This window comes from Callospermophilus lateralis, chromosome 18 (assembly GCF_048772815.1).
Source record: "Callospermophilus lateralis isolate mCalLat2 chromosome 18, mCalLat2.hap1, whole genome shotgun sequence".
In the NCBI taxonomy this organism is placed as follows: Eukaryota; Metazoa; Chordata; class Mammalia; order Rodentia; family Sciuridae; genus Callospermophilus; species Callospermophilus lateralis.
In genome coordinates this window covers 51,092,712-51,236,890 of record NC_135322.1, presented here as the reverse complement: position 1 = coordinate 51,236,890, position 144,179 = coordinate 51,092,712, and the positions used below count along the sequence as shown (strand labels likewise).

General features: G+C 39.6%; 2 protein-coding genes and 1 long non-coding RNA gene across 3 annotated transcripts; 1 reads left to right on the top strand and 2 right to left on the bottom strand.

The window, feature by feature from the left end:
* Positions 1-36,794: 36,794 nt before the first annotated feature.
* Cyb5b (cytochrome b5 type B) lies at positions 36,795-70,698 on the bottom strand. Its single transcript, XM_076837794.1, has 5 exons — positions 70,446-70,698; positions 52,784-52,912; positions 51,874-51,903; positions 41,373-41,401; positions 36,795-37,152 (listed from the first exon to the last, which is right to left on the bottom strand). The coding sequence occupies exons 1-5, from the start codon at positions 70,605-70,607 to the stop codon at positions 37,062-37,064; spliced, it is 441 nt and encodes a 146-aa protein (XP_076693909.1). The 5' UTR covers positions 70,608-70,698; the 3' UTR covers positions 36,795-37,061.
* A 7,561-nt stretch (positions 70,699-78,259) lies between these two features.
* LOC143384491 (uncharacterized) lies at positions 78,260-115,978 on the bottom strand. Its single transcript, XR_013089343.1, has 3 exons — positions 115,885-115,978; positions 81,599-81,656; positions 78,260-78,347 (listed from the first exon to the last, which is right to left on the bottom strand). It is a non-coding gene; the product is annotated as an uncharacterized LOC143384491 (long non-coding RNA).
* Positions 115,979-116,072: 94 nt separating this feature from the next.
* Terf2 (telomeric repeat binding factor 2) lies at positions 116,073-143,433 on the top strand. Its single transcript, XM_077105687.1, has 11 exons — positions 116,073-116,470; positions 116,556-116,651; positions 117,306-117,436; positions 119,799-119,834; positions 129,461-129,547; positions 130,462-130,612; positions 132,496-132,712; positions 134,678-135,070; positions 139,569-139,654; positions 141,322-141,362; positions 142,319-143,433. Exons 1-11 carry the CDS (start codon positions 116,092-116,094, stop codon positions 142,475-142,477), a joined length of 1,776 nt encoding a protein of 591 aa, XP_076961802.1. The 5' UTR covers positions 116,073-116,091; the 3' UTR covers positions 142,478-143,433.
* The last annotated feature ends 746 nt before the right edge of the window (positions 143,434-144,179 follow it).

The window sequence follows — 144,179 nt, the reverse complement described above, 5'->3', positions numbered from 1 at the left end:
CTTCTACTACTATTCCATGCAACAGGATTGAATGAAGGGGAATACATTTTTCATAAATGGCATACATTCTGATCATCCTCTGCCATAAAATATCAGATCTGAGACTCAAATATTTCACCCATCTCAAGCTTTGGCTACATAATGAATGCATCAATGTGCATTCCAAAAAACATTGCAAAATATACTAAAATTTTTGGATTCCTCAACCGTATTCTTAGTTTCTTATATTGATTTTGGGGGATTGTACTGGGGATTGAACCCAGGGACGCTTTAATCACTGAGCTACATCCCTAGCCCTTTTATTTTTTATTTTGAGACAGGGTCTTACCAAGTTACTTAGGGCCTCACACAGTCACTGAAGCTGGTCTTGAACTTAAAATCTTCCTGCCTCAGCCTGTCAGGTCACTGGGATTACAGGTGTGTGCCATGATGCCCAGCAGAACTTTATTACATTTTATGACTGAATAACATTCCATTCTGTGTATATGCACATTTTGTTTATTCTTTCATCAGCTGAATGATCAGCTTGGTTTTACACTTTGGTTATTGTGAACAATCCTACTATGAATGTATGTATACAAATTTTTGTGTGCAGATACGTTTTTATTTCTCTTGGTAGGAGTAGAATGGCTGAGTCATTTGCTCCTTTACACTTTTCAACAAAATAATTGTATCATTATCTATTGCTGCATAGAAAAGTATCCCAAAACTTTGTGACTTAAGATAATAATAATTATTATCTCTTACAGTTTCTGTGAGTAAAGAATTTGAGAGCAACTTCAGGTCTCTCATGATGTTGCAGACAGATGCTGGTCATGGTGGCAATGGTCAAAAGAAAAGACTCAGCTGCAAATGGAGGATTTTTTTTTTTTGAGTGCTGGAGATTCAGGGCCCAATACATGCTAGGCAAGTGTTCTACCATTGAACTATATCCACAGACAGGATTTCACTAAATTGCTTAGGCTGGTCTCAAACTTGCAATCTTGCCTCAGTCTCCTAAATAGCCTATGTTACAGGTGGAGGATCCATTTCTAAAGTGTCTCACTCAGTCAGGCGTGGTGGCACATGCCTGTAATTCAGTTATTCAGGAAACTGAGGCAGGAAGATTGCAAGTTTGAAGCTGGCCTCAGCAACTTAGCGAGGCCCTGAGCAATTTAGTGAGACCCTGTCTCAAAATAAAAAATAAAAAGGGGTCTGGGGTTGTAGCTCAGGGATAGAGCGCTTGCCTAGCATGTGTGAGGTGCTGGGTTTGATTCTCAGCACTAAGTATAAATAAATAAAATAGAGGTTCATCAACAACTAAAAAAATGTTGAAAAATTAAAATAAAATAAAAAGGGCTGAGGATGTGGCTCAGTAGGTAAGCACCCCTGTGTTCAACCCCTGGTACCAAAACGTAATAATTATAAAGTGGCCCACTCACTTAACTGGCAAGTTGGTGCTGGCTACTGGTTGAGGGACTCAGTTCTTCTCCACATGGGCTTCTCCACAGAGAGGCTTGAGTGTCCTCAATGTACCTGGCTTCCTCCAAACAAGATATTCCAGAGATCAAGACAGATGCTGCATATCTTTTAAGACTAAGCCTCAGAAGTCACACAGTGTCATTGTCACCATATTGTATTGTTAACGTACATCAACGCTAATTCATGTGGTAGGGGACTAGACAAAGGAGTAGATACCAGGAGAGGAGAGGATCATTAGGAACCCATCTTGGAGACTAGCTTACAAATAGGTTGATTTCAAAGTTCTAATCTGTTGTTCCTGAGATGAGCAAGTTTATATGACAAAAAAAGTACGTGTCAAAGTTTACAAGATCCTGACAGCACTGGAATTTGTTTCCTCTTCTTGCATAAAACAACCTGCAGTAGAGCTTCTACCTTCAGCTGGATAATTTAAGGAGAAGGATCTTGAACATACTATGTTATTAGGAATTAGATCAGAACTCCAAGCTGGAATGCCACCATTGGAGTAATGCACCCTGGCATTCACCTCTGTAAGATCAACCCTTTGTCTCTCTATCTATAACATCAGAACCTTTCTGGAATGTTGTTTGGGTTATTTAATACAGTATTCAAATCCACCTTCTACCCTGAAAAATCAGCAAGTACTTACTAGGTATCTACTGTGTACCCAAGAGCAAATCCCAGGATCATTTGAGACTACTGTAGATGGATAAGCCAAAAATGCCCAGGCGTGACCAAAATAGATTGTTGTCAGACCCACCTGTCCTGAGGCTTCAAAGGCAAGGAACCGAACAGGATTTCTTTCTTTTTCTTTGAGTTGGCATTCAGAGAAGTCACAGTCACAAGAATGCTTTTAGATTTATTTTCATTTAGAAAATTCCTGAGGACATGAAAGTCAAAGAAAGATTGAAGAATAATTCTAGATTAAAGAAGACTAAAGGCGCCTGACAACAAAATGTAAAGCTTATCCTGGATTAGCCCCTGGACTGGGAAGAAAAATAACTATAAAGTACATTAGTGGAAATTGGTGGAAGTAGAACCATGAATTATAGATTAGATAATAATATTAGAGCAATTTAAACTTTTTCTGAATTTTATTATATTGTATTTATATAGTGAAGCATATTTTTTGCAAGAAATACACATGAAATTAAAAAGGGACAAATGTTTCTAAAACTTAACCTTCAAATTATTCAGGAAAAAGCCTACAATAAGTTGGCCCTCTATCTCTGTGTGATTCATATCTTTGGATTCAACTAACCATAGACGAAAATATTAGAAAAACTTTCATCTATACTGAACATGCACAGACTACTTTCTGTGTCATTTCCCCAAAACAATACAGTAAAATACGGTCTAACAATTGTGTATTGTATGAAATATGTTGTTAGGCATGAAAATAGATGATTTAAAATATATAGGAAGATGTGTGTAGGTTATATGCAAATACTATGCCACTTATGCAAGGGAATTGAGCCCTTATGGATTTTGATATCTTTAGGGGATCCTAGAACCAATCCCCCATGAATACTGAGAGATGACTATATGCAAACACTTATGTATGTGTGTGTGTGTGTGTGTGTGCATGTGTAGACAGAGGGAGAGAACAGATGCATCAAAGGTTAATAATGAATGAGGGCTGGGCAGGTGGTGCACACCTGTAATCCTAGCAGCTTGGGAGGCTGAGGCAAGAGATTCCTGAGTTCAAAATCAGCCTCAGCAACTTAGCAAGGGCCTAAGCAACTCAGCAAGACCTTGTCTCAAAAATAAAAAATAAAAAGGGCTGGGGATGTGGCTCAGTGGTTAAGCATCCCTGGGTTCAATCCCTGGTACTAAATAATAATAATAATAATAATAATAATAATAATAATAATAATAATAACAACAACAACAATAATAATAGGATCTCGGTGAAGGGCATACTGGAGTTCTTTATACTATATTTGCAGTTTTTCTGTAAATTTTAAATTGTTTCAAAATAAGAAGTTCAAGAGAAAAGAAAAAAAACCCTCTTGAAGCTCTTCTGTCAAGGACAAGGCAAAATGTGAAAGGTAAATGGAAGTCAGATGGTCAGTTGTCACCTACATGAATGCGCTGCCACCGTCTTGGTGCTGGAGGTGACAAGTGTCTGAGTGTATAACTCATAGATGTCAGGGACCCCAGAAACACCAAAATCTTTCACTGACCTTGGAACCCCAGAGTCAGCCCTTGAAAGTGACAGTCTCAACACATTCTAACCCTTCCCTTGGGACTGGGAACACTTTAATGGTTCCCCTCTATGTGGCCCCAGGCTGGGAAATAATACCACTCACTTGAGCTTTCTCCTCAAGATTGATTTCTTCCTTCCACTAAATTGCGGGCTGGGCCAGAAGATGAAACTTCCCCCACCCCTTTCAGGTCAGAAGCAGCCTGGCCAGGAAACCCGGGGGCAAAATTCCCAAAGTCTCCTAGAACATCTCAGACTTCACTTATTTACTCTGACCTGGCCCAGAGAGAAACCTCGCCAAGATGCTACTCAGTCTCAGATGTCAGGGCCCCTTTCCCGACTCTTATTCCACTGGAGAGGGAAGGGGCAGGTGGAGCCCCGCTGACATAAGAAACAGATGCTCTGATCAAGTACCAGAGAATGCCTGAGTTAAACACACTGGCCCTTCAGCCTTCAGAACTCACTATGAACTCTATAAAATAGTTTCAATGCCAGCCCAGCCTGGGTATCACCATCTGCCTGCCAGAGCCAACCCACTGACTTCCAATTAGTAGTGAGAGGAAGCGCAGAGGGCACTCAGCCCTGGGGCTTCAAAGAGGAGGAGGTCAGGGAGATTCCCCAACAAGAGAATCAATCACAGAGCGCCTGGGGAGAGAGATCTTTCTAGTTCTCATGAAAGTGGTTACTGATTCTGATGGCCTACAGCCCAGACAGCCTCCTCCTGGTGACAAAGAACTTTCTCTGCTGGCTGTCAAGCATGTGGGGGGAAGATCAGCCTCCTGCTGTTTACCATTCACAGGCCTTCCTGATTACCTGAGATTAGGCAAATAAATCACAGGCCCCAGCACATAGCAAATTTTCCATAGCAAACGCTTTCTTAGTGCTTACCAAGTTCTGTCCTCAGCACTTTATAGTCAGTAACTGTAATCCCTCTAATAACCCTATGACCGTGGTGCTCACTTGACAGATGAGGAAACTGAGGCACGGAGAATGTGCGAGTCAGCTTTTCATTACTGTAACAAAATATATGAAATGATCAACTTAAAAAAAGGAAAAGTCTACTTTGACTCACAGTTTTGGAGGTTCCAGGCCATGATCAATTGGCCCTGTTGCTTTGGGCCTGTGGCAGAGCAGCAGATCATGACAGGGAGCCATATTGGAACAGCCAGCTTACATCATGACACCAGGAAGCAGAAGGGGAGAAAAAGCCCAGTTTCCCACAATCCCCTTGAGGCCACACCCTCAGTGACCTAAGAGCTCCCACTAGGCCCCACCTCTTAAAGGCCCACCTTCCAGTGGCCTCAAGCTGAGGACCAAGCTTTAAGATGTGGGTCTGTGGGGGATGTTCCAGACCCGACTGGAGCCAAGAGGCTAGTAACATGCCCAAAGTCATTGGTCTACTGAGTAATAAAGCTGACGGTGTAGGTGGGAGAAGGAGGGAAAAGATGTTGAGATTGGGGAGAAACCTAGTGTCCCCACAGTCTTCAACAGTACCCAACCCCCAGCTACTCAAATCTAAGTCAAGTACCAGTGTTTACTACACAATTGTGGTTTCCCTGTTGGTCCATAGTTCTGTCCTTAGATCCTTCCATGTGGAAATTCGAGAACCCTTACTGGGACCATGCAAGGTCCTTTATTTGGAGAAGGAGTAAGAGAGGAGGCACCTTTCCCTCAGTCAATGGCCTTCTTTCCTCATATAATGGTCTCCAATTTCCTTTTCCTCTTCTTCTTCTTTAAGGATCTGATATCTTTTTTTTTTCTTTTTCTTTTTTTTAATACTGGGGATTGAATTTAGAGGCACTCAACCTCTGAGCCACATCCCCAGCCTTATTTTGTATTTTATTTAGAGACAGAGTCTCACTAAGTTGCTTAGCACCTCATTTTTTGCTGAGGCTGTCTTTGAACTTGTGATCCTCCTGTCTCAGCCTCCTGAGCCGCTGGGATTACAGGTATGCGCCACTGTGCCCAGCCTGATGTCTTTATTTACACTGAGCTGTAATAAAATATGCCACTTCTGAAGGCTTATTATTTTCCCTCTCCTACCACCAATCCAGATCCATTTTCTTTTTCTTTTTTCTTATTTTGGTACTAAGGTTTTCACCCAAGGGCACTTGACCACTGAGCTACAACCTCAGGCCTTTTTTGCTTTTTATTTTGAGACGCGGACTTACTAAATTGCTTAGAGCCTCGCTACATTGGTGAGGCTGGCCTTGAGCTTGTTGTCCTCTTGACTCAGCCTCCCAGGTCACTGGGATTACAGGTATGTGCCACCATGCCCTGGACCCAGATCCATTTTCTAGTCTTCTGTGCCCCTGGGAGTCTGACCCCTGGGGACTGACTGCATTACCCAGGTCCCTTTGCCCTTTTGGTTGGGTGTGGCTAGTGGGGGGCCTCCTGGGAAATTGAGGTCAAGAGGAGAACAGCAGGGAGATATTCATTCCTGCTTCAATCTGTATCACTGGGCAGTAGCTAAACCTCTGGGGCCTCAGTCCCCTTAAGGCGGCCCCTCTCAGCTCCGCGTCAGCGCTCCCTTCCACCCTCCGCCCTGGGGAACTCACAGCTTCCTGCTGTGGCAAGGCCCAGGGTGCCTCACCCACCTTGCTGGTTCCGTTTATCCTGCCCACTTCACTGTAAATATCCCTTTCACTCATTTCTTTCTTTTTTTAATTTGTTTTTTCAGTTAAGCACTTTTGAATGTGCCTTCTGTTTCCTGCTAGGACTCTGTCTGAGACAGAATGCTGCATTTTTATCAGATACAAGGTCCCTATTTGGCTTCAGCCAAAGAAATGAAGCTTTAATCATAGAATTTGGGGCAAAAGAGAGTCCTAAGGGAGAAGGTATTTTTGAAGGGGGAGGCATGTGGGTGTTTCTTAGTGCCTTGAAATCCAACTACATCAAGGCCCGGAAGCTAGTTTCTCATTAATTTTATTCTCTTTAGCCTCCTCATCCGGAGAAACGGCTGTGTTCCAGACATACTGCTCAGGATTGTGGGAACCCAGGATGATGGAGACCAGGCCCTGGGTCCCCAGAACCTCATTCTCAGGGACACTGGGTCCAGAGTGGGATGAGTGCCCTGGAATGAAATTGAATATGACAGGCAGCCAAGCGGGGCAGAGCTGCCGAGATAAGGGCCTAATCAGACAGAACAGTGGGAGAACAGCAGACAGAGGCTCTGTTCCAACGCTGGGGACCTGGGAGGACCTTGCGGGAAGGGGGAGGAGGTCACACCGGACCTTGCAGGGCTGTGCAGTAAGCAGGCCCATGAGTGGAACTCAGCCCAGAAGCCATAGCAGGCCCTTCTCTGTGGCCTCCTCTGATGGAGTTGTATTTGCTCCCCCCCTGGACTCCGCCGGGAAACTTCTTTCCCCATTCAGCTTCCACTGGCCAAGGCTTACTGTGTGCCCGCACTGTGCCAGGCTTTGTGTACACACCGCCCTCTGATGATGGGCATTTTGTAGCTAAATAAACTGTGGCTCCATTCAAGTGAATTGTCTGAGATTTTATAAAAAGACACTGCAGGAACCAGGGTTTGCATTCAGGCTGTCTGCCTCTGAAAGACACCCTTGAACCACTGAATGATCCACCTTTACTTCTAACTCTTATTATAAGAGTAGCAACATCTACAGCCAGCGGCTAGGGGTAAGTGAAGTATTTTGTATGGAATATCTCAGTTCATCCTCAGTGTCCCCATGAGGAAGGTCCCAGGATGATCCCACTTTACAGGGGAAGACTCCACAAGGGTTGACATCACCCCATGAAGGACGACAGCCAGGTAGTGGTGGAATCAGTGTTTGAACCCACAGGAGTGGCTCTGGGCATGAGTTCCATGTTAAGTATATTCACATTGCTGTGCAGACACCCCTTCCAGAAGGGTCTCATCTTGCAAAAGGAAACACTCCAGCCGTCAAACAACTGCCCATTCTCCCCTACCCCAGACCCTGATAACCCCAGACTACCTTCCGTTTCTATGATTTTGACTATAAGATACCTCATATCAGAGGAATCATATGATATCTGTCTTTTTGTGACTACTTTATTTCATTTAGCACAAGGTCCTCAAAAGTCATCTGTGTTGCAATATGTGTCAGAATTTCCTTCCTTTTTAGACTAGAATAAAATTTTCTTGTATGCGTACATCACAGTTTGCCCATCCATTCATCTGTCCATGGACACTTGGGTTGCTTCCACCTTTTGGCGATTGATTTGTTGGTGCTGTCATTGTTTATTTATCTGGGGGATGGTACTGGGGATTGAATCCAGAGCAATCCTTTTTATTTCTTATTTTGAGATGGTCTTACTAAGTTGCTGAGAGTCTTGCTAAATTGCTGAGGCTGGCCTTGAACTTGTGATCCTCCTGCCTCAGCCTCCTGAATTCCAGAGATTCAGGTGTGCATCTCTGCATCACACCACTTTTTGGCTATTGTTAATACCTTTATGAACAAGGATATACAGATACCTCTGTTTTCACTTCTTTTGGGTATAATGTACACAAAATATAAAATATAAAGTACACAAAAGTGACATTACTGAATCATACTGTAATTCTGTGTTCAATTTTTTGAGAAACCACCATACTGTTTTTTCATAGTAGCTATAATATTTTATTATATCCTCACCAACAGGGCATAAGGGTTCCAATTCATCTACATTGTAGTCAACACATAATTATCTGATTTTTTTAAACTTTTATTTATTTATTTATTTTTACACATGGTAGGTAGACAAGTGCTATACTGCTGAGCTACATGCCCATCCCTTTATTTTTTTGTTTTGAGACAGAGACTTGCTGAGTTGCAGGGGCTGGCCTCAAACTTGAGATCCTCCTGCCTTGGCCTCCTGAGTTGCTGGGATTACAGGCATGTACCACCACACCTTACTCACACATGCTAAGCATGAGCTCTACCACTGAGCCACACACCCCCACACATACACAATTTGAGACAACCAGTATTCTGAATTTTTAAATTTATTTTTAATTTTTTTAATTATTTTTAAATTTATTTTTAATTTTTATTTTTGGTATCAGGGATTGAACCCCTGGGTGCATAACCACAAAGGCACATCTCCCAGCCCTATTTATTTTTTACTCTGGTACAGGGTCTTGCTAAGTTGTTCAGGGCCTCTCTCAGTTGCTAAGGCTGACTTTGAACTTGCAATCCTCCTGCCTTAGCCTCCTGAGTCGCTGGAATTATAGGCCTGTGCCACCATGCCCCGCTCTGATATATATTTTTAAAATCTGTTCTAAAAGGTTAGGCATGGTCATCTGTAATCCCAGTGACTTGGAAGGCTGAGGCAGAAGAATTGCAAATTCAAGACCAGTCTCAGCAATTTAGCAAGAACCTGTCTCAAAAACAAAACAAAACAAACAAACAAATAAATAACAACAACAAAAAAAAACCAGGCTGGGGATGTGGCTTAATGGTTAAGTGCCCCTGGGTTCAATCCCCAGTACCAAAACAAACAAACAAAACAAGAATAACACAAACCTCTTCTAAGACTTCAAATAAATGAAATAAAAAAGAGTTGCCTCCTTCTTCGTTCCTGGCTTCTTTCATTGAGTATGATGCATTTGCCATTTTCCATGCTATTATTTGTCCATGCTGTGGTTTGTTCTCTCTCTTTCCTGGTGGGCAATATGGATGCATAGGCCACAGTTTGTTTCTTTCTTCTCTTTGGATAGACCTGTGAGTTGTTACCAGTTTGCACTATTATAAATAAAGTTGCTGTGAATATTCTTATGCAAGTTTTTTTTTTTTTTTTTTTGGACATTTGTTTTCATTTCTCTGGGATAAATATCTTTCTGAGCATTTGTGTGTCTATTGGTGCTTAGATCCTGAAAAAAATTTTTTTTTTTTTTTTGATAAATGAACAGAGCCACAGAGCTGTGAGGTGGCAAGAGTCATCTCATATAATAAAGTGCAGCTACTTCCAAAGTTGAGCACGAATGCCAAAGGCAAAGGCTGAATAAAAATGAAAGGACATCTGAGGTAGGCACTTAAGGATTCAGTTAAGAATGTTGAAAGAGGACGGACTTTGAAGAAGAGCCAAAATGTAGGGACAACCAGTAGGCTTCCTCCTGCAAGGGACAGAGACTTCTCTCCCACACACTGGCTGGACAGGGAGTCCTGGAGGGTGTCCCTGCTGGCATCCCAACTGGGGGGCTCTGTGGAGGAGGAAGCCCAGTTATAGCAAAGATTATGATGTCTGTGGTTCGTCAGGGAAATTTTTTATGATGTTTTGTATCTTGTTGACAATTATTCTTAATACCCTTTGTTTTTTCCTCCCCAAATGCACTTCTGAATTGCTACACTGAGAGGGCTTGTCCTGGCCAGGGTGATCCAGAATAGGAGCCAATCCAGCAATATTTTCTCCTTGGCTCTAGAAGATGTTTGTGTGTAGTTAGAAAAATTGGGTTTCTGCCACTAACTAGCCATGTGTGCCTTTGTCTCTGAAGTTCCTTCTAGCTCTGAAGTGTTATGATTCAACAAGGATCCTTCTTTTTTTAATATATTTTTTTTTCTTATTACAAAGGTATATGTGGGGCTGGGGATGTGCCTCAAATGGTAGCGCGCTCACTTGGCATGCGTGCGGCCCGGGTTGGATCCTCATCACCACATACAAACAAAGATGTTGTATCCACCGAAAACTAAAAAATAAATATTAAAAAATTCTCTCTCTCTCTCTCTCTTTAAAAAAAAAAAAAAAACAGATCTTAAAAAAAAAAAGGTATATGTGTTTACCATAGAAAGTACAGATCCAGATGCAGAGGGAAATAGAAAAATCACTGATAAGTTCACAGCTGGATGCTAACTCTTATTAACATTCACTGTTTCAATTAACAAAGACTTATTGAATGCCTGCTATTGAATGAGCAGTTTGAAATAAGTTTTTCTAGGCTATTGGGATTTATTTATTTATTTTTTTTTTTAAGAGAGAGAGAGAAGAGAGAATTTTTCAATATTTATTTTTTAGTTTTTGGCAGACACAACATCTTTGTTTGTATGTGGTGCTGAGGATCGAACCCGGGCCACATGCATGCCAAGCGAGCGCGCTACCACTTGAGCCACATCCCCAGCCCCAAGGGATTTCTGTTTTAATAAAATCATACTGATTTGTAACCTGCCTTTCAGTTAATAGACAGTTGTGAACATATTCCCATGTTGGTAAATATTTTCCTCCAATGTTCTAGTTTTTTATGGTAATAAATACTTTTAGAGCCAGATTTTTCTTTTATACCTTTATTTTAATGCAGAGCTGAGGATGGAACCCAGGGCCTCACACGTGCTAGGTGAACCCTTTACCGCTGAACCACAACCCTAGCACCCAGAGGCAGATTTTGAGCAACTTCATAACCATTTCTTCAGGATAATTTCTAAAATTACAATCCTATGTTAACTAATAATCTAATAATCACACCTATGAGGATTTGGGGAGGTATTGCCAAAATGACCCACATCCCCTGGCCTTTCTTTATATTCTTTCACCACACATACACAACGGGAAGGGGTTGAGAACTGTGCTGTTCATTTTAGCAGGGGTTAGCTGCACATAGTTATGCATATTTAAGTTTAAGTTATTTTTTTTCAATACCTTTATTTTATTTATTTATTTTTATGTGGTGCTGAGGATCAAACCCAGAGCCTTGCACTTGCTAGGCGAGTGCTCTATCACTGAGCCACAACCCCATTCCAAGTTTAAGTTAATTTAAAAAATAAAAATTCAGTCCCTCAATTTCAGTAGCCACATTTCAAGTGCTCAGTAAGCATATATAGTTACTAATTGACAGCACAGAGGATGTTTTCATTTCCTCAGAAAGTTCTATTGGACAGCACTGGTCCAGAATAATATTTAATTAATGTTAATTATCATTATTTTGAGGTGGAGAAATTTGGGGTGATTTGATTTCTGTTTTATTTCTTGACTCCTTTATAATGAGCATATATAAATTATATAATGTATAAACACATATATGTAAAAATATAAGTATATTTTATCTACAATTTAATAAATATACATTTAAGACGCACATAAATATACAGCTGGTATATATTTATATGCACATATTTCATGTTTAAAAAAAAAATCAAGGGGCTGGGCTACAGCTCAGAGGTAGAGCACTTGCCTTGCAGGTGTTAGGCACTGGGTATGATCCTCAGCACCACATAAAAATACATAAAAAAATAAAGATGTGAAAAAAATACTAAAAAAACAAAACAAAACAAAAAAAAACCCAAAAACATTGAAAGGTTATCTATAGGGTGACTAAATGTTACTCCCTTTAGGCACCCTGTAGATATGTTTGCTTATGGGAATTCTTCAGGGCCCTTATGCAGGGTCATTGGGTTTGAATTGTGATTTTCTTCCTAGAGCTAATGCTCAATGGAGTTGTATTAAAAATCTCTCTACAGCTGGGTACATCTTCAATCCTAGCCCTGGAGAGGCTGAAGTAGGGAGAATGCCTTGAGCTCAAAGTTCAAGACCAGCCTGGGCAATATAGCAAAGACCCCTATTTACAAAATAAAATTCTATATAAATTACCTTACAGATGCATAAAGCAATTATAGAAGGATACCTAAGAAATTAGGAATATTATTTAGCTATGTCATGAGGACAAGAATGGGAAAAAGATATTCTATGTGAATGTATTACCCATCTAAAAATGGATTAGCCAGCATGGTGACACACACCTATAATCCCAGTGGCTCTGGAGGCTGAGGCAGGAGGATTGTAAATTCAAAGCTAGCCACAGCAACTTCGGGTTGTCTTAAGCAACTTAGTGAGACCCTGTCTCAAAATAAAAAATAATTTTGGAGCTGGCTTTGTGGCTCAGAGGTAGAATGCTCACCTAGCATGAGGCACTGGGTTTGATCCTCAATACCACATAAAAATAAAACAAAGGTATTGTGTCCACCTACTGCTAAAAATTTTTTAAAAATTTTTTAATAGGGCTGGGGTGTGTGGCTCAATGGGTGAGCACCCCGGGGTTCAATCCCCAATACCAAAACAAACAAACAAATAAATAAATAAATATTTAAAAATAAAGATTTTTTTTTTTTTAACATTCCCCCAGCCCTTTTTATTTTGAGACAGGGTCTCAGTTAATTGCTTAGGACCTCGCTAAATTGCTAAGGCTAGCTTTGAACTTGCATCCTCCTGCCTCAGCTTCCTGAGTTGCTGAGATTACAGGTATGCAACATAGTGCACAGCTAGATTAAAGATATTTTTAGAATTATCTTGTTTTTTTGTTTTTTAATTTTTATTTATTTTTTTTAAATATTTTTATTAGTTGTTGATGAAATTTTTTGTTTTATTTATTTATTTTTATGTGGTGCTGAGAATCCAATCCAGTACCTGATACGTGCTAGGCAAGCGCTCTACTACTGAGCCACAATCCCAGCCCCTTGTTTTTTCTTTAAATGGGGATTAAATCCATGGGCACTTTACCACTGAGTCATGTACCAGTTCTTTTTTTTATTTTGAAACAGGGTCTCACTAAGTTGTTTAGGGCCTTGCTACTTTGCTGAGGCTGGCCTCAAACTTGCGATTCTCCTGCCTCAAGCTCCTTAGTTGTTGGAATTACAGGTATTTGCTACCACACCTGGCTATATCTTGCTTTATTAACTACACAAAAAGTATACAGTTCTTTAAAAACAAATCTAAGGGGCTGGGGTTGTGGCTCATCGGTAGAGCGCTCACATAGCACATGCGTGGCCCTGGGCTCGATCCTCAGCACCACATAAAAATAAATAAATAAAATAAAGGTACTGTGTCCAACTACATCTAAAAAATAAATATTAAAAAAATATTTAAGGGCTGGGGTTGTGGCTCAGTGGTAGAGCGCTTGCCTAGCACGTGGGAGGCACTGGGTTCCATCCTCAACACCACATAAAAAGAAAAATACATAAAATAAAGGTATTGTGTTCATCTACAACTAAAAAACAATTTAAAAAAATTTAAAAAGACTAAGAGTAAACTGTGAAGTTCTTTTCCTTTTAGGTTACATTTGGCAGATTGGTGAGAATCCTTCCAGGCTTGGGTCTGTTCTGACAATTACACGTATCTTTATTATATGGATAGGATTGCAGGCACTTATGCTCCACAGTGTACTTTTTTCCAGTACCAACATCTCTCAGGCATTTTATCTTGTTGTGCATTTGTTCTTTCTCTACCACCAGAATCCTCCCTCTCTTCCTGGTGGTAAAAGCTGGGAAAAGAGAGCTTCTTCTCCGGGCCCAGTACTAGGGATTGAACTCAGGGTTTGCTTTACATCCCCAGCCCTTTCTGCTCTTGCTCAGTTGCCAAAGCCTCGCTGGAAGTATAGGTGTGTACTACCATGCAAAAATCCCAAGAGTTTTTTCTCCTTACTCTCCAGGCATCTCCTGATAACCCTTCCACATCTCCTTCGAAACCTCCCATTTCCAAATGATCGCTGAGCTGGCACCATTGGACTAGTTCAGCCCCACCCATGCTGCCAGTTGCCACCTCCTAGAAGCCAGATATGGAGGTTTCTGGGTTGGGCTTGCCTCATCAACTTTGTGGAGGCACTTTCTTCTTGCCTTCCTCCTCCCCCAGGGCCCTCGTTGTCCACACCTTTCCAAGGCAGAGTGTGTGAAGTAAGGAGCATTTCTAAAGTACCAGGTGGAGCCTGAGTTAGGAGGGAGGTAGGGATGTGGACACCAGTCCCCTAAAGTCATGACAGGTCCTTCTCTCCTTCTTCCATGTAGCCGACAGCAACACCTATACTGAGTCCTCTGTCTAATCTTAGTTCCAAACCTTCTTCCAGCCTCCACCTTGCTGAACACATTCCTACACCTTCCCTACCTTCTTTGCATTTCTGAGATGGGTATGCCTTGTTGACCTTGGAGAGTCTGTTCCCCACTCCTTCACTGGGTGCCTGAGTGCTCTTATCTTCCACAGGGGAGTGAGGTAAAGAACATTTCCACAGGACTGAGTGGGCCTGGGTGGGTCTAGAAAGGAAGTGGGGACATAGGGTATGAGTCACTTAAAGGTGTCTCTGATGCTCTTGGAATTCACCACCCAACACTTGGACCAAATAGAGAAACTCCAGCTCAGGGCTTTGTACAGATGGTAGGTAGGTGTGTCCTCTCACTGGGAGGTTCAGTGACTGGTCTAGTCTCAAAGTCATCTCTCTTGACCCTATTGGACTGGAACCAGGAAATCCTTGAAGATAGAAAGGGATAAGTGATTGTCAGGGGCCTGGGATGGGAACACGGGGAGTGACTATTAGTGGATATGGAATTTCTTTTTGGAGTGATGAAAATGCTTTGGAATTAGGTAATGGAATTAATTGGTTACTCTGTAAATATCCTGAAAAAAAAACCCCACTGAGTTGTATACTCTAAATGAGGTGAATTTTATAGGATATAAATTATATTGCAATAAAAATTAGAGGATTAAAAAATATTGAGATCTACTTTATATGTAATGTACATAGGATTAAAAATTATTGAGTTCTACTTTATATGTAATAATGTATGTTTATTTTTCACAAATACCTCCCACCACCACTCTAATCAAAATAGGAAACTGTCACCTAAAAAAGTTTTCCTGGGGCTGGGGATGTGGCTGAAGCGGTAGTGTGCTCGCCTGGCATGCGTGCGGCCCAGGTTCGATCCTCAGCACCACATACAAAGATGTTGTGTCCGCCAAAAACTAAAAAATAAATATTAAAAATTCTCTCTGTCTGTCTCTCTCTCTCCTCTCTCTTTAAAAGAAAAAAAAAAAAAGTTTTCCTGTGCCCTTCAGTATGTTTTTCAACAAAATTGACCAGAATAGAAAATGTCAGATTTTATCATGCATATTATTTCATAAAAGTTGTGTTTCAGTTACATTTAAAGATATATACAGCTGGGCATGGTGGTGCATGTCTGTAATCTCAGTGACTCAGGAGGATAAGATTGGAGGATTCCAAGTTTGAGGACAACCTGGTCAATTTAGCAAACTCAGTCTCAAAATAGAAAAAAGGCAAGGAATATAGCTCAGTGGTAGAGTGCTTGCCTAGATATTCAAGACCCTAGGTTCAATCCCCAGTACTGCAAAATAAATAAATAAACAAAAAATAAATAGATAAAGAGGTAAGGTGGCAAAATAAAATAATAAAATACCGAAATTCCCTGTTGAGACACAAAATATCACACAAGTCGTTCATGGTGACTGTAGAAATGTTAATCACTCCTTCTGAGGGCTGCCTTGTGCCAGGTCCTATGCTAATGCATAATCTCATTTCCTCCTTATAGCCATAATCTACAACATGCCCCATTTTCTCTACCCTGTCAGACCTGGAAACTAGATCTATCTGGTTCCAAAATATACTCTTCAGAATACCTGTTTCCTCATTATGGGCTTATGATTTCTTTTGAAGAGTCAAATTGTGGAAGACATAGGATTTGTCAGTCACTCTAAGCTAATTCATTCACACACAGAAAAATACTGGAAATAAGAGGGGAAAAATAATATTAGCAAAACATAGTCCTCCCTCCAAGGAGCTTGCAGTGGGCACAGGCACCCACCAGAGAGCTACAAGCACCAGAGGGGCACAGTGATGTATGCTCTGTAGCCATTGTGAGCAGTCCATTGATATACGTCACCATCTGGCTTTTCTGACACGATTTCTCCAGGAATGCCGTCCCAGCCTTTTCCTGACAGTCCTGGACAATCAGGCCAGGTTGAACCTATGAGGCCTAGTCTTTCCTGAATTTTTCTCAAAAGTCCTGAGACCAGGAGCTGGGTTGTAGTTCAGTGACAGAGCACTTGCCAGTATGCAAGAGTTCCATCCCTAGCACTGGGGGTGGGGGGAGTACTGGGATCTGCAGGAGCATGAGGTACACACAGTCCTGTGCTGTGGGCCCCAGGGTCTTTCTGGAGACACTGGCACTGTCTAAAGTCCTCCTGCTGGCTCCAGAGGAGCAGGGACAGGATTTCTTTGTCATGAGGTCCTTGAATCCTGGGTGCTCCTCCATGATACACTGGTAGCCACCATAAGTTTCTCATTTCAAAAAAATGCAGAGAGGGGCTGGGGATGTGGCTCAAGTGGTAGCGCGCTCGCCTGGTGTGCGTGCGGCCCGGGTTCGATTCTCAGCACCACGTACAAAGATGTTGTGTCCGCCGATAACTAAAAAATAAATATCAAAAAAATTCTCTCTCTCTCTCCTCTCTCACTCTTAAAAAAAAAAAAAAAAAAAAAAAAAATCCAGAGAGATGCCATTGGTTCTACCTTCCTGTCAGCCTTAATAGTTTTAACCCTAGTTGATTTGTTGCTAGATAATGAGTTTGTTTATCTCAGGATCCAAACTCCCTCTTTCTTAATTAGATTCCTTGGCATATAAATCTTGACCATTGGGGAAGAACTTTAAAAACTGCACAGCTCCATGATGTGAACAAGCCTTGAAGTCCCAAAGGAGACCATTTTTCATCCAAGGTGTAGCTAAAATCCAGGAAGCCTCTATGTTATTAGGACCTTCTCAACGTGCTGAAGTTGTCCTACCATCCAGAAATATTTCACAGAAAAATTAGAATCAGACAGATGTAGGACTGGATCTCAGCTCTGTCACTTGTTAACTATGTGACCTTGGGCAACTTACCTAACTTCTCTGAATAGTTTCCTCATCTAGAAAAATAAATAAATAAATAAAAACCAAAACAAACAAGGCAAGGCTAATAACCTTAGTCTTGTAGGCTATTGTGAGATTAGATGAGATCAAAGTATGCGGCTGGCACTTAACACCTATCTATTCTGTCTCTCTTCCTTCCTGCCAAGAAGATTGACAGACTGCAGAGAAAAGGTCATCCAAGCAACTTGCTCTTAGGAAAGATTTATTTATTTATTTATTTATTGGCCGGGGGTGGGGGTGGGGGTGGGGGTGGGGAGGGTGGGGGATCAGGAATTGAACCCAGGGGCACTTAAGCACCATGCCACATGCCCAGCCCCTTTTTATATTTTATTAGAGACAGAGTCTTTGCTGAGTTGCTTAGGGCCTCACTAAGTGGCTGAGGCTGGCTTTGAACTTGTGATCCTCCTGCCTCAGCCTCCTGAGCTGTTGGGATTACAAGGCGTGCACTACTGCGTCTGACAGGATTCATGTTATTTTCATTTTTCTAGGAGGGTTGATACTGGAAACTTTGGACAGGGAAGAGCATGGTAACTTTGACCTTTGTAAAATGTATGATGAGAAAATTTCTATGGGTCTTAATCACCATGCATTTGTAACAAATTATGTATGTACAGGGAGAAGGGATTTGTCTGTACCAGGTATGTTCACTTGGAAAACAGTCCACATTTCTCTATTCGTACTGTCACCAAAGAGGATCAAGGCACCACAGCCCTGCTAACTCAGGCTACTCATCAGCCTCTCACAGGTCCCTTCTTCTATTCTTGTTCTCTCCAATATGCTCCTCTACACAGAGACTGGTTCTAAACATGCAAATAGTGCCCTGCTTGATACTCTCCATAGTCTGCACACTTGCAATAAAATCCCTATTCCTTTCCCAACCTATGAATTCCCCAAATGGCCTAGCCCCACCCACCTCTTTACTCACTTCCTATTCCCCCATAACTCCCTATGCCAGCCACTTGTGTTTTTGGGCTCCTCAAGCAGGCCAACTTGTTCCAGCATCAGGGTCTTTGCAGCACCTGTTTCCACTAATTAAAGCTCTCCTCCTTCAAATGAATGCTCCCTTTTCAATTCTGTACTATCCTTTTATCCACCAGGGGTATATCCCAAGACCCCCAGTGGATGCCTGAAGCCTTAGGTAGCACTGAACCCTAAATGTATTTTCCTACACATATATATCTATGATAAGTTTAATTTATAAGTTTATTACAGTAAGAGATTAACAACAATAATAGAACAATTATAATAATATGCTATATTAAAAGTTGTGTAAGGGCTGGGGCTATAGCTCAGTGGCAGATTGCTTGCCTAGCATGTGTGAGGCACTGGGTTTGATCCTTAGCACCACATAAAAATACAATAAAATAAAGGCATTCTGTCCATCTACAATTACAGATATTTTTTGGAGGGGTACTGGGGATTGAACTCAGGGGCACTCGACCACTGAGCCACATCCCCATCCCAATTTTGTATTTTATTTAGAGACAGGGTCTCACTGAGTTGCTTAGTGCCTCCCTTTTGCTGAGGCTGGCTTTGAATCTGTGATTTTCCTGCATTAGCCTCCCAAAGCACACAATGCCCAACTTACAAAACAAAAATTTTTAAAAAGGTTGTGTAAATGTGATCTCTCCAAATACCTCACAGGTGAATAATGGGTGGGTAGCATATACAGTGTGGATAGAATAGGCAAAGGGATGATTCATATTCTGGGTGGGAGAGAGTAGGACAGCATTTAATTTCATCATGCTACTCAGATTTCTGCACAATTAAAAACTTGTGAATTGTTCATTTCTGGAATTTTCCATTTAATATTTTCAGACTGCTGTTGACTGCTAACTGAAACTACAGAAAGTGAAACCAAAGGTAGCAGATAAGGTGGTGGGGCAGGGGTGCTAATGCATTCAGGTTTCAGCTTCTATCCCATTAAGACATCTTTGATCATGTCCCTACCACCATACCCACTGATCATGTTATTTTCATCCTTGCATTTGTCACTACCTAAATTTTTCGTATACTTAATGTGTCTTATCACCATTTACCCCAGGGGCCTGCACATGGCGAGCACACAGTCCTTATTTGTTAAATAATTGAATCCCTTTGTCTCACCATGGACGCATAAATCAGTGATGTCAGGGTAAGGTCTCTCTTCATATTAGAACTTCGAATATGTAAGTGTCTAGACAGTCCTTTTATTTTTGGCATTTTTGGCAAAATGAGTTGCTTCTGGAATTTAACAAAACCAGACAACGCCTGTCTCCCTAGAGCCTCATCCAAAACGGTGCCACTTCTTGAATCGGCTAAGACTCCTGTGGCCTGGACCCCTCTGTAATAAAAAGGCATGGATGAGACAAAGGCTTTATAAATCCCACTGGAGTATTCTGCTGCCTGAAAAATTGGAGGGTTGCTGGACTGAAGCCTTCAAACAGAGGCAGTCCAAAGCTAGAAGGACCTTCTCCTCAGCAGACTGGACACATGGGATTAATTTAGGCAGGAGCCAGGCAAGAAATGCTGGTCCCTGTGAAAGCTAAACAAGGTAGATTTTTAAATCCAGATTGAAGAGAAAGCTGGTGCAGAACATGAGGAGAAATAGGAAGAACTTTTCCTTAGCTCAAGGGATCTTAACCTGGTAAGGCTGACAAAAAATGTTTAATTTAGTGTATATGTGTTTTAGGGAGAAGAACCATAGTTTTTCAAGTTTTGTTTTTATCAGGGTTGCAACAGGATCTGTTCCCCCAAAGGTTAAGAACCACAGTTCTGGCAGGCATGTAATTAGGCTAGCGAATCATCAACCTAAACATGACCTGAACTCAAACAATCACAAGAAAGGAAAAGTGTTTCATGTTCCAAAGAAAACAAAGCCATTTCCAACAGGAATTGGCTGTCACATTCTCTGCACTTGGAAAAAAAATCAACAGAGCATCCGCCCAGCCTGCCCAAGACCCATCCCTTAAGCCCAGGTCTCCAGGGAAGGCAATGATCCTTTGTTTTCCAGTCTGTGGGCAACTGGCTGGGCAAGGAGCCAGAGGGGAGAGACCTCTATGGAAGAAAATACCACCATGTGCCAAGCTGTGCCGATTAGAAGCACTCCCAATGGTAGGTTCTGGTTTTGCTGCGACAGAGTGCCCCAAAGACCCATCAAGGGAGAAACCATGTGTCAGCTGAGGACCCAGAGTCCTCTCTTGCTTTTGTTACATGGCTCCAGCCAGGGTTTGGGCTGCTTTCCTCTGTTGGTGCTGTAAGCAGCACGGTATTACTCATGGAGCTTGGTACTATTCTAAGTAGATTTGGGACCTTTCATGGTTGGCAAGCCCACAACTCTCCCTGGGGATACCTTAGCTATCAGATTGGAGCTCCTGCTTATTCAAGGCTATGTCGCATTTGGTGTTTAGGATACTCCCTTCCCCTGGTCCTTCTTTCCTTTGAAAGGGGAGGACCTGGGACATGGCAGAGATCCCAATAAGCACTGGAAGGAGCCCTGTGAGCGCACAGGCAGCCGGAGCCAGCATGCTGCACCAGCACTCCATATAACCTCCAGGGAGGGCGCAGTCCTCACACGTCCTGGCTTCCGAGGCAGGCCCTGGGTGTCGGCCCACAGCCAGCCTCTGGGCTCAACCTCTGCCAGGAGCCTGGAGACTCACTCAGTCCTTCTTTTGTGTATGCATATGCTCTCTTCTTAATATGCCCCAGAGGGGATTCTTGGTTTCCTCCTCCCAAACTGTCCCTCCTGCAAGTTCCCTATCTCCACAAATGACATCTTCAACGCCCTGGGGCCCATTCTTTGTGTCCCAGGTCAAACAGCACCTCCTCCTTAGAAAGACCTTCCCAGGTGCAAGATTCAAAGTGCCCCCATCCACCCACCTACCAACATGCTCTCCTTTGGGTCAGCCTGTTTATCAATCAGATTCTGTAATTATTAATTTTTATTCTTCTGCCTCCCCACTCAAGATGTGAGGTCCACGAGGGGAGGAGTAGCTAATACACTCCTCTTGAATCTCCAGATTCACTCTGCAGCCTTCTCCCCGTCTCTCTGTGTCTCAGGCCAACTGATGGGGACCATGCCAGGTGCCTGACTCAGTTCTCCAAATGTCCATCCTTTATGTGTTCTAATGGGAGACACAAGGAGACAGAATTGGAGGACAACAAAGTCATGTGGTCCTGTCCCTCCACAGCTCCTGTCTGCGACCCTCTGTGACAGCTCACGACAGTAACTTTCAGGACCAGGGCAGCAATGGAGGTCATCTATCTACCATTAAGCCTGAACAGCTTTACCACACCTTCAACCAGATCTGTCCTCACCCTGCCCTTGCTTCCGCAAATGGTCACTTCACTACACTCTCTTCAATGACTCCTTTTGAAAGTGTGTCATGTTAGCTGTCAGGATCAATGTAAGTGGCAAACGTATTGACCTCTGTTGTCCCCAACAACGAGCTGGGGAGTGTCTGGCATGTCTTAGGTACTTACTACATGTGTTTTGAATAAATGAATGAATGATAAGGATAATGTGTTTTTATTTATTAAGACATAATTCACGGGGCAGGAAAGTTAATGGAATGAGATGGACATCATAACCCTAGGTACATATATGTATGGTGTGAACAAACTACAGAAATGTAAAGTTGTGCTGCAGTTGTGTACAATGAATCAAAATGAATTCTGCTGTCATATATACCTAATTAAAATAAATAAATTAATTAAGAAAGATACAATTCACATAAAATCCATCCTTCTAAAGAATACAATTTGGTGTGTTTTAGTATATTCACAAACTTATAAGTTATTAATTCTAGAACATTTTCATCACCTCAATAAGGAACCCTCCAGGGCTGGGCATGTAGCTCAGTGGTGGAGCACTTGTTTAACATATATGAGGCCTTGGGTTCTATCTCCAGCATCACACACACATAAAAAGAATCTCCCATACCTGGTAGCAGTTATTCCCCATTTCTCCCTTTCCCTAGCCCCTGGCAATCACTAGTTAACTTTCTGTCTCTATAAATTTGTCTAAACTGGATATTTCATATATGTGCAATCATATTATAAATGGCTTTCTGTGAAGGACTTCTTTCACTTAGCATCATGTTTTCTAAACTCACTCATGCAGTAGTATGTATCAGAGTTTCATTTCTTTTTATGGCCAAGTAATATATGGATATGCTGCATTCTACATTTGGGCTATTATGCACAATGCTGCTGTGAACATTGATGTACAAGTTTTTGGGTAAGGATTATGTTTTCAATTCTCTTGGCATATACCTAGGAGTGGAATTGCTAGGTCACATGACCAATCTATGTATTAACTTTTGGAGGAAGGATAATGTTCTTTAAATTTCTGTGTATCTCACAGCAGTACACAGTACTTTCTTTATCCTGTGGTCCCAAGTATTGACATCTGTATGGAAAAGAACCCAAACTGATGAGGATATGGAACAAAGGAAGTCTAAAACATTGAGAATCGGGCTGGGGATGTGGCTCAAGCGGTAGCGCGCTCGCCTGGCATGCGTGTGGCCCGGGTTCGATCCTCAGCACCACATACAAACAAAGATGTTGTGTCCGCCAATAACTAAAAAATAAATATTAAAAAAAAATAAAACATTGAGGATCTACTCTCAGGTATACATTAGGAGATATTTTACACATATGCACCAGACTATGGAGACAAAAATGGTCAGAGCAGTATTGTTGGCCCAGAATTGTAAATAACTCAATGCCTGTTAACAATAGATTGGATAAATACATTGTGAACTGCACATCAAAGAAAATAAATGAATTATAACAACACATAAGAGTGTGGATGAACCTCTCAAACATTGTGTTGAAAGAAAAAAAAAGCATACATACACTATAATATCATTTAAATGAAATTCCAAAACAAGGAAAATTGAATCATGTGGTTTAAGGTTACGTATGTAGGTGGAAAAACTATTAAAAGTTATTATAACAACAACAAAAAAAAACCCAGGATATTTGGTTACCTCTGCCTGTTCGAGGGAAATACATGTCAGGGAGGGGCACAGGAAAGTCTTCCGGGATGTCAACAATTTTCTAGTTCTCATCCTGAGTAATGGATGCGTTGGGTTTGTTTTGAATTAATTGTAACTGTATATATGTACTTACCTATATATGCTCTATTTTGAAAGTTTTATTTTACATTTCACAGGACAGAACAAAACTCGGGCCAAGGAGTCAAGAGGCCTGGATTCCAGATCAGGTTTACCACTACAGAGCTGTGTGATACAGAACAAATCTAACCCTTGTTTCAACTTTATCTCTACAATGGGCATAACAATAACAACTAACACTTATTCAGGCCGTACACAACATGCTAAGAGCTTCTACATATAATTTCTATAGTCATTCTTTGTCTCCTAGGTGCAAGAAACACATAATTGAAGCCAGCTTAAGCAAAAAGTGTTAAAAGGATTAAGGGGCTACTTAGGGGCAATGTGCAACAGAGAATGGACCCTGGGGATTCCATCTTTTATTTCTGATTTTCTGTCCATAACTGCTGTGTTCTCCTCTCTTACTATAAATGTCTTTGCATCCAGTTAATATGTAAGAAAATGGCCACAACACCCAGGTTTGTACATTTTCCATTCAAAACACCAGTCACACTGGGCCTGGAATTACTTGGTTCATCAGGAACAAGATTCTTATTGTTCTAGTTTGGGTCTAGTGTCCCCCTCTGATCTCAACTGTGGCAAACAGGCAGAATCCCATTATGCAATATGGGACATACACCATAAAACTATTGGAGAATATGTTGGTTGGCACTCAGCCCACAGAACTCTAATTCTGTCAATCTTAAGAGACCAATTCCCTAAAACAGGAGAGTAAGAAAGAGCTGGACAATGCAACACCAACTGTTATTTAATGTGATCTATATAATAACCCAATAAGGTAATGTTGACATGCTGGCTGTACAGATGAAGACTGAGAATGAGATAGGGCCCAGGGTTTCTCAACAACAGCCCTGGGGACATTTTGGGCTAAATAATCATTTATCGTGGAGGCCTGTCATGGTATGTTTAGCAGTAGCCCTTGCCCGAACCCACTAAATGACAATGACATCCCTCTGGTTGTCAGTCAAAAATTTTTCTAGGGGGCTAGAGGTATGTAACTCAATGGTAGAGCATGTGCTTAGCATGCATAAAGCTGTGGGTTCAATCCACAGCACTAAAAGGATAGAAAAAGTCTTCAGATGTTACTAAACATCCTCTGGGGTTTAGAATCACTAAAACAGGCTAAGTAAATTGTGCAATACCACTCCAGGACAAGAAGTCAAACCCAGGTTGGTTTGACTCTAGTCTGTTTTCTTAGTCACTGTCTCTCTTATGAAAATAGCTAACTTACCTCACAAGGTTGTAATGATGATATAAATGTGAAAGAACTTTTAAGAATGAGATGGACCACAAATATATTATGTATGCAGGTCCTAATGAGCTTTCAGTTCTGTGGGTCTATGTGCCTTCTCGACAGGATAGGACTTGAAGCTGCTAAAGCATGAGATTCCATGGGTCTGGACACCAACCAACCATATTCCCAATTTGGTTTCAGGATGAGATCTCCCCTTAAGTCCTCTCCCTCACGAGAACTGATATTCTAAGTTCTTACCTTTGTGCATCTGAGTCTGCTCTTTGAGCAGTGACTTATGGTAATATCCCTTGGCTGGGCTTCCTTGAAGAGCCAAGACTATCTCCAGATTATTTGATCCTCAAAATCCATATACTTGAGCTGGGCATGTAGCTCAGTAGTAGAGTGTTTGCTAGCATGTGTAAGGAAATGGATTCTATTCTCAGCACCACATATAAATAAAATAAAAATCCATTGAGAACTAAGAAACTCATATACTTTCCTTTTATCATCCACTGACAAAATGTATTACATCTCTCCATACATTAACAGGAGGTCTCAATGACCTAGGTTGCATGAAGCTCTGGTTACTTTCTTCCAAATCGACCTTCCCATAACTAAAGTTCATCTCTTTTAGATTGCTTTTGGACAAAGTCCTCCATGTACAGAGGGCTGTTAGGGTTTGTTTCTGTTTTTTTGTTTGTTTGTTTTTAGTATTGTGACATTCTAAAAAGATAGAGTTCTTTATGTGTGAGGGTCGAAGGCACTTCCATTTAAACCAAAAGGGGAAGGGTTTGTGAGATAAAGAGAGGACACTACATGCCTGCACACTAGTGACAGGAAAGCTGTTCAGTGAACTTCTGGGAATTATTAAAATGTATCCCCACAGCTTCATTTAGATGCCTAATAAAAAAAATGACTATTATATGCCATCCAAATCCTTCCTGTCATGATAAAAACAGTTTGTTTGAGGTCCGGTTATATTTTTTTAATGTAAAAATTTAAAAATTGAATTATAACTTATAGGCAGAAAAGTATACAAAGCGTACAGCCCAGTGAATTTATCCCAAAATAAACACATTCATGTACCTACCACCCAGACTGAGAAATTACTAGCATTCCAAAAGCCCCCTCAGGCACACTCCCAGTCACTATCCCCACCCCTTCCTAAAAGTAACCACTATAATTTTAATTCTTATGACCTCCATATTTTTATATATCTGATGGCCCAGATAATTATCTCTGGAGGCCAGAGTTAATCAGAAGCTCAGAGGATTGTTTCCCTGTGAGTCATTTCTCTTAATAGTTTATGAGTGAGGATGCTTCCAGCTGCAAGTAATAGAAACCTCAACCCAAATGGCTTCAACAACAGGAGAATTTATGATCTCCACATAAATGCAAGTCTTGCTGTAGTGAGAGCTTCAGGGTGAATTGAATGAGCAGCTTGAGTCAACAAAGACCCATTTCTCAACGTGGCTGTCCTTGGTATTTGCTTCGTTCTTGGGCTGGCAAGAGGATAGCCAGAGCAGTTCTTTTTTGGTGGCTCTTTCTTTGGAAACTTCTCCCAGATGTCCCCTCCCATCTCAATGGGGAGAACTAGGCCACATGTACAACCCATCAGACCAGGCAGATGGGATTGTTCTGACTGTCTTGGATTTGTCACCTGGGCTGGGATGGGACATTGAGAAGTCCATTCTGAAGCTCCATATGGAGAGTCACATAATAAATGGGAAATGTCTGCTTCTATTTATAAACATGCCCTGTATTGTTAAATGGTGAAAAGGGTCATAAAACAGTACAGAATGTGGCTGAACATACTATTGAAGATTCAAGGTTAGAGGTATACAGTAAGTAACCCTGTGAGGAAAGAATAAATTGACCATGACAAAATAAACACAACAGTTCGTGCCCTCTCTCTCCTCTGAACAATAATCTTCTTTGAATTGCCAGTTTGGGTGCTGAGTCATAAACTTATGTATATTTTTAACTTTTTGGGATAGTCTTACCACTTATGCTAAGCACAGAACATGTTTTAGTATATCCTTAGGGCAAATCTTTCTTCTTCTTCTTCTTCTTTTTTTTTTTTTTTTCAGTACTGAAGACAGCCTGAGGTACTTCACCACTGATCTACACCCCCATCTCTATTTTTTTTTTTTTTTTCAGACAGGGTTTCATTAAATTGCTGAGGATGACCCTCAACTTGCCATTATCCTGCCTCAGCCTCTTGAGTTGCTGGGATCACAGGCCTGGCCCACCAAGTCCACTAGCTTAGGCCATCTTGAAAATGAAATATTTTGTGATGTAAAGATCCAATAGGAAGCTGGGCACAGTGGTACATGCCTGTAATCCCAGCGATTTGGGAGGCTGAGGCAGCCTTATCACAAGTGAGGTGCTAAGCAACTCACTGAGTCCTTGTCTCTAAATAAAATACAAAATAGGGCTGGGGATGTGGCTTAGTAGTCGAGTGCCCTTGAGTTCAATTCCCAGTACTCTCTCCCCCTGCAAAAGAAAAAAAAAAAAAGACCCAATAGGAGCTGATTGGTGGTGCATGCCTATAATCTCAGGGGCTCCAGAAGCTGAGGCCAGCCTCAACAACTTAGTGAGACTTTTTCTCTAAATAAAATACAAAAAGGGCTGGCGTTGTGACTCAGTGGTTAAGCCCCCCTGGGTTCAATTCTGGTAACAAAACAAAACAAAACAAAAAACCAATAAGAAGCCTCTATTAATTTGTTCTATAAAGGTCAGATCAAGGTTATAGAAATTCAACAGATGTGCTCTTTTCAACCATACCAGCAGAGGGCACGTTTTTTCAGTTATGTTGCTGAAACCCAACAGATTCTGAACATTCACTGTGTAAGGAACTGTACTGGGCACAGTGAGGTGACACAGAATCTCTGCCCAATAGCTGCTGTCAAAGAAACTCCAATCTAGTTGTGAAAACCAGCACACAAACTATTCGGGTGCCAAACAATTAAAATGGTATGACAGGGTCAGAAGTTGACATGGAGACAGTGAGACTTGGGCTGGAATACAATTTAGCTGGGTACAATTTAGCTAAGTTGACCTGACATATATGTTGCCCATCTCTTGCCATTCTTCATGCCTGTGGCAGACATTACTATAAATATCTATGTAGCTCTACTGCCAACCAAGCTCAGGCCCAACAAAGTGCTCAAAGAACACAGGCCAATAAACTGAAACCAGAATTCATGACAACACCCATCTGATAGCAGGGAAAGGGTGGGAGTGGGTGTTGGATATTGGCTCATGGAAAAGAACTATCAAGGGAACTAATAAGGGAAAGAACAAGGTGGGCATAGAAGACAGCAGAAGTGGCCAAATGAGAGTATATTAGCTAGAGAGAGCTTTCTTACATTCCACCAATGAACAGGGAAGATTTACCACTAGTCACTTACAGGGCTGGAAAACTGACTTCCTGAGGTCAGGCCCATTCACCACTCAACTTCTAGTAGAGGAACAATAAGGAGACATAGGCATCAGCTGAGCACAACTAGTTCCTTTATCTAGAACACATTTCTCCAAGGGCAAGAGCCCAGCAAAGCTTCCACTTAGAAGTTTAAAAAGTGGGAAAGAACTAATCTCCCCTAGAAGAAGACCTGCAGCACTATTTAACTTTTTGAACTGTATATGTATCTCGTACTGATTAAAATTACATTTTATTTATTTTTTTACCATACGATTTATTTTTATTTTTTTTAGTCATACATGATAGCAGAATGTATTTTGACATATAATACATACATGGAATGTACATACATCAATCATAATGTCTATTCTATTCTGCTGCCCTTCCTATAAAATTACATTTTAAAATCAAAAATGCAAATTTTTTTTAGAAATGTATCGTCGTGTTTTCCTTTTGTTAACATTTTTCTGGCAAATAGCACACTGGATCACATCATGGATATTGAAAAGTAGGTAGTTTGTGAATAAAGAATAGCATGGAAAGTCCTGTGTGGTAGCACACACCTGTAATCCCAGTGACTCAAGAGGCTGAGGCAGGAGCATTGCAAGTTCAAAGCCAGCCTTAGCTATTTAGCCAGCCCTAACCAACCTAGCAAGATCCTGTCTTAAAATAAAAAATATGGGCAAGGGATATAGCTTAGTTGGTAGAGTGCTTGCCTGGTATCCACAAGGCCTTGGGTTCAATCCCTAGCACCACAAAATATATACATACATAAATAAAAACATAAATGAAAAAGAGCTGGGGTTGTAGCTTAGTGATGAAGAACCCCTAGGTTTGAACCACACAGTAGCTAAAAAAAAAAAAAAAAAAAAAGGGCAGGGGGCTGGGGTTATAGCTCAGTGTTAAGAGTGATTGCCTAGCATTTGTGATGCCCTGTGTTCAGCCCCAGTAACACACACAAATATAAGAAGAAAATATGCTGATGTGATATTAAGTGAAAAGATATTAAGTAAATTCAATATGAAATTGTATTTACACCATGAAAACAGTAATGCATAGAAAAAGCCCTAGAATAAAATAGATAAAAGTGTTAAAGCAATTCCCACTGCTTTGGGTGCTGGGACAACTGCTGACCTTTTTTTCATTTTTCAATTTTCTGTGTTTTTAAGAATTTTTTTTTTTAAATTTAACTATCAAACCAACAAACTTACTTATATCCAATTCTAGTCTTACCTAGGCAAAAGCATATCTTGAATATAAATTCTTACTAATTTCAATTCATAAAAATTCACCAGTAATACTTTTCCAAAATAATTCTATTGTCGAAGAATGTTTTTCTTTTTTTTTTTTTTTTTTTAATATTTATTTTTTAGTTATCGGCGGACGCAACATCTTTGTTTGTACGTGGTGCTGAGAATCGAACCCGGGCCGCACGCATGCCAGGCGAGCGCGCTACCACTTGAGCCACATCCCCAGCCCCAGAATGTTTTTCTTAATGAGAAGCGGATAGCAGAGTCACAGATTTGGACATATTCTCACTACATGTTCTCTAAAATGGGGATATAATAGCATCTGCCTCTTTGGCTTGGTTGGGCATTAAATGTATCATAACGCATATAAAAGCCTTTAACACAAATGAGGCAGCATTGTAAGTGGCTAATAGAAGATTGCTAAAGCCAGACAGCCTGGGTGCAGATTCTGACTCATTACTTATTCACATTGTAACACTGGACAAGTTTCGTAACTTTTTATGACTCAGTTTCCCTTTCTGTAAATTGGGGATGATAAAAGTACTTGTGTTTTATAGAATTGTTACAAGGATTGAATGACGTAATACCCATAAAGCATCTAGCGAATACTATTTAAGTATGAACTTCTTTTTTTTTTAGTATCAGGAGTTGAGCCCAGAGGGGCTTAACCACTGAGCAACATTCTCAGCCCTTTTTTTAATTTTGAGATGTAGGAAGGCTCACCTGCTCCATAACAAAGACAGCATTTTGATCTCTTCCTATCAATTTCAATATTGGAAGAGAACTAAAGAAGGAGGAGTGCACTTACTGACCTAATAAGGCTCAAGAGCTTCTAAGAAAAATAGTCCCTTGCCCTGTCCTTCTCTCCCCAATGCCTGATTCACAGAAAAATACTTTTCTCAGCTCTTTTAGCCTTTTCTCCTGGTATTTATCACCATGCATCTAAAGGATACGTTTGTCCTATTTCTTGAATTTTCCATTTTAGACGTTTTATTGAGCTTGCTGAGATTGTTTTTTGTTGTTGTTGAGATTGTTAGCCATGCAGGCTTCTCCTTTGTTCATCCTCCTAAGATAGTCAATAATTTTCATTAAGTATTTACATTAGGGTTATTGTTAAGTACAGTTCTATTATCCCATTTCCTTTCTTGTATGTTTTATTGGAGTATATAAATTACTTTTTTCACATCTTTCTATAATGTATCATTCATGGGGCAAAAAACACACATGACAATCTATCAGTTGCCCCCCCACCCCCAGCACCTTGGGCTGTATCTCCTGGAAAGCTCTCTTCTTATATTCACCTTGGTTGTTCATGTTCCGTTCTCTTGGGCTTCTACTTGACCACTCACAGTGGGAATTCATTTCACTTCTCCCATTTCCAACATAATGTAAATGTATCTTCTTCTTTCTCAGCTTATACCCTATAAAAACTTTTAAATATTTATTTAACTTCTTCATTTTTTGTGGGTATATCCCTCAGAAGCTAAGAAAGGATACAGGAGGAAATTTCTTGATACCTCACATGTTCAAGGTGACTTAATTCTACCCTAAACCTTGACTTGTAGTTTGCACACAGAATTCTAGGTTAGAGTCTTTTTCAGGGCAGTGATTGTCAAACCTCACATTCCCCTGAAACAATGTTTTTTTTTTTTTTTTTTTTTTTTTAAGTTGTCGATGAACCTTTATTTTAATTATTTATTTATATGCAATGCTGAGAATCCAGTGCCTCACATATGTGAGGCGGCAAACACTCTACCACTGAACCCCAGACTGAAACAATGTCTTAGTTGATCTGTGGCAGGGCTGAATATAATTTTTAAATGTTCCAAGGAGATTACACAATAAACTAAACTGAATCCACTTAGCCTTCCTTCTTGGTCAACATAACTTGGGCATCCAGAGGGGCATATAAACCCCTCCTCTCTGAAGTCAGTTAATGAAGGTACTTAAATATATACATACACACCAAGTAGGTGATGATAGCTTCTGTTTTGGGTAACTGATTTCCCTACAATCCACTCCAACTCAAGCCTGAGGAACGAATTGGGACCCAAAGAAGACCCTGATACTACCTGGCCAACCACATTCTTATAGTAATCAATTCCCATTATGAGGTTGGACTGGAAAGTTATGTTGGTCTTCTGGTTGCCAGTCCTAGTCCCTCACTAGGGCCAGCTGTGTATGCTTCCCTTGTATGCCACTAGGTACTCATTCACTGTTGATTCATAACAAGTCATTTCTCTTACTTCTGTTAGCTTAAATAGTTTCTGTATTTTACTCTAAGGCAGGAAGTAATCTGTGGGTGAGGAATGTTTCTATTTTCCAAAGATGCTGACTTTAAATGAACTTTCTGCCTTCCAAGAGCTTAGGTACACTTGGAAAAGACCCTTACCACATTTTCAAGGCAGGTAGTGGGTGTTTTCCAAGGGGCTGGGATTCATTTCAAAACCAGTTATCTCTATTATTATCAGTACCTTGGTCCTCTTAACTGTTCTGTGGCCTGAGGCAAGTGAAGTATCTCCCTGGGGCACCAGTAAAATTTGGATTCCTCTATTTTGTAAGGATATGGTAAAAGTAAGGGTCAGAAATGTTTACATATTAACAAAGACACTGTATGGCACACGGTAGGTGTCACATAAATGACAGTATTACAACTGCATTCTAGTATTTCAGCTGAAAAGCAACCTGTCTCTCCTTAGTACTTCACAAGATAATTAAGTTTTTTCCTAAAAATATTTATTTTTCAATTGTAGTTGGACACAATACCTTTATTTTACTTATTTATTTTTATGTGGTGCTGAGGATCAAACCCAGGGACTTGCACGTGCTAGGCGAGAAAAATAGTCCCTGGGCCACAACCCCAGCCTGATAATTAAGTTTTAAAATGCTTGTATATATGTGATTGAGTTTTTTTTTTTTTTTTTTTTTTTTTTTTTTTTTTTTTTTTTTTTTTTTTTTTTTAAAGAGAGAGTGAGAGAGAGAGGAGGGGAGAGAATCTTAATATTTATTTATTTATTTTTAGCTTTTGGCGGACACAACAACTTTGTTTGTATGTGGTGCTGAGGATCCAACCTGGGCTGCACACATGCCAGGCGAGCACGATACCGCTTGAGCCACATCCCCAGCCCTGAGTGAGCTTTGAATACAAAGTATAGACATTATTTAACTAATTGTTAATTCATGCTATTAATTATCAGATTGAAATAAATTATATGGACACTCCTTACCTCAAATTTTCATAATTGGAATCACAACCTTCTACCTCAAGTTTTCATCAATCAATCGGGATCTGTTGAGCCTTTACCAAATATTCAGCATCAGGAAGAGTGCTGTGATAATGAATTCTTATTAGTATCAAAGATTAAACATTAGATTCAAATGCTGGTTATAATGGGGCTATCCTTTCCTGTTACTAATCCTCAATTCCTGTGGTAGTGAAATAACCAAGCCCTAATGAACAATCTTTTATCAGTAATCTGATATAATGTTAGTAATGTTAGAAGGCTATCAGTATGTTTTAAAGGCAATTATAAAAATGGTTTATTTCCCTTATTTTATTAACATAGTCACCAGAACTTCAATCTCCATGTTTAATTTTCTCCAACAGTTTATTTCCAAGAAAAACAATCATTTGAAGCCTGGCATTGCAGATAATAAAACACTATTACCTTATATTGGCTTCTCTTTAGCAGATGATTTCAGTAGAAATAGAAGCCCAAACGGTCTACCGGTTCACATCCATTACATGGCAAAAGCCTTGATTTTTGTGTCTTCAGATTATCATATGAGCAACTCACTTCCAGCAAAGAGAAGCAGCAGCAAGAATACTGAAGAACCAGAGAACTCCCACCAAGTTTCACTAAACACAGGATTAACAGATACAGGTGAATTTCCTGCTTCTAAATTACTTTCATCCAGAGCACCTGAGGACTACAGAACCAATACTTCTACTTAAAAAAAAAAAAAAAAAAAAAAAAAGGAGGAATAAAAATTTAAAAAATAACTGTAGACAGGGCAAGAAAAGGAAAACAGTATCTTTATTGTGTGTAATTCTAACAAACATTCACTGTGTGCACATTCCAGCAGAGACAGAGATCTTTGTTGAAAATATGCTGAAATAAAATAGGTAAACAAATTCCATTATTGAATACACAAAAGGAATGTTAATGTTACTCATTCACAGTCCAGAGTGAAGTAAAAAGAAAGTTAAATAACCAAAATAATGTTTTGCCCAAACAGCAAACATAGGTGACAGGCGTGGGCAAGGAGCAGCTACTCAAACTTGTAAGTAAGATGTTGGATACAGGGTAGGTAATTTGATAAATCTCCCTCTGCTTTGGTGAAATCTCTGTCCTTGAGCACCCCAAATTCTAAACAGGACTTTTTCAGAGCACAGCACCCAAATGAGACTAAGCCAATATTTTTGTGATAGCTGTCAACAAACAAGATGGTTTAAAAAAAATCGATTTCTTGTTGAGACAAGACATGTCTAAATCCATTTCTCTTGGGGTGGAAGGTAAAGAACATTAATGCTCTGCATTTCAATCTCTTAAAATGAAATTTAACCATGCAGATTTCACTTGATATTTTAAGTATGAGATTCTATAAGGAATGATACAACTGGCCTAAAAATCATTTTTCCATTATTCCCCATCAGAACTAAATGAATATAAACCCAACAGTGTACTTATTTCACAATATAAGATTTATGAAAACTGCTTAAATAACCCTACAGGCTCAAATGATAGGTTCCAATGGATTTCTGCTTATGCTTAAGCTGTCACACGAGCAGATTCAAACACAATATACACTTTGTCTCCCATTGCCTTCTTACCTTTATGAATACAGAAGTCATCTGGAAGTGAAAACCAACTCCCAAGAGTCAGGGGCTGAGAAATTTTGGAGAATGGGCCCTAACATCCTATATTTTTGTAGCACAAAATTTGGATCATTTCCTCCTTGCATGCACCAGCCATTATGTATACAGTACAGTGTGCAGCAGCAGCTGGCCCTCCTCAGGAAAAAACACCAACAGAAGAACACCCCAGGCCCAGGGGGACACTGTCAGCCATCAGGGACTAGCTCCATTTACTCTCAGAGGGGATTCCATGAGCTACTAACACCAAGATTGTGTAGAAAATTCAAATCTAGTTCTTAAACCAAAGTCCTTTTGGGTGGATTTGGGTATTGTGCTGTATAATTTATAGTTTAGAAAAACTTTTGCAAACTCACTCAAGAGCTACTTTTCACCTGGCTGCTTATGAAGACAGCAAAATTATACAGTAAATGGACTTTAAAATTTAGCAGTACTTCAAAAGAAACCCTGGGTTCTACATGGATTTCAAGGACAATAGAGACAAAGTCTGAGAATCTTTACCCTCTGGCTCTTAGTAAAAAAGTAAGTCCACATATAAATGGGGGAAAAAAATCAATATGAAATAGAAAAACACTGTCTTGGTGTTTCCCCTAGAAATATCAAAAACACCAATTTTACTTAAGACTATAGTTCTTCTAGCATTTCTTATAAGCCAGGTGTTTTTCACTCAATTTTAGATACTGCCAAAATACTTTACAATTGATCCAAGTTATCTTCTAGCTTAGCATTAGCTTTGAGCATTCCATTTCCAGGTCCTCAATACTCCTTTGTTCTTTACCTCTACCCCCCCAAAATCCACTCCAAGTAATCATTCAACTTAATTATTATAGCAATTACATACCAATCCTTATTTAAGACAACCCTTTCTTGTCTTTAAATGGAGGTGCATCAAGTCATACTACTTGTTACATAATAGCCAAATATTTAATGCATTTTCTTAAAGTAGCATCTTATAATACAAATAGTTTCTAAAGATAAAAGTTTGATTATACCCATATCAGATATATAAAAAAAAGTCAGCCAGAAATAACTCCAAAATATCATATCCAAGTATGCAAGAAAAAGATTAATATTATTTTGATGAATTCTGAATTCATTCAATTGCTAAGTCACAGGATATAAAATCTGGGTTGAACTTTTTCTTAAATAGTTGTATGAGCAGACTTGGTTTACTGGTCAGTTTCCTGTCTCCTCAAGTACCAGGCAAACTGGAAGGGAGGGAGAAGACACTGAGCAGCATCTATAGTCCTTCTTGAACTTGCAGAAGCAGACTAATAATCCTCAAAGAATGGAGAGAAAAATCACCATAGCTACTGACACAAAACAGCCAGTATACTATCTATTTAGGTGCTTCCTTGTGGTGAGGGCAGTAGGGGGAAAGAGGAGTAAAAAATGCCAAGGGAATACCTGGCCCAATAAGAAATACTAAATAATTCTAAATAATAACCTACTTTTCAATGAAACACACATCCAAGGAAGGGGAAAAAAACTGCCAATTCTTTAATCTTAATGGAAAGCACAAAACCACAAGTTGGAGCCATGGAAGTAAAATACAGATGAAATGGAAAACTGCCTTTTGTCATGATCTCCCACTTTCTTTCTTTTTTTTTTTAAAGAGAGTAAATTACAAGATCTGTCTTCTGAACTAGAAGACCTAAGTTTTTTTTTTTTTTTTAAAGAGAGAGTGAGAGAGGGAGAGAGAGAGAGAGAATTTTAATATTTATTTTTTTTTAGTTATCAGCGGACACAACATCTTTGTTTTGTATGTGGTGCTGAGGATCGAACCCGGGCCGCACGCATGCCAGGCGAGCGTGCTACCGCTTGAGCCACATCCCCAGCTCTCCCACTTTCTAATGACATTTTATATGGAAGTTATTTTACTCGGACGAACAAAAGATCAAACTGAAATTTCTTACTTGTGTAAAACTGGGAACCAAAAATTGCTAATCAATAAACAAAACAGCAGCAAGAATCCCTGGTAGGCTCTACAGACGTAATTATACACTAATATTTTATCAATAAAATAAAGGTAGAAAAAGAGAAAGATGGTTAGAAATTAGTGCCAAATCAAAGAGAAGATTTGGTGCCATTTCTAAACTCCTATCTTAAAGTAGTGTTTTCAAAAGATTACTCTGAACTTGCCAGGGTTCTGTCATCTCAATTCATTCCTCCCTTCCTTTGGCTTTTCTCACCCACAAGAAATCAAAGGGAGGCACATCTTTGTTCAGCATCCCTTGGAATGAAAAGGGGCTGGGAGTGGGAGGAGCTATCAGCTATATTAGCCTGGAAGGGAGATAACCACATAGTTCTTTCTGCTTTTAACAAATATAAAAAGGAACAAGATCATTTGGCAGTGTGTTTTAACAGATGTGTACCTAACTTCATGAATAAACTCCTTGTGATAATAGAATTAAATGAGAATTTTTAAAAAATATTTACTTGAAAGAAATATGGGAAAAGAAAACCTTCAAAATTAGAGTGCTGCCTTGGTAAGAATGTATAATGTGCATTCAAATTACTGGAAAGCAAGCATTTTTTCCAAAGAATAATGTCACTATGACATATGAATTATAATCGTTAACACAAATGTTTGAAATGTAAGGATACTGAGGAAATAAGTGAAGAGAAGAAACATGGCAAAGACACAGGACAGTGAGCAGGTAGTTTGGGAGTAAGGCTCTCAGAGATGAAGGACACTGGTCCCAGATTGGAGGTGGATGTCTGGTCAACTGTCTTGGCTCCAAGGGGGAAGAATACAACTGGCAGGATTCAAGCGAGAGGGCACCAATATAGCTCTCACAGCAAGTCTCCAATTTTTACTCCCAAGTGGATGTGTTTCCCACACTTCAACACGGTCTCCTCAGGAGGATTTACTTTCCGCCACGTAGCAACGATATAGGAAACCTACGAGAACAGCGCCTATGACGGGGAAAATCCAATATGCCCAGCAACTAGAAATAGGAAGAAAAAAAGCAATGAAGTTGTGAATATTTTATACTAATCATTCACTATCTTTCAGCTTTCACATTTTAATATTTATGTAGGCAAGAGCCTTTGATTTACTTTGAGAAATTTAACTGCTTTTATCACATAGTAGCTAGAAAACTCCAAAATATTTGAAGTGACAATACTAAAAAAGCAAGTTTTTTTTAAAGAGGCTAAAAACAGACCTAAAGTATAATATAATATATATATATATATATATATATATATGCATATATTTCTATAAAGACAGAGTGGTTATTTCTGGGTTATAGGACTATGGATAGTGTAAATTTTTCGGTTTTTTTTTTTTGGTGGTGATAGAACTGAGGGCCTCGTGTATGCTAGGCAAGTGCTCTACCATTGACCTATACCTCCAGCCTAAATTAATATTTATAAATATTTAGGAAAAAAGAATAAGATACATTTCATAAATATATAGGTATTTATATATCTATCCCATTATAAATCTAGAAGTGACACTATCTAACTGTAAATAGTATTCTTATGTATTTTAAAAACTTAATCCTCATGGCCAAGTGTGATGGCACATACCTATAATCTCAGTGGTGTAGGAAGCTGAGGCAGGAGTATTACAAGTTTGACTCTAGCCTGGTCATTTTAGTCAGACCCTGTCTCAAAATAAAAAATAAAAACAGCTGGAGATGCAGCTCAGTGTAGACTACCTCTGGGTTCAAATTCTAGTACCTCAAAAAAAAAAATTCCTTAAATTAAAACTAAAGGACATACATGCATACAGAACATCATTGATAGTTCTAAAGAGGTAAACAAATGACCCTTGGATTAAGAAGTACTACAGAAGACTTCTCTCAGAGGAGTTTTGGAACAGTAATAATTCTCTTTAATTCTTTTAATAGAATTTATCAGCATTTCTAATTTTAAGATGTAATTCTTCCATGATCCAAATGACCTGGCTGCCCCCTCAACTTATGACATATCCAGACTTGGTATTAAAAGGTTTCCAAGTCAATAAAACCAGTAAGGTAAATGGCAAAATGATTCTCTTTGCCGAAGCATGCCTAGCATTTTGTACACTGAAGAATAGCAAAAAGCTACTCATGAACATGTTTAGAATGTTGGCCTTTTAAAAAAATAATCAAGATGGCATGTGTAATAGCAATGTGGCTGTTAATGTCCCCGTAAGAGAAATGAATTCAGACTTCTTGAAGAGCAACCATGAAAGACTATGTCCAAAGGTAGGAACCTTGAGTAAACTCTGAAGAAAAACTCTTCAGTACAAAATACAGAATGGTTGACTACCAATTCTAATAAAATCTTCCCATTACTTAACAGCTACTGAGAAGAGAAGCAGGGGAAATGCATTTATATTGCACTAAAGGAGATCTAGATTCAACAATAATTTCATGCCATAAGATAAAATTTTCTTCTTTGGATATTCATCCAGGTTATTGCATGTAATTACTGCATGTAGTTATGATACACTTATTTTTTTTCTTTGTACTATTCTACTGTATAGATACATATGAATTTATTCATTCATTTTATTAATGCATGAATATGTGAATTGTTTCCAGTATTTGAATACCTTGAATAATGCTGCTACCATCATTTTTGTATGTATTTCCTGGTATACTTGTCACGTTTCTTTTTTTTTTTTTCTTTCTTTCTTTCTTTTTTTTAAGATATAGTCTTGCTATGTTGCCCAGGCTAATCTTGAACTTCTGGTCTCAAGTGACCCCTGCCTCAGCCTCCCAAATAGCTGGAACTATCAATAAGTACACCATATCCAGCTTGTGCACATATTTCTATTGAATATATACTTAGAAATGGAATTGCTGGGTTAAAAGTTATTCATATTTACTAGATAATGTCAAATTGTTTTCCAAAGTGATTGTACACGTTTACATTGCCATAAGAGTTCTTAAGAGACTTAGTGATTCACTTCCTAACCAAATCTACTAATTTTCAGAATTTTATATTTTTAACAAGCTAGTAGGTGTGAAATATATCTGTGATTTTTTTTTTTTTTTGGTATCGGGTATGAATCCAGGGGCACTTAACCACTGAGCCACACCCCCAGTCCTTTTTGTATTTTATTTAGAGACAGGGTCTCACCGAGTTGCTTAAGGCCTCAATAAGTTGCTGAGGCTGGCTTTGAGCCTCCTGCCTCAACCTCCCAATCCGCTGAGATTATCCTATAACATCACACCTGGCTACCTATAATTCTTTTTCTTTGTTGGTACTGAGGATTCAACTCGGGGGCACTTTATCACTGAGCTCTATCACCAAACCTTTTTACTTTTTGAGATAGGGTTTCACTGTGTTACTAGGGGTCTTGCTGAGGCTGGCCTAAACTTGTGATCCTCCTGCCTAAGCCTCTGGGGTCACTGGGATTAAGGCATGCACCACCATGTCCAGCTATACCTATGATTTTAATTTGTATGTCTTTGGTGATAAATGACATTAAATTTTTTCCATATGCTTATATTTGTGTTTCTTCTTCTGTAAAGTCATAAATCTTTTTCTCATATTCTATTAATTTTTAAAAACTTCATTTGCAAGAAGTCTTTATGTATTCTATTAATAATTCTTAAATCAGTTTTATGTATAGCATAAATCAACTACAAGTTTATATCCCTATATTTTCAAATTTTTGTGGTACTGGACAATGAACCCAAACTCTACCACTGAGCTATACATCCCCAGTACTAGTCACCCTCTTTTTAAAATTTTGAGATAGGGTCTAACTAAGTTGCCTAGGCTGGCCTCAAACTTGGATTCTACAGCTTCAGCTTCTCAATAGCTGGGATTACAGGCTGTGCCATCATGCCCAGCTATTTTCAAAATCTTTATGTAGTACTTGGCTGAATCAAAGTCTTTAGTTTAGAGGAAACTGAATTTACCAATAATATGTATTTTTATATGATGCCTTTTACTTCAAATAAAAGAATTGGTATTTTATAGAAGAAAAAAGACATTTTCTGCCTAAAATCCTTTGAGATCTCCAAAAGACAGAGCAGACGGTATTACATCATCTCTATGATTCTTTACAAGCCAAGGATTCCACAGTCATCTCAAGTAGAGACATTTATGGGATGGTAATTTACACATTTCAGAGCTAATAATACCCTTTTACTAAAAATACTGCAAGGTATATGCTGTAAGCAAACTTCTGAGAAAACCCAAATTCCTAAATATGACTCTAATAAATCTTTTCCTGTTTAAAATATAATTATAGCACCTGTGAGGGTTGACTGAAACTTAAGTGTGAAGTGGAAGTCACAAGCTAGGATGAACTGCCCCACACACTCAGGACCTGACTTCATAGGTACTTGCTCCTGCATACTGGCCTCTTAATAACTATGACTCCATCTTTCTGTCATCATAAGATTTAAAATTACTCAAGGTGTGAATCTTTTAGATTACTGAAAATACTTGAGGGCTGGGGATGTGGCTCAAGCGGTAGCGCGCTAGTCTGGCATGCGTGCGGCCCGGGTTCGATCCTCAGCACCACATACAGACGAAGATGCTGTGTCCGCCAAATACTAAAGAATAAATATTAAAATTCTCTCTCCCTCTCTCTCACTCTTTCTTTAATAAATAAATAAATAAATAAATAAATAAAAATTACTCAAGGTGTGAATCTTTTAGATTATTGAAAATACTTGAGGGCTGGGGATGTGGCTCAAACGGTAGCACGCTCGCCTGGCATGCGTGCGGCCCGGGTTCGATCCTCAGCACCACATACAAACAAAGATGTTGTGTCCGCCGAGAACTAAAAAATAAATATTAAAAAAATTCTCTCTCTCTCCCCCTCTCTCACTCTCTCTTAAAAAAAAAAAAAAAAGGAAAATACTTGAAACTGTAAAAATTAATTTTACTGCTGTCAAAGAACTACTAAATTTGTAATGACTTTTGACCAAAAATGAACTAGCTGTCATACTGTACTCTTATTTTGTGTTTGCCCAGACTAGTCTTGTTTTGTGTTGTTTTGTTCTGGTACTGGGGACAGAACCCAGAGGTGCTATGCCCCAAGCCTTTTGTTTTATTTTTTTTCAGATAGGATCTTGCTAAGTTGCTAAGATCCTCAGGTGTACACCACTACTCCCAGACAAACTGCACTCTTAAGTGTGTTATACATGAATATTCATGAAAGAATCTCTTGTCAGACATTATATATAAGGAAGTCTTTTAATGGGATACCAACCTTTTGCATGTATCATTTTTCGAAGGATCCTTAAGAAGACACATATTCAAAAATAACAAAAAGAAAAAAGATTAATACAACATGTTGAGTCTTCTTGAATATTTATATAAATTCTGTAGCTAATAACAGAACTTTATCTTTCATGCATTTTGATGTTATGAAACCTTAAGCAATCTAATAACATATTGATACTCTCCAGTGAATAATCACTAATGAAGCATTTTTAGAAGTAAAAAAAATTTGCTAATGATACACACGTATATTGAAACATAATAATTTTTTTAGTTACAATGATAGGCCTGGTTCAGCTGGGCTTGCCACTGGCTGTAGCTAAGATCACATTCTCTAAAAACATGATAAGAACATATAAACTGTGAAGTGCTCTAAGATCAGGCAGATGATTGCTTGTGGTTTACAGAAATTAACTGGTTTACTCTTTGAAATCATAATAATATGACTAAAGACCTTAGGGTTTATTTCACAGTAAAAAGGAAGAGACAGCAGTTCAAAGGAAGAAAAATACCAAAATAATCTTTAAAACAAACTTTAGCAATTAAACTAATATATGTGATATGGATGAATTGTCAAGCTAAGAAGCCAGACATATATGACCACATATTTAAGCCTGCTTACATAAAAATATCCAGAACAGAACAATCAATAGAAGCAAAAAATAGATTAGTGATTGCCTACACCTAGGGTGGGAAAGAAAGAATAAGGGGGCAGACTGGAAAATGACTGCTAATGAACAGAGGGTTTACATAATGAGTTTGTTCTAAAATCGTGATTATGGTTGCACACTTCTGTGAATATACTCAGAACCACTGAATTGTACATTTTAAATAGATGAATTATATGGTATGTGAATCATCAATAAAATTGTTATTAAAATTATTTTTACTCCATTTAAATATCATGTGAAATTAATAATTCCATTAATTAGCTATATAGTATAAAGTCCTGCTAACCTATTGCCAGAGGACAAAAACCTATTAGTGTAGGTTGCTATCGCTCAAAGTAACATCTTTGAAAAATATGTAGAAGTGGAGCTGCGGACGTGGCTCAAGCAGTAGCGCGCTCGCCTGGTATGCATGGGGCGCTGGGTTCGATCCTCAGCACCACATAAAAATAAAAAAATAAAGATGCTGTGTCCACTGAACACTAAAAAATACATATTAAAAAATTCTCTCTCGGGGCTGGGGATGTGGCTCAAGCGGTAGCACGCTCTCCTGGCACGCGTGCAGCCCGGGTTCGATCCTCAGCACCACATACAAACAAAGATGTTGTGTCCGCCGAGAACTAAAAAATAAATATTAAAAATTCTCTTTCTCTCTCTCTCTCTCCTCTCTCACTCTCTCTTTAAAAAAAAAATTCTCTCTCTCTTTAAAAAAAAAAAAGAAAAGAAAATATGTAGAAATATGGAGGGCATGTATATAGTGTATTAAATCTGCTTAATCACGATTTTCAATAATGTCCAAGAATTTCCAGGAATCATACATACTGGACAAGATATACTTTAAAGCAGTCCATGAAGTGAGTATTAATTTCTTGTATACAAAATAATGTTATGCAAATAAACATATGCCCCAAATCTGAAAGAAATTAGCCTATAGGCAAATAAAACTTCCAATAAAAGGCTTTAGATAAACCACACTAATATATAACACACCAAACTTCTTTGAGAACTTGATGATTTTTATTATCTGGGACATTTCTGTTAGTATAATATGGATTGGGTTAATTAAAACATGTAACACAAATCTCACCATTATGTATAATTATAATGTACCCATAAAAGATATGAAAAAAACACATTACAGGTCAATCTTTGAAAATATTACTATCTTATAGTTTGGGAGGCTGTAGTAATATAACGTAGATGTAGAATCTATAATTACATAAAGTCATATAGAGTTCATATAAATGGATTCTCTGTATGTCAACACTTTTAGCCTCTTTTACAACCAAAAGCCCTGTATGTGTGCTAACTAGGATGAACCTTAAATAACACAATAAGCAAGAAGAAAAAAAGAGAACCAAGACCATAACACATATGGTAAATAACTAAAAACATATATTGTTTATTGAATTAAATACCCCAAAGTGCTCTTGTTTTAACATTAATTCATCTCTGAAGGCAAAAAAGGCCAAGCTGCCCAACATTTTGGAGAAAAGAGAAGACAAACAAGCACCTATTCCTTTTAGAACACTGACAGCCAAGTAAATTCCAAACTACAGTGGTCCCACTTTTAATCAACTGTTAAAGAAAGAAATGCAGTATTATGACATTATTAAAAGAGAGCAGATCAAACCCAAAGTTCTAGCATAAGCTCAACCAGGTAATTAATATACATGTTTCTTTAGTTTCCAAAGATTTGGAATGCATTTGCAAACAACAAAATTGCTTAAGTCTTCTATGATTTTCGCTCAAAATTAACAGAAATTAACAGTTTAAAACTGGAGAGCTGGGATTGTGGCTTAGTTGGTGGAGTGCTTGCCTGGCATGTGTGAGACACTGGTTCAATTCTCAACACCACATATAAATAAACAAATAAAGGTCAATTGGCAACAAAAAAAAATTTTTTTTTTAATATTTATTTTTTAGTATTTGGCGGACACAACATCTTTGTTTGTATGTGGTGCTGAGGATCGAACCTGGGCCGCACACATGCCAGGCAAGCGCGCTACCGCTTGAGCCACATCCCCAGCCCAGCAACAAAAAATTTTTAAACTAAATAAATAAATAGATGAAACTGGGTCCTAAAGTTCAAGGTTCATTAGGGTTTTTTTTTTCCCCTTAATATTTTCAGTTGTAGATGGACACAATACTTTTGTTCATTTAGTTTTTTTACATGGTGCTGGAGATCAAACCTGGTGCCTCACATGTACTAGGCAAATGCTCTACCACTGAGCCATAACCCCAGCCCCAAGATTCATTAGGTTTTAATCACCACATAAAATAATTAAATAAATAAATTAATATACAAATAAATACCAAAGATGGGCTTTGTAGATTAAAAGGAAATATTTTATAATACCTGAGTAAACTGCATAAAGCTGCTCATAACTGAAATTATGGCTAAGTATCTTTCAGGTCAATGCTAAAACATTTTTCTCATTGGAAAATAAAAGGCTCATATTAGAAGAATTTCAATCCTAACATCATATTTAATTATTTTCACACAATTTTCTTTTTTTGTGGTGCTAGGGATTGAACCCATGGTATGAGGTAAGCTATACTGAGCTGTATCCCCACCCCTTGGACACAATTTTCTGAGGCAAAGGTATTGTAACAAAATCTATGTGAACTTTTTCGCAGTAATGGGGATGGAACCCAGGGCTTTGTGCATGTTAGGCACTCTATCACTGAGCAACATCCCAAGCCCTTTGGTTTTTCATTTTGAAACAGGGTCTCGTTAAGTTGCTGAAGCTGTTCTTGAACTTCCTAATCTCCTGCCTCACTCTCCCAAATAGCTGAGATTACAGGCAAGTGCCACCATGTATGGCTACAAGAGCAAAGAAAGGAAATACCATTCTCTCATGTCCAGGAGATTGAAGGAGCATTATCATGTGTTGAGTTCTCCCTCTTCCACCAGCTCTATAAAGGATTGTTTTCCCAAACACTCTTCCAAGAGGTCTTGCACCTCAAGTACTGATCCAATCTGACATAGTTAAGAAAATGACAAAGAAATGTCATATCTAGTAATTCCATGGTGTCAGCAGAGGAAATTCTGCGTATGAGAAAACATTAGAGAGGAGCGCACGCACACACACTTAAGGAATGTGGTGTACCTTCTCATCAGGACATAAACTCAGGAAAGAATGAGCTAATTATAATTATAATGTGTTAAAATACAGAGGCAAGGCATTATAATCATACCTTCAACCTGTAATAGTTTACATTTAGGCTTTCAAAAGCTTAAATACAAGGTGTATAAAGCGTATAAGGAATTTATATTTTAATCCCTAAAGTGGATGGTTGCTATTTCAAGAAGATTCCAAGCATATAAAATTGGAGGAAGCAATGTTAAGCCACAGAACACCTTTAGAAAATTTAATAGACATTTGGGTGGTCTTTTATAGTTTTAGATTTAGAACACTTCAGTAACTGTAGGCAAAAGTTAACTTATGAAAAAAGACTGGGAATTTTGGTTTCAAACATACAAGAATGGATTTTACTCCCATTAATACCATAGACCTTGTACCATAAACCAACACTACGTGAATTTTAGTATTAGTTGTATCTCACACCTAAAACATTGGAAAACTGAAAAGTACATGATTTCGGGCTGGTGATGTGGCTCTAGCGGTAGCGCGCTCGTCTGGCATGTGTGCGGCCCGGGTTTGATCCTCAGCACCACATACACATACAAAGATGTTGTGTCCGCCGAAAACTAGAAAATAAATATTGAAAAATTCTCTCTCTCTCTCTCTCTCTTAAAAAAAAAAAAAGAAAAGTACATGATTTCAACATTTTATAGTTCTAACTATGATCCTGTGGTATAAATCTTGGGGACAGCCTTCTTAGAAAAATATATGAGTCACTACAAACCATTTCTTTCTGGATGAGAATACAGTTTAACAATTACTGCCTTGCAAACTATATCTCCTGAGTCAGTCTGGTTATGTAAAAAATATTTCCCTGGGCTGGGGATGTGGCTCAAGCGATAACGCGCTCACCTGGCATGCGAGGGGCGCTGGGTTCAATCTTCAGCACCTCATAAAAATTAAATAAAGCTGTTATGTCCACTGTAAACTAAAAAAAAAATATATTAAAAATTCTCTCTCTCTCTTAAAAAAAAAATTTCCCTGTAGGTAAGGTAAAATTAAAAAACAAAAAAATTCCATGAAACGAATTTCTATACAGCCCTCTTAAGAACCTATTGTCTAAGATACGCAACACATTCGTGGAGAAAAAAATTGTAACACTCACAGAACGGTTTCTTTTTTTAATATTTATCTTTTTAGTTGTACACAATACCTTTATTTTGTTTATTTACTTTTATGTGGTGCTGAGGATTAAACCCAGGGCCAAAAGCATGCACTAGGCGAGCGCTCTATCACTGAGCCACAACCCTAGCCCAGAATGATTTCTTTTGAAACTTAAGAAGTGAAAAAAAAAAAACTTATAACACTGGACAGCTGTTTTGAAAAGCATGTTTCCTTAATCCCTGTTGTGCAAAACTACATATCATTTCTAAACAAAGCTTTCCCAAAATGATGTTAATCCTTTGTATAATTCTTGACAGGGCATTTTGTTTTATAATAGTGGGTTTACAATGACATTCTATGCTTTATTCTAAAAAAAATATGTTACAAAACACAAATGTCAGACAAAACAAGGAACAATGAGCTGGGCCTGATGGTGCTTGCCTGTAATCCCAGTAACTCCAAAGCTGAGGCAGGAGGATCTTATATCTGTGGTCAGTCTCAGCAATTTCACGAGGCCCTGTCTCAATAATTTTCAAAGCAAATTGAGTAGCAGGTGTGGTGGTGCATGGTTGTAATCCCAGTGGCTCAGGAGACTGAGGCAGAAGAATCTCAAGTTCAGAGCCAGCCTCAGCAACTCAGTGAGGCCCTAAGCAATTAAGCGAGTCCCTGTCTCTAAATAAAATATAAAAAGGGATGGGGATGTAGCTCAGTGGTCAGGCACCCCTGGGTTCAATCCCCAGTATCAGGAAAACACTAAACAAAATTAAACAAAACCAAAATAAAAAACAACAACAAAACAAACAAAGAGAGAACGATGAAACAACCAAAGTTCTTCGGTAAACAGCAAGCACTATTCATCTAAAGGGCATCTGCACGCCCATTCTAAACTTTTAAAAAATTGGATAGGAAGTTGATAGGAATATTAAAGAATTCTTAAAAGTAAACTTCTAGTTTAATCTAACTACTATTAATTTGAATAATGGTTTGAGTGTATCCCTCAAGAGTTCACGTATTGGAAGCTTCTTCCTCATTAGTAGAGGTCCTAATGGAAGATCCGTAGGTTATTGGGGGCATACCCTTGGAAGAGATCAATGGAGTTCTCATGAGGGTCCTGATCTGCCTCTCTGGCTTTCTGCCTTGCCATATGATCTCACTCTCTCCATCTCTTTCTTTTACTATCCCCTCCCCTCCCCTTACACTTCTACCAAGAGGACTTCACCACAAGGTGATTCTGATGCCATCACCTTGAACATCCAGACTTATAAGCTAAATAAATCTGTTCTTTTTATAAAGTACCCAATCTCAGGTATCTTGTTATTATAACAGAAAATGAACTAATATAGTAACCAACTAACTACATTCATAATTATAAATGATGTATATTTTAATGATTTCTTTCATAAAAGACGTATATTTTAAGTATTTCTTTCATAAAAGAGGAGGTAAAATGTTATATATGTATTGTACATTATATGACAGAAAACTATTTGCAAGAAAAATCAGCATGAGGAGGGAAAAACTATATCTGCCTTTAAACATAATTATAGATTGATATTTACTATCTTTAATTAATTAATTATTTTATTACTGGGAATTGAACTCAGAAGCTCTTAATGACTGAGCCACATCTCCAGCTCTTTTTATATTTTATTTAGAGACAGGAACTCACTGAATTGCTTAGGGCCTCACTGAGTGGCTGAGGCTGGCTCTGAACTCGTGATCTTCCTGCCTCAGCCTCCTGAGTCACTAGTATTACAGTCATGTACCATCATGCCTGGCACTAATTTTTTCTTTTAAATATTTTTTTAGTTGTAGGTGGACACAATACCTTTATTTTCATTTATTTATTTTTATGTGGAAATTTTATGTGGATAGAACCCAGTGCCTCACTCTTGCTAGGCGAGTGCTGTACCACTGAGCCAAAAACCCTCTAAATTTGTTTTGAAGGTGAGCTTCCATAACGAAAAGTAGACCAGAAAAAAACGTTAAGTCAAATGCAAAGAGGGGAGGGGAGGGGGGATAATAGAGGATAGGAAGAGCAGCAGAATACAACATACCCTCGTATGGCAGTATGTAAAAAAGTGGAAGTGTAACCGATATGATTCTGCAATCTGTAAACGGGGTAAAAATGGGAGTTCATAATCCGCTTGAATCAAATGTATGAAATATGACATGTCAAGAGCTTTGTAATGTTTTGAACAACAAATAATAAAAAAAAAAGAAAAAAAAAGTCAAATGCAAGGAGAAGATTGACACTTCTCAGCACGGGAGTTAATCCAGCAAGGAAGATATTCAAAGACAAAACTCTTCTAAGTTATCTTTGACGTAAGGAAGAAAGACTTGGTTCAAGATCTGTGAGTTTCTAAGCTTTTAAAATTTTATATTTCAGGACTTTCAACTCAGGAATTATTACCTAACAATAAAACAATGGTGGCCATTGACTGTGTTGTAGTAAAAGCAAAAGAAAGGTAGTTTCTTAAAAAAAAAAAAAAAAAAAAAAAAAAACAAGGAAATGATTCCTGATTTATCCTCTGCAATAGCAACATTTTGGGTATTTTTTTTTCCTAAGGAAAGAGTGTGTTACAAAGAGGACATACAGAAACAGAAGCCCATAAGGCTGAAGATTCCTCTTAGTAGGCTTAAAGAAAAATCACTTCCTCACAGAGGTTCACCCCTGAATGAAGAAAAAGGAAAGTAATTAATATCAACTTCATTTCCATTTCTTCGTGAATGTTTAAACCAGAGATAGAAAAATGAAGAAGAGAGATTCGTACATCCTAAACCTGTGTAAGAAAGAAATCTGGGGGCTGGGGATGTGTGCTTGCCTGGCATGCGTGCGGCCCGGGTTCAATCCTCAGCACCACATACAAACAAAGATGTTGTATCCGCCGAAAACTAAAAAATAAATATTAAAATTCTCTCTCTCTCATCTCTCTCTCTCTAAAAAAAAAAAAAAAAAGAAAGAAAGAAAGAAAGAAATCTGAAGGATCAAGAATTTCTTCCTGGAACTGAAATCAGGTTGGAAGACTCTTTGAAAGTCTATGTAGGTGGCCTTGAAAAGTTTCCAAAAGGCTTCCTTTGCCCGATCAAAAATGCGGCACTGTGGCTAGAAACACACAATAGCCTGACTCTACTTATTAGAGACATGTCCCTTGGGTACAAGTGACATGGGGAAAATAGGCTTGTCAACCGGGCCTTTAGTCATTCTTTAACCCAGGAAGGAGCTAATGTACATTTGGAGACTTCTTTTATTACAGAATTTAAGTGAGCTGAAATGGTTTCTTTTCCTGTACTTAAAACAGTTACAATTCAGCTAACAAATCTCTAATTAGTTCTTTGACCCGCAGAAAGCAGACAATGCTTTCCACGAAGAGAATTAAAATTTCTTAGATTTTCATAAGAAATGATAGGCTTATCATTTAGCAAAATGTTTGGTGCTTTCTTACTTATCATCTGGGTTACTTAAAATGCAAATTACCAAACCCCATGTCCAAAGCTCTTGAACCAGCAGTAGTGGAAACTCAAGAAATACATGTTTTATGTGTATTTTCATGTTCATTCCATGGGAATCCAATTTAGGTACTACAAGAAACAGAATATGTGGAACACTGCTCTCCATTCTGAAAAATGGTTCTAACTATACTACCAAAGAAAGAAAAACAGCAACAAGAAGCAATTTACAGACTTCTAGACATAGTAATTGCAAAAATATTTTCCTGCTACCTTAATATAAAGGGTGTCTCATGGCTTGTGCAGAAATGGGTTATGGCTCTTAGATAGAGGTGTATCTCTTATAAAAATGGGAGTATTCCTTGGATCAAATACTGACCTCTAAATTTTTCTGGATACATTCAATATAATAATTAAGCTCACTCTTAGTTCAAATTTTACCTTAATACCACATGTGAAGATTCAAGAATGGTAGTGCATGTGTGAGGAGGGACAACACACACACCACCAGTGCTTAAAATGTGTTTGAAGAGCTAGGTTCAGTAGCACATGTCTGTAATCCCAGCTACTCCAGAGGCTGAGGTTGAAAGATTTTAAGTTGGGCTGGGGATGTGGCTCAAGTGGTAGCGCGCTCGCCTGGCATGCGTGCGGCCAGGGTTCGATTCTCAGCACCACGTACAAACAAAGACGTTGTGTCCGCCGATAACTAAAAAATAAATATTAAAATTCTCTCTCTCTCTCTCTCTCACTCTCTCTTTAAAAAAAAAAAAAGAAAGATTGCAAGTTCAAAACCAACCTGGGAAATTTAGTGACACCCTATCTCAAAATTAAAAAATAAAAAAGACTGGGATATAACTCATGAGTAGAGCATTCCTGGATGCAATCCCCAGTATTGCCAAAAAAAAAAAAAAAATAGAGCTGAGGATATGGCTCAGTGGCCACTTGCCTGGCATGTGAGAGACTCTGAGTTGAATCTCCAGTATTATGAATTCCCCTTTCATAAACAACTCAATAGTTCAGAGTACTACAGTATAGCAAGACAGAGGAGTTAATTTATATAAATGTTCTGGATTGCAAGGCAACAGACGGCAACTGCCAAGTAAGCGATCTCTTCAATTGAAAAAATTCTTATGTCTAGGACATAGTTAATTGCTGTGTCAATCTCATTCGGTAATTATGGTTCAATGAGGAATGGTATAAGAAGCTAGAAAGAGGACAAGGGGAGGTTGTATGGTGCCCATAATGTTCCAAGTAGCATCTACAATGCTGTCCCTTTAAAATCACAGGGTGGACTAACAATTACCTAAAGGACAGGAGTCAAGGGAAATATAAGAGAATACGGGAGTTGGAAGTACTCAGCTTGTGGGAAGCAGAAAATGCTTTCATACTTTCTTCCTAGAATGTCATGCAGAGCACATTAAGGTTCTCAAATACTCAAGTATTTAATCTTGTTTTTGCTAAAATCAGTAAATAACTGCTAAGGGGGTGAGTCTATTTGAGGCTACAAAATAAAATTTTTTAAAATAAAAATTGGGTGGGCTGGAGTTGTGGCTCAGTGGTAGAGCAACTTATCTAGTATGTGTGAGGCCCTGGGTTCGATCCTCAGCACCACATAAAAATAAGTAAAAATAAAGGTATTGTGTCCAACTACAACTAAAAAATAAATATTAAAACAAAAATAAAATAAAAACTTGGGAAATAGGAACAGAGAGGTCTCTTTCAATAACTTGAAAGATAAAAAGATAAGTAACTTGAAAAAGAAAATTCTTTTTCCGACAGAAGCAATTATTTACACCTGTTCTAAATGAGGCATGGGTAAAGTACTTTTCTATAACTGAATCCATAAACTAATTTCTTTCAAAACTATACATGGCATACTTTGGAGTTGCAATTTTAAAAAAAAAGAAGAAAGCATACAGAAGCATTAGCAAACTGTTTCCTACTGTGTAAGACCCAGCTATTCATTTTTCCTGAGAGTTACTGAATCCAAATTCCTGAAAAATAGAATTTTTGCTTGGGAAAAACAAACACATAAAAAAACCAAAACAAAACAATTCTACTTGAATAAATAGAACTATAAACACTTGAAATACAAAAGACAAATCAGATGACATCTTACCTTGTAACCACCTTCAGGTTTAAGGTCACTCTGTTAAAAAGAGGAAAACAATGTTTTAAGAGATATCCAAATGGACTGAAGCAGAAAAACCTCAAGTTCAAAGCCAGGCTCAGCAAATTAGCAAGGCCCTAAGCAACTTAGCATGAGCCTGTCTAAAAAGGCTGGGGGATGTAGCTCAATGATTAAGCCCCCCTGGATTCAATTCCTGGTACCAAACAAAAAAAAAGAAAAGAAATACCCAAATGAACTCTTACTATGTGCTTGTTTCTAACCTTGAAACATGAGACTACATTTGTCAGGCAGAGAATTCTCTAGGAGACCTACAGGTCTGAAAAAAAGGAATGGCACCCCACCCTTAACATACCAGGGTCTCCTGTTAGAATAGTATGTCTGGAAGGCTTAAAAGTCCATAGATGACAAGCCTAGTGGTGTATGTCTGTAATCCCAGTGGCTTGGAAGGCTGAGGCAGGAGGATATTTAAGTTTAAAGCCATCCTGAGCAACCTAATGAGGTTCTAAGCAATTCACTGAGACCCTGTCTCTAAATAAAATATAAAAAAGGGCGGGGATATTGCTCGGTTGTTAAGCTTTTCTGGGTTCAATAAAAAAGTCTGTAGTTAGTTACCTTTTTAGCTAGGAACTTGTAAAAACAACCACACCTATTTTAAGTGCAGATGTTGTTAACTACAATACAATAATCAAAAAACCAATAAAAATAATCCAAAATCAGTTCCCTTAGCTTTTCAAAGTTACTATTAGCTGCACTCTAAGGCAGGATGATAATGGAGAAAAGTCAGCCTAATGAACGGTTAAATGAATTTCTATTTTAATAATTCTTTCTCTCATGCAGTTCTATGGCTGTTGCGTCACTTTCTCTGCACAAGTGCTTCTAGCCCTCTAATAGTTCTTACCGGATGGACGTCACCAATGTAGTACTGCTTTAGCATTTCTCTGGCATCAGAGGAATGGCCTACATCTTCAAAGCTTTCAGTTGAATCTGTACCAGCTTGTTCTAGCAAAACCTCTTCTCCACCAGGATGCTACAAGAAAAAGATTATTTACTGAACAGAGGAGTGTCTGAAAAGAAAACCTATTTAAGTTTCTTTCCTGTCCTCCTTCCTCTTCTCTCCCTTAAATGGGAGTAATGGAACAAATTGACATTGTGTGCCTATAAAGATGCAATGAGAAAAAAGCAGCATAATTTCTATCAAATTCTGGCCCAAACTGCATAATATGGGTATTATTGTTAGGAAAGATAAGACAAGTGCAAACTGACCAATAACTTACAGCGTGGTCAGTGATTTTCAAAAACACTGAGGTCGGGCTGGGGCTGTAGCTCAGTGGTATAACACTTGCCTCACATGTGTGAGGCACTGGGTTTGATCCTCAGCAACACACAGAAATAAATAGATAAAGATATTAAACAGGGCTGGGGATATGGCTCAAGCGGTAGCGCGCTCGCCTGGCATGCATGTGGCCCGGGGTTCAATTCTCAGCACCACATACAAACAAAGATGTTGTGTCCACCGATAACTAAAAAATTCTCTCTAAAAAAAAAAAAAAGGTATTAAACAAAACAAAACACTGAAGTCATGAAAGTCAAAGAAAAGACTGAAGAAATGATTATTGATTATATAACTCACTCTACCACTGAGTTATACAATAGCCCTTTTTATTTTTTATTTTGAGACAGAGTCTCAATAAGTTGCCCAGGCTGGCATCAAATTTGTTATCCTCCTGCCTCAGGCTCTGAGTAGCTGAGATTATAGTCATGCACCATATGACTGGACAGATTGGTTCCTTTTGCCAATTGTATTGAGACTACTGCAGAAAACCAAATGGGGAGGGACTCTAGGATATACGAAATTCTTTATTGCAGTCTTCAATTTTAAATTTACAATTTTTTCTAAATTAAAAGTAAATAGGGGGCTGGGATTTTGACTCAGTGGTAGAGCACTTGCCTAGCATGTATGAAGCATTGGGTTTGAGTCTCACCATCACATATAAATAAATAAAGGTCCATTGACAACTAAAAAATATTAATTAAAAAAAAGTAAATAACACAGATGAAGTAAATTCTATAAATATAAGCTATGTGAACATAGACAAGTTATTCAGAAATTGAGATATCTGGGGTGGGGTGGGAATAGGAAAGACAGTAGAATCAATCAGACATTACTTTTCTATATTCATATATGAATACAAAACCACTGTAACTCCACATCATGTACAACAAGAAGAATGGGAAGTTATACTCCATGTATGTACAATATGTCAAAACACTTGCTACTGGGCTGGAATTGTAGTTCAGTGGTAGAGCGCTTGCCTAGCCTGTGTGAGGTTCAATCCTTAGCACCACATAAAAATAAATAAATAAACTGGGCATGGCACACACTTGTGGCTAATCCCAGTGGCTTAGGAGTCTGAGGCAGGAGGATCTCAAGTTCAAAGCCAGCCTCAGCAAAAAGCAAGGTACTAAGCAACTCAGTGAGACCCTGTCTCTAAATAAAATACAAAATAGGGTTGGGGATGTGATCAGTGGTTGAGTGCCCCTGAGTTTAATCCCCAGTACTCTCCCCCATAAATAAATAAGTAAAGGTATTATAGCCACCCATAACTTAAAAAAAAAAAAAAAAAACTCTACCATCATGTATAACTAAAAATATATAAAAATTATTTTTAAAATGAGATGTCTTAGTAGCCTTATTTGTAACATGGAAATTTTTTAAGAGTGCCTATTTAAACAAGTGTTTATTTGTGTGTGTGTGTGTGTGTGTGTGTGTGTGTGTTTTTTCTGGTACTGGGAACTGAACCCAGTGGTACATTAACCCTGAGTTATACCCCTAGTCCTATCTATCTACCTACCTACCTATTTTTTGAGACAGGGTCTTCTTAAGTTGCTAAGATGGGCCTGGAACTTGTGATACTCCTGCCTCAGCCTCCCAAGTCACTGGTATAAAAGGCATGTTACCACCATATGTGGCTGCTAATTCAACAATTAGTCTGATTACTTACTTAGATACAGAAATAAAATATTCTGTACTTGAGGAAAGCAAGGTACAAGAGGATATTACACTATTACTTATGACTATATAGAGTAGATACATAGATGCTTATATTTGTACACAGTATCCCTGGAAACATTGAAGAGAACCTGGTGGCTAGGAGACAAGGTGGAAGAAAGATTTTTCACTATATATACCTTGAAATTGTTTTACCAAGTAAAATATTATCTACTCATAAAAATTTACTTGTTTTTAAAATTATATTTAGTAGAGTCTAACTTAAATACTCAATACATTGACTTATAATTGGCCAATTCAAAATTTACATTATTCAACAAAACAAATCCAAAATTATATTTCTGAAATATGAAGTGATTCTCTTTGGTGGTGGTGGGGGGGGGCATTCCCAGGAATTGAACCCAAGGCTGCTTTACCACTGAGGTACAACCCCAGCCCTTTTTATTTTTATCTTGAGACTGGGTCTCATAAAATGGCTTAGAGTCTCACTAATTTCTGATGTTGGTCTCAAACCTCTGATCCTCTGCCTCAGCCTCCTAAACAGCTGGGATTACAGGAGCTACTGTGCCTGGTTGAAGTAATTCTTTTTAATTAGTTACTTTTTAAATAATAACTAGTTAAACAACAATAATGTAACGATTAATTTAACATAAGTATATGAACTCTAAAAGTGCTGGGTAATCTGGCTCATGGACCTAATCCCAGCTATGCAGGAGGCTGAGGCAGGAGGATCACAAGGTTGAGACTAGCCCAGGCAATTCAGCAAGACATTGTCCCCAAAACAAACAACAAACAAAGGTCTGGGGATATAGCTCAGTGGCGAAGCACTCTTGGGTAAAATCTCCAGTATAGGGGTTGGGGGGCAGAACTCTGAAAGTAACCTCCCAAACCTTAATTCACAAGCTTACTAAGGACAAGAACAACTTCTATTTTGGTCCCTTAAAATATCTCCACCCAAGGGTATTTAGGCATGCTATTTGAAAGCAAGAGTAAGATAGTCACCATTCACTTGTTATTATATCTGAAACCTATCAGCTCTGTTTCATCTTAAAATGAAACTAAGCCATTAGTTTTGGAATTACATCCCAATTGCTCTATGTGTGTCTGAACTGTGCAAGATACTATTCCCTCATTACACATACCAACAATTATGTTGCCTTTCATAGGAAAAGAATAACAAAACTTCTAAGTGGCTTGAGCTATTTCAGGGAATAATAGAATTTATGACTTCCTACACAGCTCCTTCTACAAAGTATCTACATTTTTACTAATCATCACTTACAAATAAATAAATAAAGAGCAACATTTTTTAAAAGTAGATAATTTGGTACATAAAACTTCATTGTTTTTCTTGTGCAGTCTTTTTTTTGGTAGGATTCATGTTTCTTTTTTTAAATATTTTTTAGTTGTAGAAAAACACAATATCTTTTCTTATTAATTTTTATGTGGTGCTGAGGATTGAACCCAGGGCCTTGTGCGTGCGAGGCAAGTACTTTACCACTGAGCCACAACTCCAGCCCTTCTTGTGCATTCTTTTTATACAGTTTTTAATTATTCCTTACTATTTTACATACTAGGTAGTGATAAAGAAACGGTTTTGTATTTTTACAAAAGTGAATCCATATACTACATGCTGTTTTATAATCCACATTTTTTCACCAAGACAAGAGGTTGGAGTCAGAGTGGTCCACAAACAAACAAACACAGGTTAGTAATTCTTACTCTAAAATATGACCTCAATATTGATGGTTTAGAAAAGCAAAAAGTGCCAGAACTCTTGATTTCTATTTAGAACATAATCATCTTCAGATATTATTATCTAAAATCAAATGAAAACAAGGTTGCAGTGTGCCACTGGCAACTCAGCTGGAGGCAGTGTACTAGGCCTGAGACTACACCAGAGATCAGGGCAAATTCAAAGTCAAGATGATGCCCCGGCTGAGGGGAATGAGAACGCCTTGAGGTGAACTGAAGATGTACCCCAGGTAGAAGAATCACTGCAACCCTGACTAGGCCAGCTCTAGGAGAAGATGACTGGTGGAGCAACTGTTCTACTCCAGCATTAGCCTCTGGATAGTCCTGCTCACAATTATCATCACCTTCTGCCCAGGCATGACCTGCGTATGTGTCTATCCTGTGGCAAAATGACAAGAAGCTAACCTAGGAGCAAGCATCTGATACCAGGTGCTAATCTGAAGCAGAATCTACAAGGGAAAACAGAAGCTATATTCCCAGTGTTTCTTGCCTTGAAAATATTATTTCAAACACCCAGAGGATGGCTTTTACAAAAACTTAAAAGGAAAACAATGCTATCCTCTCTTATGATGGCCTGATGCCTAAGGACACAATGAAAAGAGATATAACAAATGTCCTGCCTGTGATTCTTATTGATACATGTATAAATAAAACATTCTTAGGCTTTTGTGACAAAGCTTTATTTCCACTGACCCTCTGTTTTAAGATTATGCTGCAGCAAAGAATAGAACTATTCACATTAGGTGTATTCTGGTACTTCCTTCCATTGAATGACATCTTATGGTTAATCTCAGGAATACAGAATTAAACAAAATAAGTTCCAAAATATTATTCACAGTACAATACTACTAAAAAAAAAAACAAACAAAAAAACCCACAACTACTCTTGAGTGTATGATCAATAATCTGTGACAACTGTGCTAAGACCATGCAATAGAAAAAGGACAGTATTGGGCTGGGGATGTGGCTCAAGCGGTAACACACTCGTCTGGCTTGTGTGGGGCGCTGGGTTCGATCCTCAGCACCTCATAAAAATAAAGATGTTGTGTCCACGGAAAACTGAAAAATACTAAAAAAATTCCCTCTAAAAAAAAAGAAAAAGGACAGTATCTTTAATATAGTTATGTGGAAATTGTACATTTACATGTAAAAGAAAGAAAATGAATCCCTAACTTCTATGATATACAAAATTAACTCAAAGTGGACTAAAGATCTAAACGTTAGACCCAAAACTATAAAACAAAAGCACAACTAACAGAAGAAAAAACAAATGAGACTACATGAAACTTTAAAGCTTTTATGCATAAAAGAACAAAATCAGCGAAGTAAAAAAAAAAAAAAAAAAAAAACCACCCTGTGGAATGGAAGATAATATTGTAAATCATACATCTGATAAGAATATATAAAGAACTATCAAAACACAATACATATTTGAATAACCCAATTTTAAAAATGGGCAAAGAACCTGAATAATCATTTCTCTAAAGATATAAAAACAGGGGGCTGGGGATGTGGCTCAAGTGGTAGCGCGCTCGCCTGGCATGTGTGCGGCCCGGGTTCTATCCTCAGCACCACGTACAAACAAAGATGTTGTGTCCACCAAGTACTAAAAAAAAAAATGTTAAAAAATTCTCTCTCTCCCTCTCTCTCACTCTTTCTTTAAAAAAAAAAAAAAAAAGATATAAAAACAGTAAACAAGCTACTATTAAAAAAAGAAAGAAAGAAAAGGAAGAGAATATGGAGAAACTAGAACTGTTTGCTCAGGACTGCAAAATGGTATAACAAGTATAGAAAATGATATGGTGGTTGGGCTGGGGTTGTGGCTCAGGGGTAGAGCGCTTGCCTAGCATGTGTGAGTCACCAGGTTTGGTTCTCAGCACTGCATATAAATAAATGAATAAATAAAGATCCATCAACATCTAAAAAAATATTGTTAAAAGTAATTTTAAAAAATGATATGGTGGTTCCTCAAAAAATTCAAAGTAGAATTACCAAGCCAGGCATAGTGGCTGAGACCTATAATCCCAGCTATTCAAGAGGCTAAGGCAGGATGTCAAGTTCAAGACCAACCTGAGCAACTTAGTGAGAATCTGTTCTCAAAAAAATAAATAAAAAATAAAAAGGGGTAGGAATGTAGCTCAGTGGCAGAGTTCTAAATATTATACACAGTATGATATTAGTTTAAAAAAAATAAGTTCCAAAATATTATACATAGTATAATAATTTGCCTAGCATACTCAAGGTCCTGGATTCAATCCCCAGTACCACACACGTGCATGTAAACACATGAACACACACAAAATAGAATTACCATATGATGCAGCGATGCTAATTCAGCATATATATCCCAAAAAGAGTTAAATGTAGGGTCTCAATCACAGCAATACTCCCAAGAGCCAAAAGGTGGAAGCAATTCAAATGTCCAAAAATAAATAAATAAATAAATTTGGTGTATATACTATCAAATACTATGTATCTTTAAAAAATGAAATCTTTGTGGCTAAGGATATGGCTCAGTGGTAGAGTGCTTGCCTTGCACATGTGAGGCACTGGGTTCAACCCTCAGCACCACATAAAATAAATAAACAAGTAAAACAAAGGTACTGTGTTCAACTTAAAACAATTTTTTTAATTATATTTTTTAAAAAAAAAGGAAATCCTGTCACATGCTATAACAAAAGATGAATCTCAAGGACATTATGCTAAGTGAAATAATGCAATCACAAAATGACAAATAGGATAATTCCACTTATACAGAATCTAAAGTTGTCAAATGCCGGGCATGGTGGTGAACGCCTGTAATCCCAGTAGCTTAGGAGGCTGAAGCAGGAGAATCGAAAGTTCAAAGACAGCCTAAGCAATTTAGTGAGGCCCTACACAACTCATTGAGACCATGTCTCTAAATAAAATGTAAAAAAGGGCTGGGGGTGTGGCTTAGTAGTTAAGTTCCCCGGGTTCAATTCCTGATACCAAATAAATAAATAAATAATAAAGTTATCAAAAATCATAGAAACAGGAAATAGAATGGTGATTGCCAAGTACTGGGGGCGAGGGGAAAGACTAAATGGTATAGACTAAACTTTGCAAGATGCAAAAGTTTTGAGATTCACTGCATAGCCATGTACTTTAGTGAACCATACATGTACAAATGTTTAAGATGTAGATTTTATGCTACATATTTTTAAATCAGAATGTCATTTTTAAGTAAAATACAAATAAAAATAGAAATATGTGGATATTTATAAATACATATTTTTAAGAATACACAAGCTGGGAGCAGTGGCACATGCCTATAATCCCAGCGGCTCAAGACACTGAGGCATGAGGATCATGATTTCAAAGCCAGCCTCAGCAACTTAGCAAGGCTCTAAGCGACTCAGTGAGACCCTGTCTGCAAATAAAAAAGATTTTTTTTTGTAAATGAAGCAGGGGTTATGGTTCAGTGGTTAAGTGCTCCTAGGTTAAAAAAAAAAAAAAAAAAAGGAACATATAAATACACCATAAAACTAGATAAAAGAAAGAAATAATGAACATGGAATTAAGAGTGATTGTTATCATGGGGTGAGTGTGGGGGAAGGTAGGAGAAAATAATGGGTAAAAGACATTTGATTAGATCCAGGTTATTGCTAAGGTACTAATTCTTATTTTAAATGGTAAAGGAATAGGTATTGGTAACAAAATTCAAAATAATAACTACACATTCACAGACATATATACAGAAAAGGAATCTATTACATAATAGGAGTATATTATGCAAAAAAGGCATTTGAAGTTAGAAGTCAAAATAGCATTTACTTTGGGGAAAGCAGAGGACCACCTGCTGGGAAGCATTTCCAGTGCACTATCATTGCTTTTTCTCAACTTGAATAGTGGTTTCAAAAATATGCTGACTTAGTGAAAATTCACTGAATGTGCTTGTAGGTCTTGTGCATTTTTCTGTTAGTTTTTAAAAATATTTCTTACAAACCATGCAACTGACCTTTGAAAAGAGGAAACACCTGGGTTTGTTTACTGACTGGACACAAGGCAGAAGTTTTTTTTTTTTTTTTTTTAGTTTTTCAAAATTTTTTTTTTTAGCTACAGAACACTTTCTTCAAGCAAAATTTTGGATGGAAGCCCAGTGCACACAATCAACTAGATGTGATTAAAGTGCTGAGCAATCTTTAAAAGTCAACTAGAAAACAACTGACATACATAAAAGAAATAAGACTAAATGTTAAAATAAGTAATACCAGCAGCAGACACATAGCAGTAGGTTTTGGAGGAAGAAGAGTTTAATCTCTGACAGGCTCAGTTTTGAATAATAGCAGGAACTAAGTTATAGAGGCTAACAGCCTGCAGGTCTTAAAAAAACATACTTGTAAACCATTAATACATAGAAATATGCTGCAATAAATTTAATGCAATTTATCAAAATTTAAAATGTACGGGGGCTGGGGATGTGGCTCAAGCAGTAGTGCGCTCGCCTGGCATGCATGCGGCCCGGGTTCAATCCTCAGCACCACATACAAACAAAGATGTTGTGTCCGCCAAGTACTAAAAAATAAAATACTGAAATTCTCTCTCTCTCTCTCTCTCTTTAAAAAAAAAAAAAAAATGTACCAACAAACTGGTCAGATAAGAAAGAAACTAGAAAAATGCACAAGGAGGTCCACTCATTAAACTGATTCCAAGAACAGGCCCCAACAGAGATAAGAGTATATATTCCAAGGTTTGATTTTGGAGACCTGTTTATCAACAGGTTTGGTCCAACAAGTTCTGTTCTGTAAGTGTCAATAAATGTAGTCTTAGCTTACAAGAATAAGTAGGAGTAAATTGTCATGACATTGGGTTAGGAAATGTTTTCTTCAAGACACCAAATGCACAAACAAAAGAAAAAACAGATAAACTGGATTTCATCAAAATTTAAAACTTTTGTCCTTCAAAGAATACCCTTAAGAAAGTAAAAAGATAATTCACAGAAAAAGAGAAAACAGTTGCACTTGTATCTAGAATAAAGAATTCTTAAAATTTGCCAGGCACAGTAGTGCATACCTGTAATCCCAGAGATTTAGGAGGCTGAGATAGGAGAATTGCAAGTTCAAGATCAGCTTCAGCAATTTAGTGAGGCTTCAAGCAACTTAATGAGATCCCGTCTTAAAATAAAAAACAAAAAGGATATAGCCCAGTCATTAGAGTGCTTGCCTCGAATGCCCAAGGCCCTGGGTTCAATCCCCAGCAACATTAAAAAAAAAAAAAATCTTAAAATCTTTAAATCTTAAAAATTTAACATAAACAAAATAACCCAATTTTTTAATGGGTGTATAATATGAACTGACAATTTTCTAAAGAAGGTATACAAAGCACATGAGAATATGCTCAAACTCATTATTTAGGCAAATATAAATCAAAACTATAATGAGATTTTACTTTACACCCACTACAGTAGTCTAATTAGACAATAAGGTGTTGGCAAGAATACAAAAAAATTGGAACCCTAATATTGCTGGTAGGAATGCAAAATGGTGCAGTTGCTATGAAAAACAGTTTGCCAGTTCCTCAAACAATTAAACATAGAGTTACCATGTGACCCAGAATTTCTACTCCTAGGTCTATATTCAAGAGAACTGAAAATATATCCGCCTGGGCACAATGGAGCACACCTGTAATTCCAGCAGATCAGGAGGCTGAGGTAAGAGGATTCCAAGTGCAAAGCCAGCCTCAAAAAATTAGTATGGCCCTAAGCAACTTAGTAACACCCTGTCTCAAAATAAAAAGTTAAAAGGGCTAGGGATGTGGTTCAGTGGTTAAGCACCCCTTGGTTCAATCTCTTGTACCAAACACACACACACACACACACACACACACACACACACACACTCTTGTATAGGAACGTCCCTAACAGCATTATTCATTAAAGCCTAAAGCCCAAAGTGAAAAGAACCCAAATGTTTACTGACTCCTGGAAAAATAAAAGATAGATATCCATACAGCAGAGTCGTTTTGGGGTTTTTTTGGGCAGTAAAAGATAAGGAAGTACTAGCTAGAACGGTGGGGTTCACCTATAATCCCAGTGGTTCGAAGGCTAAGGCAAGAGGATCAAGAGTTCAAAGACAGTCTCAGCAAAAGTGAGGCGCTAAGCAACTCAGTGAGACCCTGTCTCTAAATAAAATACAAAATAGGGCTGGGGATGTGGCTCAGTGGCTGATTGCCCCTGAGTTCAGTCCCCAGTACCCCCCAAAGAGAATGAATTTCATGGTATAAGAGTTATCTAAAAAAAAATGCACTGCTTAAAAAAAAAAAAAAGCCCATGGCAAACCATTATGAAACAGTGGCAAATGCGTCAAAGAGATCAAGGGATGGGACTGGAGATATAGCTAAATTGGTAGAGTGCTTGCCTCGCATGCACAAGGCCCTGGATTTGATTCCCAGCACTGTATAAATAAATCCTTTATAATTCAGTCCCCACTCCTTTTAGATGTTGATTCAACAAAGAAAAATAGATGCCAACTTCAGAATAGGAGAAAACCTTCCCATTACTGGCTTATGTGAAGAAAACAATAATGCTCCATTGGGAGGGACAGATTGTGTAATAACATATTCAGTTCAACAGCCAGCCAAAGGGAAGGTTTGAAACACACACCCAGGAATTTTCGTATTACTCAATATTTGCCCTATAGGTGACCTCTACCATTTAAAGTTCTTAATACACTTTCAAGATTGTGATATAATACCAAAAAAAAAAAAAAAAAGACTTATTCACCTTGTTCTCAGGAAGGTCAATGATGCCAGTTCAAAGTGAAAAGCTCAACTTCTAATCATAAAATATGTAGATACATGCAACAATACTAATGCTGATGAATTAGAAAATGCTAATGTCAGTGTTTTAAAATCAGAATACACTGCTTCTCATACTTGAAAATTGAGATATTTAAATGAAGACTCACTACTATCTCATCTACAACTATATTCTTCTTTTCTTTTGTTTTTTGAGATAGCCTCACTAGGTTGCTCAGGCTGTTCTCAAACTCCATAATTCATGCCTTAGCCTCCTGAGTAGCTGGGAGTAAAGGCACTTGCCACTGTACCTAGTAAACAACTATATTCTTTTTCTTTTTTCAGTGCTAGGGAACTAAGTCTTATGTATGCTAGGCAAGTATTCTACCAATGAGCAACATCCCTGGCCCTTTTAAATTTTTTATTTTGAGACAGGGTCTTGCTAAGTTACCCACACTAGCCTTGAACTTGCAATCCTTCTGCTTCAGCCTTTCAAAGCTGGACCAACTGTATTGTTAATAAAACTAAAGAGAGTACTCAGAAAGAGTTATGGAGTGCTTGCCTAGGATGTATGAGGCACTGGGTTCAATTCTCAGCACCACATGTAAGTAAAATAAAGATACATTGACAACTAAAAAAGATATATTAAAAAAAAAAAGAAGAAGAAGAAGAAAAGGAAGAAACTGAACCAGGATTTGGGCCACAAAGCTAGCATCCAGCACTTAGAGGGGAAAAAAAAACACACTTTCAGATCAATAATAAGGCAACAACCAACCCTAATAAAAAGAATGTGCAAGACTGAACACACATCTTCCAAAAAGACATATATAAATAGCCCATGAAAAGATTCTGAACATCATTAGTCATCAGGGAAATGAAAGTTAAAACCATAATTTTATATATATCAATTAACACATGGAGGGCTGGGGTTGTAGCTCAGTGGTAGAGCACTTGCCTTGCACATGTGAAACCCTGGGTTCGATCCTCAGCACAACATAAAAATAAATAAATAAAGATATCGTGTCCATCTACAACTAATTTAATATTTTTAAAAAATATATTTTAAAAAAAGATGTGGAGAAACTAGAAAATTCATGCACTGCTGGTGGATGTGTAAGTGATGTAAACTCTTTGAGGAAAAACTCTAATAGATGCTTAAAAAGTTAAACAGACTTAATCTCACTCCTATTAGTTTTATTACTAAGTATTCATGGAAACATATCCACACGAAATTTGTACACAAAACTTCATATCAAACTGGAAACTATCCAAATGTTAATCCACAGGTGAATGAATCAACAAATTTTGATATATTAGTGATTTTTTAATTTGTTTGTTTGTGTACTGGGGATTGAAGTCAGGGGCACTCGACCATTGAGCCACATCCCCAGCCCTATTTTCTATTTTATTTAGAGACAGGGTCTCACCGAATTGCTTTGTACCTCACCTTTGCTGAGGCTGGCTTTGAACTCATGATCCTCCTGCCTCAACCTCCCAAGCAGCTGGGATTAAAGGCCCACCAGGCCCAGCAAATTTTGGTATATTAGTACAATGAAATAAAAAGCAATAAAAAGGACCAAATTACCGAAACATAGGGGGAAAAAAAAAAGATGAAAGACGTTAGAAATATATATCCTATTCTACATGTTAGAAATCAAATCAGTGATTGTATGAGAAGAAAAGTGTTAGAAATGTTCTATATCCTTATGGTGCTTACATAGTGACATTTGTGAAAACAAATTAACTTTATATTCAAAATCTGTACATTTTTATTGTCTGTACATTAGATTTCAGTAAAATTGATTTGAGAGGAGACCGTAGATTGGAAAATAATGATAAACCACAATGTTTAGCAATAGGAAACTGTCTAAATAAATTATAATCCATACAATAAATTCTATCTAGCTGTAATGAAGGAAAATTCCAGGTACTGATATGAAAAGTCCCCTGAAACATAATTAAGTGAAAAAAAATCAAGGCACAAATCAGTGTGAATATCTTTCATGTGAAAAGAGACTAACTGCTGGTCTCAGATACTTAAAAGGCTGTGGCAAGAGGATCATTTGAGCCTAAGAGTTTGAGACCAGCCTAAGCAACGTAGTGAAATCCTGTCTTAAAAAAGTAAAAAGAGATGGGATATAGCTCAGCGGTAAAGTGCCCCTGGGTTCAATCTCTAATGCCACAAAAGAGAATACATGATCTTTATGTAAGTATCTGTACATATTTTTACATATAGGTATATGCAAGGAGGACATACGATTCAAATAAATTCTTGAGATTGAAAGAATTTTACTTTCTTTCGTCTGTAATACTTTTCCCTTTAATTCTCAACTCTTCAGCAAAAATAATCTACTCAAAAAATAATGTTTCAGGGACTGAGGTTGAGGCTCAGCAGCAGAGGGTTCACCTAGCATGTGTAAGGACTTGGGTTTGATCCTTAGCACCATATAAAATTAAATAAATAAAATAAAGGTAGTGTGTCCAACTACAACTAAAAAGTAAATACTAAAAATAAATAAATAAATAATGTTTCAATGTCACCCCTCATTTAAAAATACTTCAGGGATTTTTCATTACACTCAGGATCCAATTCCATATTTATGAGATTTTTTTTCCCCTAAACTACTAAATGGTGGAAAGACAATGATGTATACTATCTTTATTCATGATTTCAATAAAATAAAGCAACTCAGCCAGACCCCATCTCAAAATAAAATACATAATAGGGCTGGGATGTGGCTCAGTGGTTGAATGCCCCTGGGTTCAATCCCTGGTTCCAAAAAAAAAAGATTCATATTTTCCCACAGTAATTCTAATTTCCAAAACCTGACCCAAGCTTGGTAAAAAATTTGATATTACCCTTTTTGTACATCTATAATTAAACCTAACATGACTTAAATTCATGTACACAAATATGAGTATCTTTCTCTCTCTTTTTTTTTTTTTTTGATACTGGGGATTGAACCCAGGGCCACTCAACCACTGAGTGTATTTTGAGACAGGGACTTGCTGAATTGCTTAATTCTTCACTTTTGCTGAGGCTAGCTTTGCACTCAAGATGCTCCTGTCTCAGCCTCCCATGCCTGGCTATGAGAAAGATAATTTAACTATATTACCAATTCTAAATTATCACAAACTCTAGTAGTATCATAATCTAATCATAGCTATTCATTTTAAAAAATGCAATCTATAGATGTAGGATATTAGGATCATAAATCTCTGTCTAAGGAAGCATGGAAGTGACTTCGAATTGTAAAACGAATGAAAACCAATGTTAGGTCTTTCCCTTCTCATTTAATAGCAACCCTATTCTTCTAGATCAGCAGACCAAAAACCTTGAAGTCATCCTTGACTCCTTTTTCTTTTCCAAATGCAGTGCATCATTAAATCCTGTTGGCTTTACCATCCCAACACATCCAAAATCTGATACTTCTCACTACCCTCACGACCACAGTTCTAGTCCAAGCTACCATTCCTTGCCTTAATTACAACAGCTTCCTAATTGTGCTCATCAATTCTGCCCTTGCTTTCCTTCATTGTTTTCTCAACAGTGATGTTAGAATGAGCCTATTAAGTCATTAAATCACATCATGTCATGCTTCTGCTCCAATGATTTCTGCTCTCAAAAGAAAAGCCAGTCTTCCTAAAACCTGCAAAGCTGTACATGATCCACCATTCCCTAATCATTTTGACCTCATGTCCTAGTAACCAACCACTATGGCCTCCCTGATTCCTCAAACACACCAGACACACTACCACTTCAAGGCCTTTGGATTTGCTTCCTCTACCAAGAATGTTCTTCCTGTAGATAACTCCCTTACCTTTCCTTGGCCTTTACTCTAGTCATCTCCATAAAGCCATCTCTCCTCACCACATACACACATTCAATAGTCTTCTTCCCTAAAATATTTTTCCTCTTAGCACTTACCACCATCTAACATAGTATATATTCTGGTTATTAACTCTTCCTCCTAATGTCTGCATCCTACAGACTAATCTCTATAAGGGCATGTTTATTTACTACTGTAACCTCAGTATCTAGAATGGTATCTGGCACAAAATAAAGGCTTTTTTTTTTTTTTTTAATATTTACTTATTTATTTTTGTTCTAAGCGGACACAATATCTTTGTTTATATGTGGTGCTGAGGATCCAACCCAGGCCGCACGCATGCCAGGCGAGCGCACTACCGCTTGAGCCACATCTCCAGTCCCAAAAATAAATGCTTAATATTTGTTTAAGTGGGGCTTGGGTTGTGGCTCAGTGGTGCAGCATTTATCTAGCATGTGAGGCGCACTGGGTTCTATCTTCAGCACCACATTAAATATAAATAAGTAAAAACAAAAGATCCATCAACAACTAAAAAAACATTTAAAAAATATTTGATTAAGTGAATGAATGAATGAATGAATGAATGAGCTTGACAGGAACAAAACAGGGAAAGACTACAGAATGAGTAAGAATAGCCAACTGCCAGCAAAGACCTGTAACCCAGCATCAACAGAAGCCTTGCATACCATACATTCTAGCTAGCTACATCAGCAAGTACTGCAACAAGTTTGAAACCACTACTTGAGATTAATGTTATCTACAAGCACTAAGTGTTCCTTCCAAATACACTGTCTATTCTAAATCAATCAAGGAGAAATTCTGGGAAAACGAAACCACAAATGAAAAACATGACTACCTACCCATTATGAACTGTTTTTTTTTTTTTTTAATATTTACTTTTTTTGTAGTTGTACACAATAAATTTTATTTATTTTTTTGTGATGCTGAGGATCGAACCCAGGGCCTTGCACATGGGAGGCAAGTGCTCTACTGCTGAGCCATAACCCCAGCCCCCCATTATGAACTGTTTTAACATAAAACTTATTAGGCAAATGCTGGAAGACATACCTAATGCTAAAATTTGAATACTACATAAAAAAGAGAAATCAAGGGATCTATTTAAGCTGGATTGTCATGGATCAATTATACAACCATAATTCCTGCATCGTTTCTGGTACCCCTGTTAAAATAAAGATCACTCCTATCTAAGTCACTCTCAACTAGTTGTTCTGAGAATATATCTCAAATTAAAAAAAAAAAAAACAACAACAACAAGGACTGGAGATGTAATTTAGTGGCAGAATGCTTTCCTAACATGTACAAGGCCCTGGGTTCAATCCCTGGTACTGGGGGAAATACAACTGTATACAATACAAATGTAAGAAGTTACTAAATTCTTGAGTTTAGCTTATCCACTAGGTAGACTCATTCAGATAATATCCTCTTGGGCTGGGGTTGTAGCTCAGTCGTTGAGTGCTTGCCTTACATGCGTGAGGCACTGGGTTTGAACCTCAGCACCACATAAAATAAATAAATAAATAAAATAAAGATATTAAAAAACAAAAACAAATAACATCCTCTTACAAAATTATCATTATTTTTTAAAATATTTATTTTTTAATTTTCGGCAGACACAACATCTTTGTTTTTGTATGTGGTGCTGAGGATCCAACCTGGGCCGCACGCATGCTACCGCTTGAGCCACATCCCCAGCCCCTCTTACAAAATTATTAATTAAAAATTAACAATTTCTCCTGTAGCCCCCAAATTAATAGAAAAAAAAATTCTACTAGTATATTTGCCTCAGAAAGAGAACAGAACTGAACTTTTTTCTCAGAATAAGATTGTAATACAAGAAATTAATCACAAGATATAAATGCATTATAAATCTATTACTCAAAATAAAATTATACAATTACATATAAAATATATGTAATACATATAATTATACAAATACATATAAAATTACACTCTCTCACATCAAAGCCAGCCTCAAACTAATCTTCTTTTTCTTTTTTCTGGCTGCTGGAGATTGAAGCCAGGGGTGCTTTACCATTGAGTTATATCCCCAACCCTTATGTTAAGACAGCATCTGGTTAAATTGCCCAGGCTGGCCTCAAACTTGTGATCCTCCTGTCTCAGCCTCTCAAGTAACTGGGATTACAGGTGTTCTCCTCCCTCACTGGCTACAAACTAATCTTTGCTGGCTGGGTAACAGTGGTTAGCTGGGGTTGAGGAGAATAACTGTAAAGGAGGCAAGAGAACTTTTTTCTGGTAATGAAAATGCTCTAATTCTTAACTGAAATTGTAATTAAGTGAACAAATACATGTGTCAAAACTCATCAAACTGTACATTTTAAAATGGACACACTTATTATATGTAATTTAAATCTCAGTAAAGTTAATGAAAAAGTCTGACCTGTTTCTTTAAATAAAAAAGTCACAAACCATTGAACAATGATCTCAAAGAGAGATTGTATAATAAGATCCAATACAACAGTTGGAAGATTGAAGGGACAAAGCCTAAGGCAACAGCCAAAAAAAAAAAGGTTCTCACGACCTTCTTGCCTCAAGGTCAACTCAAGGTGTGTGTGTGTGTGTGTGTGTCCCAGCTTGCCTCAAGGTCAACTCAAGGTGTGTGTGTGTGTGTGTGTGTGTGTGTCCCAGCTTGCCTCAAGGTGTGTGTGTGTGTGTGTGTGTGTCCCAGCAGCTTAATCTATGAATTAAAAAAAAAAAAAACAAAAAAACTCAGCTTCTTCTCAAGAAGTAAATACTTCTCCTCAAACGGTATTACTTCAAAACGCATACTGGAAAGAGCACAGGTACGGAGCACTTCAGACCTGGGTTCAAATGGATCTAGGCCATTAAGGATGTGACCTTGAGAGTCCCCAGCCTCTCTGAGCCTCAGTTTCCCTCTGTGTAAAGTGGACATAACGATGGCTTAAGAGTTTAATACAGTACACAGTAAGGGTCAACACATAAGTATCACGTGACATTATGTAAGGCGTGAGAATTTGGAGCTGGTGGAAACGCATGCAGATCTAAGACCCCCCCTCCTCTTTCCCCCGCTTCCTTATTAGTGTCGCGGCTCTTTTCACACACCTTATCGCCCTCAACCAGGCCTCATTTCCTTCCTACGCACATTACGCGTAGTCTTTTCACCCCTCACCCCAGCAGCTTCCAGGGGCCTCCCACCTCCCGGGCCCCACCTCATTGAGGAAGCGGGTGATATCGTAAACTCGCCCGTGGATCACCAGCCACAGTTCCTTCGAGGAGTTGCGTTTTGTCACCTCCTCCAACCGAATATAGTTAACGGAGCTCTCGCCGCCCTGCCCTTTCCCATCGCTGCCGCTAGCTTCTTCAGTCGCCATTGTACCCGAGACACCTCCTTTCCGCGGCAATCTGGGTTTCTGCAGCTAACTTCCTTGAAGCAGAGCCCGCGCTGGGCCCTCCTCCGCTTCCGTAACCGGGTGAAGGCCTGGTTCGAGATCCAACCAGCCAATCAGAGTCGTCCAGCCCTTCCGCTCTTACCAATCAGACGTCGTGACTTTGGAAAGGTGCCTAACGGAGGCCTGTTGATAGGTGTAAGCTCCGGAGAGGTTCTTTCACTCGGCCTGCGGTTCCGCGGAGTCCTGAAGGGGAGCCGTGTTTCCTGAGCCCCGCTTCTATGGCCTTTCCCCGGGATCCCTCTGAGTCACACGAAGCTCGTCTTCCCCACTTCTTGCTCAGCCCTTCTTCAGCTCTGGGTTTACATCTTTGCTGCGTCCAGGCTGTTGATGTGGCGAACCTCGGCACAGTCTCCTCGCTAGTAAATGAGCAGGATAACCTCTACCTTACAGAGGAGTTTGGCAAATTAAATGAGAGGGCGTCCGTAAAGCACTCAGCACATTTATTGCTACATAAATGACAGCCGTCATTAGAAGGGTAGGGCGACTGGCCTGAGGCCTTAGGACAGCGATTGGGGGCAGAGTATGGAGCCTCCTAAGTTCCTACCACTAGTAAGTATCTGACAGTTAAGCGAATTCTTTGGTGATCAGCACCTGTCTACGTATTTTAGTTTCTACCTGATCTAAAATACAGTTCACCTCAACTGTCCCTGAGGTTCTCTCATTTTGGAATTCCAAGTTTGGTTATATGTAGTGTCGTGAGCTACTTATTTTTAACTGCTATTGTAACTGACAGCTTGATCATCCTAAAATGTCATTTTCTTCGGATCACTCACAGCCTAATGTAATTTAGGACTCTCCACAATACATTCACGACCTCCTTTAGAAATATTTTCTACCATTCCCTTTATAACTAGGGCATCAGCCACTGACTCCTAAACCTACTGGTTTTGTTCCCATATCCATTGGATATCCCATCCCATAACTACCCAGTTAAGATATCCTCTTCCTCCCAATGCCTACTTACCTGTCCTTTTTCACAAAACACTCTTGCTATTCTGAGCTCCATTGAGTCCATCCCCTTTTAGTATCTAAAGCATATACTATTTTACGAAACAGACTATCTGTAAATTTTAACTTTCAATATATTACATCCCTTATTAGACTGAAACTATGTGAGCAATCCCATATGGTTCTTAGGATCTTCTACAAACTCTAGATTCAAATCATTTCAGGAAGATTTACTGCATCACAAGTTCTGTGATAGGCTCTGGCAATAGAAAGGTAATATAAGAAACAAGCTCTCCAAAAGAAACAAAAACATTACACATACGTGTATATAATTCCTAGAATAGAGACTTACACCAAACGCAATGGGACAGCTCTCAAAACATGTTGGTTAAATGATTAATTCACACTAAACCCCAGTGCATGAGGCTTGTGAGAAGACTTTGTTAAAAATGCAGATTTCCTGCCCCATTTCCAAAAACTCTGGTCCAAAACGTCTAAGTATAGAACCAGAAATCAAACAGGTCCCCCCCCCCGCCCCCCCCCCCCCTGCTGGGGATTAAACCCAGTGCCTTGTGCATGCCAGGCACATTCTACAAACTGAGCTATATCCCCAGCCCAGAAATTAACATTTTTAATAAGGATTTCAGGTAACTCTTATGCAGTTTATCTGTGAAAATTGAGTTCAGTTTTGTGTGTGTGTGTGTGTGTGTGTGTGTGTGTCAGTGTTTGTTTTGGTCCTGGGAATTGAACCCAGGGCACTTAACTACTGAGCCAAGTCCCCAGCCCTGCTTAATTTTTATTATTTTTTATTTTTATTTTTCCAAGAACAAAGGTTTAACTTTAGTTTTCCATTTATTTATTTATTTGTGTGTGTGTGTTGCTGGGGATTGAACCCAGGGCCTTATGCATGCGAAGCACTCTACCAACTGAGCTATACCCCCAGCCCTAGTTTTCCATTTATTTTGAAACAGGGTCTCGATAATTTGCTTATGGCCTTGCTTAGTTGCTGAGGCTGACTTTAAATTTGTGATCCTCTTGCCTCAACCTTGCTGGGATCAAAGGCATGTACCACCATGCCTTTTTTAAAGACAGATGGCCATGCACAGTGGCATGTGCCTGTAATCCCAGTGACTCAGGAGGTTGAGGCAGAGGATCTCAGGTTTGAAGCCAGCCTGGGCACTTAGTGAGACCCTGTCTCAAAAAATAAAAAATAAGGCTGGGAATGTAGCTCAATTGTAGAGCACTTGACTAACCTGCATAAAGATGTGAGTTCAATCTTCAGAATCACACACACAAAAAAATTTAAATGGTAAAAATAAATAATTTTTTAAAGGACTGGAATGTAGCTCAGTGGTAGAGCACCCCTGGGTTAATCCTCAGTACAGAAAGAAAACAATATAGACAGACAATGAAAGAATAGATTTTGAGAATCTCTTGGGTAAAGGGAGAAGTGAAGAAATATATTTGAAGTACAGCAAAAGCAAATGAAGGGATGCATTTATAGTGGGAAGAGATTTCTAACTGGCAAGAGCAGTGGTTGGTGTTTCCCCAGGAACTAGGAACCCATAAATATGATAGTACTCCATTTATTCCAGTTTTTTAAAAAATTTGTCATTTTCAACAAAGTTTTTCCACATCTTTTTATTTCTAAATATTTTGTTTTTTATACTACAAGTGAACTGATTTCATTTTTCAAACATTTGCCACCACTAAAGAGAAGCATAATTGATTTTGTACACTGACTTAATAGTTTATGACTTAATAGTTTATGACCTTGCTAAGTTCACTTACAGTTCTAGTAGTTGTTTTGTAGATTTCTTAAGATTATCTATATAACAATCATGCTATGCTAACAGAGACACTTTACTTTCCCCTTTCCAATCTGAATGCCTCTGTTTTCCTCACCTTATTGCACTATTTAGGACTCCAGTACAATGAAGAATAGAAATGGCAAGGAGATCAAGTACAACCAGAGAAATGAAAAGTTTTGCTCTGTTTGTTTACAATGAAACGAAATGCATTCTTCTGAAAAAAATTTTAAATGTTAATATAAAAAGAAAAAAGAAATGGAAAGATGAGCATCCCTGTTTTGTTCCTGATCTTGGGGAGGAAAGTATTCAATCTTTCAGAATAAATTATAATTTGTCAGTAGATATCCTGTATCAGCTTGAGGAAGTTCCCCTATCCTCCTAGTTTCCTGACTTTGTTTTATTTTTGTTTTGTTTTTATCAGGAAAAGGTGTTGAATCCTATCAAACATATTTTGTCCATCAATTGGACTGATGAGATTTTTTTTCCTTCACTGTGTTAAGACAGTAGCTTACAAGGATTGGTTTTCAAAAACTTAATCATCTTTGCATTCCTGAGGTAAACCTCACTTGGTTATGACATTAGTCTTTTTTATAAATTGTTGGATTCAATTTGCTAATATTTTCAAAGGATCATTTTTTGGTATACCAGGGATTGACCCCTGGGGCACTTGACCTCTTAGCCACATTCCCAGCCCTATTTTTTGTATTTGATTTATTAGAGATAGGGTCTCACTGAGTTGCTTAACTTCTCACTTTTGCTGAGGTTGGCTTTGAACTCCAGATCCTCCTGCCTCAGTCTCCCAAGCCACTGGGATTACAGGCATGTGCCACCGTGCCCGGCTTGATGGTATTTTTCCCAAACTTTTTTGAAAAATATGTACTGAATAGCTTGAGCTAAGCACTGGGTCACTTAAACAGATCTCTTAGCTCAGTGCTTTCAACAGAGTCCTCAGTAAATGCTAACTATTTTGGGGTGTAATTTCTAGATGCTGAAAATGAGACCTTGTTCTTAAGGAAAATTCCGAGGAAGATGGCATTTACATTTAAACAATTTTAAACATATTTAACATTGCTGTTCATTCACCCCCACTTCCACCCTGGTCCTGGGGATTGAACCTACGGCACTTTACCACTAAACTGCATCTCCAGCTTTTTAAATTATTTAGTTTGAGATAGGGTCTCGCTAAGTGGCTGATGGTGTTGGTAAATTGCCAAGGCTGGCCTCAAACTTGGGATCCTCCTGCCTCAGTGTTCCAAGTAGCTGGGATTGCTGGCCTAAGCCACCATACCCGACTTTATATTGCTTATTTTACATATTAGATGGTTCTCTCCTGAAGCTGTCCAAGTGTGTACTCTATAATTCATGTGTGTGAGAGACACTGCTCCAGGGGAATCATTATTTACCTTGTAGATGATTATACTGCTTTTGTGTAAATAGTGGAATTAGAACAGGGAACTGTTGAGATGAACCCTGTGCATGCTCCTTGTGAACAGAGCAAGAAGCAAGGATTCTGTCCATTTTTTTGCAGACATCAAGCACACCTACTGAGTGTTCTCATACTCTTTTATGTTGGGGGAAGAGGCATTCTCCTTTCCTGTACCAGTAATGAAATACAATGACATGACTCTCAAATTTGTTCTTGCCCTTCTCTTTTTTTTTTTTTTTTTTTTTTAAAGAAAGGAAGAGACTAGTCTCTTTCTTTAAAAAAAAAAAAAAAAAAGACCAGCATCAAGCTTTCCATTATTCTCTTTCCCTTGCCAGGGTCAGACTGAATCAGCCAGTATCCTGGAAGTATCAGAAAGTTGGTATAAAACTAGGAAACTAAATCTCCAGGATATAGCCTCAGGGAGGGTTTGGTTGCCAGCATGCTAATTGGTTCCCAACCACAGTCAACCAGACCTCTCCAGCCTCTTTTGGGGTGAAACACCATAGGAAATGGACTCTTCTCGAGTTTCCCCCAAGATCCTCCTGTTGAATCCTATGCCAAGGGGGCCCAATAGCCTCCTGTCCCCAGCCCAGCCCAACTTTTAGAAATGAAAGAAACTACTATGAGGACAGCCATTGACAAAGATGGTTTCATTCCTGCATTGGCTGCCTGGCTTTAGAACACTGATTCTTCCTCTTTGCAGTGTTTGTTGAATAATAATAATTATTATTATTATTTTGATGATGATGATGATGCATGTGGCATTGGGGATCAAACCCAGAATATTGCAAATGCCAGGTAGAGCTACAATCCCAGCCCTTTTTAAATTTTATTTTGAGACAGGATCTGGCTAAGTTGCCCAGACTGGCCTTGAACTCTGGATCCTCCTGCCTCAACCTCCTGAGTAGGTAGGATTGTGCACCATCAGATCTGCCTTAGCTTATTTTTAACAGATAGTAAATACATCCATGTTTTGAAACGTAAATGTATGTGTTTATAAATATGTGTGTAAATAGCTCTCTCCAGTTTCCAAAACATAACTACTAGTTTCTTATTTATCACCCATATCTCCTCCCTTTTTATACAAAAATTATTATGCATAGCTTATTATACATACTTTGTTTATATTGCTTTATTCACATAACAATTTCTCTTTGCATGGTGGCACACAACTGTAATCCTAGAGACTTGGAAGGCTAAAGCTGGATGATTACAAGTTCAAGGCCAACTTGGGCAATTTAGCTAGCCAGACCCTGTCTCAAAACAAAAGGCTAGGCTCCCACTCCTGTCATCCCAGTGGCTGGAGAGGCTGATGCAGGAGGATTAAGAGTTCAAAGCAAGCCTCAGCAAAAAGCAAGGTGCCAAGCAACTCAATGAGACCCTCTCTCTAAATAAAATAAAATACAAAATGTACTGAGGCAGGAGGATCATGATACAAAATAGGGCTGGGGTTGTGGCTCAGTGGTGGAGTACCCCTGAGTTCAATCCCCAGTACCCCCCCAAAATAAAGACAAAAAGAAAGCAAAAAGGGTGTGACTAGGTGATAGAGTACTTGCATAGCACACACGAAGCCCTAGGGTCAATAACCAGTACCACACAAAATATTTTTTTTCACTTCACACTCACAAGGATGGTTATTTTTTTAAATGTTTATTTTATTTATATGTGGTGCTCACAGGATCGAACCCAAGGCCCCACAACCCCAGCCCCACAAAGATGGTTATAATCAAAAAGACAATAACAAGTGTTGAAAGATATTCAGAAAAATTGGAACACTCATATGCTGCTGATGGTAATTTAAGAGTGCCCCTGAGTTCAATCCCTGGTACCTGCCCCCCCAAAAAGAAGTTTGAATTAGTAGTTAGGGAAAGGTCATGAAGAGAAGAAGGGAGTGACTAAAAAGCATAAAAAGAGGGCTGGGGTGTAACTCAAAGGTAGAGTGTTTAGGCCATGGGTGCCCAAGGCTCTGGGTCCAATCCCCAACACCACAAAAAAACAAACAGAAAACAAAAACTTGCAATACCTCTGAGGTGTGGTGCCAATGAGAAAACAGATGCAAAAAAAAAAAAAAAAAAAAAAAAAACTTTGAAATAATAAAACTCTTTTTTTTAATATTTATTTTTTAGTTTTTGGTGGACACAACATCTTTATTTTATTTGTATGTAGTGCTGAGGATCGAACCCAGCACCCCACATATGCCAGGCGAGCATGTTACCACTTGAGCCACATCCCCAGCCTTCATAAATCTCTTTATAATGGAAAAAATTATTTTTGTTAAAGATAATCTCATACACAGACTAGATGGCTGTCATTGTTTCAATTGTAGCCTTTTGGGTAAAGCCCACTCTGAAAAAAACATATTTCCATAAATACAGTTTTCTTTAGGCTGGTTTTGCCCTCTCTATATTCCTATTGCCTTTGCTCCATGGCATTATCTAGTCTGTTAAGGATCAGTAGCAAAGCATACAAAGCTTCTTAGCGATTTAATTAACCTACCTTTAGTGGAGATTTTTATTGTTTTGCAGGGGTGGGGTGGGTAATACTGGGGGGTTGAACTCAGAGCTTTACCCATATATACTATGTCATTGAGTTCTTAGTATACTTTAAAACCAGCTTTAGCCAGGTGCAGTGGTGCCCAGCAGCTAGGCTCAGGAGGCTGAGGCAGGAGGATCATGAGTTCAAAGCCAGCCTCAGCAACAGGGAGGTACTAAGCAACTTAGACCCTATCTCTAAATAAAATACAAAATAAGGCTGAGGATATGGCTCAGTGGTTAAGTGTCTCTAAATTCAACCCCCAGGAACCCCCACAAAAATAAAAACCAGCTTTATTTAAATATCTTTTTTTTTTTGGGGGGGGGGGCAGGGTACTAGGAATTGGAAAAAAAAAAAAAAGTTCCAGGCCAGCCTCAGCAACCCAGCTGACCAGCTGAAGGAGAACTGGGAATGTGGCTCATTGATAGAGCACCCCTGGGATTAATCCCCAGTACCAAGAAAAAGAAAACATTTATCTGAACTAATGTACTCTTTATTAACCATGATCTACATTGATTCAAGTAGGAACTTCTTGTGTGTGTAGCTGAAGAAATGAGGTGGTTATGAATTAAGTAATAAGTCACTTAAGTGGTAGTAGGAGAGGAATCAATTTAAAAATTTTTTGAATCCATAATATTCTCACTTGATTCTAAAGTGAAAAAGAAAATAATGAAACTTAAAAGGAAAATATCTTACCCAACTTTTCTACCCAGTTTCCATCCCTTTTCACTCACCCACCCCAGATAATCAATTTTATTAATTGTGTATATATCTTTCCTGAGTTTGTTTTTGCAAATGCAAGTTAGTATTTCTATTTAATATAAAAGATAACAAACAACTTACAGTTCTGCATTTTGCTTTTTTTAACTTAAGGACATATCTTAGGAATGTTCCGATATCAGTGCTTGTCTCACATGCCCAAGATCCTGGGTTTGATCCCCTGCACTGAAAAATAAAAAAGTTTAGACATTAATGCAGAGAGAACCTCCTTGTTCTTTTTGGACAGTTGCATAATTTTCCACAATTTTACAGTTTGATATGAATGTGACACAGTTTAACTAGTTTTATGCTGATAGAGATTTGGATTGCTTCCAGTGTTTTGCAATTTCAGAGATTACTGTAATTAATGAACTTGATCTTACATAATCACACACACACAAGAAGAATGGGACTTCTAGGTCAAAGGCATATTCATTTGTAATGTTAGTAATTGCATAAATTTATTTCTCACTGGCAATGCATTTGAGTGCCAGTTTACCCAACCCAACATATACGTATTATTAAAGCTTTCAAAGTATGCCAATCACATTTGTATCACACTGCAGGGTTTTTTGTTTGTTGGTTGGTTGTTTTTGGTACTAGGAATTAAACCCAGGAGTTCTTTACCACTGGAGCTATATCCCTAGTTCTTTTTGTGTTTTTATTTTGAGACAAGGTCTCGATAAGCTGCTTAGGGCCTCCCTAAATTGCTGAGGCTGGTCGCAATCTTTGGCTCCTCCTTCCTCAGCCTCCTGAATGGCTAGGATTACAGTCATACACCACTATGTCTGGAGTGACTTCTCATTATAGTTATAATTTGCATGTATCTTCTTATGTTTGAGGGTAAATATCTGTTTCTATGGTTTAAAGTCAAAGGATTTGACCAATCTTCTACTCAGATAAAGTTCTGAAAAATAATCCTAATGGCCAAGAATTTTCTTGAATTGAGATGAGTTAATTTCTATACGCATGCACCTGACTGTCTTAGAGGATATTCCCTCTGCCTGGATGGTCTCCCCAACCCTAACTTCATGTATTGGTCTTATTCTAATCTAGATTTAAATGCCAGCACCTAAATGAGGCTTTGGCTAGTACCTCGTCCTAGTGGCCACCTCTCTCTTTAAAAAAAAAAAAAAAAATTTTTTTTTAATATTTTATTAGTTGTTGATGAACCTTTATTCATTTATATGCAGTATTGAGAATCGAACCCAGTGCCTCATACATGCTAGGCTAGAGCTCCACCACTGAGTCCTAGTGGCCACCTCTCTAACGTATCATTCTATTTTCTTTCACTCCATAGAATTCATGGCTACATGATATTTCCTGACATATGTGTCAATTGATCTCTGTGTTCACTATTGTATCCTCCGTGTAGTGATATTGTGCTTGGCACACAGTAGGTACTTAATAACCATCTATTGAGTAAATAAATGCCCAACTTCTGGAATGGGGGGGGGGAGGGTGAAATTTCTAAAGAGAGTTTTTTGATATTAGAGTGTGGGAAAAGAATTTGACCTTGCTACTGGGTTGAAAATGCCTACAGGCAGCCCTACTGCTTTATTTCCAGAGCATTTTAATTTTGTGCTAACTCTGAGCTGTGGACGTGAGACCCACCCCCGGTTAAGTTCAGGTTAGGTTTGGGACACTGAAATATTTTCTTTCATCCATAATCACTGAATCAAGTCCTATAAATCAAATAGTTAAGACGCAAAACACAAACAAGGTCATAATTTGTTTCTTCCTGCCCTCTGTTTTTCTTGGCATGAAAAAACTCAGGGTTTTCCAGACTAGAGATGGGTAATGACATTGGAGGGTGATTCATTGAAAGTGGTCTAAATAACTGGCCTTTTATTTCTTCTCATTCTTTCCCCTTATTGTCCCAACTCATGTAAGGAAACACATTGAATAAAATAGTTCTTATGCTGATAAAGAACTTTCCCTTGACTCTTTGTTCATTTGCATCCATATGTTCCCAGAATCAAATTCTTGGAACTGAACGGGCTAACATAAGAAAGAATAGATGTGAGGGTATTTCTGGTAGAGAAGGAAGGTCAATGGCCCTGACTAGTGGAAATCTTGTCTCTTCCTACCTTTTCGTACTGAAGCTGCCTATCAAGTAAGGAAATTGTTCTTGTCCCCAAAGACCCTGGCCACATAAGCAGGAGGCAGGTATGTATATGGGCAAGTCTGACAGACTCAGTTCTTCATCTGTAAATGGGTGCTATCATACCAGATCTTCTTTAACAAGCATCATTACTTTCAACTGAGGCCAGGAGAAAGGGAAGTGGTAAAATCAAAAAAGCATTTAATAGTATATATACATCACAATATTAAGAGAAACAACAGAATATACTATTTTTATCTTCTACATTATGCACTTCTATATTATTTGAATTACTTGTATAAAATTTTTACAGGAATAATGAGCCAGGTATAGTGGCACATTCCTGGAATCTCAGCAACTCAGGAGGCGGAGGCAGAAGGATAAGTTTGAGGTCAACATGGACAAATTAGTGAGGCCTTGTCTAAAAATTTTTTGTGGATCGAACTCAGAGTACACGACAACTGAGCAACATCCCCAGCCCTATTCTGTATTTTATTTAGAGACAGGGTCTCACTGAGTTGCCTAGAGCCTCACTATTGCTGAGGCTGGCTTTGAACTCGTGATCTTCCTGCCTTAGCCTCCTGAGCTGCTGGGATTACAGACGTGCATCACCATGGCCCAGGTTGTTTGAAAGTTTTTAAAGGGCTGGGGATGTAGGTCTGTGGTAAAATGTCCCTGGGTTCAATCACAAAAGAAAGAAAGAAACAGAAGAAAGGGAGAAAGGAAGAAAGAAAGAAAGAAAAAGTTTAGACAGTAATAAATTAAAATGCTAAAAGATAGTTCAGAGTTGAGAGTCATAGTTAATTTTACCTTTCACCTTTATGTTTTTCTATATCTTTTTAGTTTTTTCAAAGATCATACATTCCTTTTGTAATTTAAAATAATAATAAAATGTATTTTAATTTAAATTGGTTTGTGTGTCCCAATCTCCTGCACATCTCTGTGGAAGTGAAACAATTTATTTTCCAAGAGGTGGGCACAGAGGATAAAAGTGGGAGGAGAGAGGTGGGGGACAAATGTGACTATGATCCTGGTCAGATGAGGCTATGGAAAAATACCAGGGATGCCACACCCTCCACATGGCTCTGCTGAAGTCTAATTTTTTTTGTGTGTGTGGGTTTTTTTTTTTTTTTTTTTCCCTACCTCCTGGTCCTGGGGATGAAATTCAGTGTCCCCTCTGCGAGGCAAGCAGCTCTACCACTGAGCTGTATCCCAGGCCACTGTTGAATCACTCTGTGTTGTTCCTGCCTGCCCCCTACCATATGAAATAAAACAGTTTGTTTTTCCTGCTGATATAAGTAAATCTAGCTTCCGTGCCTTTATTGCAACTTACCTCTGAGCACTCCACTGTTCCTGTGAGTTCCCTAGGAATTGCTCCTTGCTCTTGTGACCTTAATAAGAAAGGGGGAGAATAAGAGGGTGAATCTGTGGGTTGGTGGTTCTTGAGGATTTTTTCTTTTTTGGTACTGGGAATGGAACCTAGGGGTGCTTTACCATTGAGCTACGTCCCCAGTCCTTTTAATTTTTTATTTTGAGACAGGGTTCACAAATTTTCTTAGGGTCTCACAAAAATTGCTGAAGCTGAGGCTGGGGTTATAGCTCAGCAGTAGAGCACTTGCCTCACACACGTGAGGAACTGGGTTTGATCCTCAGCACCACGTAAAGATAAATAAAATAAAGATATAGTGTCCATCTTTAAAATTGCTGAAGCTGCCCTTGAATTTGTAATCCTCCTGCCTCAGCCTCCGGAGTTGCTGGGTTTAGAAGGATGCACCAGTGTGCCCAACTTCTTGTTGACTATAGGGATTCAATTAATAGCAAGCCTTCTCCCTTCCCAGCTCTAAACTAATTGAGGGAGAAAAGAAAGCCAGAAGATGAATTATCTTCCAATAAAGGCTATAGGTTGGAGCTGGGCGTTAGTGATGCATGCCCATAATTCCAGAGGCTTGGGAGACTGAGGCAGGAGGATCATGAGTTCTAAAGCCAGCCTCAGCAACTTCGAGGGGCTCTAAGCAGTTTAGGAAGACCCTTCTCAAAATAAAATATATAAAGGGCTGGGGATGTGACTCAGTGGTTAAGCTAACCCATGAGTTGGCTGAGTGTGTGTGCTAAACAAGCTTCCTGTTTATTGGGGAGTTTTGGTACCAGGGATTGAACCAAGGGGATCTTAACCACTGAGCCATATCCCCAGCTCCCTGCTTATGTCACCAAAATTTTTCACCAGCCCCAGGCAATGACAGAGCATGCTCCTTCCCAGCATCCCCCACCTCCACCCCGCCAAAATTGGGGATGACCCAGGACCTCACACATGCCAGGCTAGCACTCTACCATTAAGCCCCCTCCCAGCATTTTGATCCTAGAAGCCCAGAAAGAGGAAGACACCGAGTGGTTCATGCCCAATTTTTCTTAATACCCTCCTTCTCCTATGTGCAGGATAAAAGGGTGAAGAGCAGCCTGGGTTACATTGGTTCATGACCCTCCACAGTGAAGGAGCTATCTAGAGTAGGAGGAAGCATTTTCCTCTCCAAAGTCCATACTGTTTCTTGGATCATAGAACATTATAAGACTGTGAAGCAAGTTATAAACAGTCACTATCTCAGGGGCTGAGGTTGTGGCTCAGTGGTAGAGCTCCTGCCTGGCATTTGTGAGGCACTGGGTTCTATCCTCAGCACCACACATAAATAAATAAATAAAGGTCCATCAACAACTGAAAACATCTTAAAAAAAATAAAAATAAATAAAAATAAACCACTATCTCAGAAAAATGCACCTAGGCACTGTGTTATGGAAATAATTGCCTTTTGGCCTTTCCCTTTTAGGAGCCCCAGCTTCTGAGAAATTGTTCTTACTCCATTCTGTGTGAAGGCAGTAGGGCTGCCTACTACCTAATCCTACATAATCAGTATGTTCCGCCTCCCTTTGGTGACAGGATGGGCCACGTGATCCGATCTACCCAATAAGAGAAGCTCCTTATTTGGCCCTTTTGTTTCAGGAATCAGGCATGATTTAAGGAAACCAACAAGAGCGTTAAGCAAGGTGGGGGTAGTTAGGGAAGACTACTGCTTTAAGAATACTAAAGTGGAAAGATTCAGTCTGAAGAATGGAGCCCAACAAAGCCAAAAGGTGCCTTAAGGACATTATTGAACACTTGCATCTAGTCACAAACGAAATCTGGTGTCTTGGTTACAAGAGCCACTAAATTCGCCTTTTCTTCTTTTAAACTCCCAGCTCAAGTTAGTGTGAGGTGGGGTTCTGTTCTCTGCAGCGCATACTCACACACAGAACTTGGCCTCCCTCTCCAAGGAGTGCTCAGACTGCCACAAACCTCCCCTGGATCTTATGAGTCCCTTCTCTTAGTGGTGCCCATTATAAATTGAAAAACTGGTCAAGGGCTGGAGATGTGGCTCAAGCGGTAGCGCGCTCACCTGGCATGTGTGCGGCCTGGGTTCGATCCTCAGCACCACATACAGACAAAGATGTTGTGTCTGCCGAATACTAAAAAATAATATTAAAAAAATTCTCTCTCTCTTTAAAATCAATCAATAAATAAAAGCAGAGGGGCTGGGGATGTGGCTCAAGTGGTAGCACGCTCGCCTGGCATGCGTGTGGCCCAGGTTCGATCCTCAGCACCTCATATAAACAAAGATGTTGTGTCCGCCAAAAACTAAAAAACAAGTATTAAAAAAATTCTCTCTCTTCCTCTCACTCTTTCTTTAAAAAAATAAAAAAATAAATAAAAGCAGAGAAAAGAATGGGCTGGAGATAAGAGGGGCTGGTTTTCACAGGGGAGAAGGAAGCGATAAAAAAAAAAAAAAACTGGTCAAGTATTCTAGAATATTCTAACAGATTTGGTTGCTGCATTTGTAGCAGCAGTACTTGCCTCTTCACATCCGCCCTCTTTCAGCTTGTCCACAATTTGGAAACCATAATGAAAATATACCTTGGAGGATGTACGGCTTAAGAAAAGACAAATCACAGGATGCGTTCGAATGCAGGAAATGCTAGAAAAAGAGTTTATTTACCTGAGGATGGAGAGATTAAGTTCGACTATCCTCTTTTTATTTAGATGTGGTAGATGAGAATTGCGATGGGAAGAGGAGAAAGAGAATCCCACTCAAACCAAAGAGGATGATGTTTGGGCAAGTTAACCCGAATAAAAGCACTAGGAAGGGGCTGGTAGAGAGGTGGCTCAGTGGCAGAGCGCTTGCCTGTGAGGCACTGGTTCAATCCTCAGCACCCACATATAAATAAGTAAACAAAATAAACACATCATGTCCATCTACAACTTAAAAAAAAAAAAAAAGTGATACATGTCACTTGGAGAAACTCCATACACTTAAAAAAAAGGTGCTAGGTGGGCTGGGGTTGTAGCTCAGTGGTAGAGCACTTATCTTGCATTTGTGAGGCCCTGGGTTTGATCTTCAGCACCACATAAAAATATTAAATAAGATAAAGATACTATTAAAAAAAAAACACTAGAAATTTGATGCAAGGGGATGGAATTGTGGCTCAGCGGTAGAGTGCTCACCTAGCACATGCCAGGCCCTGGGTTCGATCCTCTGCACCACATAAAAAATAAATAAATAAATGAAATAAAGGTATTGTGTCCATCTACAGCTAAGAAATTTTTTAAAAATAAAAAAAAGAAATTTGATGCAAGATATGTAGGAGAATCTGTGTGATAATAATGCCTTTTTTTTTTTTCTTTTGGTATCCTTATTGAACTTGGAGTGCTTAACTGCTGAGCCACATCCCTAGATCTTTTTTATTTTGAGACAGTGTCCATGCTAAGTCACTTAGGACCTTGCTAAATTGCTGAAGCTGGCTTTGAATTTGTGGCCCTCCTGCCTCAGCCTTCTGAGTCGCTGGGATTGCAGGCATGTGCCACCCCCACCCAGCCTAACCTTTTATTTAGCATTTCCTTTGAGCTAGATGTTGTACTAAGCATTTTACATGCATTATAGCAATTCTAGGTGATGGGTACTATGCTTACAACCATGTTACAGATGGTAAAACTGAGATGGGTTAGGAACTCGCCAAAGGATCTTCCAGTTGATGGAGTCAGGATTTGACACCAGGGCCATCTGAACTCTGTCTTCCTAACTACCTTGTCCTTCCTCTCTAATTTAAGACAGGTTTGACTCTAGCTCTGTCACGTGCTAATTGAGTAACCTTGAGCAAGTCATCCCCTCAGCCTGTTGCCTCAAGTGGAAAATGCAGGGATTATACAAAATCACTTTCCCCACTCCCTTTCAACTCTAACTTAATTCCAAAAGTTTAAAGATCTCCAGTGCCCCAACTAGGATTTGTATTCTTGAGGGTTCCTCCCCTCCACCCAAGACCCTATACATTGGTTTTCCCATGGATTCAGGATAAAAAATCTCCTTGGTGTTATGTACTTTTTTGAAATGGATTCAAAGGCAGAGGAATTGGAAAGCCTTCTTCCTTGCTGAGTGAATCAGCATTCTGTGAGTACAGGTGACAAGTTCTGACCCGTCCCTTCACTGTGTGATATAAACCCAAAGGTCCCTTCACTGTGTGATATAAACCCAAAGGTCCCTTCACTGTGTGATATAAACCCAAAGGTCATGGCTCTGAACTTGAACCTGCTTCACTTCTTCCTGCCTTTTTGTGGGTTTTCTGATAAGGTGCTCTAAGTCAGCTGTGACACTGTTTTTCTCTCCTTGTGTACACAGTCCCCAGGGCATACACTCTGCCTGCAAACTCCCCAGCTGCTTCCAGCTCTCCCTCTGCCCACAGCCCTTTATTGCTGCATTCCAACAAATTAGCCATGTGACAGAAGATTATTTTTAACTTCAATAGAGCAGCTCCTTCTCTTAATATATCATGCTTGGCCCACATTCCCTCGGTGAAAAGGGCAATAGCGGCTACTTCTGAGAACTTTTAATTACTTCAATTGTTTGCAAAACTCTCTTAGAAGCTTGGGGAAAAAAAGCTATTTCTTTAACCTTTCCCTTCCAGTCCTCTTCTCTGGTTTTCTTACTGGTTATTTATTGTTGAATTCAACCTTGGAACTTACCAGGGCTCCCCAAATCCCTCTCACCCCCTGCCCAGATGCTGCCTGTTTTCCATAGAAGGGTTTTTTAAAGTTCAAATCCAACTGGGAGAGAGAAGGGAAGGCAAGTGGCAGAGTGACAGAGACCCCCCCCCCCTTCAGTCCCATACAGAACCTCAGCAGACAGCAGGGTGGGGGTGACTGGAGGCATCAGAAACACTGAGCATTAAGTATTTCCTAGGTCTCAGGACAATCCAAGAGGTCCTAATGGTTGGCCTTTGACACTAAAACTGGGTCTTCTACCTTTAAGTCATCTATACAGAATCACGAACATCTCAGTTGCCACTGGATGAACAAAGGCCCTTCTCCAATTTTCCTGAATTTTCTAAACTCCAGATACTTCTCAAATCTTAGGAGGCCAAGTGAGCAGTATGACAAAAAAATTATTGGGATTATATCTCCCACCTCCACCTACAAGGTAGACAGAGTTACATTCAAGTATCCAGAATTGAGAAATGTGTAGTTTCTGATGTCTGAGTTTTGCAAAGTCATTCACACACTTTATAATAGTATGTGTATCATTCCAGCTGTTTCTCTAGTATTATGTATTTTGATACAAAGTGAACTATAAAAAGATTCAGGGTATAGTGGTGCATGCCTGTAATCCCAGCTACTCAGGAGGTTGAGGCAGGAGGATCACAATTGACAATTTAGCAAAACCCTGTTTTCAAATAAAAAATAAAAAGTGCTGAGGATATACTTCAGTGGTACAGTGCCCATGGGTTCAACTCTAGTACCCTGGGGTGAGGGTGGGGGATTATAAAAAGATTATTTATAGCTGGGGGCTTGGTGGCACATGCCTGTAATCCCAGCCATTCAGGGGGCTGAGGTGGAGGATTTCGAGTTCAAAGCCAGCCTTAGCAATCGAGGCACTAAGCAACTCAGTGAGACCCTGTCTCTAAATAAAATACAAAATAGGGCTGGGGATGTGGCTCAGTGGTCGAGTGCTCCTGAGTTCAATCCCAAGTACTAAACAAAACAAAACAAAAAGATAGTTTATGTGTGAGTTGTGTGTGTGTGTATGTGTGTGTGTGTGAGAATGGGTACAATTGTGTGCTGGTAAAAGGGAGGAAAGAATGTTCCAAGCAGTGGAAACAGCACATGAAAAGCTGTTAGGTAAGAAAAAGCAGTGTGCTGGGGGAACTGAAAAAAGGCCATTATGACTGCCATTATGACTGCCATTTACAGGCAGCAACACAACTTAATTAGGACCATACAACTCAGTTTTTTATGTTTTTTAAATGAGGTATATTTACATAAAATGTCAACATTTTAGAGTTCAGATCAATGGGTTCTGTCAAGTATAGTCATGTAATCACCACCCAAATTCACACTGAACTTTCCCAGCTCCTCAAAAAGTCCCCCAGTACCCTTTTTGGGTCAATGGTGTCCAGCCCCAGGCAACCACTGTTCTGATTTCTATCACCTAGATGCATCTTGTCTGTTCTTGACTTGACAACAAACATATAAATAGCATCACACAGTGCAGAGTGCTTTTTATTGTGTCTAGCTTCTTTCTTCCTTCATCATGTTTTTGAGATTCATCTCTGTTGTTCCACCAGTTTCACCCTATGTAGAACTTTTCGGTTAAGTTTAGCAGGAGCCAGGCATGGTGGCCCAGGCCTGTAATCCCAGGAGGCTGAAGCAGGAGTATTGCAAATTCAAAGCCAGCCTCAGCAATTTGGCAAGGCCCTAAGCAACTAGTGAGATACTGTTTCAAAATAAAAAATAGAAAAGGGCTGGGGATATGCCTCTGGATGCAATCTTCAGTACAAAAAAAAAAAAAAAAAGCAAGAATAAGTAAAGTAGTAAATTCAGGCCAAACCAGAACAATTTCATTAATGATCGATTTCCCTAGAGAGGGCTATAAAGAAGTTGACCACATGCACTTTACTGATTGACTCATTATTCTGCATTGAGAAGTTTATCTTGCAAATAGATATATTCACACATGTGTGACATGATGATTGTGCAAGGATGTGAGTGCATTATTTGTGAGAGCCAAGGATTAGAAACAAATTGTATCTATCATAAGGATCTGATTAGATAAATCATAATGAATCCAATGGAACATTTCACAGTCATGAAGAATGCCCCACTGTTAGAAAGTTCCTTATGTTTTGAAATGAGATGATCAGAGTGAAAAAAGCAAGATGCAGAATTGAATATTTTCATCTAATTACTCAACAATATACTTATTGAGCAATTGCTATATTCCAGGCACCATTCTATGTGCTGAGGATACATTGTACAAAATAAAATCTCTTTCCTTATGCGGCCTCCATTCTAGTGGCAGGGGTGAGAGAGAAAAAAATTTTAAAAGAACACTACACTACATAATGTATAAATGAATCAAAACCTTATATAGTGCCCCATAAATAGAATAATTTTTATGTGTTTATGTATCTGTTAAATTTTAAAAAAAAATTTTATCATTGGTATTTTGTGGTTGTTGTTGTTTGTGTGTTTATGGTGCTGGGGATTGAACCCAGGGTCTTGCACATGCTAGGCAAGTGCTCTAGCACTGAGCCACATCCCTAAATTTCTTAAAATTTTTAAATGAAAAATACATTTGTATAGTGTGCTATCATTAATGTAAAACAGAAGAATAAAAGAGAGAAGAAAACATAAATGTGTTTTTTTGGTATGTATAAAATTTCCATTTTAGAGAAATATTGTAGAAACTGGTAGAACTGGAGAAGGAAACAGGGAAGCCGGGCCACAGATAACACAAATTTCACTTTACGCTTTTTACATCTTCTGATTTTTTTTTTGAGATATGTGAATGCATGACCAAATCCAGAATTAGTGAATACAATTACAGTTTTTTTTTTTTTTTTTAAGTTGGAAGAAGTAGTTGGCAGTATTTCCAAGCACCTGGGCCTTGAATTATGGGAAACACCCCACTGTTTTTGAATCAAGACAGGAGGAAAGGGCTGACTTCCAGCTGTCACTCACTGAAGTCATGAACCAAAGCCACAGCATCACTCTAGTAAGTAAAAGAGGCACCAAAAGGACAGAAGGAAATCAAATCAGTCTTGGGCACATACATTTTTATAAAAGGCTTAGACAGCTCCTTCCTAAATTTGCATTCATATCAGGAGAGAATCATTTCAGGAAGCAGGAGTTCCTCTCTTCAAACCACTTTGGACCATTCCATTCTGGTATGAATCTCACAGAGCCAAGCTCATTTATGGGGAACATCTGTGTGGGGGAAGAGTGGTGATAAGGGCCATAATAAAAAGATCACATGAAACGGAACTTGGACACCTTGTCTTTTTTCCCAGCTTCCCTTGCATTGTTCATTTGTTTGGTTATACAGGAAGGAAGGTCTGTGAAATCTTTATGACTGATTATTTGGATTTATTCATGTGATATGAAAGTGGTATATAAAAGAGAAACCTGACTGAAATGTGCTCTCTTTGTCAACGTCTGAGTCCCAGAGTTGTTGGATGATGGTTTCATGATAACTGTGTCCTTGTGGCCTATGGTCACCAAAATGGTGGAGGCGGTTGGGGGGGGGGTTGGCTTTGAGTAACAATTTTATATAACTATTCATCTTTTTCTTTCTTTCTTTCTTTTTTTGGTAGTGCTGGGGATTGAACCCAGGGCCTTGTGCATGCAAGCACTCTACCAACTGCACTATATACCTAGCACTCCATAATTATTCATCTTAATCCACAATAAATTACTCTCCTTAAAAATCTTATTATTTTCTTATATTTTGGTATCGAGGGGGTTCCTGAAACCAATATCCCTTGGATATGATAAATGATTGTATTTCTATTTATTCTTTAAAATTTATCAAATGTCATATAAATTTCGTTGTATTTTTTTTTTTTTAAAGAGAGAGGTGAGAGAGAGACAGAGAGAATTTTTAATATTTATTTTTTAGTTTTTGGCGGACACAACATCTTTGTCTGTATGTGGTGCTGAGGATCGAACCCGGGCCGCATGCATGCCAGGCGAGCGCGCTACCGCTTGAGCCACATCCCCAGCCCAATTTCTTGTATTCATCATCAAAAATAAAGGAAAGCCAGGCACAGTGGTGCATGCTTGTAATCCCAGCAGCTCAGGAGGCTGAGGTAGGAGATCACGAGTTCAAAGCCAGCTTCAGTAAAAGTAAGGCCCTAAGCAACTCAGCTAGATTCTGTCTCTAAATAAAATATTTAACAGGGCTAGAGATGTGGCTTAGTGGTTAAGCATCCTGGGTTCAATCCTTGGTACCAAAAAAACTAAAAAAAGAAATATATATATATATATATATATATATATATATATATATATATATAGAGAGAGAGAGAGAGAGAGAGAGAGAGAGAGAGAGAGCGCGCGCGCACAAGCGCGCGCAAGCATGCGCATTTTAGCCTAGTTAATCTGGGTGGGGGGGTACTGAGGATTGAACTCAGGGGAACTGGGCCACTGAGCCACATCCCCAGACCTATTTTTATTTTATTTAGAGACAGGGTCTCACTAAGTTGCTTAGTACCTTGATGTTGCTGAGGCTGGCTTTGAACCCATGATCCTTATGCCTCAGCCTCCCAACCTGCTGGGATTACAGGCATGCACCACCTGGCCAGGCTTTAGCCTAGTTAATTATTGATAGGAATGACAAAAAAGTCATAATATACAGGACACCTACTATATGCCAGATATGCTAGATGCCTTACAAACCTTATATCATATCCCACACAACCTACTCCCAGTAAAGACTTGTATTAGCATTTTACAGATGAAGGATGTGAGGCTCAGAAATATTAAATACCTTAACCAAGGACACCCAGGCAGGAGTTTAAACTCAGGTCCTTCCAACTCTAAAATCCTCATTCTTTGTACTCCTTCCCTGTGGTGTGAGCCTGCATTGTTATTCAACTTGGTTTTTTAGCTGTTTCTGGAATGTTCAGCTTGCAAAAGAATTCACCCCCCTCCCCCTTGGGCTGTCTGAGTCAGGAGCTATAAATGGAGACATCACCTTACTACTCTCTCCATCTACTAACCCAGCCAGTTACCTGTAATGCCAGGCTCCTTGAAAACACTGGTCCATGGACAGGGCAATTAGATGATTCCTGGCAAATCATCTAATCATCCCCAGAAGTTGAGTTCTTTGTTTCTGTTGAGTTATAACCAACCTCAAGGAGATTATCACATAGTATTATGCTGCAGTTTGATCATACTGGTTTGTAAAAACCAATTATGAGGTTGAGAGTATAGTTTAGTGGTAAAGCATATGTCCAGCATGCACAAAGCCCTGGGTTCAATCACCTATACTTCAAAAATGCATACATATGTACACACATACATACATACATAAAAAAAAAATCAAACTGGGCAGGGTGGCATACACCTGTAATCCCAGCAACTCTGAGAGGCTGAGACAGGAGGATGGCAAATTCAAGACCAGCCTCAGCATCTTAGCAAGGCCCTAAGCAACTTAGTTAGATCCTATCTCAAAATAAAAAATAAAAAGGATTAGATATGTAGCTCAATGATAAAGCACCCCTGGGTTAATTCCCAGTACCAAAAACCAATCAAACAAACAAAAAGAAGCCATCCTGAACTCCTTTCATTCTTAAAAGAATTCAGAGAGGAAGAGACTCTAATTATTCCCAACTGACAGAGGAAGATACAATAGTAGATGTTGAAGAACACGGGATGGTGGTGTTAGTAGTTAGAGCACTGCAGTGGAGAGGAATATTAAGGTACCACATGTACCATAAAATTATTCAGTATGTAGTCTTTTCAGATTGGCTTCTTTCATTTAGTAATATGCATTTAAAGTTTCTCCATGTTTATTTCACAGTTTCTTTTTTTATTTTGAGACAGTCTCACTAATCTGCTGAGGCTAGCCTTGAATTTGAGATCCTCCTGCCTCAGCCTCCAGGGTAGCTAGGATTACAGGGATGTGGCCACCACAGCCAGCTGTTTTCATGGTTTGATAGTTCATTTTTGTTTAGAGCTGAATAATATTCTATTATCTGAAGTGCCACAGTTTATGTATTTACTTACCTTCTAAAGGACATCTTGGTTGTTTCAAAGTTTTCACAATTCTGAACAAAGCTGCTTGCTATAAATGTTCATATGCTGACTTTTGTGTGAAAATCAGTTTTCAATTCCTTTGGGTAAATATGATGGTGAGTGATCATTAAATTATATGGTAAGAGAATGTTTGGGTACTGGTGATTGAACCCAGGAGCCACATCCCCAGTCTTTTCTTAAATTATTATTTTGAGACTGTGCCTCACTAAATTGCCCAGGCTGGCCTTGAACTTGCAGTTCTCCTGCCTTTGTCTCCTGAGTCAATAGGATGAGAGGCATGTACCATCATGCCTCTCTCAAGTATGCTTAGTTTTAATAAATAAACAGTCAAACTGTAGCAAAGTGACTATACCATTTTGTATTCCTATCAGCAAAGAATCGAGTTCTAGTTGCTCCACATCCTCACCAGCATTTCATGTTATCAGTATTCAGGATTTGGGTCATTCTAACAAGTGTATGGTAATACTGTTGTTTTAATTTGCATTTCCCTAATAACATAATGTAGAACATTTTCTCTACATATTTATTTGCGATCTGCATATCTTCTTTGTTAAGGTGTCTGTTCAGGTTTTTTGCCCCCCCTTTTTTTTTTTAAACCAGGTTGTAAGTTTCTTACTGTTGAGTATTAAAAGTTATTTGTGGGGCTGGGGATGTGGCTCAGTGGTGAAGCATCCCTGGGTTCAATCCTCAGTACCCCCAAAAAAGTTTATTTGTATATTTTGGATAAAAGTTCTTTATCAGGTATGTGTTTTGCATATACTTCTTCCCAGTTTATGGCTTATCTTCTTGTTCTCTTCACAGTGTCCTTCACAGAGCCTAAGTCTTTAATTTCACATTTATTTATTTATTTATTTATTTATTTATTTTTAAAGAGAGAGTGAGAATTTTTTTTAATATTTATTTTTTAGTTCTCGGCGGACACAACATCTTTGTTTGTATGTGGTGCTGAGGATCGAACCCGGGCTGCACGCATGCCAGGCGAGCGCGCTACCGCTTGAGCCACATCCCCAGCCCATACTTTTATTTGTTAATAATAATAATTATTATTACTTATTTATTTTTTAGTTGTTGACAGACTTTTACTTCATTTATTTTTATTTGGTGCTGAGAATAGAACCCAGTGCCTCACACACGCCGGGCAGTGCACTTTCACTGAGCCACATCCCCAGTCCCTATTATTATTACTATTATTATTATTTTGGCACCAGGGATTGAATCCGGGGGTGATTAGTCACTGACCTATATCCCCAACTTTTTTTTTTCAGTTGTTGATGGACCTTTATTTTATTTATTTTTATGCGGTGCTGAGGATCGAACCCAGTGCCTCATACATGGTAGGCAAGCGCTTTACCACTGAGCTACATCCCTAGCCCTCCTCAGCCTTTTTTATTTTTTGTTTTGAGACAGAGTCTCACTAAGTTTCTTAGGGCCTGTCACAATGGACAAAAGATGTGACATGTGCAGTGAGGGGAGAGATAAAGAATGTCCATGTGCTTCTGCCCTTTTTAATATTTTATTCACTAAAATCACTTAATGCAATTACACTCCATAGGTTTTTGTTTTGTTTTGTTTTTTTAGTTATAGGTGGACACAATACCTTTACTTATCTTTATGTGGTGCTGAGGATTGAACCCAGGGCCTCACACATGATAGGCAAGTGCTCTACCATTGAGCCAAACCCCCAGCCCACTCCATAGGTTCTTAATCAAGGAAATGACAATCCTTGATGTTCTGCACTGCAATTGACATAATCAATTCACAACAAACAATTCTAGATTAATTCATTCACAGCAAACAATTCTAGATTAATTCTAAGTACTGCAAACACTTAATCATGACAGGGTCATAACAGACAGTCCCTCTGCATGCTAACTTCAAGTGTCAGATCAAAAGTCTCAAGCCTTAAAAAAAAAAAAAAAAATTAGTCTCAAGCCTTAGTCTTTAAGTCCAGCAGATGCACATTTACTCAGACCATGGTGATCAGATCAGGAACCAAGGCAGGCTTCTCCTGGGGTGGAGCTGACAGCTGGTCAAGGAGAGGTCAGAGGGAGAAGTTGTGGCTCTCACCAGGGTCAAGATGTGGCTATAGAGTTTGAGAGCAGTGAGAACAACACAGATGTTTAGGCAGAAGAGAAGAGTTGGGATGTCAGTCCAGGTCCTCATTAGGCTCTCAGGCTTGTGTGTATCAGTGTCGGCTGGCTGAATGTTCATTTGCTCCAATATTTATATCAAATTTTGGGGCTTTTGACCTCCCTTTCAATCCCTATCAGCTGCCACCAGGTCTCTCATTTACCCTGGGGTTAAAACATCTGGTCTGGTCGTCTCCACCTTGATCTTTTTGCCTTTCTCTCTTATCTGGCACCTTTCAGAGACTTCACTCTGAGTTTAGCAGGGTGGAGAGAAGTGACTTGTTTATGTCTGAGGGCCGTACTGGAGGGCTCCATTAGGCCTACCTGGTGAGACTGCAGGTTTCAAACTGGAGTTTTGTTTTGTTTTTTTTTAAAGAGAGAGAGAGAGAATTTTTTAATATTTATTTTTTAGTTATCGGCGGACACTCAAACTGGAGTTTTAAAATGGAGTTGTTTAGGCTCAGGCCTAAGGTCATGCTGACAATGTCTTACTAAATTACTGAGGCTGGCTTTGAACTTGCAATCCTCTTGCTGCAGCTTCCTGAGCTGCTGGGATGACAGGCATGTGCCACCTAAATCTTTAATTTTAATGAAGTCTAGATTATCAATTACAGATGCTCCTCAACTTATCATGGAGTTACATCCTAAATAACCCATCATAAGTTGAAAGCTTCAAAATTTCTAAGCTTCCATCATAGCTGTTGGCTCCAGAATCACTGGAGATCTCTGCCTGATTAGCACCAGTAAAATGAATGCTTCACATTCTGCCTCTCTCGCCATATAACTCTTAGTTCTACTGTCTCACACAAGTGGAACTAAATCAGAAACAGAACAATAGCTCCAAGAGTGTTTGAGAAGTCTAGTATTTAGTTTTCCAGCTTCTATAGTTCAGAAAGTTAGAAAGGGTTTTGAGCAAGTCAGTCCAAAGCGACTGCCATAACTTTCCAGGTGCTGAGTCCTGTGAACATGCCTGATCTCATTTCATTCTTACAGGAATCCAGTGAGGAAGAGACTATAATTATCCCCAACGAACAGATGAGGACACAACAGTAAAAGTTGGGGTGCATGGGGTAGTGTTAGAAGGGCTTTAGAGGATTAAAAGAGGGTGCCTTTAAAGAAAGAAGTAAAGACAAGGGACAGCTGCCTAGAGGAGTTGGGGTGGAAGATAACAGCCCACAAAAATAAGCATCAGTTCCAAGGTGACAAAGGACAGCCAGAATTAATTTGAGAACAAGTATTCCTGCCAAAGAGATTCCAGAGTCCCTGCCTATTCCATAAAGCCATGCTGCCCCTAATGGGAAGAGCCAGAACTTAATACACAAGACCTCTGGACACCCCTGGTTGCATTCCCACAACCCTATTGCATCAGTGATACAGAACACAAGGCAAACGTAAAAAACTCATCGGGGAAGTTTCCGGGAGAGGCGTTTTCAGTAGGCTAAGGAAGAGAGGCACAGTATTAGTTCATGTATGGCTGTGAGAGGGCAAAGGGTTTCAGATGAAAGAATTCACACACCCTCCTGTCAAGACTCAGAAGCTGAACTGGGCAGCCACTGTAGCATTGCAAAGCAATGCCCTTGACTAAAGATGAAAGAGGTGAGTCAGTGTTTGGGAAAAAACAATAAACAAACTGGTGGGGAAGGGAATGGGTTTCAGAAGGAGATCATGTGAAAGCCCTTATTGTGATTATTTTTTTGAAAATGTCAGTGCAGTACGTAATGAAATTCAATTTGGAGCAGCGTGACTATCTCAGACAGTAGGCCCTGGACATTTTCTAACAAATTATCCATGTGATTCTCATACCTGTCTTGATTTCCCATCCTGACATCCATTCCTGGTCTCAGTTCTCCTTCCCTGGGACCTAATCCAAGATTCTGGAATGTGGGAGTTGGACTCCCTTGTAGCATCATTCTTTTCTGGAGACATTACAGTAGAATCAAAAGATAAGCCAGGTATGGTGCTGCACACCTGTAATCCCAGCGGCTCTGAAGGCTGAGGCAGGAGGATTGCAAATTCAAAGCCAGCTTCAGCAACTTAGGCCCTCGGCAACTTAGTAAGGCCCTGCTTCAAAATAAAAAATTAAAAATGGACTGTGGATGTGCCTCAGTGGTGAAGCATCCCTGAGTTTAATCCGCACTACCAAACAAAACAAAAAACAACTCTATCTGAGGAGAAATAAATCTTAAGGAAGTGTGTCTTTTGGTGATGGGAGACTTCAGAATAATTTGAGCAAGGGGTGGCCATTTACAGAAATGTGGTTGTATGAATGATTCTTATTTTGTCTAAGCTTAGTTAAACAATATTATTAACTAAAATTTGGGTTTGTTTTGTCTTGTTTTGTTCTGTTTTGGGTACTGGAGATTGAACCCAGGGGTACTTTACCACTGAGTTACATCCCTCTGGCTTCAAAGTTGAGTTCTGGTTGCCTTAGCTTCCTGAGTTCTTGGAATTACAGGCAGGCACCACTGCACCTGGCTAGTAATTACCTTTAGTAGAAATTATTAGTATTCCCATTTTACAGCCGAGGAAACTGAGGACTAGAGGTCCTATAGCTAAGAAGTGGGGACTCCACAGCCCAGGGATTTAACCTTCCAGTAATGCTGCCCTGTCTATTCATCCTTACCTATGTTTCTTTATTAATTTTCACATGCTATCATGTTATACTTGTTTATTTGTTGGCTCCTCACTCCTTCAAAAATGTGGATTTTTTTTTTTTTTGGTAGGGATTGAACGCAGGGGCACTTAACCACTGAGTCACAACCCAAATCCTTTTTTATTTCTATTTTATTATTCTGAGATAAGGTTTCCGCTCATTTGCTTAGAGCTTCGCTGATTTGCTCAGGCTAGTCTAAAACTTGCAATCCTCCTGCCTCAACCTCAAAAACTGTCTTAAGCACATGCATGATCCAGTCTAATTCATCTTGACACTTTCACACCTGACATAGTCTAGCAAGTGCTCAATATATGTGAGCTAGAGGCAGGATTGTGACACAATAACCATTTATTTTATATATATATATATACAATCAACTACTTCTCACAATAGATACTCACAGCTTGAGGAAAACAAGTGGATGAAATGAATCTGCTCTCTTCATGTAGTATCAGGGTCATGTGAAAGGGTCTTGGAGCCAGGTATGGTTTTGAATCCTGCCTCAGCCACTTATTGGCAATACAACCTTGGACAAATGTTACTAGTTTTAAGAATTTAAAGGGTATCTGTGGAAAGAGCGCTGCTATGAGAGCATGAGGAAAAACTGTAAAAGTTTATGATTCAGATGTTTACAATATATATACTGTATGTTTTCTAAAGGTGGATGGAGGGTGAGATTTTCAAAGAGCCCAGCTTCTTGCTAGAGTAGCCAGAGCCCTCTCACCCTCTCCGGCCCCTCCTGTTGAGCAGTAAGAACAGATACTTGTGGTTAAAAGTTAACTTGTGTTTATTTCTCTACAACTGCCTGCTGTTTAATTTGGCTAGCCTGGGAAGATTCTTTCGTAAGCCTGTATGTAATTTCTGACCACCAGACCTACGACCTTTATACACATGCTAAACATTTATAGACTAGGAGAGTACTTTTTCTCCATCAGTGAGTTGAATAAATATCAACGCATACCCCCAGCCCCCATCCCCCCAAAACTATTCTTTGATCTACACTAAAGATAAACTGGTAATAATTCATTCTGATCTGCTAAGGGTTGTAAAGCAGATTCTTTGATAAAGCCAATTAATTTCAGAGGGCACTGGGGCTTGTTTCTTCCTGATGCTGATTTTGATTGTAAAGCCTTAGTATTTCAGAGATGGCAAGAGAACTTTTAAGACTAGTTTATTAAACCTTATGAATTTATCAGATTACAAAACCAAGCTTCAAGCTAGGTATAGTGGCAAAGCCTGTAGTTCCAACAAACATGGAGGCTGAGGCAGGGGGGATTGCCAAATTCAGGCCAGCATGGGCAACTTAGCCAGACCTTGTCCCCAAATAGAAAATAAAAAGGGCTGTGATGTAGCTCAGTGGTAAAGTGGCCCTGGATTCAATACCCGGTTAACTAAAACAAACACCCGCCCCCCCAACACACACACACACACATACACACCACGCTGCATAGAGGAAAAGGCAGTTTAGACTCAGAGAGAATGTTAGTAAAAGAATCATACAGAAAATGTTTTGTTACAATTCCTACAGTATTCAAAAATTTCTGTAGTTACTGCTTTTTGTTCCTTGTGATCCAATGATCCAAGGACTACAGTATTTTCAACCTTGAATTGGAAACCTGTGGACCCTAATCCTCAGTTTAGCATTGACGTCAGAGATATTTGAGAGTCATTGCTGCCCCCTGCTGGAAATTTAAAACCTCACAGGATTTCAAGGTTATATGGGATATTTGTTAATAGTTTAAAAATTAGAACAGCAATCATTCTTTAGGTTAAAATTTTAAACAGCATGAAAGGGTGTAAAGAGAAAAGCAAAATCTCTCTCACATCAATTCCATTTTCCAGTGCTAGTTGTCACTAAAAATTTTTGAACATTCACAATTTTTCTATTAATGTACAAGTATATATATATATATATATATATATATATGTGTGTGTGTGTGTGTGTGTGTGTGTATGTGTGTGTGTGTATGTGTGTGTGTGTAAACTTTTTTTGTGTGTATAACTTTTGTATACAAATAAGACAATATTGCACATAGTTTTATAACTTCTTGCTTTTGTAATTCAATTTAACTCATACAAAAGCTTCCAAAGTTAAAAAAAAAACAAAAAAAACTGAATATTTTTTCAAAGCAGTATCTATTGACAAACTTTCTTCATTTTGATGAAGGCATAATATTCATTGCCAGTGTTATTATAAATTATTCATTCCATCTTCCTTTGATGGAATTAAAAAGTAAATCCCTAGGGGCTGGGACTGGGGTTCAGAGGTAGAGTACTTGTCTAGCATGTGTGAGGCACTGGATTTGATCCCCAGCACCACATTAAAAAATAAACAAACAAACAAAATAAAGGTATAGTGTGTACACTTTTTTAAAAAAGTAAATCCCTAGAAGAGTAGGAATTTTATTATCTGGTAATTGGAATAATGCTCAATAGAATGTATCTAATGAATGACACATTTTCCTAGTTTCAAATATTTCTGCTCAAAAATGCTTCCCTTGCTGGGCACTGATGCACTTCTGTAATTCCTGTGGCTCAGGAGGCTGAGACAGGAGGATCAGAAGTTGAAAGCCAGGCTCAGTAAATGCAAGGCACTAAGCAACTCAGTGAGACTCCATCTCTAAATAAAATACAAAAAAGGGCTGGGGATGTGATTCAATGGTTGAGTGCCCCAGAGTTCAATCCCCATAACCGCTCCAAAAAAAAAAAAAATTCTTCCATAGCTGGGTGCTGTGGTGCACACCTGTAATCCTAGCAGCTCAGGAAACTGAAGCAAGAGGATTGCAAGTTCAAAGCCAGCCTCAGCAATTTAGTAAGGCCCTGCGCAACTTAACAAGACCTAGTCTCAAAAGAAAAAATAAAAGGGTTGGGGATGTGGTTCATTGGTTAAGCATCCCTGAGTTCAATCCCTGGTACCAAAGAAACAAGCAAACAAATGAACAAAAAATGCTTCCCTAAATATCCTTACACCTATGTTTTTGGTATAGGATAAGGTCAGTAGAAAGTATAGGTTCAAAAATATTGAATTTTGATATTGCCAAATTGGCACTTTTTTCTTGTTTTCTTTAACTATTTATTTATTTATTTTTATTTGGTGCTGAGGATTGAACCCAGTGCCTCACACATGCTAGGCAAGCGCTCTACCACTGAGCCACAACCACAGCCCAAATTGGCACTTTAAATGAAAAGTGAATCCAGGTATTTAGCAATTCTATCATTCCCATAACTGATGGGCCATCAAAACTAGAATCTGCTGGGTGCAGTGGAACCTACCTAATATCCCAACTACTGGGGAGTCTGAGGCAAGGAGATTCCAAGTTTGAGACCCTGTCTCAAAATAAAAGGGCTGGGGGTATAGCTTAGGGGTAGAATGCCCCATTATGTTCAATCCCCGGCATCCCCCAAAATAAAATAAAATATGTAGTTCCTTTCTGTGTATTTCCCTCTTCATTATGGTTCAGCAGGTGGACAAGGAGTAGGAGTCTAGAATCTGAATATTGAACAGCTCCACCAGTGTTTCTGATCCACATTCAGGATTGGGAACAGGCACATAATCTACTCATTTCTTTCTAAACAGCAGCTCCTGTTATGCTCGAATTCGGGACCCCCAAAAGACCACCAGAGACCAAGATCGACGTAAGCAGCAAAGAGGTGTTTATTGAGAGCTAGCTCGGTCCTCCGCGCACACACAGCAACTGATGACACTGAGAGGCCCCAAGCCCAGAGTTTGCAGCAGTTTTATACATTCTTTGGAGAAGGCAGAGACTTCACATACATCATAGCATCTCTTAGCAAATCATCACACACCGTGGGAAAAACAAATAACAACTCTAAAACATGATTAGCACATTCACTGGCAGGAACAAGTTGGGTATGGGTGATTGGTTACTACAAGAGGGGGATTCATTTGAACTGATTGGTTTAAGCCAAGAGGGGTGTTCGTGCTGAACTACATGGTTTCCAAACACATTATCAACCACCATAAACTACTGGGAAGGTCATCTGGCATCCCAGGTATTTCCTTGTCTCATGCTGATTGGTGGCTGCTAGGGGGTTGCTATGGGTCCCCACCTAGCCTGACTGAGTCAGGGACACCTGGCGCAGCAGATCTCTCCTGTTACTTATAGATAAACAACTTAGCAGGGTGGGAATGTGCCTAGGAGTGCTCTGTGGGTCTTTTCAAGGACAAATGTCATGCCCCTTCTGGGACAAGCTTTGCTCTGAGGTAGAGGTGGTTTTTCACTCCTATATCCTAATCCCAATGTAGTTACTCATTTACTATTCACCAGATGCTTATCAATGCTTATCAAGTGTCTACTAAATGCTAGACCCTATCTCTGTCTCCCAGAGACAAGATTGTCCTGTGGGGTGTGGTGTGCATTTCGCCACTTTCAGGAGTGGTGGTGCTGGGCAAGTGGGTGAGTTTATTGGTGTACGTGTTGGCTGCTGGCTAGGGCTTGGGAAGAGAGCCATGTGTGGGTGAAACTCAGGAATCCTGTAGCACTACAGTGGCAGAAATTCTTAAAAGGCCCAACCCTGCCCTTGGTGACATACATCTGTCTAGCAAATATGGAGCCATCACCAACCACTATTTGGTACCTGATACAAGGGGACCCTGCATGCTCATGTCAGGGAAAGGCCTAGAGTTTTCCCTCTGGGCCCTTCTAAATCAGATAAAATACAATGCAGATGAAATCCAGGTGGGAAACATGCCAGAGACAGCAGACAGATTGCAGCCATAAAAAGAGATGACAGATTTCACCGTCACTCACTCACGACCCACCCAAATGTCACGTCCTCTGGGCTCTTTCCCTGGCAGTTCCTGCTCCAAGTGGGTGTTGTTTCCATGTACTCCATGGCACTTAAAATATAACCACAAAAGGAAAAAAGATATACTCCTGTTGCTCCCTGAGGCTTCCTATGTCAGAACTTAGAGCTGCTTTTACTGTGAGATCCCATTTGATGCCCCCAACAATGCTGAGAAGTGAAAATGACTAGACCCACAATTTGTTTAGTAGAGTGGTCTTCGCATTCTTTTTTAAAAACCTGCCTACCCCTTTAAATAATTTAGAAAAATTAGGTATCTCTAATAATAGGTACACATGCATATGGCTATTTAACTTATAAAGAAGGTAGAATTGCAGAGAACACAAAAGGAATTTTTTGTTGTTTGTTTTGGTACCAGGGATTGAACTCAGGGGCACTCGACCACTGAGCCCCATCCCCAGCCCTATTTTGAATTTTATTTAGACACAGAGTCTCACTGAGTGGCTTAGGGCCTCGATTTTGCCAAGGCTGGTTTGAACTCACCATCCTCCTGCCTCAGACTCTCCACGGCTGGGATTATAGGCATGAGCCACCACTCCCAGCTACTGTTATCTTAGCCTTTGAATTTGAATCCTTTTTGTCACTTTCATCAGGGTTTAGTCCTGCCTTCTATTCCCACTACCCACAAAAAAATTTGACTGAAATGTTGGAACCCACCAGTAAGCCTTATGGTTTTTACATTTGAAAGAGGACCTGATGGGGCCTATTAGTGTTTCTAGCCTTATTCTCATAGTGAGATCTTTATGTAGGAAGGAGATATTAATTGCATCTGATTACTGAGATTGCCTCACAATTGACTATCTATTCTTATTTATTATTGTGTCAGTTTTACAGTTGAATAAATTGAGGCTTCAGGAGGTTAGGTGACTTGCCCAGGATATAAAAAGTACATGTCTGAATCAGACCTGAATTTTTTTTTTAATTGCTTGTTTTTTTTTTTTTAATTGCTTGGTTCTTGGTTTCTGAACCCAGGACCTCAAGCATGCTAAGCACATGCTCTACTGCTGAGCTACATTCCCAGCCCTAAATCATATTTTAAATCCAGAGCTGTTTGATATTAACAAAATACAAGGACAAGAATTCAGATAAACAAAACCATACACAAGCTACTCTGTGTCTGGTTCTTTTTGTATAACAATGTTTTGGAGGGGCTGAGGATGTGGCTCAAGAGGTAGCATGCTCCCCTGGCATGGGTGAGGCCCAGGTTCAATCCTCAGCACCATATACAAACAAAGATGTTGTGTCCGTCGAAAACTAAAATGTAAAAAAAAAAAAAAAAAAAGCAAAAAAACCAGTGTTTTGGAGATTCATCCACTTTGTTTTTTTTTAATAGCCGAGCATGAAAATCCACATTTTTTTTAAATCCATTCTCTCGTTGCTAGACATTTGGGTTGTTGCCAGATTGGGACAATTGGAACAAGTCTGCTATGAACACTCTTGTTCAAGTTTAAAGAAAAAACAAAATGGTACAATGAAAACTTCAGATGTCAACTTTAAAACGTGCAAGGGGGAGACACACATTTTTAGGTGGTTTCTTTTTTTTTTAATATTTATTTTTTAGTTGTAGTTGGACACAATACCTTTATTTCTCTTATTTATTTTTATGTGGTGTTGAGGATCCAACCCAGGTCTCGCACATGCGAGGTGAGCGCTCATTTGCTGAGCCACAACCCCAGCCCTAGGTGGTTTCTTTATTGTGAATTATTGTTGGGAAAACATATAATGGCAGCAGCACCCCAGAGAAAAACCCCAGCATGGCGTCTAATGACCCTCTTTCTCCTCTTTGTTTCTTTCACTGGCACGAAATGTTCCCGCCAGCGCCACTTTCAGGGGTGGTGGTGGTGCTGGGCATCTGAATCCTGGGATTGCCTGCTGGTGGGATGCCTTAGCCCCAATTAGAATTAACTTCTTGGGCTCTGGAACTGAAATATGGAAGAGCTTGCCAATAAACGGGTGACCTGTTATCTACCTCAGCCCTGTGACCTCTCCTTAGACCCAGATAAACACACAGCTTTTTGTAATAAAGTGGAAACCTCTTTGGTGATCTGTGTCGTGTGGTGTGGTGTCTTCCAGTCTTACAGTGGTGCCGAAACTCGGCAGATGGTGTGCTCGACAAACCGAGTCCTGTCTCTGCCACCGCCGTCACCAACCAACGACACATTTCGCCCTTGTCTGTCTTTTGGGGCGCGGGCTCCCTGCACTCACCACTGATCGGATCTAGGTAAGGTTCCCCCTCCCCGGCTCGCCAACTCCCTTCAGGTTAGCAGCTGGAGACGGACCCGTGATCGACTGGCACTCTCCTGATGCCAAGTAGGGAGGAGGGAATGCACTCCACTAAGACCTTCACTGATAGCAGTGGACCCTCTGGCGACCCACTTCCCTTTGGGGCGTGAGCCTCCTGGGTATACAGAGGCTCTCTGGTCTCTTCCTCCGCCGCCAGAGCTGTGTTCAGCCCGGAGCTGAACTTCTGGCCCGGAGCTGCGTTCTGCTGGGGCTCTGTCTTTCCTTCCTTGATTCTCTCATTCGATGGAAAAATTTTCCTGACGTCAGGTGGCTTGCGGCCTGGACCTTACAGGGTCACATAGACTGCACTTCGTCGGTGACGACCGAGCTGTGCCCTCTGTGCCTACTCGCAGTGGACTGGTCACTTCGGGGACGCCCAGATGATCCTCCATCTGCTCTACGCTTCCAGGAAGCTTCTACAGCCCAGGTTAATTCTTTTTCTCCCTTTTCTGTCCCTTCCTCCACTCTTTAACCAGGGGTGCCTCCTCGCCTATACCGGAAGCCTCACCATTCAAGTGTCTCCTTAAGAATTTGGCTACTCTCTCTCTCCCGGGACCTCAAGCCCAAAATTCTTATCAGATTCTGTACCCGAGACTGGCCCACATATCTGCTAGATAATGACAATCATTGGCCTCCAGAAGGCTCCTTAGATCCAAATTTCCTCCGGGACCTTTTAACTATTGCCAGAACCTGAAAGGGTAGAAAGAGTTCCCAGGCCTCCCCGTCCTGCTTTCCGCTGTCTGTTCCCAACCTTCCCCTCTGTGCCCTGCCTGTGCACTCCCCACTCCTCTTCCTCCATGTCCATGTCCCCTCCCTCTCCCTGTTGCAGCTGCCCCCGGGGCCCTGCCTGTGCACTTCCCCTCCTTTTCCGCAGAGACATCCCTCTCCGCTCCCTTTTCTTCCTGTCCGCAGCCGCCACCGCCGCCCTACCCCCCTGCCCCCCTGCTCGTCCCTCTATCTGCAAGCTTCTAGTCTGTCTCCCCACCAGACACGTGCGCTGGTGTTCCACCTTCCCGGTGCGGCGGGCAAAAGGGGCCAGTAGTGTGCCCTCGGTGGCTTGGAGAGGCCTTGGGATCCCACCTCAGCCGGCAGGTGAGCTGCCGTCCTTCACCTTCATTGCGCCAAAGCAGCTTTCGCGGGAGCCCCTGTCTCCCTTTGCTGCCCGCTTCCAACAGGCGGGCAGGATGGGTTCCACCTGGCTGCAATGGGTGGGATCTCCGGATCCCTCCGAGCCTCACTCTGCTCACTTCTTCTACTGATAAGCCCTTCCCCTCCCACCTGTCAGTGCCTCACTGATCCCTCTTATAACTCACAGTTGCTTTGTTCTCTCAGGGAAGTAGCAGGTGCTGAAGGGATAGTCAGAGTGCACGTCCCATAACTGAACCTAACTGGGACTGCATGCAAGCAGTTTCTAATAAGGTAGTTAACTTTTGATAAACTGAAGGACATTACCCAGAACCCTGATGAAAATCCATCCTTATTTCTCAACCGCCTTACAGAGGCCCTAACCAAATACATTAAGCTAGATATTGAGTCTCCCATCAGGGCTACAGTGTTAGCAACCCATTTCATTACTCAATCAGCTCATGATATTAGAAAAAGCTCAAATGAGCTGAGGAGGACTATCAGACCCCTATCTGAGATCTGGTGAAAATGGCTTTTAAAGCAGGCTCCATTGCAGAAAAGAGGGTAACACCCGAAACTCAGGTCTTGACAGCAGCCCTGAGGCCTACATCTCCAGAAAAAGTTTCAGAGGGGAACCAGCATTCCTCTCCACCAGAGGCTTGTCTCAAATATGGATGCAAAGGTCACTGGGCTCGCCAATGCCCAAACCCATGGCCTCCTTCCAGGCCATGCCCCACATGTAAGCAGACAGGACATTGGAAGATTGACTGCCCCTGGCTGGCCCTTCCTTGGCACCTCTACGCACGGGGTATGACCAGTCAGGCAGTCCCCTCTCCTGAACTTTTGAGGTTTGCAGAAGACTGAAGAAGCCAAGATTCAAAGACCCCCTCAGCCCTCTCCGAGCCCAGGGTAATGCTCCAGGCAGTGGGTAAGTCTATAACCTTCCTTGTGGACACGGGGGCTACCTATTCTGTCTTGCCTGCCCATTCTAGGCCTCTGTTTCCTTCCCAGGTCTCAGTTATGGGGATTGATAACAAACCCTTCTCCCCAAACAGAACTGTAAACCTGGCCTGTGCCCTGGAGGGACACCCATTCACTCACTATCCTGGTCATTCCATCCTGTCAGTTCCTCTCCTAGGCAGAGATGTTCTCCAATTATTAGGAGCCACCCTCCAATTACACCCCAAGAATACTACCACCCATCTCCTTTGGCCTTTAACTCTTACCCTCTCTAATGACCTGACAGTACCTACTGTGCCATTGCCCCCTGATCCCTAGGTCTGAGACGTCTCCATGCTGGTTATTGCCTCCCACCACAAGCCAGTCCATACCCAGCTGAAACACCAAACTAAACTTCCTTGTGTTCCCAATTTCCTATCTCCAAAACACATAGGGAGGGATTTAAGCCCATTATACACCGGTTGCTGGCCCAGGGACTCCCAATCCTTACTGACTCCCCCTGTAATACTCCTATATTTCTGGTATGCAAACCCTCAGGAGCCTATCACTTAGTCCAGGAACTCCGCCTAATTAATGAGGCAGTTATTCCTAGCCACTCAGTTTCCAGCCCTCATGCTTTTCTTTCTCATATCCCTCTTTGACCATTCACTTTACTGTCCTGGATCTTAAAGCTAGTGTCTTTACAGTGCCTCTGCATCCTGACTCTTATTACCTCTTTGCCTTCACATGGGAAGACCTTACATTCTTTAGGTTTCAACAGCTGACATGGACAGGCCTACCCCAAGGCTTCAGGGACAGTCCCTACCACTTTGGTCAGGCCTTGACACAGGATTTAACTGTTTGTAATTTGGGGATAGCACTCTCTTACAGTTGGATAGAAGTCTTCCCTACCTCCAGGAAAACTGGTGACACTGTCGCCTCAATCCTCATTGAGCAGACCATTCCTAGGTTTGAACTTCCTGCCTCCATCCAGTCAGACAAAGGTCCAGCCTTTACTTCTCAGATTGTTTAACTAGTTTCCAAAGGCCTTAACAGCACTTGGAGGCTCCACATCCCCCACTGACCCCAATCTTCGGATAAGGTTGAGAGGCCTAATGGCATTCTCAAGGATCATCTCACTAAACTTGCTTGAACTCAGACTGTCCTGGCCCAATCTTTTGCCATTGGCCCTCATCCAAATTCAGGCAACCCCTAGAGCCCCCTCAGGCCTTAGCCCCTTTGAGCTGTTCTATGGATGCCTTTCTTAAAAAAATAAAACTTTCCTGTCACTCCTCCTCCCCTTGTGTCACACCTGCCCTATCTCATGCTTCTATACAAACTCCTAAGAGAACACGCAGACCGGTGTCTTCCTGCACCATCTGTTACTTCTGTTCCAGCACAATTGGGAATTAAATCGGACCCTTTTCAACCGGGTGATGCAGTTTTACTTCAAGAGCTACATTCTCAGTCGTTGAAACCTTGCCGGACAGGACCCCATACAGTCATATTTCCACCATGCTGGGGCCCACCAAACTCAAAGTTTCTCGCCAACCCTCTCCTATTACTAATCATTAATCTCTCTCAAGCTTCTATCCCAACCCACAGATGGCGCTTCTACATCCAAGCGACATGGCAACAGGATGGCACCATCGGCTCTCAGTCTATGGGCCAAGGCGATTGGCCTTTCACTGGCTATAATCGGGCCCTTAATGTTACTGGATTCAACTGGGCCACCTCATCCCACTTATGTTCAGCAATGCTATGCTTCATAGCAGATCAAACTGAGGAATCCTGTAGAAGCTATATCACCAGGAGGCCGCCCCCACCTGCTGATGACAAGACTACCCCAGTGGAGCCTCAAGAGTCACCTCCTAGACCTCCCCTTTACTCCTGCTCTCCACATCCTAACTATCCTCTAAAGCTTCGCCTGTCTCGTGTAACCGCCCATACTCCACCATGACTCCCACTCTTCTAAGTGGTATTTTCACAGTCATCACCATTTTCCAGGGGACATCGTCATCCTCCTCTTAAAGCATTCTGAACAGCAGTTGTTAGACTCCATACAGGATCCATATGAGCCTAATGTCAGGAGTCTACCACAGTATTCATGGCTACCACTACTTACTGAAACTGTAACCTTCTTAAATCTAACCCTCCCGGCCATCACACCAACTGATTGCTACTTATGCGCCTCTCTGACTCGACCATTGCTTGCAGCGGTTCCCTTGAACTTCTAGGCTTCTGACCTCTCAAATTTCTCCACTCCATCTGCCCGCCGTTCTCTCCGAACCCTTTCACCCGACGCTCCATATGGGAGCCCGAGGAGTCTAACCATACTGTGATTATCCAGCGCTGCCTCCTAGGCTTGGGTGTCTCCCAGTCAAAGTTTTGCCACTCTAACATCGCCTTTAACTTCACCCTCTATGCACCACCAGGCTCATTCTTCTGGTATAATGGTTCTCTCATCACTATCTTATTCACCAACACCTCTACCCCACATATACTGGTGACGCTTATCCCACAATTGACTCTCTATACCCCAGCTGAAGTGCAGGCCCTCTTGTCTCCCCCAGCGAGGAATAAGCGGGCTGCTTTCCTTCCAGTACTGGTGGGTCTCTCACTGGCTGTATCTGCAGCGGGAGCCGGAATTTCTGGTGGAGCTCTAGGACACTCCTTATGGGCTGTACAGGACTTAAGTTCTAAACTTGAACAAGCGCTCACTTGTATGGCAGAATCTCTAGCATCCTTACAGAGGCAGATCACATCCTTGGTTCAAGTTACTCTTCAAAATCCACGAGCTATAGACTTACTCACAGCCGAAAAAGGTGGAACCTGTCTTTTCTTGAGGGAAGAATGCTGTTACTACATCAATGAATCAGGCCTTGTGGAATCTAATGTAGTCAAGCTCACCGACTTGGCTACCTCTTCGAAAAATCCACCAAACCAAAACCCATTTGCCACCTTCTTTTTAGCCCACTTCCAATTGTGGCTGTTGCCTCTTTTAGGGCCCATATGTCTTCTTTTCTGATGTGTCTGTTCCTGCCCTGTCTGCTTCGCTTCCTACGGGGCCAATTATGGAAGATCTCTAACCAAACTTTCAACCAGCCTCTGCTTAGGTACTACCAGCCTCTGGTGACCGATGAGTCCCCAACATCTTCAAGAGAACAGCTCACTCATTGCTGAAGCTCACTACCAGGCGCGATGGAATGCAACGGACATCGGACAGTGGGAGACAACGAGCCCGGAGAATCTCTTAATCTGCCATCCTGGATTTTTGAGCCTTTATGTCCTTTTAAGCCTCCTCATGGCCCTTGGCCTCTTCTCTGTCAGTCCCCTGAAATGGAACTTCTTCCAAAAACTGACATTTGCTTTAATTTTTATCTTCATCCTGCTTTTGTTTGCTCTGATTTTCTTCAGGTGCTGGTGACGCCATGTCAAGGCAATGCTTCCAATATTTCCTAGAGTCTGTTACAGGACCAGTGGCTGATACCAACTATTTCCTCCATCCAGGACTGGTTTGACGCCATCGATGACTTGTGGTTTCAGGGAACTTTCATAGACTTCACCCCTACGGAAGTAGCTGTCTATAGCCACTGGGTTTTATTTCTGGTTGTCATGATATCCCCAGACCTGGCCCCCCGAACATTCCTCCACTTCCCCTTCTAGGCCCTATGCTGCCCCTGCACAGCCAGAAGCAGCCAGATCTGACCAACGACGCCCCAATTCCTAAGAAAACAAAAAGGGAGGAATGTTGGGAAAACATATAACGGCAGCAGCACCCCAGAGAAAAACCCCAGCATGGAGTCTAATGACCCTCTTTCTCCTCTTTGTTTCTTTCACTGGCGCGAAACATTCCCGCAGGCGCCAATGTTCAAACCCTGCTGGTGGGAAGCCTTAGCCCCAATTAGAATTAACTTCTTGGGCTCCGGAACTGACATATGGAAGAGCTTGCCAATAAACGGCAACCTGTTATCTACCTCAGCCCTTCGACCTCTCCTTAGACCTATATAAACACACAGCCTTTTGTAATAAAGCAGAAACCTCTTTGGTGATCTGTGTTGTGTGGAGTGGCATCTTCCAGTCTTACAATTATAACATACATATAAAACATAAGACATTATTTCCAATTGGGGCAAATGGGGGGGGCCTTCATATAGGAAAAAAAACGCCCAGAGCTCAGCACATAAGACACTATTTCCAGACATCAGGGTTTGAGACTCTCTTGCTGAATCCACTCTGCTCTACCTGACTGAGTGCTACTTCTACCTTCACCTTCAACAAATCTGTACTCTGCCTGTTACTTGTGTGTGTCTTGCTCAATTCTATGTTATAGGACACCAAGGACCTAGACCCCAACTAGGTACCCTGGAAGGATTGCAAGTTCAAGGCCAGCCTCAGTCACTTAGCTAAGACCCTCAGAAACTTAGTGAGACCCTGCTCAAAAATAAAAAATAAAGAGGGCAGGAGATGTAGCTCAGTGGTAAAGCCCCCCACTTTATATCCCCAGTACAAAAAAAGAGTGTAGATTTTTGCCTTCCACAAAAATCTTCTTTCATCCAGCTAAATTTGATGCTTGAGGGGCTGGAGATGTACCTCAATTGGTAGAGTGCTTTTCTTGCATGCACAATCCCAGCAGTGGGGAGGCTGAGGCAGGAGGATGGTGAGTTCAAAGCCAGCCTCAGCAAAAGTGAGACCATAAACAACTCAGTGAGACCCTGTGTCTAAAAAGGGCTGGAGATGTGGCTCAGTAGTTAAGTGCCCCTGGGTTTAATCCTTGGTACAAAAAAAAAAAAAAAAAGAAAGAAATAAAGAAAAAAAATGTGTTAGATCCTGGACTAGGTGTTGTTCACTGTATAGGGTCCCTGCCCCCCTAGGAGATAACTGAAGATATTCAAGAAAGATAAAAGATGGGGTGCTATGAAGGGAGCAGCATGGTGGATTTAACCTAATCTAGAAAGTATGAAAATGTGAAATGTCTTATAAATGCAATTTGAAGGACAAGAATAACTTAGGCCAGATCAAAGAAGACAAAGCTCCAGGCCCATTAAATAGAAGGCGAAAGGAAATCAGAGAAGTCATAGGCAAGCATGCATGTGTGCACACACACAACCACACATAGCACATGAACACAAAAGGAGGCTGGCAAACAGATGATTTCCTCATTCTTCAAAAGTCATGTTAAAGGGCTGGGGATATGGCCCTGTGGTTTAGTGCCCCTGTGTTCAATCCCTGGTACCCGCCACGCCCCCGCCAAAAAAAAAGTCATGTTAAGGAATGCTCCCCTTTTTCAAACGGGGAGAGAGTGACTTGTTCTGGTCTGTGTTCCATGTCAATGTATTATGTATGTATTATGTTTCTCCTTCTTCTTCTTCGGACTAGAGATTGAATGCAGAGGGGCTTTGAAGGCTGTTGGAAAATAATATTCCTAAAAGACAGCTCCCTGGGAAAAAGGCAGGGGATGGGGGTAGTGTGACTGGGAGAAGGGAGGGGAAATTAGCATTAAATTAAACATTAAACATTAAATTAAACAATAAACCTCTCCTAATACATCCCTTTCCAGTAATAATGGATCCTCAGAGAAAGAACAAACTTTCATCCCTTCCCAGGTTCATCCCAGCATCTCCACCAAAAGCAAACATTTGCCCCTTCCCAACCCCAATGGGTCCTGAAGAAGGAGGCAAATAATGAAACGCTGGGCCTTAGACTTTTACCCTTTCTCATTGCAGATGAGTCCTGGAAGAAGAAAAGCAAATAGTGAAGCTGTGGGTAACAATGGGTCCTGGAGGAAGGAAGATAAGCAGTGAACACGGAGTTATGAGCTTTTCCCAGTGACACTCATTTTCAAACTTTTTACAACTGCTCTCTTGAGTTAAAATTTGAACCTGCTCAGCTAGGTCCCTGACTGTCCAAACCGCACATCTGCAGTCTCCAGTGATTACTTTGCCCTCATCGTAAACTATAAAACCCAGACTCCTTCTGCAACCCGAGGGCCATTTCCTATACCTAGAAAATGAGCCCTCCCGTGCCTCGTGATTGCCTTTGCTTACAGAATAAAGGAAAGCTTGCTGACAGGAGGTCTGCTTCCTGTCTCCTGCCTCTGTCATTTGTGGGCCATGCGCTTCCAGGCTTTACCACTGAATCAAATCCACAGCCCTTTTTATTTTTTATGTTAAGACAGGGTCTTGATAAGTCTCTGAGGGATTTGCTAAATTGCTGTGACTGGCCTGGAACTTGCTATCCTCCTGCCTTAGCCTCCCAAATCAGTAGGATCACAGGCATGTGCCACCATGACTGGACTAAACTATGCAGCTTCAAAATGACTCCAAACACTTCAACTGTTCAGACATGAATAATAGGTTGTGCTGTGATTTAAAAGCGGAGTGTATTCTCCTGTATGCTCCAGATGTGCATCCCTAACAGACCCCATATGTAAGAAACTGGAGTGAACTCCCTATCCCCTTCAGAATATGACCCCATACCTCATCAGACCCCATATGTGAATTACCAGTCTCAATTTCATTGTTATGGGTTTTATTGTGTTAGTCAGATTTCTTTTACTGAAACAGATATCTGAGATAATCAACTTATAAAGACAAAAAAATGATTTTGGCTCACAGCTTTGGAGGTTTCTATTATGATCAACTGGTGTCATTGCTTTCGGGCCTGTGGAAAGACAACACATCATGGCAGAAGCATGTGGTCATACTGGAGTTGTTTACCTCACAGATGTAACGGGAAAGATTGAAAAGAAGAGAAAAGGGAGAGGTTCCACACTCCTTGCAAGTCCATATCCCTAGTGACCCATGAGGCCCTACCTCTTAAAGATCTCACCACTTCCAATAGTATTGGGCTGGAACTGTCCCTTCAACACGTGGGCTTTTGGGGAACATTTCAGATCCAAACCATAGCACACATGCAACTCAAGACTTTGACAGACACTTAGAGAATTTACACCGTGGCAGGCCATAATCTGTCAATTACCCATTTAAGGATCAAGAACTCATCCTACAACAGAGCCACCTACTGTTAGACTTGGAGCTACCCTCCAAAGTTGTCTCCCTAACACTGCCACCATCCTCTATCCTTGAGAGGTCTTGCGTGGCAGAGGATGTCTGTTGTGATGAATGCCATTTCTTTTGAGAAACTGCTTTGATAAAGGTGCCCTTTGAATTTTAAGTAGACTTTACTTTTGTTTTTTCTCCCTGTTCTTCTTCTTCTTCTTCTTTTTTAAATACCTTTATTTATTTTTATGTGGTGCTGAGGATGGAACCCAAAGTCTTATATGTGCAAGGCAAGAGCTCTACCGCTGAGCCACAACCCCAGCCCTAGACTTTACTTTCTATAGAGGCCTTCTTCCATTCTAAATTGAGCAACTAGATGAATAATTTTTTTTTAGAGAGAGAGAGAGAGAGAGAAAATTTTTATTTATTTATTTTAGTTTTGGGCGGATACAACATCTTTGTTTGTATGTGGTGCTGAGAAGTGAACCCAGGCCGCACGCATGCCAGGCGAGCGCGCTACCACTTGAGCCACATCCCCAGCCCTAGACGAATAATTTTGGAATGCATCTGGGGATGTAGCTTAATGGCAGTACACTATGTTTAGCATGTGTGGGGTGAGTATGGGGTGGGGTGCTGGGTTGATCCCCAGCAAATACAAAAAATTGAAACTTGCTATTAGGTTAAGGTACCTTGTCTAGCCAATGCATTCTCTGTGAGATTTGTTTTCATTATTTATTTATTTTGGTACTGGAGATTGAACCCAGGGTAGCTCTACCACTGAACCCACATCCCTACCACTTTAAATTTTTTATTTTGAGACAGGGTCACTAAGTTGCTGAGGCTGGTCTCGAATTTGCCATGTTTGTACCTCAACCTCCTGTCTCAGCTTTCCAAGTCTTTGGAATTATAGATGTGGGTCACTGTGCCCAGGTATTTTCATTAATTCAATTCATTCATTCATTCTTTTTTTGTACTGGGGATTGAAAGAGGAGTGCTTACTCACTGAGCCACATCCCCAGCACTTTTAAAAAAGTTTTTTTTTTTAAAAATTCATTTTTAGTTGTAGTTAGACACAATACGTTTATTTTATTCTTTTGTTTTTATGTGGTGCTGAGGATCGAACCAGGGTCTTGCACGTGTGAGGTGAGCGCTTTACCGCTGAATCACAATCCCAGCCCTTTAAAAAACTTTTTATTTTGAGACAGGGTCTCACAAAATTGTTTAGGGCCATGCTGAATTGCTGAGGCAGGCTTTGAACTTGCAATCTCAGCCTCCCCAGCTGCTGGGATTACAGGTGTGCCACCACACCTGGCTAAATGTTCTACAAAACTTTTAAGTAGCCCAAACAAAACAACTTTCTTTCTTTTTTTTTTTTTAAAGATTTTAGTTGTCAATGGACATTTATTTATTTATATGTGGTGCCGAGAATCGAACCCAGTGCCTCATGCATTGCAGACAAGCGTGCTACCTGCTGAGCCACAGCCTCAGCCCCTAAAACAACTTTCCTTCATCCATATACTGGGGTGCTATGTAGCTGTCAAAGATACTGTAGAAAAATGACATGGAAAGATGTTCATTGCATGTTTAATAAAATTGAAGGCATGAAAGAATACGTGTAGTACCATCTCATTTTTCAAACACACACACACACACACACACATAAATAGGCATTAGTACCAGGCTCAATGGCACATGCTTGTAATCCCGGTGACTCAGGAGGCTGAAGCAGAATTGCAAGTTGGAGGCCAGCCTCTACAATTTAGCAGCACCCTTTCTCCAAACAAAAAACAGAAGGACTAGTGGTAGAGGACCTCTGATTCAATCTCAACTACCCGGAATGGCAGAAGACACTGGAAGTCTAGAAGCCTAAATGTCAACTTTTTTTTCATGTGGGATTGTGGGTGATTCTTTTGCTTATTTTATTTATTTATGTATGTATTCATGCATGTATTTATGTACGCATGTATGTATGTATGTACTAGATTGAACCCAGGGGCGCTTTACCACAGAGGTCACATCCCCAGCCCTTTTATTTTCTGAGACAGGGTCTTGCTAAGTTGCTTAGGGCCTTGCTAAATAGCTGAGGCTTGTTTTGAACTTGCTTATTTTATTTTTATTTTTTATTTTTTTATTTTTTGGTATTGGGGATTGAACCTAGGGGCACTCAACCACTGAGCCACATCCTCAGTTCTTTTTATATTTTATTTAGAGGCAGGGTCTTAAGTTGCTGAGGGCCTCGCTAAATTGCTGAGGCTGGCTTTTAACTCGCTATCCTCCCGCCTCAACCTCCCCAACCACTGGGATTACAGGTATGAGCCATAGTGCCCAGCTGAACTTGCTTATTTTTAATGTTTGGTCCGCCACAAAATGTGCTATTTTGTGAATTTTGAAAATTATATATCTAATGGTTTTTGAGGTTCTATTCTTGACCTTGCTTGGGCTTACATAGGCTTTATAAATTATTTGCTAAGATGTAAATTTGTTTATTAAACTTTCATCTGTTATGTTCCTTTTCACACTTTTTAAAGTGATTAGTCTGCATGTACTTACTTTTCAGTATTTTTACTGAGTCCCACGTCTCCAGCATTGAATTCTTAAGTTTGGAGAGGAGCTCCCGGGTCTCGGTGGTGCGGACTTCAAGCCCCAGCAGGCATTGCGGCGCGTACTTCGGGAACTACGGAGGCCGGAAGGGGGGCTGGGGCCCCCGGTCCTTTCCCTCCCAGAAGCCCTCGGGCGGCTTGAAACACCGTCCGTATCATGGCCGCTGGAGCCGGGACTGCGGGTCCCGCTTCCGGCCCGGGCGTAGTGCGTGACCCATCGGCGTCACAGCCGAGGAAGCGGCCCAGCCGGGAAGGCGGGGAGGGCGCACGGCGATCGGACGCGATGGCGGGAGGAGGCGGGAGCAACGACGGCAGCGGGCGGGCTGCGGGCCGACGGGCGTCTCGCAGTAGCGGGCGGGCTCGGCGAGGGCGCCACGAGCCGGGGCTGGGGGGCGCGGCGGAGCGGGGCGCGGGGGAGGCACGGCTGGAGGAGGCGGTGAATCGCTGGGTGCTCAAGTTCTACTTCCACGAGGCGCTGCGGGCCTTTCGGGGTAGCCGGTACGGGGACTTCAGGCAGATCCGGGACATCATGCAGGGTGAGGGCCTGGCTGGGGGAAGGAGGGGTCTGTGAGCGTGGGTAGCGGGTAGGGGTCGTCAAGCCAACGATGTCTTCTTTCTCAGCTTTGCTTGTCAGGCCCTTGGGGAAGGAGCATACGGTGTCCCGGTTGCTTCGGGTTATGCAGTGTCTGTCACGCATTGAAGAAGGGGAAAATTTAGGTATGGCTATATTTGTGTTCTTCTCTGGGCTTGCTTACGTAGGGTTTTGTTTTCAAACTTACATTCGGAAACTGAAGGATTCCGGGTTAAGGTGCACTGCTGTTTCCATCACAGTGATCTTTTTCATTCTACAATGGGTGTATTCTCTGGCTCTAGGTTTCTCCAATTAAGGTTCTTTTGGTTGCTTGTGTGTGTGTGTGTTTTCGTGTTTTCTCCCACCTGTTAATTGTTAATACAACTTTGTTTATGTCGAAAGTGAGTTATATTAATACGGACATATTTTCCCCATGTTAGAGAATTTTTCAAAGTATGAGCACGTTTTTTTTTTTCCTGAATTGAAATTGGTAGGTGTTTAGCAAACTGTGTTCAGTTTCTGGCCACTTACATCTGAGGAGGATGTGTTATCCTTAAATTTGAGAGGCAAATGAATATGTTAAAAAATAATTTAGCCATCTTGAGAAATATTAAATGATGTCACTTTAAACTCATTGATTTGAATTTGCCCTTATACAAAAGCCGGTGGCAAGTATGTCAGCAACAAAAACGAAAATCTTCATATATTTGCATGATCCTTTGCCATAAATGTGTATATTTTTTGGACATAATTTCCACTCTTAGAACAGAGCTTAAAGTGAAAACTCTGCTTTGTCCTAGACTGTTCCTTTGATATGGAAGCTGAGCTCACACCATTGGAATCAGCTATCAATGTGCTGGAAATGATTAAAACGGAATTTACACTGACAGAAGCAATGATCGAATCCAGTAGAAAACTGGTCAAGGAGGCTGTAAGGCTCTAACTCTTCTTTCTTTCTTTTTTTTTTAATTTTTTTAATGTTTAATTTTTAGTTTTTGGCGGACACAACATCTTTGTTTGTATGTGGTGCTGAGGATCGAACCCGGGCCACACGCATGCTAGGCGAGCGGGCTACCACTTGAGCCACATCCCCAGCCCTTTTTCTTTTTTTAAAAAAACAAAAATTAGGGGTCTTTGAGGACACAACTCTTAATCTTTTCTGGGTGGGATAGAGGATGAACATAGATGTTTTCTCTTTAGATGTACCCTTTCCCACCCAGATTTGAAATTTATCCTGCTTTTGTGATTTGGTGGTCTTCACTGTGGCCCTGGCAAGGGGAACCACTATTGAGAGCCACAGTGGAGTGGGATGTCGCCTGGAGTTCTCCTGGAGTGCTCGTTGAGGGCTGAGAGAGTTCCCGGGGAGTGCATGTGGAATGCCACTGGAGTTCGGGCAATAAAGTAGTTCCTGTTTGAACCTATAAGTGCCTCGTGGCGGCTCGGTTATTTGTGCCCAGCCAGACTGCGGCAAACCACAATACCTAGGAAGTGGGTTGGCATTGAAGACTGACATTTTGGAGGTTATTGTACCATTCAGGAGGCTGTGAAAGGGTCACAAGTATATCTGATCTAGAATTTGGTCACTCTTGATTATAATAAACCAAGGGGAAGCCAGGACCTTGGTGCATGCCTGTAATACCAGTGACTGAGGAGGCTAAGGCAGGAGGATCACAGGTTGAAGGTCAGCCTGGATAATTTAGCAACACCCTGTCTCAAAATAAAATGAAAAAAAATGACTAGGGTTATAACTCAGTAGTAGAGTGCTTATCTAACTGGCCCTCGGTACTGCAAAATTATAAAGGGATGTGGCTTAGTGGTCAAGTAGCCCTGGTACCACTCCCCTTGAAAAAAAGAAAAAAAAAAAAAAAAAAAAAGAGGATGGTATCCCCAAGGTGGATATGGAGTAGAGGGAGAAAAACTTTTGCAAGGAAGATACTGGTACCCTGAGACTGTTAAAACAGTCTCCAGTAACACAAAAATAAATAAAATAACCAAGGGGAATAGCTGGATCTTTGAAATGAGGGACTGACTGTGAGCTCTTTCTTGCAATTGTCTGAAAAAAAGAGAGGTATGGAGAAAATTCTCTTTGAACAGATAAGGAGTTAGAGCTTCTGGGATAATAAGCCAGCTAGTAAAATAGGAATGATAGAAGAATGAATGCTAGAAGGCTGGCAAGGGCAATTTTCTTGAAAACAAGAAATGGAGTATCTGGAAAGTTGGAACTATCTGTGTGTTATGCTTCAGGTAACTACAAGTAATAGAACTTATTCGTATTGAAAAACAGAAATGGCTGAGGGAACCAGTCAGAAAAAGATTTTTCTTCTCCATTAACCAAAATTGGAGACAAGGAAATGCAGAGATGGGGATTGAAGTATTGCCTTGGTTGAGAAAAGTATGGAAACTGGAAGAAAAAAGCACTCCATACATAAAAGGATGGGATCCTTCGGGCGCAGTGGTAATCCGAGGCGCCCAGTGGCTTGGGAGGCTGAGGCAGGAGGATTGCTTCAAGGTCAGCCTCAGCAAAAGTGAAGCACTAAGCAACTCAGTGAGACCCTGTCTATAAATAAAGAGCTTAAGATGAAAACTCTGCTTTGTCCTAGGCTGTTGTCCTAGCTGGGGATGTGGTTCAGTGGTCAAGTGGCCCTGAGTTCAATCCCTGGTACCCACCCCACCCCCCCCCCAAAAAAAAACCAACAAAAAATAGGGATGGGATTCCAGAGGTTGATGTGGGTAAAGGAAGAAAACTTTCCTTTGCAAGGAAGATACTGATACCCTGTTTTAAAAAAACAACCAGTATACATGGGGTGCAGATATTTTATTCAGTTAAGGACCTTAGGTAGGAACTACTTTTCATCTTGAGAAGAATGCTTATATAATACCCCAAGGAGGAGTGATTCCAAGAATGGGGTTTTTGTATGGTTTAGTCAGGTTCGTATTGTGGGAAGATGCCAGAAAAGTCATTAGCTGCCACAATCTGGCTGGGCACAAATCATGAGCCACTCAAGCAGGAACAAACTTTATTTCCGAACTCCGCGAACACCACCCATGCGGCCCTTCCATCAATACCACACACCCGGAACTTCCCCAACCAACACCAACTCCCCAGGAATCCCCGAGAGAACTCCAAAGTAGCAGGCACCCGAGGCGGAATGCAGGGGTCTATATACAATTGAATATACACAGCTAATCTTAATCATCATCATCTCAATGGCTTGCTGGCATCACCTCTCAACCACTCCCTTCTGGCAAAATGCCATGTGTCATCCCGACTTGCTGTGGCCCTCAACAATTAGCAAGAAAGGAGAAATCCATCCCTCCTTTCAAAACAGGTAAGCTTTTTTTGAATGGGAAGAAATGGTACCAGTTCAGAGTAACTCATTTAATTTCTTTAGAATACAAGGATTACAGATTTGCCATCTGACCCCTCTTCTAGAGGAGGGTGTGTGTGTGTGTGTATAGTTGTAAAATTTTATTATTTAAGTTCATAAGTCTCCTGTGTTGGAGCTTCATTAGGACAGTGTATCAGCAAAATTGAAACTCACTCAAAACAGCTGCTGCCTAATGTGATGGTGAATGCCTATAATCCCAGCAACTCATGAGGCTGAGGCAGGAAGATTGAAAATTCAAGATCAGCCTTGAAGATCCTGACTCAAAATAAAATAAAAAGGCCTTGGGTTTAATTCTCAGTCCCTAAGTCAAATATTTTTCTTATGTTGACTTCTTTCTGCTTTCCAGTTCTTTGCCAGGTTCCAGATCTCTTGCTATATGTCCTGTATACTGTTACTATAGTATGAACAAATTACTCCCAAGATTTAGCAGCTTAAAACAATAAATAGTATTTGTCAGTTTCCAGGGGTCAGGAATCTGGTAGTGGCTTAGCTGAATGGTTGTGGCTCAGGGTTTCTTGTGAGGTTATAGTCAAACTGTAAACTAGAGTTGCAGTCATTTCAAGACCCAGCTGGGGTAGGGGGTTGGGTTGTAGGGTCAGTGGTAAAGCGCTTTCCTAGAATGTGTGATGTACTGGATTCCATCCTCAGTACCACATAAAAATAAATAAATAAATAATAAAATAAAGGTATTGTGTCTATTTACAGCCTCAGTTGGGGCTTGGGGATCTGCTTCCATGCTTATACACATGGTTATTTGCAGGATTCACACAGACCAAACCAACTCTAGTACAGGGTGTTAATGGGACTATTGCAGGAGGTGGTGATCACTAGGGACTATTTTAGAAGCTGAAACCACAATTGCCTTGATCCCCTAGTTACCTAATGATACTATATCATTTGTCTTTTCAGTTTGCTTTTTTAGAAGTTTCTCATTTAGTCTATAATCTGTTAATGCTCATCTTTAGGATAAGCTAAAGATCAGTGAGGTGGTTTTTTTTTTTTTTTTTTTTTTTTTTTTTGATGCATGTAAGCTTTGTAAAGTGTCACAGTAATTTTTTAAAAGTTTATCAAGTAAGTTAACTTCTCAGTGCATGTCTGGGATCTCTGAAGTCTCTGAGGCCTTTCCAGAGGGCCCATGAGGTCAAACTTGTTTTCATAACAAAACCAAGATGTTATTTGACTTTCAAGCATTGACAGTTGTACCGATAGTGCCAAAACGTGAAAGGTAAAATTACTGGTTCCTTAGCATGCTCAAGGCAATGGTAAATTATATTAGTAAGTGTTGTATTCTTTACTGCCAAATGAAGTTTTTAAAAAACTACCAGTTTCACTGGGCACAGTGGAGTTTGGGAGCTAAGGCAGAAGGATTGCAGATTTAAGGCTAGCCTCAGCAATTTAACAAGACTCTGTCTTGAAATTTTTTTAAAAAATCATTTAATTGCAATAGGGGATAAAGATGATATTTGACACGGTGTTTTTTGTTGTTGTTGTTGTTACTGAGGATTGAACTCGGGCACTCGACCACTGATTCACATCCCCAGCCCTATTTTGTATTTTATTTAGAGACAGGGTCTCACTGAGGTGCTAAGCACCTTACCATTGCTTAGTTGGGATTATAGGCATGTACCTCCACACCCAGTCTTGAAATTTTAAAAAAGGGTTGGGATCCAAGCTCAGTGGTAAAGTGCCCTTAGGTTCAATCCCCAGTACCAAATCACCAGTTTCAGTAAGAATGTTTTTGCTCTAGCAATAAAAATTCTACAATTTTATTAAATCTAGACCCATGAGTAAACATCTTTTTGGTATTTTGTGTGGCAAACAGGGAGTCTATCTGCAATAATTCTGTTGCTACCAAAACATGATGATTGTCTTCAGGAAAAGCACTTGTGTGAGTGTTTGAGTTGCATGTGGAACTAGATGCTCTTTATCCAGAACACCATTGTTACATGAGGCAACAACTAACAAACTAGGGTTATTCAGACGTGAGAATTTGGCAGTCATTTTCTTTAGAATGAGAAAGTGAACCTGTCACTCAAAAAATAGTTGACAGTGTTTGTTCCCAGTGGGAAAATGCAAGCTCCAAATGAAAATTAGAAAGCTTGTATTAACATGATTGATACCTTCCAAATACTTAGGCTTTTCTGAAGATTATTGATATTAACAACTGTGACTGTGATTTTAAAAATGTTTTTAATGAATGTGTCAACATTTGGAAGATCTACATAACTCAGTGAACCAATGTTTTCCAAGCAATGGTGCTTGGTGTTACAAACCATTCATGGATGAGAAATCCATTTAAAGTACTGAATAAACTGATGGATTTCAGTGTTATAGATAAAAGCAATTAGAATGCTCTTTCCACGTTTATTTCTGTACAAAGACAGGTTATTTAATCTACTAAATCAAATTAACAACAGATTGAATGTAGCTGCAGTTATGAGAATCCAGCCATCTTCCATTAAATCAGAAATTAAAGACTTGCAAAAATTTAAATAATACCATCCTTTTCGTAAAACTTCTAAAAAAAGTTCATTAATTCTTCACAAATATGTTATTTATTTATGTTAACCTATAATGTTTTTTTAATGAATTAATAGATATTTTAAAATTTTCTGTTTTATATTTTTCATATGGTGAATATCAACAGATATAATCCCCAAAAGCTCTTTGGGATCCTCATAAACATTTAAGAATAGTAGAAGGGAATCGTGAGATCAGAAAGTTTGAGATGTGCTTCTGAAAGCTGTGAATTATATTGAGACTACATTTATTTTTCTCTTCATAATAAAAAGAGATTGCTTAGATTTTTTTTGAGAACCAGGGAGAACAACATTTATGGCATATTTTCTTAAGAAAGATTTTTTCATTTATTGCTTCATAAATTTATTTGTTTCTCTTATTTGTTGCTTTTTTGTTGTGTAACATTTTTCCCTTGCACCTTTGGTAGCAGGATCTGATTCTTTCAGGGCCTTATTCCGTTTGTAGTGCTGATACATCAGACACATCAGACTACTTTCTTATTTATTCTATTTGTTTGTTTGTTTGAAGTTGCTGTGGCTATCCTCGAATTTATGATCCTCCAACCTTAGCCTTCTGAATTGCTGGGATTATATGTATGTGCCACCACACTTGGCTTCTTTTTTTGGTATCAGGTATACAACCCATAAGTGCTTAACCACTGAGCCACATCCCAGCCCTTCTTTATATTTTATTTAGAGACATGGTCTCTCCTAGTTGGTCAGGGCCTCTCTAAGTTGCTGAAGCTAGCTTTGAACTCATGGTCCTCCTCCTGAGCCTCTGGGATTACACATGTGTGCCACAGTGCCCAGCTTACACTTGGCTTATTAGAACTATTTTTTGAAACAAAAGCATTATCAAGGCCTTTTAAACATTATTACTTCCCAGATCCACCTCATTTTTTTTAGTATGTGCTTTATATTGTTTCTTTAGTCCTATGAGTTTAGTCCTATTATATGCTTTTTGGCATTTTTTCCCCAACATTTCTTTCTTACTTATTTTGAAAATTGCTTGTAATATCCTTTTTGTTTCAGTTTGTCAGAGACCACTGATAGGGCTTTTTATTTTTTATTTTGAGTCAGGGTCTTGCTAAGTTGCCCAAGCTACCTCAAACTTGTGATCCTTCTGCCTCAGCCTCCCAAATAGCTGGGATTTCAGGTGTCACCACTACACCCAGCTTAATTTCACTTTTGAAAGCATTCGCATTTCCTCTCTTGTTTTACAAATTAAATATAGGAAGACCTATGTTTCAGTTCTGGGGAAGGTAGAGGAAACACATTCACTCTCTTCTATTTCTCCCTCGTAATGCTACTATAGATTTTGAAAAGATTACATGGAACATCTCTGAGGATTCTGAAATGTAAATGGTAGTGGATAGCTGGGGGGAAAAAAGACCAAATTTTAAGTTTCACCAAATCAGTGTTGTGTAGTTTAACATTCTGCCCCTGTGTATCATTTGGGATGGACTCATGCAGCCTGAACCCTAGAAATGCACTCCATATGTGAGTAGAAAGAACTCCAAGAGATGACCTCTCTTTCTAGTTTGAGTAGGAGGAGTGAGTCTTCTAAGGGTCAATGATGGTGGAAGAAATTCACTTTTTTTCCTTTTTGTTTGTGATACAGTGGATTGAACCAGAGCCTCATATGTGCTAGGCAAGTACTCTATCTCTGAGCTACATCCTTATCTCTATTTTATTTTGAGATAGGATCTTGCTAAATTTTCCAGGCAGGCCTTGAACTTTAATCCTCCTGCTCCAATCTCCTATTCAGCTGGGATTATAGGCATGCACCACCACACCCAGCCATTTTTGTTTTTTTCTGTTTTCTCTTCTTCAATCTGGCCCCCAGGTAATGCTATCCTGGCATCTACAGTGTCTAGTAGTGACATTGGCAGCAGGGCAGGCACTTAAAGCTGAGGGAGGACAATATTTTCTCTTACTAGAGGAATTTTGATTTCCTAGAACTTGGAATAGATTCCATCACTTTTACCGTCTCTAACCTGCAGCTTGGCCCTGGATACAGATGTTGTTAGTGTGTGACAAAGTGGGGAAACTAAAATGAATGCAAGTCTGGTTCAGAATTTGAAAACCAATCAGTATAATCCACCATATTGTCTAAAGAAAAAAAAAAATTCATATGATCCTATCAGTTGGTGAAAAAAAAGCATTTGACAGAATACTCTATTTTTAAAAAAAATATTTATTTTTTAGTTGACACAACACTTTATTTCACTTGTTTATTTTTGTATGTGGGCTGAGGATCGAACCCAGGGTCTCGTATGTGTGAGGTTAGCGCTCTGCCGCTGAGCCAAAACCCCAGCCCCCAGAATACTCTTATTAATTCATGATAAAGACATTTCAGCAGCTGGGTGCTGTGGTGCACGCCTATAATCCCAGCAGCTCAGGGGGCTGAGGTGGAAGATCTCGAGCTCAAAGCCAGCCTCAAACAACAACAACAACAAAAACATATCTACAAAAAAATCCCACAACTAATGTACTTAATGGTGAAAAACAGAATGCTAAGATCTGAAAGAAGGGGCTTGGGTTGTGGCTCAGTGATGGAGTGCTCGCCTAGCATGTGTGAGGCCCAGGGTTCAATCCTCAGCACCACATAAAGATAAATAAATAAAGGTATTATGTCCATCTACAACTAAAAAATATTTAAAAAAAAAAAAAAAGATCTGAAAGAAGGCAAGGATGTCCATTCTCATCACTTGTATTCAATATCATACTGGAAGGCCTGTGTGATGAAATAAAGCAACAAAAAGAAAGAAGGCATACAGACTGGAAAAAAGGAATAAAATTGTCCCTTCTACAACTGACTTGACCAGGTAGAAAGCTCCATGGAATATACCTAACTATAATTAGTTTGTCAGTGTTACAAGTTAACAAAATTGGTAATATTTTTATATACTAGCAGTGAACAATTTAAAATAGAAATACCGAAATAATGCCATTTATAACAGCTGCCAAAAAGGAAAAAAGTAAAAACTTTGATATAAGCCTAGCAAAACAAAGTATTTTGGATGTGGAAAATACAAAAAATTGATGAATAAAATGAAGGCTTATTTAAATGACTAATGGAAGACTTGTTATTCAGTTTTCTCCATTTGATTTGTAGAGTAAATATTCATATCATAATTTTAGCAGGACTTTTTATATAGACTAGCTGATTCCCAGAAGTATGTGAAAAGTCAAAGGAACTAAATTAACCAAAAGTTTTTTTTAAAAGAAAAAAATTGGAGGATTCATAATACTTAATTTTAAGAATAACTATAAACCAGTCAGGGCAAAGAAAAGAAAGTTACAGTACTCATGAGCATAGAGATGCTATGTCTGTGTTTTATTTATGTCTCTAAATAAGTGAACCAGAAGGGAAACAGACCCACACAAATATGACTTATTTTTTGACAAGGATGTGAAGGCACTTCGATGGAAAAAGGACAGTTTTTTCCAACAAGTGGTGTTGAAACAGTGGAAAGTTCATATGCAAAAATGAACTGTGAACTTAAGCACATGTTATACTAAAATTAACCAAAAAACAGATCTTAAGCCAAATGTAAAACTTTAAAACTTATAGAAGAAAACATGAAGGAAATTTCCATGTCATGGTTAGGCAAAAAGTTCTTAGATATGACAACAAAAACATAATCTACATGAGGAAAAATGGATACTTGGACTTCATCAATATTTAAAGCTTTTGCTTTGGGGTAAAAGCTGTTAACGAAAAGACAAGATACAGATTTCAAGAAAATATTGGCAAATCATATTTGATAAGTGACAATATAAAAAAAAACTTTTTTTTTCTTTTTTTTTTTTTAATTTGGAGGGAGTACCAGGGATTGAACTCAGGCACTCAACCAATGAGCCACATCCCCAGGCCTATTTTGTATTTTACTTAGAGACAGGATCTCACTGAATTGCTTAGTGCCTCACTTTTTGATGAGGCTGGCTTTGAACTCATGATCTTCCTGCCTCAGTCTCCCGAGCTGTTGGAATTGTTTTTAATAGAAAATAAGCCTATATAATACTACTTTTTTAATGTTCAAAAGCCTTAACAAAAAGAATATAGATGTGAAAAAGGCACATGAAAAGATGTTCAACCTCATTTAGTCATTAAGGAAATACAGATTGAAACCACAATACCAATTAGTATTCCTAAACTTTAAAAATAACAATAAAAATGCTATATTTCAAAACATGTTACACATGATAGATACATATTGTTTTTGTCAATCTGAAAGAAGTGCTGTGAGTATATGGAACAATTGGAATTCCCATATATTGTTGATAGAACTGCAGAATGGTTTAGCTACTCTATACCATAATAGTTTAGTTATTTCTTTTATACTTTCCATAATGACCCAGCAATCCCACCCATGGATATTTACCTCAGAATATAAAAGTTATGCTTACATCAAAACATATACATGAATATTAGCATCTCTATGTGTGAAGACCAAAGATTGTAAACAACCCAAAGGTCTTTCAATGAATGGATAAGTGACAGTGTGTCCATATGGAATACTTACCAACAAGAAAAAAGTGAACCTGGATAGTACAACCACATAGATGGATCTCAAAGGCATTAGAGTGGGAGGAGCCAGTTTAACCTGATAGTGGTACTACCATCTGATTCCACGTATATGGCATCAAAACAGCAAAAAGATCAGCAGTTAAAGAGGACAGGATGTGACTATAGAGGAGCTGTGTAGGAGGCTTTCTATGGATTCAGCGGTGGTTATGAGAGTGTGTTATTTTAATATTCAGAACTGTGCTGAGTGTGGTGGCACATGCCTGTCACGGAAGCAGGTGGATTCCCATCTTAGCAGAGGAGCAAAGCTTTAGGAGTGGGCATTACCCAATGGAGTAGGCTGCCTTCTTGTTCCTTTGTAATACTGCCCCTTACTTTTTTTGGATAGAAAGTTCCATCCAACCTCCCCTTGTGTGCCCCCTATATAAAAATAAAAAAATCAGGTGACTTTTTCTCTGTCCAGTGGACTCCTAAAGTCGAGAGCCATCATCGGACCCTAAGAGAAAGGTATTTTCTGTCTGTGTAATTATTTTGTGCCGGGCTGGGGATGTGGCTCAAGTGGTAGTGCGCTTGCCTGGCATGCTTGCGGCCCGGGTTCAATCTTCAGCACCACATGCAAAACAAAGATGTTGTGTCTGCCGAGAACTAAAAAATAAATATTAAAATTCTCTCTCTCTCTTCTCTCTTCTCTCTTTAAAAAAAAAAAAAATTATTTTGTGCCAACCCAAATTCACCTGGGGTAATCCTGAATGATTTAGTTACCTGCAGTTAAATACCCCTAGGTCCAATCCCTGGTACCAAAGGGGGGGAAAAAATCAGAACTCTCGGTATAAAACAGGTTGATTGTTGATTTTGCTGTATGCAAGTTAAATTAACAAACGTAATAGGACTTTTAGGATTTATAAAACGTAAAAGCTTGTACTTCACGAAAGTAAAGATAATCTTAGTATAGGTTTTCTGCTGAAAATTATGTGTAAGTGGACATGGTTATCTGATTAAAAGGAGAAATTTATTTTGTAGCTTTTCTAGGTAACACGAATTTATGATCGTGCCTGCTTAATTTAGAGCATTTGACACCAGATTCTTTATATCTTGGATGGCTATGTTTAGCGTGTTTCGGATGAAATCACCAGAGATTGGTACTTAATGAATTCCCTTGTTAGTCCTCCTCCTCTTATTCTGTATCTTTCTGTACATTCTTCTTCATAAAGATTGAAAATATTTGTGGAAGCCTGGTGTGGTGGTGCATACCTGTAATCCCAGCAATTGGGGAGGCTGAAGCAAGAGGATAACAAGTTTGAGGCCAGTCTGGGCAATTTAGCAAGACTCTGTCTCAAAATAAACAGGGCTGAGGATGTACCTCATTGGTAGCATGCCCCCAGATTCAATCCCTGGTACCACATACACACATGATGAAAAGACCTGTAGAAAAATTTTGCTTCTTTTTTTAATGTGATCTTTTCAAAATATCTGTTTCTATATGCTCTCTTTAAGGGTTTAAAGTGATTATTTTATCCTGTTAAATAACTCCAAATGCCCTTCATTTTCTGTTTTGTTTTTAAAAAATTTTTTTTTTAATTTTTTTGTGTTCACATAAAATTTCATTTTTAGGGGCTGGGGTTGTAACTCAGTGATTGTACACGTGAGGCACTGGGTTTAATCCTCAGCACCACATTAAAAATATATATATAAATTAAAGGTATTGTGTCCATCTACAACTAAAAAAATTTTTTTTATTTTCAATCATTGTTATTTTCCCTCTACATATATTCTTTTGGGCTTTCTTTATGAAGGCTCTTCTTTTTCTCTGTGGCTGAAGAAAACTTCTCGTTCTACCTGAAACTTTGTCCTTTTTATTTACCACTTGTGGATGAGCTGGGTTTCTTGGTTTCCCTGAACACTTTAACTAAAGCTGCTTGCTAATAGTTATGGTGTAAAAGCCTTGTTTTTTTATTCTCCTACAGAACTGGCCTCAGGCCTTTCCAGGATGTAACTGAATATGATCCTCAAACTTGTGAACCCTGTCTCAGTAAACCCTATGGTCAGCAAGCCACCTGTCCCCCTCCACTCCCCTACATTGTAGATGCTCCCTCCCCATCCACCCATTACTTCTAAGCTCTTACAACCAAAAGTAACAGAAATAATTGTTTTGTGGATTGGAGGAATCTAGAATGACTCCTGTCTGTTTTGTCTTTCCTTAGGAGGCCCTATTCACATTGGTTAAATGGTCTGTAATCCAGGGGATCCCATGCTGCTCTATCAGCAATTTAAAAAACAATCCATTGTAATGTTGAAAAGCTACTATCTTATAAGCTGAAAGAGACAGCTTACAGTAGTTCGCAACCCTTAAACAATTACTCTTGGTTTTTAAGTATAGGAATTTGATATGATGTGAAAAAGTTCTTGGGTAGGTAAGGCTCAGCTTTACTTTTAGTACAGTTTATTTTGATATTTGATATTCTGATAACATCTTTCATTACAAAAGTAAAAAAAAAAAGTTTTTCCCCCTTTTGTAGGCTGTCATTATTTGTATCAAAAACAAAGAATTTGAAAAGGCTTCAAAAATTTTGAAAAAACATATGTCCAAGGACCCAACAACTCAGGTAAATTTCATATATTTTTCCTCCCATGATTTATATCCATCTTATTGCTTTTTATGGAACAATAGGGAAAGGGCTCTTTGTCAAGTATATTATCAACTTTAAATATGAAGTGTCTATAGCATGTTGTCTTTTATATCCAAACCACTCAGATTCAATTCAGTATCTGAGATTGGCTTTTCAAAATTTAATTTTCATTAGACAAATTTACATAAGCCATTTATTTGTCTCATTTCTAGCTGGTTTGTGACAGAACATTTATTAGGCTGATGAGCTTTGTAATGTTCTAACTTTGTTTACCTAATTGCTAATCCTGTAGAATTGAGGATATTCTGTGTTGCAGAGAATTTAACACCTGTCTTCTGGTGTCAAAAACTCATTTGGTCCTCTGCTCTTACTTTTTTTTTCCTTTAGAGATTTAAATTTTATTTTTCTGAAAAGGTAATGTATACATAATATAAAATTCAAAAGGCGTAACAAAATGTTCAGTGAAATTCCCTCATTTCTGACCCTCAGTTTTATCCTTTCACAGATTTGCATCTGCAAGCACATTTGTGTGTACAGTCATACACATGTACCCATTTTGCCTGTTCCCATCCACATGTGACAACATATTTTATATGCTGATATTGAACACTTTTTAATTTGCTTTTTTTCACTTAATAAATCTTGGAGTTCTGTGGTAGCATATAGGAGCTCATTTATTGTTTGTTTTATAGCTGCATAGTAATTCATTGTGGCTGAGCCATGATTTATTGATTAGTCCTTTGTGCTGGACTTCTCTTCCTATATGCATACCAGTGATTTTCATTTGACAACGATGCATAGTTTCTGATGGTGTTCTGTCTGAACTCATCATTGAATTTTTACTGATGTTCTTTTCCTTTCTCATGTTCTATACACTATCCTTTGTGTAGAAGCTCAGAAATGATCTCCTGAACATTATTCGAGAAAAGAACTTGGCCCATCCTGTTATCCAGAACTTCTCTTATGAGACCTTCCAGCAGAAGATGCTGCGCTTTCTGGAGAGCCACCGAGACCCAGTTCTGGATAACCAGGATGGGCCAAGTTCTTTTCTCCGAATAATGTTCAGGAGACATTTCTGAGCTTCTACACAAAGGATAGTGTATAGAACATGCGAAAGGAAAAAGAACATCAGTAAAAATTCAATTGATTAACCCATCAGAAATCTGCTCTTTCTGTGAGGCACCTGACGACAAAATGAAAATTGCATGAAGAGAAGCCAGCACAAAGGATAATCATAAATCTGTCAGCCTGAATTAATGAGACTCACCTCAAAAATAAAAATAAAAAGTGAGTCTATATGCTACAGAATCCAAGATTATTTCAAGTGAAAAAAAGCAAATTAAAAGTGTTCAATATCAGCATATAAAATATGTGTCAGCTGTGGGCTGGGGCTCAGGTGTAGCACACTTGCCTGGCATGTGTGAGGCACTGGATTTGATTCTCAGCACTGCATATAAATAAATAAAACAAAGGTCTATTTGAAAAAAATATGTATAGCAGAGATACTGACAGGCAAATGGAACATAACTGGTCTCCCTCACCTCCCATTTTTACCTCCTTTACATCCAGTTATTCTGTTGTGGTTAAAGTAGAACATTTACTTATATTCTACTGTGGTTCCCACAGGAGATGAAATTTGAGCAAAGTTCTGGGGGAAAAGTGTGATTTGGTCCATGTGGCTTGATGGATTTCTTAACAGGAAGAAGACATGGAGAAAGGTGTGATTGGAAATTTGATATGGTCAGAAGGGGCCAAATGAAGATGATCTTTTAATTGGATCAAAAAGATAAGCATAAAGAATTGAAGCAGTGAGGCTCAGACAGCACTGGGAAGAACTGGAATCCAGGCTGTCCTATGGTGGACCATAATGAAGGAACACAGGATGAGAAGCTTTTAAAAAACAGAACCCCAGGATTTTCAGAATTTTGAAAATACCCAATCCTGTACCAGTAGGTCTGTCAGGCCCATGTTAAGATAGTGTCAGTGATCAATGCTAGCAATCTTTTGGCAATTATCGAATTATTTGTAAAGCAGTTAGTTTGGGATATTCAGTGAGTAAGTGTCAGGATACTAGAGCCTGGCCTAGTTGTGTTCTAATCCTTTGCATTCCAAGTAACTGGAAAAAATCCTATCACTGTGTGTGAGGCTAGAACTCTCAGCTCTTAAGATACCACACATTACAGATATCTATATCTGAATCTGAATGATATTGAACTTACTGGACATGTGTAAGGCTTAATTTGAGGGAGACAGATGAACAGTGAGAGTTAGAGCAAGAATGGTGTGCTTGTGGCTTCATGTGTAGTATAAGGAGGTTTTTTTTTTTTTTTTGGTACGAGGGATGGAACCCAGGGGTGCTTAACTACTGAACCACATCCACAGCCCTTCTTATTTATTTTGAGACAGGGTCTAAGTTGATTAGGGCCTTGCTGAGTTGTGGAGGCTGGTGTTAAATTTGCAATTTTCCGGCCTCAGACTCTTGAGCTGCTGGGATTACCAGGTGTTCCACTGTGCTTGGCAGAATAAGGCTTTTCAAAGTTATCAACAAGGCAAAATATATTTGTGGAAATACAATAAATTTTATACACGTATTAAAAACCAGCCATATAAACATTATTATACAGCATTTGAAAAAAGATGTTTGGCTTTTTTATATGATTCTAAAGGTATACTTACTTGGGAGTCAAATAGAATAGGGCTGAGATTGGAAGGATAGGAGAAGAAATGTAGAGTAAAATTATTTGGTGTCTGAAAGATTAAAGACTTCTTTCAGTGTCAAGAGGGACAGCACAACTTGACTTGAATTTTCCTTTAGGGTAGATAACTATGAGCCATTTGTGGAAATGTAACTTTTTGATGAGGGAAAAAAGAAAGCAGTTTGACATGATTCTCAGTGGTCCGCTCTGTTTTATGTCTTCCTTCAGTTTATGTCTGGATTGGATTTGAAGGTTTGCATATTGAGGATGTTCTTGGTGAAAGGAGACTAATGGAATTCTGTGGCTTCCTTTTCCTGATGACATCCTTCTTTTTTCAGATGGCCAAAAAGGCTTTGAAATCTGAGTCTGCTGCCTCGGGTACAACGAAGGAAGATAAACAGCCAGCACCAGACCCTGTGGAAAAGCCACTCAGAGAGCCTGCAAGGTGAGCGGACTGCCTTTTTGTGGTCTTGGGGAAAACATTGAATAGGATCAGTTCCTCTTGGTTATTTAACCTACTAACATGTCATTGGATTACTTGTACATGGCACTCTGGGAGATAGAGCATACACTGTGGAGAAAAATGTGAATATCAAAGAAGGGATGTCGGGATTCATGACAGATGTTCCTGATTTGCTCTTCCTCAGAGTTCTGTCTCCACTTTTCTCTCTTTGCCATGCCCATATCCTGTGAATACTTATTTCCTTAATGTATTAAAAATGCAGTATTCAGATGTGTGAGTCAAAATCTCAAATTGAATGGGGGGCACATTAGATATCTCTCTTCCAGCCTATGTATTAGTCCATTTTGTGTTGCTGTAACAAAATACCAGAGGCTGGATAACTTTTTATATAAAGGTTGGGGGGGGGGCATTTATTTGGCTCAGAATTTTGGAAGTTTGAGGACCCCCATCATGATAGCCTTCTTACTCTAAAGTACTAAAGTAGTGCAGGTCATCACAAAGCAAGAAACAAGGAGCTTGAATTTGTGTGTATGTCCTCTAGTCTCTTTCCCTCCTCTTAGAAAACCATCAGTATTCAGACACAGGGACTGTACCCTGATGGCCTTGACTAATTCTACTCACTTCTGAAAGGCTCTACCTCTAAACCTCATAGTCTGATTAAGTTTTTACCCTCTTATATTGTCAAAATGGGTTAATTTCCACATGAATCCTGGGAGACATAAAGTCACATCCACACCATAGCAGCCTAGTAAGGACATAGCAAAGAGGATCCAAACATAATACAGTCCAGGGCATGGGAATGGGAAGGAGAAAGGATGTGCTTTTTACCATCTGATGATTGGTGCCCCATAGAAATGTCCAAGCATGCCCACACTTCAGTGGTTCAAACTTTGTGTAAGAGGTCCATTTTTTCTTTTGAGATTTCCCAATTGTTGAATGTTGATAGTTCATTTTATTTTTTATTTCATACTGGGGATTGAACCCAGGAGTACTCAACCACTAAGCTACATCCCCAGCCCTTATATTTTATTGTGAAATGAGGTCTCACCAAATTGAGGAGGCCGGCTTAAACTTGGCAATTCTAACTTCTTCTTCTTCTTCTTCTTTTTTTTTTTTTTTGTGGTGGTGAGGATTGAACCCAGGGCCTTGTGCATGCAAGGCAAACACTCTACCAACTGAGCTGTATCCCCAGCCCCGGCAATTCTAACTTATTTTTTTAATATTTATTTTTTAGTTGTAGTTGGACACAATGCCTTTATTTTATTTATTTTTATGTGGTGCTGGGGATCAAACCCAGGGCCTCATGTGTGCTAGGCAAGCGCTCTACCACTGAACTACAATCTCAGCCCCAGTTCTAACTTCTTAGCCTCCCAAGTTGCTGGGATTATAGGCATGCACCACTACAACTGCCTCTGGCTGACAGTCCATTTTAAGGTGGAAAAAACCCTTCTTACCTGTAGGCTGCCAGTTTGCCCCTTTCCTGACAGTTTTTGCTTTAATCACACAAGGTATTCTAAATGATAGATGAATTTTTTATAAAAGGCAAGTCTCTCACTGTTCCAAGATAGCATAGTACATGTTCTCTAACAGTTCTCAAGATCTGGTTCTTAAATGTGTGTAGAGACCAATCAGTTATCTCTCATAGGAGGGTTGGACTGGAACAGCTGGAAGAAGAATTGAGATTTCAAGGTGAGATTGTTGGATTACAGTGGATTGTCCTCCTGGACTTGTGGTACATAGGCAGTATTCAGAGCTCTTACAGGAGAAAAAGCTCAGTTTATAAATAAAGTGTGTGTGAAGCCAGCCACTACCCCATTTTTTAACTGTTGAGTCCTTAACTTAAGCAGTCCTCTGTCTGATTTGAAGCCTTACACTCAAGAAAAAGTTGTGCCTGTTTGAGCACCAAAAATGGTGAAATTGATCTTTGTTTATTTACTTTATTCACAGGCAGCTACGGAATACTCCAACCACCTTTGGAATTATGACTCTGAAGGCAGCTTTCAAGGCTCTGTCAGGTGCACAGGATTCAGAGGCAGCCTTTTCAAAACTGGACCAGAAAGATCTGGTACTTCCTAATCAAGCATCCCCATCATCACCAGCCCTCAAAAACAAGAGACCCAAAAAAGATGAAAATGAAAGCTCAACTCCTGTTGAGGGTGAAGGTGGCTCAGAACTGCAGCCTAAGAACAAGCGCATGACTATAAGCAGATTGGTTTTGGAGGAGGACAGCCAGAGTACTGAGCCCAGCACAGGCTTCAGCTCCTCCCAGGAGATCATTCCAGCATCTCCACCTAAGCCCACCGCTCTCAACCAGCCCCGCCCTGGGGAGAAGAATCCCAAGTATGAAGACCTTCTTTGTAGGAGTTTTGGGGCTGGTTGGCGGTCCTGGTTGGGCCTGGTATTACTTCCATGAATGAAGTAACTTTCAGTGGTGAAGTTATTCACCACCAAGGCTTGCTCAGACTGCTAGAATGTGACTTGGGAGCAGTTCCTGCCAGTTCTGAAGGCCCATATGTAGGCAGCCCAGCATTGTACTAGGGCATGAGGGAGGATAGATGGAGGGTTTCTGAGCCTCCTCCCCATCACTGCTTTTGTTTTTAGCAAACATCTAAGTGCCTTGACTACTAAATATTAGTCTTGTTTGTTAAAGAAATTTGTTTGGATTGGGCCATGTTATTCTTAAAAGAGACTTAATGAATACTTACAGTTTTGCAACTTTTATGAACATTTTAAACTTGGCATATTCAGTAAATACTTATTAATCTTCCACATCCTGCTAGGTACTGTGGGGCAGTGGTTATAACATTTTAATATTGCTCCCCATCATGACTCCCAACCCAATATGGCTTTTGAGTTTTGCTGCCCTTTGTGGATCCACTCTCCAGGTAAACTAGTCTGCTTGCTGTCTCTGGAACATTGTCTATTTCTACTACTGTACTTTTGTTTCCTATCATTCCCCACAGTGGAATATCATTTTTCCATCATTGCTTGTTAGAATTTCATCCGTCTTCAAAGGGAAGGGATGCTGCTGTGGATTGATTAAGGGCTTTCTGGGGCCAAGTACTTTAATGTATTATCTTACTGAATCTACAATCCTCACTCTGAGATGCTATATTAGTCCCACTGCATAGACGAAAAAAGTTTAGAAAAGTTGGGATCTCACCTGAAATCAGAGCTGAAAGTGGGAAAGCTAGGATTTGGGTTTTTTAAGCCAGATTGATCTTGACACAAAAGCCTGTATGTCACATATACCAAGTTGCCTCTCAAAATTGCCTCCTCTATGAACTCTTCCCTGATCGCTTCTGCTATAAGAGATCCACTTTGCTGATCCACATTGCCATCTTCACCCCTGTTCTATCTTGTTTGAGGACCCATGCTCTGGCTTTATTGTGAGCTTCCCCAAAGGGCTAAGCATCTAATAAGTGATTTCTCCTCAGGCACAAATTATTTGGATTTGGATGTGAGCCAGTGGCTAGCAAATGGGCATAGTTGAGGAGAGCTCTACATACATTGTACTCATTTATTCCTCACAGAAGTTCTATACAGTGTAGGTATTGCCCCCAGGAACAGACGAAGAAACTGGAGGAAGTGCAGGATTGCAGTGTTTGTAAGTGGGAAGATTTGTGAAGGTTTCAGACATACCCACTTATTTCATATGTCAAAAGCATGTGAATGAAGTATGGTGGGTACTCTAAAGCAGGGGTTAGCACAGTTGGAGTCACCTGCCACTGCTCTTTCCAAATAAAGTTCTAATGGAACATAGCCATACCCATCAGTCATGGATTGTCCATGAGTGGACTCTGACCCCGAGTTAGGTAGTCACAATGGAGATGGCAAAGCTGAAAATATCAGCTGGCCCTTTAAAAAAAGGGGTCCAGTGATCTTTGCTCTAAAGGATGTGTGAGGTGCCCTGGGAGATCTGGGGAAGGATTGATAAGCCTGCTCAGCAAAGTCCTGTGGAGCAAATCTTGCAGAGGAGCATTGAGCTGGCCTGGAAGATTCGAGTAAGAGGTCATCAAGCACACTGAAAAGGAGAGGGTCTAGGAAAGCCTTCCAGGCCCAGAAAGCCTGGCATGCTTCAGAGTGGTCTGTGTAGTAACTGATAAGATAGTGCAGTGATTGGGAGAGAAGGGAGGAAGAAAGTTAGATGGGCAGATGGGCCAGATCTTGGTCTGTCAGGCAGTTTCTCATACTGAGCTTCAAGTTGCAAAGACTTAAAATATTTTTTAAAGTACTTATTCTGCTGAATGTGGTGGTACACACCTGTATTTCCACCTACTTGGAATGCTGAGGCAGGAAGATTACAAGTTCAAGTCAGCCTAAGCAACTTAGTGGACCCTGTCTCAAAAAATCAAAAGGGCTGGTGATGTAGCTCAGTGGTAGAGTACTCCTGGGTTTAGTTCCCAGAACTGCAAAACAAACAAAAAAATTCCCAGGCTTCTGACTGCTGAATTAGAAAAGGCAAGAGAATGCTCTGTAATATATATACTTCTATAACCATGTCCCAGATAGACTTTAACGTAACTAATTTGCAGGCCTGAAGGGACACCACTGAGGGCTTTTGAATAGGCACAGAGTGGGGAGAGAGGCTGGAGATAACTGCCAAGGAGCAGGGAATGCTGAGGAAGCATCAGGGTGAAGAGGCAGGGCTGGGAGATCACCTAGAGTGCAAGGTCATGACTCCTAGCTTTTTATATCTTCCATAGCACTTCACGTAGCCAGTGCTGATTAGGTATTAGCCAAATAAATGAGGCAAGTATCATGGGCCATACCTTCTCCCTTAGTTTGTTTTTTTGTTTTATAACATTTATAGCATTCTCAGCCTAGAACCCAAGTACAAAACTTAGCAATGAGGAACATAAAGTGGCCCCAGTTGCTCAGGACCACACAGCCATTAACAGTAGAACCCTAATCTCAGCTCCCACAGCAAGAGAAGTAAGCAGAGGCAGCATGATGTCATCTTCTGCAAGAGTCTTGAAGCCTCTACAATGAGTCCTGAAACATTCATGTGGGTGGTAATGCCGAGAATCCAGAGGAAGGGGAGATTGTTAAAGTGACTGCAGGAAGAGGGGACAACTGGGGAAATGATGGGCCAGGAGGGAATCAGTTTTATGCCAGCACTGTGACAGGAAAGCTTAAACTGGGACCTTCTGACTTTAACTTATAAGCAGTAAATAATACAGTAATGTTCTGAGACGGAAAAACCTCATGAAACTTTTCACTTTATCTGAAGCAAGTAATTCTCAAATAATATTTTGGGGGATAAGATCACAGTAAATAATCCACCATTTTTATCAGCCACTTGGTTAAGTAATTTCTTAGAAAACTTATGGAACTCAGGGTGTTTCAAGCCTGCATTTACTTTTATTTGCTACTCACCTGCAAAAAAATTAAAAAAAAATATATATATATATAGTTTTTGGTACTGGGTTACATCCCCAGCCCTTTTATATTTTTTTGAGACAGAGTGTCCCTAAGTTGCTGAGGCTGCACTCAAATTTGCAATGTACCACTGTGATGGATACAAAACAGATTTTTAATAAACATTAAAAATCAGTTTTTTTTTTTTCCCAGAGAGGAGACAAATTGTCTCTACTATCTGTGTTAACATCTGTAGGTCATTTTTATCTACATACATTCTCTTCAAAAACAATTCAGACACTCCCCATGTTTGTTTTGTAGAACACATTAAGAACATATTATAATTCTGAGGTCAGCTTTGAGCTGTATTTTGTTCCCAGAGCAATTATATTACTAATCAGATAAGCACAGTTAAAGTTGATTAAAAGAGAAAAACTGTAATTTTCATTTGGTAATTTGGGTTTGGGTGATTTTTTTTAGCTGTGGTCTTTTGTGGTTACACACAAGTACTAATTTTGTGTTTATAGGAAGGATTGTTTGCTTATCACTCTAAATTTTGAGGATATAATTCCTTTTTGGCTTGGATAATCCCAATATTGTCTTAACTAGTGTATCTCTAGCCCACGTTAGGGGGTGTGTTACTGTACAAGTGTTTGTGGTAGATAAATTAAGGCTGACTTTCAAGTAGCTTGTGGTTAGAAGCACACTATGAAATAGTTTTTTATAAAGTGGAAACATTTCTGTGGGGCAGAGAAATGGGGCCTTTTGGTCTGAGTTAGGATCAATAGATAGAGGAAGAAGTGTCATTGAAAGATGGCTGAGTTTACCGGGCAGGCAAAGGACTCCTAGGCAGAGAGAACAGACTATGGAGAGGCAGGCAGGTGCAGAGCTGGTAGGAGAAGCAGCAGAGCAGCCTGGCTCTGCTGTAGGGCAGGTATTGGGGGACCTTTGATAGGAAACTGTCTAGGGCCAGCAGACTACACAGGCCTTTAGGCGTTGCTGGTTAGACAGAAAAGCCATCATGTACTGGAGAGGGATATAGTAATTTTAAGGGGAAGAGGCTAGTTTAATGCTGGCATGAGGCACCTTGGGCTTGAATTAGGGGAAAGGAGAGGGACAGGAAGTCAGTTTGAAGTTAAGAAAAGAGCATATCCATGAAGGAGAAGAAAGAGTGCAGCTTCTACTTCGAAGAATAGGGACCTTGAAGACAACCAAAACCAACCAACCAAAACAAAACACCAAGGAAGAGAACAGAAATTGAGGGGATGCTGAAATACTTGGTGCTGAGTTAGAGGGATGCTCTTGCAGCATGAGGGATGTTTATGTTGAGATGCCTGGCCAGTCCAGGGGAAGGGACAGTGCATTCGGGAGTTGTATATAGGTGAACCCTAAATGAGTGCCACGAGTGAGCCAAGATCAGAACGTGGGGTGATTGGGATGAATATTTCATACCTTGTCCTCATTGATCTCCCCTCAGAGTATCCAAACGCAAGTGGAACAGCTCCAATGGAGTTGAAGAAAAAGAGACTTGGGTGGAAGAAGATGAACTGTTTCAAGTTCAGGGTAAGCTACAAATTCCCTGTGGTCCCTCCTTAATATTTGCTATGATTCTCATCATTCATGTTCCAGAAGCTGCTGTCTCCAAACTAGAAAAAGTAAGTTCCTGACCTCATTTGATTTCATGAAGAGTTAGTTTTATGTCCTTTCCTATTAAACAATGGAGACCGTTTTAATGAACCCTAGGGTATTTAATAAAGACAGTATAAAGGTCATTGCTACATTCTTTTTTAAGTAAAATAATTAAAAAAAAAAAAAACCTCTTATCTGTGATTGTGTGTGTGTGTGTGTGTGTGTGTGTAAAATATATGGTAATAGGCTTTACTTTTCCCTAATTAATACCCAAATTAATAGCATTTGCATTCGAATCTCTCCCACCACATATTTTAGATTCTGATGGAGATACATGAGTGCTAAATCTTCATTTGGGGTTTTCTAAAGACTTTCTTAACATAGCAACAATAATCATTTGCCAGTCCCAAAGATTTCCTTATTAAGTACCTTGATTGATGGAAATGTAATTGGTAAGATCAAGACCACATGGAGGCCAAGCACAGTGACACAAGCCTATAATCCCAGTGGCTTGGGAGGCTGAGGTAGGAGGAAGGAGGATTGTGAATTCAAAGCCAAAAACTCAGTGAGATCTTGTTTCTAAATAAAATACAAATAGGGCTGGGGATGTGGCTCAGTGGTGAAGTGCTCCTGAGTACAATCTCTGGTACTCCCCCAAAACACACTCACACATACCAAAAAAAAAAAAAAAAAAAAACCTCAAAAAACACCCACATGGAGAATGGGGGAAGTAACAAACAGTAAGAATGATATTAAATGTCTAAAAACAACAGAATATAAAAGTTCTAGAAAATACCCATTTTCAATGCAAATTTGTCAGTTTTAGAAATCTGCTTCCACTGTTGTATACTTCATGAAGGTTTTTTTCCCTTATAAATAGTCTGTCGTGTAAGTATCCTTTTGTTTACCTCCATTATTTAGGACAGTGACATCTGCTAAGGCACCCACTCTGGCAAGTTTCATGTTCATACAGAATTGTCTCCTCTTGAAGCTTTTCTGTGGCCTCCCATTGCCTGAAATGTCCTGTGGTTTATACTTTTATACCCTCCTATCGCTCTCTGACCTTTAAAAAAAAAATCATCTTGGTGCATTTTTTTTGATGTCTGACCTCTTTTTCATGGGAGGATCAAGGACTTGAAAATTTGGGCATAAAATAGTAAAACTGTTATTTCAAAGCAGCGGTTAGCAAAGAGTTATAAACTAGAAATTATATATGTATATATGATATATATATATGATATATATATATATGATATATATATATTACACACATATAAATACATCAAGGTATTATGTATGATTTTCCCTCAATAGTTTTAAACAATGATAGTCTTAATTTAAAAAGGCTGAACTCCCTCATTAACCAACATTTATTGGAAGACTGTTTGTAAAGCACTTGATTTGTAACAGATTCTCATGGGCTGAAATTACTAATGTTTGCAAAGGACAAGAATAAATTATCATTTAGTGGTGTCCTTTCTTTCTCAATGTTTGTGAAATTTGAATCAAGTGTTCCCTATGGGGACACTTGTTTTCTTCTTGTGGTTTGTGCAGAGAAAGGTGAACTCTAACATGAGTCTACTTTTAATGTTTTCCAGCAGTACCAGAGGAAGATAGTGCAACCAGTATAACAAAAAAGCAGGTAATTTAAAATTCTCTGATACAAATTTCGTGATTAGAAAAGAGGTAAAACGGGCTGGGGATGTGGCTCAGGCGGTGGCGCGCTCGCCTGGCATGTGTGCGGCCCAGGTTCGATCCTCAGTACCACATACAGAGATGTTGTGTCTGCCAATAACTAAAAAATAAATATTAAACTTCTCTCTCTCTCTCTCTCTCTCTCTCTCTCTCTCTCTCTCTCTCTCTCTCTCTCTCTCTCCCCCCCCCCCCCCTCACTCTCTATTAAAAAAAAAAAAAAAAAAAAGAGGTAAAACAATTCCCCTTCTTATAGGCCTCAACTACCCATGCCTCTGGTAACCAAAGTTTTTTTTTTTTTTTTTTTTTTGAGATAATTCAAAGAAGGATTGCCAATGGACAATAGTTACTCTCTAGAAAAAAAATTTGGAGAGTCTGACATACTTTCTGGATCACATACATTTTTGAAGTTTGGAAAACAGAAATGATTATTAGTCGAGAATGAGATGGCAGAAAATTTACCAAATGTCCAATCTGTAGCGCTCATTTACTATCTTTACCATGTTTTAAGAACATAACTGGGCCCAGTGGTACACATCTGTGATCCCAGTGGCTTGGGAAGCTGAGACAGGAGGATCACAAGTTCAAAGCCATCTTAGCAACTTAGCAAGACCCTAAACAACTCAGGGAGACTCTGTCTCAAAATAAGGGCTGGGGATGTGGCTCAATGATTAAGTGCCCCTGAATTCAATCACTGGTACCAAAAGGGAGAGAAAAAAAAAACAACCCTCCTTTTAGGTTCAGATTATTCTCTCTGAATCAACCAAGATCCTACATGCTAGGCAAGCATCTGCCATTGATCTACACTCCCAGCTCTCTCCTGTGATTCTTGAATTTACCTCATTACTATTTTGGAGAACATGTGAATAGAGACAGGCTTTGATAACTCTTGGTTTTCTTTTACAGAAGTGGACTGTAGAAGAAAGTGAGTGGGTCAAGGCTGGAGTACATAAATACGGGGAAGGAAACTGGGCTGCCATTTCTAAAAATTATCCGTTTGTTAACCGAACAGCTGTGATGATTAAGGATCGCTGGCGGACCATGAAAAAACTTGGCATGAACTGAAGCAGGCTTTCATTTTCCCAGGATTCACAGGAGCATGGTTCCTAATAATAATCCCTGCTGTTTCTTTCAGAAGCTGGGCTGGGATGAGAATTGTGGGCAACCTTCTTCAATATGGGGGAGGTCCCAGGTCCATTTCATTACTTTTGAAGATCATGGAGCTAAGAACTAAGAAGCAAAGCCAAGCCTACCTTGTGTCCTTGGCAGAGGTGACAGGCACAGCTTGTACAGTGCCACAATACCATTAGTGTTTCCCTTCTTTAGTGGTTTGCTTAAATTTAAATCCCCAGTAATCTGTAGAATCTTCTTCTAGGAAATGGTGGAGTCTGTTGGAGTCACTTATGATTTCATGACCTGTTAAATCCAGCAACAGGAGTTATCATCTGGAGTGAACTTGTTGCTCCTAAAGTTTTGGCCTTCTGATGCAAATGCAAAGGAACTCCATTGATTTTGAGCCCAGGTTGATGAGAGATCAGTCCTTGTGGAATCATTTTAAAAACTGTTTAGCCACCTGTGAAATCAACCATAGATCTGACTGCCTTGGCATTTGCTTTTAATATGTGCTGTGCTACATTGGCAGGTTTATCCGCCACTTCTCATGTGGTTGAACCAGTGTGTTTTCTTGGTAAAATGGTGATTGTAGATAAGCTTAGCCCTCTAAGTCCCACCTCCCTTTTCAGTTTCCTTCCTTACGCTGGACTTCGAAAGCTTAAAAAAAATCCTGATTGAATATAAATACCTAATTCCATTCTTTGTGAACCGGTTGCTTCTGCCTATTCCCTAATTGTGCTGTGTTAGTGTCTTGCACTGGAATTCAACATTCCCTTCTCCTTTTGTACTGTGTTGTGCTTGCTGTCTCTCTCTGACATCCTTAAAGATTGTCTTTTTAGCAAAAACTTTCAGAAAATGTTTTCTGTAATCTTTTTTTAAAATATGAGAACTAATTATTGTCCATACTTGTAGCATTCTTCATTAAAGTCTTGCTTCTCTCAAATTTAAGTAGTTGTTTAATTGCAGCACAGCATGTTTTCACAGATGAATGTAGTGAAATTGTGAACGAACTTTGCTGAACTACATACACTGATCAAGAGACTGAAGTTAGCTAGGCACAGTGGTGCATGTCTATAAACCCAGCTACTTGGAAGACTGAGGCAGGAGGATTGCAAGTTCAAGGCCAACCACTGAGTTTAATCCCTAGTACCATGAAAAAAAAAAAAAAAAAAAAGCTGTTGTCAAACTGTACTGGATGTTCTAATCCTTGGAAGCCATGTCAGACAATGTGGAAGTTTCCTCTTAATTTGTCCATTTCCTCATGTAACATGCTTTTTGGGGGACAGAAGAATTCCCCCTTACTTTCTTTTGAGTGAAAGGCAAAGCTTCAAGATATGCTAAAATTTTTAAATTTATCATTTAGTTACAAGTTAGAAACTTTGCATAGCTTTATTATCTTTTACTGTGTGTTCTGGGGTTTGATCTGTTTTTCTACCAGCTAAACCCAAATGAAGGCAGGGAAAAGGTGAAAACTTAAGCTCTTCTTGGCCTAGCTGCCTTCTGGTTATAGTGAGTTGTAGTCTCTCTCCAAATTGGATTAGAGTCCAGAAAGCTTTCCTCCCCGACTCCACCGCCCCATCATTTAATGGTGATGCATTCAGGGAAGCAAAGTATCTTAATCAGTGTATATCAAAAATGGAAAATGAAGCCAGGC

Coding starts and splice junctions, on each gene's coding strand:
- Terf2 (XM_077105687.1), top strand. CDS start 116,092: ATGGCCGCTGGAGCCGGGACTGCGGGTCCCGCTTCCGGCCCGGGCGTA. Junction 130,613..132,495: donor GGATAACCAGGATGGGCCAA/GTTCTTTTCTCC, acceptor GTCTTCCTTCAG/TTTATGTCTGGATTGGATTT. Junction 141,363..142,318: donor CCAGTATAACAAAAAAGCAG/GTAATTTAAAAT, acceptor TTTCTTTTACAG/AAGTGGACTGTAGAAGAAAG.
- Cyb5b (XM_076837794.1), bottom strand. CDS start 70,607: ATGGCGACTGAAGAAGCTAGCGGCAGCGATGGGAAAGGGCAGGGCGGC. Junction 51,904..52,783: donor ACATTGGTGACGTCCATCCG/GTAAGAACTATT, acceptor TCTTTTTAACAG/AGTGACCTTAAACCTGAAGG. Junction 37,153..41,372: donor AAAAATGATACATGCAAAAG/GTTGGTATCCCA, acceptor TCCTATTTCTAG/TTGCTGGGCATATTGGATTT.